We start from the raw sequence: 142,626 nt of genomic DNA on the forward strand, positions 1-142,626 counted from the left end.
GCGTGTTAAGCAGCTGGAAAGTTAGATGTGTTAATCGATGATCTAAACCACTAGCGAATAAACAGTGTATGATTCACAGCTGTGGACAGATCGCACTCGGCATCAAGATTTCACTATTTCTTCGGAGGTTATGAATGCGGAGAAAAATGTGAAACTCCATCGCAACGTAACACATTTAGAAAACGTATTGATAGATTTTCACCGGAGAGTCTCTCGGCCACCATCGGATCGGGAAAATATTTGATTGCTCACCGCCGCGCGCCGACGTTCTCGTGTTTGTCTATCCAAACAAAAGTATCCTCCCGATGGAAAGCGGGCGGATCTCGAGCGATTTCGTCGCAGTAACTCAATCCTTATTTTCCCATCCGCAGGCAATTCAATAACGCTTCTCGGCAAACAACGCGAACCGGAAGACTCAATATCCAAAGTGCATCTGGGTGATTGCGGCGGGGGGAAGGCAGGGGATTCAACGGGTTCCCATCGATCTCCCTCGAGGAACCGGAAGGATGGAAACACTCGGCGATATTACCGGGAGAAAATCCGCCGGTTTTCTTTTCCCCCGAACAAAAGGGAACCGCCTTTCGCCGCGCGTTGTTCTCCCGTCGGAGACGGTGCTCGCAGACTTTTGCCGTCGGAGCTGAGACTACGGAACCGTTTTAGGGCAACGAAAATCGTTCTCGCTGTCATTCCTCTTGATCGCCCAAAAAACAATTATTGTTCTCTAAGTAACCATCGAGCTCGAAAATGCAAGTTGAGGTCTGATGAATATTGTTTCGTCCGACTTCAGAGAATTTTATAGAGATTTCGGAAGACTGTGTTGCAGAGGACATGGGAAAATGAAGAGTCACTGTTCGGACGATCGTTTTCTCGTTCGGTAACGTAACACGGCGACGCGCACGATTCCAAGAACAATGAATCACTCGTTGCTTCCTGCGGCCAGCTTTTAATCAAACTTTCCAGCGAACAACGATCGTTATCGGCGCCGCGCACCGGCCAAGAAATGGGGCGAGAACGGTTTAATGGTTAACAGGTACAAATTTCTCCCATTAAAGTGAAATTCCGCGCAACCGGGCCCCACACAATCGATACGCGCGCTCTTCTTTTAATCGGAATAGGGAAACCAGCCGAAGTATGCGCGGAATATTTAATCGCCGAGGAGTTTCTACATTGTGCGGTTTACGATTGATATTTTATGCGCGGCGGTACTCTGTCCGGTGGATTTCTATCGTTTATGTTTGTGGGAAATTGAATATTACAGTGTGCGAGAGTGTTTGCTCTGCGTTTCTTTTGTTCGAAGTTTGTTCATTAGGCGAACGATGTTCGAGAGACGCGGGAACAGTTTCTCGGTTAATGTCATTCCACAGGTCTCAAAATGGCTGCCAGGTTAATTATGTTGCCGGCACTCGTTGCCCCGAACCGTGTGCGACTAAAGTTTTTGGTAAGCTGATTCACGAATGAATCATGGGACGGTGAATATATTAAATGGATTTGTCATTCGGTCCGGGCATTTATTGTGACTCAACAAATATTTTGGATTTTTCTGAAAGCGATCTAAGCGGTCGAGCGAGAGGTATTTCAAGATTGGAAATGGAATATTTTTAGGTCAACGCTAATCTTTGTAGAACGATTACAACAATTGCAAATAATTAATTGGATTGGAAGTACCGCGTCTTGTCGTTTTACTTTAATTTTTAGTGAAATCTAGCGTTCCTTTCGCACATTCCTTACTCGTTCATATTATATTAAATAAAATAGAGATAGAAACTATAATTAATTTTCAGATAGAAATAACAGAGTGCTGACAGGTGATATAAATAGAATGCGACGGGCATAACCAAGTAAGGGTTGAAACGGGAGCAAACCAGCAAGAAGCATCAATTAAGTGTAATGAATCAAAGAAAAGATTGAAAAGGCAATTAGACATGAAGGGACCAAGATTTTTACCAAGCAAAACAAAAGCTGAGCACAAAATGGCAACAATTGATAATAGATCAGTAACGAACAACAGTGAACTCAAAGAAATAATAATAAAACGTAAGGAAGCAATTAGAAAGACTCGCGAAGACGTAAATAGGGGTTGAAACAGGAATAGATCAATATCCAACGACGCAAAGCTCAAAGAAACAGTAATGAAACATGGCAAAGCATCAAAAAAGATTCACAAAGTAACGAATACGGGATGGAACAAGAATAGATCAGCAACAAACAATAAAGTCTCCTAAATCAAGTAGAAGAGGTCTCAAGGGGTTGAGAAAGGGCAGAACCCCAAAGAGACATATTTTTTCAGAATACAACCGGAAGACAAAATGGCCCGACAAGAGAAATCTGGCGTTCGAACAAAGGTCTGCGAAGACGGACAGGGGTAGAAACCGAAGACGAAGAGCACAGCGGAACAGGGTAGCGAACATGGGTCAAAGTGGCACAGGTTTCCTCGTCACCCTAGGGGTACTGTGCCGGGACGCGTTCCCGTTTTTTTACATGGCGGGGATCCCCAGGAGGCCTACACCATGCCACACGGTTTTGCACCCGTGTGGAGAACACAAGAAGAAGGGGGACATGTAGAATGTCAGAGCGAACTAGGAGGTGGAAAAATGTAATAGAAGAAGATCAGGGTAGCAAGAAGAGAAGTGTATAAATCCTTAAGCCGTCAGTCTCGTGAATGTATGCAAATCTCGTAAGAAGTTCATCTTTTTCTGACAACGAAGTCGATTGCGTTGTTTATGTATATATTCGGCCACGGACGATATCGGCGTCTCGCTCGAGGGTTGCTGATCCGAGATAGAGAAAGAGAAAAGGGTTGCCGAGCACCGAGGATCGGTTTCGCCCCGAGTGAAAGTGTCAATTCCCAACGAGGGGTCGGGGTCTGATTTTTTTCCGTCGCCGAGTGTTACGTGCCACGTGCGGCACTGCACTTTCTACGGTGCATCAATTGAATCCTTAATAGAGGCCTTTCGGATCGAGGAAAATCGGCTGCGTCGATCGTCGGTGTTCGAGTGTATGGATCGAATGATCTATCGATCGTTATTGGATGCAACCGGAAGCCGTCGACTCCGTCGAGGCGTCGTTCCATCCGGGACGATCGTGTCGACGGAGCGAGGGCTCCCGCCGAGATCGTCCGTGGGTGTGTTTTTATTTTTTTTTTTTTTTTTTTGTTGTTGTGGGGAAACTTATTGCTAAAACACCAGCGTGTACACTGGCGTTGGTGTGGTTGCTTACAACTAGTCACTTAATCGAGGCTACCTGCTAGTATACCCTCTCCCTCTTTCGCCGATGGAACCGAACAACCGAATGGAAAAACGAAGGTGCCACTGAACACGTTCGAGCCCGAGGTGCCGCGACACACCGATCACCGGAACTCAAAGGGTGGCCACGAGACGGGGACAGGATCTTTTATACCCTGGGAATTATTGATCGGCCACGGCCGGCCAGGCCGGCGACACCTGCGCAGGTCCTTCGCCGTCCGCGCAAGAGCACACCGAACGGCCGGACCGAGCCGAACGAATCATTTTTCGTGAAAGGAGACGTGGCCGTTCGCTTCTCGAACGGGTCCCCCTATGAAAAATGATGAGGGATCTCGGATCACTCGACTGCTAGCTTTGTTGAACTTTGAAGTTCAAGAGGTCCTTCGCAAACACCTCGTGGAAATGGTACTGCGAGGGCAGATTGGAGTAAAATATTGCGAATGGGGATGCTAAGGATTGGTAAAGATTGTTGAGGACATTCTTCTATCCAGCAGCCCTAATTTGTATAATGATTTTTGTTAATGTGTTTGGGGAATGTAGACGAAGATAAGCACAGCTGATGGTGAATTAACCATCAGAGAACCTTCCTCTTCAGGTGGGAATAAAATATTGCAAAAAGGGTGTTAAGGATAGGTAAAGATTGTCGGGTTCTTCGAGGACATTCTTCTCTTCAGCAGTCCTAATCGATTTCAGGATTTTTGTTAACGTGTTCAGGAAAGATTGATGAAGGTAGCAGCCAAAGCTGATGATAAATTCTTCCATTCTTCTTCTTCGTATTTGTTCAATTAGCTACTGTAAACGGGAATTGATTCCTGTAAATTTTTATAGTTTTTATTTAATGGGTGTCTGTTTTAGCAGTTGAAGATAAGAATATGGACTGTAAAGCATTGTTCGTTACCCTCGTAAGACTGATATTAACAAATTGAGAAAGCTTTAGAATGGAACAATAAAATTATTAATTAATTATTATAATTTAAAACGACGTTCTTAGTGTCTGTAGATGAAGAAGGTTTCTGTGCTGCAGATAAAGTTGCTATCGCGGATTTGAAACCCTTACAGACATTGCCAAAAGTCGTTAATGAGGTATAGGGGTAAAACCAAATTGGATTTCATGTCAGACCAACTGAAATACCGACATCCCCAAAAATCAATCACTATATTGCGTTTTTTAACTAAATAAAGCAATTAGCTAGTAATCTGCATAAGATTGGGCAATGTTAATAGTAAATTGAATAGCTTGAAATAATAAATTGCTGATAGGACCAACAAAACTACATTGGACTACCGTGGGCTAGCTAGGGCTACCCTGGGCTCACTTGGGCTGCACAAAGGGTCGAAAGCAACCATGGTCTATCTTGGGTGCACCAAAGACACGCCATAGCTTCCTTAAGCTAGCTCAAGCTAGTTCACGGGTGTCCCAACTCTACCTCGACCTAGCAATCCCAAAATTATAAAATATCAACGGAAAAACATAAAAACATTATTTTTTAATCAAGTGCGAATGATTCTTGCCGCTTCTTCCATAAGCCATAATGTAAATTCCGGCAAGAATCATTTGCTTCTTAGAAATGTCCGTACAGCGCCATTCCACGTAGTGGCAAAACGCTCAAACTCTTAGCCAATTTTTAGTTCTACTCACCCGTCCAGATGGCGCCACAGACAAATGCTGCTAAATCTCCAAATAGCGCCACTAGACGTAGTGGCAAAACGCTCAAACTGTTAGCCAATTTTTAGTTCTACTCACTCGTCCAGATGGCGCCACATACAAATGCTGCTAAATCTCCAAACAGCGCCACTAGACGTAGTGGCAAAACGCTCAAACTGTTAGCCAATTTTTAGTTCTACTCCCCAGTCTAAATGGCGCCACATAAAAATGCTGCTAAATCTGCAAACGTTATCGACAGTGAACAATTCTTTTTTCTTGAGAGAGAGGGAAAGAGCTTTGGATCGACTCTAGTCTATAAATATTATACACAAATAGAAAATGAGAGTGCTCACGATCGGGGTTTTAATGTCTCCACTAGACTAGGGGGTAGCACTATACCGGGGCACTAAAATCCCTGGCGTGAGCATTCTCATTTCCTCTCTGATATACACATAAATATATAAATATATTACAGCGCTAAATAGCGGTTGAGAAAGATGTCTAGTAGACATTGTCTACTGTTGGTATCGTTTGGCTACCAGTTTCAGCGTTTCGCCACTACGTCCAGTGGCGCTGTTTGGAAATTTAGCAGCAATTTCGTGTGGCGCCACCTACCTGAGATAATCGAACTAAAAATGGGCTACCAGTTTCAGCGTTTCGCCACTACGTCCTGTGGCGCTATTTTGAAATTTTGCAGCAATTTCATGTGGCGCCACCTACCTGAGAGTGTCGAACTAAAAATTGGCTAACAGTTTGAGCGTTTTGCCACTACTCGTTTTGGCGCTGTACGGACCCCTTAGTTGAGTTCCTGTTTTCGCCACAAGCGGCGCCACATGCACATAATTTTCAAACTTTAGCGTGTGTATGTGTCGACATATAAACATTGAGGAAGAAGGAAGAAGGCTCCAAATTTTTTAGCTTTCTTAAATGGCAGGGGAAGTTATTGTAGACGCACTACCCTATATCGATCAAGGATACGATGAACCGGGTGTTAGAGAAGCAGTGAGTACATTATACTTTCTTTAATTAACTATTAAGATGTCAAAGTTATTTTAGGTTATATTGTTTATATTTTTTCGCGGCGTGTTTTGCTATGATATCTCAAACGTAATGAACATTTCAGGCCTTGGCGATGGTCGAAGAAGAGACAAGACGATACCGACCAACGAAGAATTATTTAGAGCACTTACTACCATTGAATATAAACACTTTCGAAACGGACGTTATGAAACATGAATTTGAGCGGATGCAAAATCGTTTACCTATGGAAGTGCTTAGCATGAAACGTTATGAGCTGCCTCCTCCACTTCCAGGAAAGATGAATGACCTTGCTGCGTGGAATGAGAGTGTGGAGAACAGTAGCGCGCAGTTGGAACACCAGGCTACGAGGTATACACGATCATAGTTCAATTGCATGATCTTAGAAACTTACGTATCAACTGTAAATCCTTTTTATTTCTACTGACACGCTTTGTGTTTTCACAGAATTTGTAACCTGGAATTAATGATGGAATACGGATGCGAAGCTTGGAAGTCCTACCTGGAAATCTTGGTTCAGCTAGTGAGCCAAGCGCAAAAGCAACTGCAGTCTCTTAGAAAGAAGATTCAGGAGGTCAATTGGCAGAGAAAATCAATGCAAACCCAAGGAGGGGAAAAGTTGAGAGCTCTGGAAGCACAATGGGTGGGACTAGTATCAAAGAATTATGAGATTGAACAGGCTTGTGTTCATTTGGAGGAAGAAATACAGATATCCATGATGAACAAGGGTGAAGCCCTTGGAGATGTCCCAGGAGAGGAGGAGCCTGACATTCCAGGAAAGAGTGCTACAGAAGTTATGGCAACAGAGATAAACCAACAAGAACAGGACATAATTCGAGAAATTTTGTAAAAAGACGTGTACAAATCGATAGCTGCATTGTGTATAAATATTTAAATACATCGTTTTTAATTAATCATTTTTAGCTCTGATCACCCTTAACCCTTTTCATAGACTGTACAAATGGAGTGCGGTTGCGTGGAATTTTGAACGTGACTGTACCAATATGGTGAAGTGTTTTGCAACATTCAGTACTGATTATTGAGCTAAAGAAATCAATCACGTACAGTACATTTTGTACGGAATTAATGAGAGAACAATTTGATCGATGGAACAATAAGAATTTTTATATACTAGCGTGCTGTGAACTATGTCTGAATTTTGAGTAATTTGCTACGAGTTCGAAGATTTCAATCCTTTTGGAGGTTACAAAAAGTTGTTAGCTGGGAGAAATACTGGTAGAAAAGTCGGTAAATAGTGACAAGTGGTTGGAGAATTATTAAAAAAATATATTTACAGGGGTAACAACATGACTGTATCGAGATTTCGACGCTACTCGTTCGGAGTATTGGTGATGGCATCGTTGTTGGCAGGTTCACAGTACGTTCACATGAAATATGAGCCTCTCAAAGATTTGAACGATCTTATAGAAGAGGAATTCAAGAGAAGAGTTTCACAAATGGAGCGCAAATAGAGCATCATTGAAATTTGTAAATAGCTTAATAAATTAGTTAATAAAAACTAGATATTTGTATTAACATACTCTCACACACTAAACTGAATATAAAGTAATGCTGCGCATTAACACATCTATTTGGGATGTTCTGGGTGACGAAAAACAGTAGGGGATTTAATAAAGCACAATTTATTTCATCATAGTTTACACGTATCACGCTTTTCTTTAATGCTTGAAATATACATATGTACAAGATGAATATCACTGTCTATAAATGACATATAGTATCAAGTAACAATTATTTATATTTCACAGTATACCTGGAGGACTTTCTTATATAGTTTGCTTGCATTGTTGTATCTCAGTTAGCAGATCCGCGTAAAACCTAGCTTAGAAATTGAAATCCGTTAGGATAGCCACTACACGTGTGTTTTTTTTGTCCTTTATAGAATTACAAAGCGAATAATCAAGCGTTATTCTCAGCCAACTATTCGTGTAAAAAAATACGTAAATTTCATCTCAGTTTCGATCGTTCTATTACGTCAGGAAAGATAGTAAAAAATACTCGTTCCTTGAACCGGCGTCGAACAGTTTCCATTAATCACTAAATTGTCATAACGACGTCTCGCTGGCGCCGGAGCTTTGCGATTGAAGCGGTAAACTCGTTTTGTATCCTGCTGCCTCTTCCTCTAGCAATGTTATCCGTTGTTTCAATAAATTCACCTAAAAATTAATATTATTGAAAGAAATGTATATAGATTTTCAAATAGTAAATTCCATTTTCCTATTACTAAGCGAACTCGTTCCAAAAACTTTGTTTCGTATATTAGGCGAGTTTTAACTCTGATTTCATCACGCGTGATGCATGAATTTATTTTGAATGAAAATGTAGACCAAAAAAGAATCTAATTAGGTCAAAATGTTCTGAAAATGTTCCACCTTTTTTCTATCAAGTAAAATCTATTTTTGATTCAAGCTTAAACAATCAATCTTAATTTTAATGTGATCGTGTTCAACGTTGGCGTAATGCGTCGGCATGAAAGTTAGATCACGCGCGATGATTTGTTCGAATTTATTCTGTATGAATATGTGGACCAAAAATGAAATTAAATAGCTCAAAATGTTTACAAAACGTTGTGCTTTGTTTCTATCAAATAAAATTTGATCTAATTCAAGCTCAAATATGTAATCTTAATTTTAGTGTGACCGTGCGCAACGTTAGCGAACCGCGTCGGCGTAGAAGCACTAATCGAAGAAAACCAAGATGGCGACAACCAGATGATGAAACTTGTGATTTCTAGACATTATGGCAAAATTCGGAATAAAAAGGAAAATAAGAAGATGGGTGAACAAAGTGCCTTTCAAGTTTTTGGGTGAATTTCGTCTTTTACCAGTTTGCTTTGTCGCTGGTGGTCTTCTGGAGTATGTTATGATACATTGGCACGTTGGAGAGGTTAACTTTTACAGAACATACAAGAAAAGACGCATAGAAGAGGCAGTTGAAGAAAGATTACGAGAAATGCAAAGGGGGAGTGTCAACGCATAAAAACTCAAGAGCTACTGCAGACGCTTGTACGTATACATGACCGAATTAATATAGAACAAAACACTTTCTTTGTATTACCAGTGCTTTAACGAAGGAGACTATCGTTCATACATAATTTTTACTTCCAGGAGTCGACGGTACAAATAACTTAAAATGAATCAAGCAGCAGCAAGACTCTCCAATAAATGTAACATATATAAACTGTAGAAATATACAAAACTGTAATAAACTAGCTTCTATGAATATCGCTAGACAATTCTAGTACTTGCTTTTAATATCCCCTATATCATCCATTTTAATCATTGTACCTGTGTAGCATGCCTCTCAACCATGCCCAACATTTGCTGCTCCAACTTCTTTAATCTAGACTGGTATTTCTTCTTGGATTTTTCTAGAGTTTGCACCAGAGCTCTACAATCACGTGTTCCATTAGAAGTTACATAATAATAGACTGTAATACAGAGTGATTTTTCAAATACAATTACCCATTTGCTCTCTTCAAATCGTTCACAAGCTCGGCAGACTGTTGATGCCTGAGTTCCGAATTTTTGTTAACTTTATCCAACGTCGATACTAATTCCTGCAAACGTTCTTTCAATCTAGCTTCTCGGCCCAGCGCCTCGATCAGCTCTGATTCCATGCCTTCGCTTTCGTTATCACTTAGACCGCGATCCTGCGATTACAATTAAACAGTCAAGTGTATGCATGTACATTTATGGATCATCTTGTATACTTTAATTAATACAGCGACGTCTGGGTCCATTTTGACATAAAAAAGGTTTTTTCTCTTTTAATTCCCTTAAAAAATCGAAGATAATATATCAGTATCCCTAAACTCTTTATCTATTAATTTTTGTCATAAATGCATAAAATCCGCAGTCTAGTAATGAACACTAAATGGTCTAAATGATCCCAGACAGAGTCGTTTGATCTCCAGCCAGCAGAAGTTCGTCTCCCAATGATGGAATGACAGTGTCGTTCATACTTTATTCGTAGCCATTGCCAGCATGGCCTCCGTGTCGTTCAGCTGACCCTGAAGGTGCTCAATGGCGGCGTGTTGGGCAGCGATTTGCGTGTCGCGCGCGTTCAATTTTAATTCTATGGTAGCCCGTTCCTTCTCCAGGAGGAAGACTCTTGCCCGCAACTCCGCTTTGTCCTCCCGCATGGCCATCAATTCCTGCGTGATCATTGTACCAGATCTGTATTTAGCCGGTCGTGTTCACTTTCCGAGTGAAAGACAAACCGGGGGGACGAACCTGCATCAACACTGCGGTCTCCAAGTCCAGTTTTCTGGCCTCTGCCAACGAGATCGTGTTCTTCGAGTTCAGAGGCTCCGCGTGGACGCTCTCCAGTTCCACTGCGGTCGATCTGACCATTGCACGGTCCCCTTTTAATTGGCTGATGTGTCTCCTGAGCCTCTGCTCGTCGTCCACGCTCCACGCCACCTCGTTCCTAATGACACGCCGTAATTACGCACTCTTATCGCACATTAACCCATAGTTTCCGATTCATACCGGACCCACAGTCCCCTTTACACGGTTTCTTTTGTTCCTCGTGTGTTACAAACTGTGCTCCATGGAACTCTAGGTTCCTGGAGTCAATGTTCATTTGCCCGACACTTATTCAACACTAGATTTACGGAACACTAAAGCTGACTATTTTATATTACTTTATAAAAATAAAGAGAATCTGTATATCCAAATTTTTAGCCATTTTTTTTAAATCTTAAAACTACAATACAGAAATGGTTTCCGTGTCTGGCACCTGATCAATGCAATCTAGTGTTCCGCAGCCTCGAGGATCCTTCAACTCGGGATCTAAGATCACTTCTATACTTACTCGTCAGACAGAACTATACTGTCCTCCCAGGGCGCGTTTAGGCTGTTCACGCACTCGTTCTCCAGCTTGTTCAGAACATGATAGGCCACGTGCTCGGCCGCCCTCCTGTTATCGATTGTGATGCCATTCCTTTCGGTAGACAAAGCGATCTCGCTCTCCAACAACGCTACTAGAACATCATAGGCCTCGATCGCACGATCACTATACGAGAGAGCCAGACGCAAGGCAGTGGCGTTCGACTCGTACTTCCCTACCAGTAGGCTCAATCTGAAGAAAGGAAAGAGACTCTTGCACAGATCTTAACACCTGACTCGTATTGTTATTAAATTAGAAGTATACCTGTCACATTGCGCCTTGCTCTCGTGCAAAGTTAGGGCCAGGACCGCGTTGTTCGCTCGAGCATGTTCCAATCTGCTGTTAAGCCTCTCTGTCTCGACCTCGAATTGCTTCTCGGACCCATTCAGCTCTTGTAGATTAGAGTGATCCAGGAGATCGGACACCAGGTGCTCTGCCACCATCGTTGAACAGACCTGACAATTTTCATTAAACGTTTCTCCTCTTCATTGGTTTTATTGATATCTTTTCGTGAGTTAGCCTGACGCTATAAATAGGGGTTGTCCGAAACACGAGTCTTAAAAAAGATTTATTTGAATGCATTTTGTCCTCTTCTAATTATACTTCGTTTTGTTTTATCGTAGGTATAAATAGAGGGTACAACATTTAAATGATTCATTTAAAATATTTTTTTGGGCTCTAAAATTAATTTTAAAGAACGGACAGAACGATGAAGGACAAATATAGAAGAACTACAGAGAATTTTGTCGCGAGAATTGTGTCACCGAGGAACGAACGGCGAGTACAGTGATCGAGCATGACTTCAGGGCACGACGTGAAATTTTCACCAGCCGTAAATTCTGAAAGAAGAGTCGCGGACAACGGGAACGATAACGTACCCCCAGGTTGGTAATATCGGGTCCTGTGATGTGCCTCTCGTCCGTCCTCCTGAGTCTCACCCTCTCGGCCATTTTAAGAACAGGAGCTTCCTCCCTCGTTACGCTCTTTGTTGGCGGTGTCTGCAGGGGCGGCAAGAGTGGCGAGCAAGGTGCACTCAAAGGTTCCGGCGAGCTGGTGTTGCCTCTTGTCTGCGGGGAATCAAAGGAGGACGGGGAAACATTACGGCGGGAAGGGTTGATAAACATTTTTGTGAAAGTGTCGGCTGATCAAAGGTTGGGCCTGCGAGCCTTGGGGTAACCATGCGAAAAATTTGTTCATCGCCGACCGGGTGCGCTCTGCGCATCCCGGATAATATTCTCTGCACCGAGAAGAAATTCACCGAGCATTCGCAACCCTTGCAATCATTCCCGGATACCCAATTCATTAACAACTGGCGCGAGTTTCATTCTCAGTAAAAATATACAGCGGAATACAGCGAAAATGTGGTTTTCCCCCTAGCTAATTATTGCCAGATACTCAACTAATTAAACAGTCGTATGGTTTTAATTCTTGGTAGAATATTTTTCTCCCCTTAGGGTCGCGCCTGATAGCACTCTTCATAAAATTGCTACCACCAAAATTGCTAGGACCATTGTGTTACTTTCTTGCCCCTGTATTTTTATCACCTACCCTAATCTCCCTGCGAGGCGAATCGCTGCCAGCCTGTTGCCTCTGGTTGTTCGCCTGGTTCTTAAAATTGGCGAGCTGAGTCTGCAAGCTTGAAATCTCAGCTCTCAGAGCTGTGACCTCGTCCTGTAACGCTGCGACAGCCACACTTTGGCAGGACGCTGCCTGCTGCGTTGGCTCGGGGGTTGGTAACGCGGCGGGACTGTCCAGCTGCTCTCTGCCATTCTATCAATAAAAAAGAAGACGGTAGTCATTTCGGCGAAGTAGACTCTCGGGAACCTTCTTTAGACTCGGGAACCTTTCGATTCACGGTGGTATCTATACTCGATTCAATTTCATCAATAACGCCAATTCTGTTTGACACCCGTCCATCTGTTCAGGACTAAAAATCTACCGGAAACCTATTAACAGGCTTTTCAATAATTCAACAATTAAAACTTTCGCTTCTATCGCTGTTAGAAGATCTGTAGAAAATTCTTAGTCGTGGCCCATAGACTTTCGAAATTTATGAAACAGTCCTGGACAATGAGTTAATATGTGATATTGTAGTCTTGACGACGTAAGGAATTGAACGAATCGCGATTGAAGTTTCTGTTGAAGGATCGATAAAAACATTCTCAGCCATGGATTTTCAAAAAATATAAGTACGCGAAGAAGTAGCAAACCGGTCAGCAAATCATCTTCTTCGTCTCTACCGGATCGGTTCGGCAAAAACAAGCTGAAGCGATCAGCTCCGGTTGAAAACTTGGCAAGTTTCGTATCCGCGAGGCTGGCGCAACGATGGTAAACGCTCGCGGTATTCCCATAGTTTCGTCATTCGATGAAATTACTTCGAGGCAGTATATCGGACGAAATTTAATAGCTCGGCGAACACCGGGCCTAGACGGTGCACCGGTTCTCGATTAGAGAAGTTGGTAATCGAGTGAGAGGAGGATCGATCGCGGAATGGAAAAGTGAGGAACGGTTCCCGGTGGCTGAAGAAGTGCCGGAAGTGGGCGGGCTGTCTACCTCGTTGGCACGAGGCTCGATGTCTTCGCAACAGCTGGAATCGGCATCCCCTAAGGTACGGTCACCGTCGCCTTGGATGTCGCCGCCGGCTTCGCTCTCCTCGACCGGGTTCGTGATCGAACCCTCCGCATCCCTGCTCGTCTCGATTTCTGCGAATCATAAAACACCATGAACCACCATCAGGCACAGGAAGCTCGAGTACTTCGGTGGGCGGCGACTAACTCGACAGAATCGATCGAAAACCACTGTTGGCTACTGTTGGCTTCAGGGGAAATCGTCGTGTCTCGCTGGAAAATCAATCTTCCAAGCTGAACATTTTTCTACATGTCCTCGAAACCATCGCTTAAACGCGTAAAAAGTTTTGTGAATTTATATCAAACCGTCTGGTCATTAGAAATTCCCAAAGTGTGCCTTTTTTTAAACAGACGTCGCGAAAAGAGACGTCACTTGCACGTAAAAATTCATAACAAAGTTATGGGTAGAATCAACATTCTATCGACGTATGCAAGCTACTCAGCACTCAACTCACGAATTGTAGATCCTTCGGCCACCCAGAGTTTTCACTCGTTAGTGTCGTCTGTGATATGACTTTAACGCGGATACGTTCCTCTAGGTGAGAATTCTTTAACGAGGAAATAAGACAGCTTCCCACACGGGTAAACCAATGATCGAAACCATGTTTTCTTCGTATCGATCGTAGCTACATTGAACTACATCTCGTTGTAATTGGCTGTTCTCAATTCCAGCTGCTTTGGTTGCATGTGGGTATCTCGAAAAAGACTCAAAAAATAAAAATAGCGGTACTTCAACGTCATTATTCTAGTTGGAAGAACTTAATAAAAATTCTGAAACGAAGAAACACGTTTTTAATTAACTTCTGCTAGTTGCAATTGCCTTGGAGACTTTCTATTTGGCACAAACGATCTCCGGTCTACTAATTACCGATCCGAGAAGCTTCGTTCGCAAGCCGCAAGACGGATGGAACACGGATTACAAAATGGTGGAACAAAACAGCGTCGTGGCCGCTTTCCGGCGTCGGGACGTCGCAAAACAAAGCCTGCGGGGCGCCCCGGAGGAATCGTCGAATTTCGGTGGCCTCGGTCTCGCAGCGGGGGACAGCGTTAAAACATCGAATAAATCTCTGTCGAGAAAGACAGGGGGGAAAAAGAGAAAGAAACCTCGACGGATCTCGGCGAGGGAGCCAATCGACTCGGTTCCGCTCTCATCTCGCGCAACAGATTTACGGAATCGGTTGGCTTCTGTCTTACCGGACTCATCCTCCTCGGCAATTACGGTAGCACGGTGCCTCTCGAGCTGCCTGCCGAGCTCGGCGATCACGGAATGCAACTCGGTCAGCCTCTCCTCGTGCCTCGCTGCTTGCTGCTCTGCCCTCTGTTCTGTTCTGGCTGCCTGCACCTCGGCCCTCACCAAGGCTGCCTCGGCTGCCTCTCTGGCTCGTGTCGCTGCCACCAGCCTCGAGTTCAGCTCGGCCACCTCGTTCCTCAACGATGACAGCGCGGCCGCGTGCAGCTGCAACAGAAATTCCGAATATTTCGTTACTGGGAACTCGTTGATTTTTTAGGTGGCGAATTTGGCCGAGTCTTCGGAGGCTTCCTCAGGGTCGTTGACGCGAGCTTGATGCGGTTCAACGACGGTAGCATGTGGGAATTGCCTCTACAATGGATTTATTGTGAGGACAGTAGGGCAAGACTCTTCATATTTTAGACATTTTAGACGATTTTAGATATTTAAAGGATTTCTTAGGCATTTTTAGATATTGTAGACGTTTTCGGCATTCGTACACATTTTTGAAAAATTTTGGACGTTTTCAGACATTTTAGGACTTTCTTGGACATTTTTGAACATTTTTGGACATTATTGGACGTTTTTAGATATTCCTAGATATTTTTGGACGTTTGTAGATATTTATGAAAGAGGAGAGAGGAGGAAATTTCGTTGCATAATGTGGCAGCACTTTCTGAAATAAGAGGGAAAGAACCTCATGTATAACAAAAAAAAAAAAAAAATGAATGAAAGCATCTGAATTATCTTGGAAAAGCAGCGTACGAATCGGAAAAAGGCGGTCGAGAGTTCGAATCTTTTTTTTTTTCCGCCGCGCCTGTGTTCGGGCACCGCAGATCCACGTGAAATGCAAATGAGAATCATCGATCGAGAACGTGCAGGTAATTCGAGCATTCTGCGGCGTCGCAGGTGTGATTCAGACTCTGCCTTCTACGCGTTTCGTCTCGATCCGTGACGCAACCTGTCCCGACCGAAGATCCGGCGAACGGACAGATAAGGATTTGTCCTGATTGCGGATTGTCGGCCGAACGCCGATGGTGGCATGATATTTTATTCGTCGACGTAAATATTTTAGTCGGGCGAATCTCGCTGGCAACGTCGGACGCTATTCCAACCCCGAGAGCACAGTATCAAATATTCAGGCTGTTACGGCTTCATCCGAGACGCAAATGGCGGCAAGAACAATTCCTGCGCTCGTTGGGAACGTTCTCGCCTTTCCCCGATTCCGGGGAAATTGTTTGTTATCGAACCGCTCACTGTTTTCGCAATTGAACCGATGGTAGACGAGGGTTCTCTAAAATATAGTGATTAATCACTTGAAAATTGATACAAGGCGATCAAAAATCACGTTAAGTTTCTAATAACACGGTACTGCAATTGCAGCTTTGAAAAATTCCAAGGTAGAATTATTCTTCGTGTTTTATTAAAATTTTGCACACATTTAACACCAGCGGATCCTAAGTTAAAAATTGACAATTTACCGTGTTATTTCAGGGTTGCCTGCATTAAATTCATTGTTCGATATTTTGTCAGTTGAATAATCAAATTATTTTATTTGCAATTTTATGAGCTAGATACACGAGCTTTTTATGTTACCGATATCAGGTCTGAAACGTCCTGAAAAGGTTGAGCTATTTTCCTGGAACCAGATTTCGCAGAAACTGATATTTTTCACTGCACATTCCAAGAAGTATTATTAGCTTGTAAAGTGAAAATTGCACGTTGACGAGAATCGCATTTCAGCGTACTTAGTAGCAAGATAATGTCCACGCTATTACTTAAAAATAATAGATCACGTACGGAAGATTAAAATGACCCTGCGTTCATCCAAGCAAGGTTAAGCATTTAAAAATGGCGTCCGAGAAAGATTGTCGTTGCAGGTTTTGCGGAATGATGATCGTGCAGGTACAATTTCTGATCGGTCTGAAATGTTACGCTGAAAGGATTCTAATCGGAGGCACGCTAATATCGGTGCGAGGGACAAATCGTCCTTGTATGCGTCCGTCAATTAGCATCGCTCGAGACTAAGTCGCAGAACATTTATAATTGAAGACACGTGAGGTAGAATGAATATCCTGACGGGGAACGGGGAATCCTTATCCATTAGGCGACTCAACCCTGCCTCGGCTACCCTGCCGTGGCAATGAAATTATAAATAGCTGAGAGCATTCCTTCGAGCATCTCGGTAAATTAATTAACAAATTCTGATTTTGGTTCCATGAATATTAGCTCTTTATTTCATGCGATACTATCTGATTTATTTAGACTTTTAGATAATAAAGATGGTATAATTCCAAAAACAGGGTTAAACGCAGTGTCTAGAGCATAAGTGGGAGCAGGTTACCCTCTGGGGCATTTCCCTAGCCCTATCGAAATCAGGAGGAACCAAAACAACGCCCACTCAAAGCACTTTCAAGAAAGGAAACAAGGATAGTGTTCTAGTTCTGCCTCTGATAATTTTCCTAAAGAATCAATTTAGAACAAACATAGGCATTGATTGCCCTCGGGGCATTGCTCTGGCCCCGTCGAATTTGAAACAACCCAAAACCACGCCCATTCAGAGCACTTTAAACAAAGAATACAAGACAGTTTTGCAACGCTTTATTCGATCATTTTCCCTAAAGCGTAAATTTAGAGCACACGTGGGCACAAATTGCCCTCAGGGGCATTGCCCCGGCTCCCACGAAATCGGAAGCGACGAAGACCCGCCCACTCAGAGTACTCTGTCTAAAAAGAGCAGGATAGACAACGTTCCGTTGCTATCGATTCCAAATTCACACGACTGGGAGAGTTCTTCGACGTCATTTGCCTTGGAGCAATGCCCTAGGGGGCAATGCGAGCCGCTCCCAGACTAAAGGTCACCTTATCTATATCAAACCTAGACGCATAAAGATCGGAGAAATCTAATGCGCAGTTCAGGAGGATTAAAAGGAAAAGATCGATACAAGGAAAGGAATGAAAGAAGGAGGAATTTTCAAGAATGCTGGCTCGGTTTTCAGTTGTTGCAGTAAGGCGGGAGATTTGAAAATTTCAACACAGTCCAAGCCACAAGTACCTTTGAGCCAGCAACTGGACGGTTCCTCTCACGAGAAAGGTAATTAATTCTACGCCCTGGGAAAAAAGGATTTAGAAAGGGCAATTATCAAGAAATTTGAAAATTCCAACAGAGTCCAAGCCACAAGGACTTTCGAACCGGCAACTGGGACGATTTTCGCTGGAACAAAGAGACTCCATGTCCGGGAGGAACGTTCTTCGTGAAATGCGACGTCGTTTCTGTTAGTGTCTCTAATTGTGGGCTGAGGAACGACAGTTTCCCGGCAGTTCACGACAGTTTCGTCGCGTCGCAGCGATCCGTGGGTCGCAGACGATCGTCCTTCCTCCTTATTACCGGACGGTCCTCATTAATTTCGCCGCATTCGGGCCGTTTCGAGCGTGAACGATCTCGCCGTGCGAGGGAAAAACGCTGGTGGCGTGGGCGTCGCGGAATAGGCGTTTACGAGCCGCATCTCGTGTTCTCCGCGGCGAGTGTCCTTCGCGGTGGCAGTGATGCAGTCATGCGTGTTGCTGGTTACGATACGACGAGCCGCTAATGATTCCTGGGCCACGTGACGGCGCCGCGTATAAGAATCACCGGCCGTAATTACCGCGATATCAGTCGAGCTACGACCAGACGATCGTGCGCTTGTTGCCAGCCTCGAACTACCCCAGCGACACAACAGGTAAACTAGTTTCTCGGATAGTTTTTGCCATCCTGATCCGCCATCGGCTCTTCTACAGCCTCTCTCCCCCCCCCCCCTCTCTCTCTCTCTCTCTCACCCTGTCTCTTTATCACCTCGCTTCTTCTGTATCGCCTTTTCCTTTCTCTTTCTCGGGGAAGATAGGCTCGTCTTTTTGCGGACACATCGTGCTTCACACTTTTAACACGTTCGCCGCCGTGCACCGTCCGTGCTCGAGCTTACAAAGATGCATTGAGTTATTTACGAGCATGAAAAACGCTCTGCCTCTCGCTCCTCTCGAAATGGCTGCCTGGTTAATTACACGCGTGCGGTTTGACGTCTTACTACACCGGGAATTAACAATTTTTCGAAGTTTCTTGCGATTACGCGCGTTCCCTGGTTGGTTTCATGGTAGATCGTGGATTTTTCTTCGAGGGATCAACGATTCTTGCTCTCTCGTTTCTTACGCTTCTCTTTGGTTCACCTGCTGGTCTTGACAGTTTGTATATCTTTCAGAGCTGAGAGGCTCGACAAAATTTCAGACAAGATTACTGTTCATAAAGTACAGTTTCGTCGAGTCGTTGTTGCTCCACAAGCATAGTGCTTTTTCTTCCGCTTAAGGCAAGATTAATAAAGATTCTAGTTTCCGATTTTTTAGTCCTCCCTTTTATAGTCGTTTTGCTCTTGGTTCTTCTTTTGCCACCAAAGTTGTATCGATTCGCTGCCATTTCATACATAAAGTGTGATACACATTTGTCCATTCGCTCGTTCAAGGGCGTCTACGTCGAACACAATATAATCGCCTGTCAGCTGACAAACGAGAATAAAAACAAAACGAGGAAAGAACGGTCGATATTTTCTGACAATAACGAGACGTAAAAAAAGAAAACGAAGGGTCGAAAGCAGGATCCGTTGAACGAATAAGTAGAACTGCAACGAATTATCGCGACGTGTAGTTAGACACGAATGTCGAGTCACCCCATTGTGTTTGATGAATAGGCGAACGGCTCCGAGAGGCATTAGTAATTTTCTTACGCTAGCATTTCTTAATGCTTGCTCTCCGATCCGAACATTGTCGAAACGATGCTGACACCGTCGAAACGATTCCAGAAAGCAAAAATGAAGTTCCTGTTCAGCCTGACGCTCCTCATGGCGGTCCTCTGCGTGTCGATGTCTCTGGCACAGGCCGACGACTACATCCACCTGCCAGGTAAGAGCTGCAAGGATGCACCACCCTGTCCCGATGGCAGACCATGCGTGATGGCTCCACCGCGTTGCAACGCTGGAACCTGTGGCACAGACCCTGTGCCAACCTGCGGCTCGAAACCCTGATCGTCGGAGTACCAATCCAGGTACAAGTGGACGTCGCAGAAGCCGCTTGTCATCTTCATCGTCCATCGGCTGACGAAGATGCTAACTGTCGACGTATGACAATCTAACCGACTGTAACCTGGTTAATAAATCTCCAACTAATCTACACGCTATATTATTAACGAGGCCTCATCAGAACTCAAACTCAATAGAAATCGCTGGATATTTTGATAAAAATATTTTTTCTGTTACCACGGTGATTGTCAGACCATCGTCCCTGAAAGCCAAATTAATAAACTGTAACTGCAGTGCTGAAGAATTAGCTATCGTCACAGTGCTTCAACAGCTATATTAAATGCAACAAATGAAGAACAAAACTGTGAATGTCACAGTAACTGTGTATTAGGAAGAGTTTAAGAATATTGTCACATTAATTTCGACTTGCTACGATTATCGAGGGAACGTCTCGCATCGTCGAGGAGCAAAAGGTGTATCAAGGACTCCGCGGGTACTCTGATCGCCCAGGGGCTTAAAAATCATGGCGAATCTGTCCTCGCGTGGCCGATGCATCGCGTCAGCATGGAAACGTGTCGGTGTTCGTTGCGCAACGTCGCCTCGCGAATTCTTGTCAGTGACTCACGTGCGTCACGATTGCTGGCGACAGGTTGGACGGCTTCGGTCCGGATCGGTTCGGTTCACGTTCCGGACGGTCGCGTTTGCTCCCCGGGGCCATCGCCCCCAGAATTCGACCGAGTTTCTCCTCGCGGGAGCGTCGAGACCGTCCGAGTGGCTTCGTAAAGCGATACCGGAAATTGCGGCAAAGTACTGCGAGCCCGACGTCACGGGAGGGTGACTGGGACAGGGACATCGACTTTCTTCACAGTCCCAGACTCGATGCCCTCTTTTGTCTTGATCCATTTTGTCGAACTTGGTTATTCACCCTTTAAGTGTCCAACCATACAGTGTACGATCAAATTGCTAGAGCCACTTGCACAAATTGGGATTACAGGTTGAAACCAGTTCAGAAAACCGCACAGAAGTCAAGCAATCTATCTTTTCAAACGAAAGCTAAAAATTTAGACAACTTATTAAAATGATCAGGAATCGAAAAGAATTTTTATTCAGCTCCAGTTTGTTGCAATCGATGCGCCAGGTTTTTCTTTTGCATAGAGATCCGCGGTCTAGCAACGAAGATTCACTCGTATCGCTTTTGTCCGGAAGAATCAGTGTTACGAATCGACTTACACCGCTTCAGCGAGTCTGGAAACAATGCGGAACTGGAAAACAAAGGGCCCACGGAAGACTGCAGCGAGCTCCGAGCAACAAAGCAGGTGGGTTAATCGGTTCGCAAGCAAGCGCAGTCGCTTTTTCCGGGTGTGCAAACGTTTTTCCGCGGGACCGTCGGAAGTTTCGCCAGCTCCGACGGCTCCGGCGTGTTTGTCTTGGAATTCGCCACGTCTGTTTGCATTCGAAACAGCAATCCTGCCGACGGGGAAGAGCCCCCGGGGCACCTGTTGGCCGGCCGTGCTGGATCCTCTCCTCGCTGTTTTTCCTTTCACCTCGCGGTCGAAATTCGCAACTTGCCGAGCCACGAAGTAGCGCGACGAGTAGGCCGCGTGTCTCTCTGAAAAGGAGAGACGGGAGGAGAGACACGGCATTTGCTTACATTAGCGCCCGGTGTTCACGCTTTTCACCGCGGAATTCGAGGGAACGCTCTTCAACGAGCGCCCGCCGCTGCTCAAAGAGCTTCTTCGACTCTCGAAAATACGGTAATCAGAACGCTTTCCCGCCTGTCGAGACCGTGAGGAGCTGGATCAACCGGAAGTCGTATAAAGAACCGCCGAGGACCCGCGTCGCCCGCTTTTTTCGGAGACGTTGCCCTTTTCACTGCGATTTTCAGGAGCGTTGCCGAGACGTTGAGAGCTCTGTCGGGAGTTAACAGCTTTTTTTTTCTATCTGTGGGATGTTGCAGGATTTTCTTCGCTCTTTCAAAGTGACAGGCGAGAGCTTTTATGCGAATCTTCAGGCATGAGGTTCATACTTTAGATCTAATTCACAATCCCGGAAGATGGTGCAAGATTATTTGAAATTTGTCAATTCGCGTGTTATTTTTGTAACATTTGGACTATTTTCGAGGGAGAGGTCTGCAGTTCAATAATCAATTTTGGGCAATTTCAGGTCTACTTTGGGAAATATGTCGGTTTCAAGAGAATTTGATTTTCCTAGGAGTTTCTTATGCCTCCGCTACAATTAGCAATTTAATAATGAATTTTTTAGAGCCCGTTACACAATCGCCAGATACCGAATCTGTTCCCACGCGTTAATCTCGTGTCGTCCTGTCGATTGTTCCGACGGTTAGGCCGAAGGAAGTTCTTTGTTCCCGAAGAGCGATACACGCTCCATCGTGATTCTATCGAACCACGAAGCATAATTGCTCCGAAGTATCGTGACTTCGTGGAAAGAAAAACGGTCTTGTCTATTCTTATCGTTGAGAATCTTGAACTCGACAGGTTACCAACGGATGGCGACGTTTTCCGCGTTTCGTCCACAATTTAAAACACATCACGATTTTTAATTGCGGATTTTTAATTACACAGACAAGTTCCAAAGAAAAATACAAGAACTATGAGAAGTTGCTCTTCCTTCGTTAGTGAAATGGATTAAAAATGAAATGGAGCTGCTTAAAATTCTGTTGGACCCAAGTACAATTTTTCAAAAAACGTTGGCTCCCATGTTGGTCACACATGGATGATACTATCCTTCGATCAGGTGTACAAAATTAAGTCTTCCGTGAAGAGCATGTTCAAAATTCGAAATCTGATCCTGAAGCGTTGTCATTCAACACAGGACTGTTCAAGAGGCAACCATACTTGCTCCACGACAGAATTCAATCGCGACAAAGTTGCGAAACAACATCTGCCCGTGCATTCGACAAGCAGCCGCGTTCAAACAGCGATCGAACAGGTCCCGTGCGAAAAAGTTTCATTCACAAGAGGTGGAGCATGAAAGTCAATCGCGTAACCAACGTCGCGTCGTCGTCGGCCGGTTGCGTTTTCCGCGCAAAAACCGGGTCCTTTGAATGGTAAAGAGTACTTTGGTAGCGTGGCCGATAAAATTAGTAGTTAGGCCGCGGCCGTTGAATAATGCATAAACGCGGTTCTGTTGGTAGCGCTCAAAGGGCGCGATATCCGATGGGGCGCGGAATTTCGCGAGGCAAAAGCATCGCGAAGTAACTCGGCGATGCTTTCAGACAATGCCTGCGGGCAAATAATCGAATAGAAGGTAATTGGACGGCTGCCGTACCTGTCCACAGCCGAGCAAGCCGTGATCGTGCGCCTGATGATTTAATGACTTCATCGGAGCTATGAAACTTCAGCTACGAAAGTTCTTCGAGTATTCGCTGGTATAAACGAATTTCCTATACCATTATACCATTATTCGAAATATTCTTGACATTATTAATTTTGTATTCAATAAGTTATTGAACATTTGAGCATTGTATGGGGTATGTCAGGAAGGGAAATATGTGGTATAGCAGTTAAAGTAGCTTCGAGTGCAAAGGGGTTGGAGCCTAGAAAAATTGACAACCCAGCCAGGTGTGTTTGAAGCGGTCCACGAAGGTACAAAGGGTCCAGCCGGACCCGCCACAGTCTTCTCCAGTGTTGCGAGGGTTAATAAGATCACCGATAGCCCATAGTCCCGAAGGAGATCGCTCTCGATGAGGATGGGAGTCAACGTCGGTAATCCGTTAAAGGGGTCAAGTGGTTATCCCTTTCAAGAACGCAAATTCCTTGACCAGTCTGCCGTGACCCTTTTTCTTCCCCTTTGTCCCGCGGTGGTGGTCGTGAGGGATGAGCATCCCTCGGCCCGTTTTGATCCGGGGGATCGCGTTCAACGAAGACGAACCGGGCCAAGGGGTGAGTGCACACCGTTTCAAACGGTCCTTTTGTGAGCCCCTGGGACAAAAGAGTAACCCACGGACACGTTTAGCCCGCTCCGAGCGAGAACGCGGCCCGTAAAATGCCGCGTGCCCTCGCTACGCTTCTTCTGGAGGATCTCGAGCGACGCACACGACTCGCATAATTAATGCCGGGACGGGATCGAATTTTCGTATTCTGTTCGGAGTTCTTCGGCCCCTGGGATAGCACTAAATCAATGTTAGCAGCGCTCAGGAGATATTGAAGAAAATTTCCTTCGATGGTTCAATGATGCCAGACTTAGCGACTTCGTGGATCCTTCGAGGGCTCTTCAAGGATCGCCAAGATTTTTGGGGATCTTCTGGAGTTCATAAGGATTTTTGTAAGTTCAGAATATTTGGATCTTCTTGAAGACGGATGATCTCTCGGACCTCTTACGGACCTCCGAAGCTTCGGAATGTTCCTCGGTTTTTTGGATCTACGAAAGAATACCAGGGACTTGTAGGATTCCAAACGAGCGTTCGAAAGGATCCCTGGGATCTTTTATAAATCTACGAAGACCATCTTCTACGTCGACTTTCGAAGTTCTAGGACGATTTCTGCATCCCCCGGGACCTCTAACGGAGCAATCCGGATCATCGTGCCTCCGGAACTTGCCGAGATCCCTCAGGATCCGGGAATACAAAGAGCCCCGGTGACATCTCGCGACTCCGAAAGCTCGGCGATGATTCCCCGGATCCCCCAAGAGAAGGGAAACCGCCAGGATCGCGCGGAACAGAGACTCGAGGTCCCAAGGAGACCGGTTATTCCTGGTCTTTTTCCCCGTCGAGAACTATCGGAGAGTGACTGTTGCGAATGCGCATATTCAGTCGGAAAGTGATCCGCGACGTAGCAGCTACAGCATCTCTGTAGACGTCGAATTGATTTGTCGTGGCCGTCTAAAACGTCCCTAACGAGACATCCGACGAGGCGGAGCGATCGGTAATGACAGGCGCACCGGTTGGAGGATCGTTCAGACATCGTTTACGTGAAACGCGGATCCCGGAGGCAGACTGTGGCGGTCGGAGGTGTCGGATAAGACCAAACGAAATTATCTCAGGCGAGTTTTAGGGGGACGGGAGGGGGGGGGGGGGGGAAGAGAGAAGTTTATCCGGAAATACCGTCGTCGGTGAAATCGATCGTCCGATTGGTCGGCCATCGCGCTGGCTCTGTCTCCGGCGGATTAAAGTTTAAAGGGTAGCAGTCGATTCTGTGTAAGCTTCCGGGAGACAGACGGGGGTGGACGAGAGGAAGAGGGAAAGGGAAAGGGAAAGAGAGGGACGGGAACGAGAGAAAGATAATCGCCGAACGTGGCGAGCGGAGAAGACGAGAGAGCAGGATAAAAAATGAACGAGACGCTCCCGGATGAATATGGACGGCGGCGGGGGTGCAGGCCACCGGCGGAAGGACAGAAAACATTGTCCTGTTGCTGATAGACAGCTTCTCTCTTTCCCTCTCTCGTCTCTCGATCCGTCGTTCGCGAATCGAATACGACAGCGGCAAAAATTACGGAACTCCATTATCGGGTGTCGGGACTCGCCGCCTCTGGCTTGTCCCCGCTGTTTCGTTAACACCCCCGCAACCCGGCCTCCTCCGGCCACGCACGGCCTAATCGATGCCGGGATAAACGCGAAAATTGCCCCGTCCCGGGAAATCCGCGGAAACGTCTGGACAGAGAGGCGAACTGCAATCTCTCGTGGGCGGCGATCGATCGGACGCGCGACGCAGGGAAACGGGAACGTTCGTTGCACCGTGTGATCCTGACGCGATCTATGAGAGCACCGGTTGCGAAATGTTCGAGGAACTGTCGCGGTGAGCTGCGGGTAATTTCATTGGCTCAGATAATATTATGTTAGCCTTGAGAGTTAGCGTTATTGGTACGCGCGCGCTTCAACGTCACGCGTTCAATGTTCGATAAACGCGTCGATGCACACAAACGAGGAAACAGGCGATTTTTGTACATTTGTTGAAGGAGCTGGAAACGACTAAACCAGCTTGGAACGAGGCAGATAATGTTCATTATAGGAAATATGACTAAACGGACAGTTACGAACGGCACACGGTTCTCGACAGTTTCCTATTCGGAGACTCGAACGTTAATCGACTTTCTACCGAGAACGTTTATCGACGCATAATAGCAGCGTGGGAGTCGCTAATCACACGATCCCTTTGTTGATCGCTGACAGTATTTATAAATATAGAAACCTTTTAGAGTATGATTTACGGGCATCGTAAATCGCCGAGATTTACTGTGATAATAATAATAGCGGCGGGGAGGGCTCAATTTACGACACCGTTAAGTGTCTATCGCTTTCTCTTGATAACAAGAGTAGAACGATCTGAGGAGTCTTGTTCACTTGCACAGGTTGCTCGTTAAGTTCGAGCGGAGCTGGCCGAGTGGGTTAACGAGGTGGTTCGACTACCGAATTGTGTTTTAATTGCTATCGGATATTGAGACCTCGAGCTCGATGTAGCATGGTTCACTCAAATCCGACAAACAGTTTCAGCAGCAAAATCTTCTTCGAGGAAACTTTCTTCGAGGAAAATAATATGCCATAATATGGATTAAAAATATAAAAATTCAAAACCACCCACCCGTTCGTCAAGCTATCCCAGGATAGTAAATCTAAAAGGAGCATATTTTCTAAACGAATCGAAAATCAGCGATCTGATGACTTAAAGCCCCCCTAATTTTGCATATACTGCCATCATAAATCGTTCCGGAGGGGTTCCTGGCACAGATTCAGCGAGGAACAGCTGCCAAAAAGAAGTAATATCGAATGACCGGGACTTACAGACTCCTGATGCTTGTGATTAGCTTCAATCTGTATGGGGACGGTTTTATCGGAGCTGTGATCGCCGGGGCAGCAGAGCCACGACCTGGACCTGGTTAACCTCTTCGGCTCCTCTTCCTCCTCTTCGGCGTCCTCGTCTTCGGTGGTGGCGCAGTGCACATAGACGAGATCGTGCCTGCGAGGCGCCTCCAAGATCTCTTTGCCGGAGGCTGGAACGTGGCTCGGCTGTGCAGGGAATCTGGACGGCTGTTGACAGTGTTGCTGGTGTTGCAGCTGCACTCTCTGCCGGTGCAGCCGGTCCACATAATACGCCGGCTCCGTGGAGCCATTGCTCACGGCCACCGTGAAGCCCGCCACGTTGTCTCCGTGCCTCCCCTTAATCCTTGCGCACCATGTGATCCCTCATCATGCTCCTCCTCCTAGATCCTCGGTGCTTGACTGATCTTATTCGATCCCGGATCCGGAGACTTCCAGAGATCAGTACAGGAAGTCTTCAGTCGTCTCGTTCGACGATTCAGTATTGTTCACACTGAAGCACGCGATTTTGTAGAATTGATGATTGAACCGAGGCGAATTTTTATTGTAACCTGATTATGCTTGATTAACACCTGAGGCTTAGAATTGCTTGCGGGGATGCTGGGAATTGATTGTCTAGTCTATGATGAATGGTTAGGACCGAGGACTTGACAGGAGATACTGGTTCGGGATTAGGCAGTGTTTGCACATGTTCCTGCATTCTACAGGGTGTTCCATCTTCTTGTACTCCCGTTGTAGTCCCAGTTGATGGAACGCCCTGTAGAGTGGCGCGGTATTTAGATATTCCGCGTACCGAAAGGAGAGAAGTATAAGGGTGGAAAGATTGCAGTTTAGAGCGTGAAACGAGAAAATTCCAGCCACTAATTAGAATTCATAGAACGGCGGGCGCGTTTTTTCCGCTCGGCACGTGCCGGTCGTTCACGCTCTTCGCCGGCGATCCCGATCTTGAAAATCTTGGAAAAGTTCATGTCGCGCTTTAATGGCGTCGGATTTGCGCGCGGCGTGTGCGTTCTTTTTTCTTCTCCCCCTCTTTCTCCCGTTCTTGTTTCTTTAATACATTTTGAACGTGTTTAACGAGCGCGGCATTCCGGCCGCTCGTTAACCTGTCATTAGTGGCCCGGTCAACGCTGGTCTTCGATGCTCTCTCGCCATAGGTCGTTCGTTAGCTTTTCAACGATGCGTTTCGACGCGTCTCTCTCTCTCTCTCTCTCTCTCTCTCTCTTGGAATCCGACCGCGATACCTCCGCGAACGTCCCTTCTTTCTAACTGGAAAGTTACACCCCCTCTCTTCAATTCCAATCAGATTTTTGCACATTTTTGCACCGAGGTACGAGAGGCATAGTTTCCTTTTAAATGAAAAGTTACTTCATACTGCCTCTTCAATTTTAATGAAACGTGCACGAGGATAACAGAGGTAAACTATCTAATAAAAATCAGCACCCTTCATCTAGATTATCAAAAGTAAAAGTTTAATTCTAATTGCGAAGTTCTATGACTGTTTCTCGTGGATAATAATATTGTCAGAGATCATTTCCCAGTGTAATTAAAAATTGTACTGACAAGAGAAAGCTATCAGCACAGAATGCTGATATTTTTCAGGACATTCTTAAATCCAAATGCAGGAAAGATTTAATTGTCATCATCGAAGGGACGCAATTAAAAATGACGGTAACTACCCCTTCTATTTAACACAGTTTCTGAGTACATACAAAATTACTATGACCAACAGAGTAGAGTATAAAACGAGGGTAGCCACCGCCTCTATTTTATACACTTTTTCACCCCTGCTACGAAATGGTGCGCAGAAATCCATGAAACATAGTATCCTCGATATTTCATTTTTATTACCAGATGATCCAATAAGCAACGTGAATCCCCTCCAATATTTTAGAAAGCTAAAATACAACAATGTATGACCTGACACTATCAACGAGCGTTTGCGCATCTAATTTTCGACCATGCGTAAGCCGGAAACTCGCCTAAAAATTGAAATAATCAAGGGATAGTGGCCGCATCTGGGGTGGTCTAGAGGCCTGTCTTCGAGGCTTTCATGCTCCGCGAGGCGAGGAAAGAGGAATATTGTAGCCGTAACTCAGGTTTACCGTCGTTAACCGATCTGCATCGAGAAAGAGGGAAAGAAAGAGAGAGAGAGAGAGAGAGCCGAGTAGTTCGTGCCTCGGAACTTAATCTGATTATTGGATATTCCGCGGGAGTGTCTGTTGGCTGTTATTAAGGCGGACGGAGTATTTTAATTTCTCCAGGAGGACGAGAAAACGACGCTGCACTCGTTCAACCCGAGGAGGAATGCTTTGAACCGCTCGCCGGTAGCAAATTGATTTTCTGCAAACGACTTCGCCCGATCAGAAAAAGAGAAACAGTAGCGACAAAAGGGGAGAAATTATCCTTTCGGGTATTTTAGATAGCTACCGAGGATTTGCCAGATCCTGGGCTCGGCTGGCAAACAAATCCTATTATTTTTCAAGCTTCGGAATCAACGAGATCCTGCAAGCGAGTTCGCGCGCAGACTTTTTTTCCCAAAGAACTAGAAAATTGATATTCAGGATTTCAATTAAATGGAGGAACATTCTCGAACTAATTATTACCTTGCAATTGATCGATTATTCTTGGAATTTATTACTTGATTTAATCAAGCGTGTTGTTTGTTTCACCATTTAACTGGGGATGCACGAATTGGACAGGTGTACCGAGATTATTAGGCTTACGAGTGGTTCTAAACACCCGATCGAAGAGTGACTTTCGTCTAAACAGCTTGTCGATTTGCGCGCCGGTGTTTTGCAAGGTTTAGCCCGGCGTTTCCGCGTCGCCGCGGCTAAATTCGCGCGGAAAACTGGGATCCGCGCGCGTGCAGCGTCTGAAAACAACCGACTAATTTCGCCGGGACGAGCGAACGAGCCGGCAGCAAACGGTTCCCGCGTTGCGCCGGCGATAAATCTCTCTCGGGCGTAAACGTATTTGCATATTGTGCCGCCGAGCCGCGCCGCGCCGCATCGCGCCAGTTCGCGTAAATTTATCCGCGAGCGCGGCTCCAGCCCGCGGAGAAACAAACGCAGCCGGCGGGTGTGGAGAGTAAATATTCCGTCGCCCCCGGGAATCCCGGAATTCTGCGAACCGGATACAATCGGCGATCGTCCAATACGTTTTTCAAAGTTCAGAGCAGAAGGTAATTAGGAAATGTAGCTCGGTATTTTCCGAATACCTAATTCAATAACCTAACGCAGAAGAGTTCCTAATCGAAAGTTGATTTTCCGAAGATAGGGGTCTGCAAAACTGGGAACTCTATCGAGCTTAATAAAGTATCTCAATATTTTACCAGAGCCATTTTTCTATAGCCCTCAGAAACATACTAAAGAGGGGTAGGATGATTTCCAAGTGCTATCGGAAGATCTTGATTTCTTTCCGATCCGTTCGTTGACCCTCGCACGTGGATCCGCTCCGAACGACAAATTGCGGTGTTCCACGCGTAACGCGGTCTTCTCTCCAGCAGCGAAGAGAGGAGAGGAGAGGAGAGTAAAGGCCAGTGGGTTCCCGTAATTGAGTTCGCATGGTGCTCGCGTAAACTCGCCGATCTACAGGGCTGCTTAATTGCTCCAGCAGGCCGTATCGATCCTCGCCGAGATCCTGTACCCGTCGGCCGAAGAGAACGCGGAGCCGTCGCGTCGCGCGCGCGCGCACGCGTTCGCGAAATAAATTAATTGCTCGACCGACAATTATGAGCGAACGGCGGAAAGGGTATGGGCGGCATGGAGATTTCCGGCGCGGACCTAACGACGCCCTTATTACCGGCTGCAATTAGTTTTTATGCGGGGTCAACGCGATCAAAGGGATCGGCGTTACGCGCGGCCCTTGTCTGGGAAACGCGATTTTGCCGAACCTCCGATGGATTCCTCTCGAAACGGCGATTCCGATGCTAATCGACTGCGGATTTTCGATATAGCGTACGCCCTGTGTTTTAGAAGGGGGTTAGGTGACCAGGGTTAGGCGAACAGCTCGCTCCTTTCGAAGTGCAACTCGTTCGAACGTATGCAAATGGCGTCATGATTTCTTTACGATCGAGACGCTCGATTTTTTCCTCTACACGGTCCAACGAGTCTGTAAAAGCCTTCGAAAGCAAAATTATGGGCGCGAGCCGATTCGCCGATCTCTTGTCCGAAGGGCTATCTAACAGATCCAACGTTTGATTGGAGGCAAGTTGTGTCTTTTTCATTCTAGTCAGGTGGAACCACCCTTTCGGTGACTGTGCTCCTATTCATAGGACACACGGTACGGTTTCCGAGCAAATTGTTTGGTCAGGTATGTTGCAACGCGGTGCTTAATTAAATTGTTTGTGACGTTGTAACTTTCGTTGTTCGTGCTGTTAGAAGGGTTGGGCTTGCGACACACCCCTCAAAGCGGAACAATCTTGCAAATTCCAACGTGAATCCTTTTTATTCAGCGTTTATTACTTATAAGATCCCTCTTTCACTTCCACCCCTGTGGTTTCTCAAGAATCATGCTACACGAGGCAATAGTGTCTGTTTTTCAATTTTGACCAGCATAAAATAAAAATTCAATAAAGTTATTCAGTATCATGTACATAGGTTTTCGTTTTGGATCAATTTGTCGTGTTCTCATCATTCTACTGACTGGTAACATCAGTCAATATTAGAGATAAGATAACATCAAACAATATTAGAGTGTAAATTTTGTACGTTAATAGGTGTAGTAAAATAACAAAATCTGATGAAATTTTCATCTCCATTGAACCCCTAACAGAGAAAAATTACCATGCTCCAACTACCATAAATAATTCTACAAAAATCTGTATCAGACATCTAGATCCTGTAACAAACAAGAATCCAGAGCCAATTAGACCACTGAATTCTCTAAATGCTCAGGTAGAAAATGCATTATTAGATACAGTAGAACTACCACCTTCAGACCCAACGTCTCAGCGTTGCTGGCGAACCGAAAACTCTCAGCGACCATAAGATCTATCGACGAATCTCTGGCAACGAAACCGATTAGTTATCCGGGGCTCTATCACGGGGGCGATCGTCGGTTCCATTAGCGCTGGCCAAACACCGTGAAAAACGGGTGAACGAGTGAAAAGCGGGGGCGGACGGGTAGTATGTTCGTTCAGCAGCTGCTTTCAATGGATTAGCTTATCGTTTCGCCGTCGTATCCGGCGGACATTTACATTAGCCTTTCCTTTAGTAAAGTCCGGTCCGTTTTCCCACCTCTCTCCGACGGTCGCCAACCCTTTACCAAGACAAACCCATAACCGCGTTAACTCGCCGAGCGCGTTGACTCACTATATCGCGTGAGACGCTGGCCGATTCCTATCTTGATTATTAATTACGAGCCGTACTCCTTCAGCAGCGGGGACAATCGTTCTGGCAGCTGGCCGGTTCTCGATGAGACGTGTGATTCACCGAGGACCTAGGTCAGGTTTCGAACAACTGCCATGAGCAGAGTGAATGGCAAGGTTGCCGCCGCCGCCGCCGCCGCGTGCCCGGATATTATATGAGTAATTAGCACGCGCGGATCGCACACGTGCGAGACGAGATTCGCGACTATTCTCGGCTGCTCGAACCGTCACGTACCCCGTGCCGGGTTTATTAACCCTTCGGGGACCCGTTGCAGGCTCCCAGCTGCCATTGATACCGCTCCAGCCATAATTCCTGCACCCTGAATCGATTGCGGAAATCTTTTCAACCCGCAGAAATTTATTGAGACGCCATGGCTCGATATGGTTCGGATTATTCAGCGCTACCGTCTCGTTTTCGGAGGAAGATGCTGGACGGTGCATTAACAATCGCGATAGTTGTACAGTAAAATTGCATACTACTTTTTTCCCATCTAATTACTTCTTCATGAAACCTCCACCGTCGCATTCGTGACATTTTTCTGGTTAAAATGATACCAAACACGACACAGTTTAGTTCGTATTTGCTGAAGTAATTCACGATTCAATGGAACATCGACTATCCGAACTAATGTACACGACACCGGTGTTCAGATAATAGAACTGTTATCTAGCTACGATATGTTTATAGTCAGATGAACCTATAAGGTTCGAGGTTAATCGAGGTTCTATTAAATCGTGGATTGTACAAGCAAATATGCTCCGAATGATGTCGTGCTGGTACTAATTGTGATCAGGAAATCGTCGCGAAAATGGTATTAACAGTTTCACAAAAAAAAAAAAAAAAAAAATAATTACAACCAAGAAAGTTTTGTCTAATCCTACATCATGTTACTACCTCCGCTCATGGATCATTCAAAGGGTACATCCGGCGACAGTTGGGAGAAAGTTTTTCGCATATATCGTGCACATGTTTTGGACATCTATCGAGGCATTGCCGCACACCGATCATTTGCCCGCCGTTCTCGCGCATCGCCCGCGGATGAACGAAATACGAGGATTTTTTCTGTCCCTCCCCGAGGCTTTTCATCCGTCTGTTAACTTTGTCGGCGCGGGCCGGGATTCGGGCTGGCAATCCCTGGGCAATAAAGTCCGCGCCGGTGAGTACAGAAACGCGTTCGACGTCCCCGTTGCTCGCGGCGTGTCGATACGATCCTCTTATCCCCGTTGCTTCAGCGCCGCGTTTACGACTGTGCGTTTCTTTTTCTTCGTCCTCCGCGTTCTCCTCCCCTTTTTATTCGTTTTCATTTTTCGTACCGCGGCGAAAACGCTCGGTGCACGCCCCTTCACGCTTCGCAACGCCGTTCAACGTCCGTCCTTCATTACCGGGACTTCGACGAACCCCGAAGGACAGGCTGATATTAATTTACGAGTTAATCGCCGCCCGCTGATTTACGGAAAAAATGTCGAGGGGGTCGAGAAGGGCCTCGTGCGTTCGCGGATTTTTTTAAAGGATCTTGTGAGAAACGTTTGCGGATGAATGATAAGCAGACTGCGGATATTTATGCGATATAAAAACCATTCGCGTTAATTGCAAGGCACGAGAACCGAATCGGAATTTATTTCTCTGTTCAGTGGATTTAAATTCTTTTTATAAAATAAATATAAATGCGTAAGATCTGCAGTCTAATGATGCGCAATTGAGTCAAACTAGCAGGACGAGCTCTTGGAGTTGATATTGTTTCGGGGATTTTTGGTTTTGGAATGGAGCCTAGTTGCTTGAAATTTTGGATCACTGGAGAAATTTAGAAAAGTACTGCATGAGTTTAGGATGACGAGTGTGTTTTGGCGAACGTGTGAATCTGGGGAAGTGCAGAATTCAGGGCAACCAGTGTGCAAGTTTGTTTGGTTTATATTAATTTAGATTGCCCAGCGCATTTGTTCAACATTTACCGACATCGGATACAGAAATCAGCTAGGACACAAATCACCAGTTCCCACGGTGCGCTATTTAACACCAGCCGATCAACGTTCGCCAAAAAACGCGCCGCGAGGATGAGGCTCAACGTATCGAGGTTGCTCCGGCGCCTTGAGATCAGGTTACGATGCGGTGAACCGACAAGATCGTAACATTATGTCTACAAGTATAGTACACCGGACAGCAACGATTAGAGAGGCGAGTGTTCCGAGAACCGGTATTGTTCGATTTACTTTTATCGAGGAAATAAAGGGAACGATTCTGTCCCGCTCTTACAATTCCAACGTTCTCATTCCTCCACCAATGGCGTCAAACTATTTAACACTTCGACTACTTATCCATACACATCATGGTTTACTATACTCAGTAAGAATCAATAAACAGTAATCGGTAAAAATCGAATACAGCACTGTAGCTAGATAACTATTCTATTATCCGAACACGTTCTTCCCTGACTAGTTCGGATAATCGAGGTTCTATTGAATCGTGCATTAAAATCGTAAATACGAACCAAATGGCGTCGTGTTTGGTATCATTTTAATCAGAAAAGTGTCAGGAATGTAACAGCACTGGTAACAGTTTGATAAAAAAAATCATTAGTAACAAAAATATGTTCTCAAAGGTCTATACCTCCGAGAAACTTTGAAGTCATGTGCTGATGCAGCAGCATTTTCGAGTCTAATTTTACTATTGGCCACGTGGCGACAAAAGTATCTTGTTCTGTAGCGTCTCCTCCGTAATCAAGCAAGTTATGCGTCGCTATTATCAATTCATACTTTACATACCAGAGTAAATTCTATCCGGAGACCTCGCTCTCTTGTATGCACTTTCGTGTGCTTTGACTCAGTAGTGCAATTCAAATTGTCACGCGTTCTATACTTCCCAGGCCTAGAATTCTAAGCACAGAAGCAGAAAACGGAATCGCGAGTTTCGCGACTCTATTCATTCGGGTACGTGCTATCTTTCAGTTTTCAATGCGCGGACTACCGTTCATTGCAATTTCAACTGACATTCTTCGCACACGTCTGAGGCCCGGCGTTCTACACGAGTCGGCACAAAAGAGCAGAAACCAGAACGAAATTCAAAATTATCGAATGAAACGACAGCTGTGACGTTGAGCGTGGCCCTTAAAAAATCACGCGCGACCATGTAAAACTCGCGGTGCCGCTCATCAGCGGTTGTTAACGTGTTAACGTCTGCCGAAGCGTGGAGTCTCAGGCGGAGCTCATTTGTCGAAACGATGTCGTTTCGCGGCGGATCGCTTAATTCCAGGGAAACGGGTGGCGTTTTTCTCGGGAGCGTTGAAGAGTCGTCGGAACGGCAGGAACGCGGAAGGGACGGGTCTCGCGAGAGGAACGGCAGTTCGTTAAACTTGTTACCGATCCCTGAAATCGTTGCTCCGGAATGCGGCGATTTTTCCTCGGCTGGAAAGAGACAAAGGAACGTGGCAAGAGAAAGAGTGCCGGAACGGAACGGAACGGAACACGAAACCTCGCGCGCGTTGGAAATTGAAAAGGGGGAAAACACGATGAACGATGAGAGGCGGTAACCGTGGCCGCAGCAGCAGCCGCCGCCGTCGACGGTGATTACGCTAATATCGTGAATGAATATGTAAGGCGGCAAACAAAGAATCCGGCAAGTAGGATAACGTCTGGCGGCGGTCTGTGCACGCGAGCCTAACCGTGTACACGCGCGCTAATGATACCGTGAACACGCCGAACGCGAACGCCACGCTCGAGAGACCGTTCCGCGGAAGGATAATTCAGGACTATACTGCCGAGAACCATAGCAGGCCGAGTGGAAAGTAAACAACCGGTGCGAGGTACCTAGACTAGAGCTGACCGGCTCTACTCCTCCGACCGGAGAATCCCGGATAACGTTCCAGGATTACCGATCCATCTTACCGAACGATCGGAATTTAAGCTTTGACTGCTTCCTCGCGGCTTCCTCGCTAATTTTCCGATGTTCCAGCACCGTGGATTATTGGAAAATTTGATGGGATGGTGGAGGATGGTCTTCACCATAGGTGACCTAATTTGTGCCCGTGAGCGTTCGATTTTGAAAGGCCTTTTAGCTGGCTAATCTCGGGCGAAGGTTGGCGAGCTTAGAATTGAGGGACTTGAAAATGTGTGTGCATCTTCTTTGAAGCGCTGTCTAACTATCGTTAAAGTTCTACGGATTTATGTTCGGTACAGATTTTTTAAAAATCGTTTGTGTCAGTGAATTTTTCACAGAGTTTCCCCACAATTTCTTGATGGAGCGCGGGCGTTTTGGGAAGACAATTTTTGTGCACGGTCTTTGTAAATCGTTAACTACAATGATGCTTGTCGCAACAGTGGAAAAGAAGTACCAGAGCAAGCGGTCGAGAGTTAATCGCCGCGAAAGGGAACGATTCGGTTGAACCAGCAAGTTCAGTCACTTCAGCAGTGGTCAACGTGCTAAAAGCATAGCTGTTTATCTGATTTCCGTTGGTCACCGAGGCTCGGTTGATGCAGGGGATTAGATATAAACGCGTGTAACGCTCGGTCAGCTTGCGACCGCGATGTGTCGCTCGGCAACACGCGGTAAACATTGTGCGGTGTTTGCGACTGACTATTGACAGGCACACAAACATGTTGACGGTAATCTATAGATCGATTGGACGGGATTGATCTTTTGGGAAATAGAGGCGCGATTAAGAACGCTGGACGGTTCCAAAAAACCCTTACAGTCTTAAACCACTTCTATCGACGACTGCGAGAACACGCGATCTTTGCAAATTTCTTTTAAACAAACCATTGAAAATTTTGTGACAAAACTTGTCTTGTTCGAAACAGGATACATAGAAGTAACCTTCGTAATTTTTTTTACTGAGAAATGTTAACAAACAACGGAGATGTAGTTAATTTACCAGAGGTCCTTTTTGGAGATCCTTTTCGGGTTGAAGTTAAAATTTCTTAAAAAACAGTGGTCCACTTTCGAAAAGGACTATAGAGAGCTACAACAGTAGGTTTAGACTGCAATTTGCACTAAGAACTTGCATTCAAAATACACTTTCCAACAACAAAAATCAGAATTGGTACACAATCGTGGGATTAGCAGGAAATTTTCGAGAAAAAACATTCCAAACGACACATATGTATATTTAAAGAAATTGTCAGGAACCTAATTTTCTAGTATTCTGGAATAATCAGGATTTCACGGAGCACAATGGCGCGGGTAGAATCGAAGGTACAGCGTTTTTGGACGTTTTTTCGGGATTCCCGTCACGATCAGCCCCGGAACCGGCTTGAAAACGAAAATTTGGACATCGCGATGAATCGGGGATAAACGAATTCGGGCAAGGCAGCCAACGGGGCGATTAAAGACACTGTTTTTCAGGCTTTTGGCCCGGTGGCCTGCTAGTAGTATCGGCGGTCCTTTGGTCAGACAGAAGGACGCGGGGGTGGAGCCGCGTCGTGGACCTCGGCGAGCGCGAGACATCGGTTTAATGGAAATTAAATGAATCGTATTGTTCCCGGGAAGCACGGCTGCCATGGTCGAGCAGCTTTTTGGAGGAGAGCCAGGAAACTTGGAGCGACAACCTGCGGGGGAGAGACAGGTGGAAAGGACAGGAAGAAGTATAGCGCGCGCGCCTAAGCGTGCGGATGCGCTGGCCTGCTCTGCAGGCCAGTGATTTTTAAACGAGAATAATGTGTTGGGCTCCGTGCCTTCTTTCTTTATGGTTTTGAACTTGGTGGGAAATTTATGTTGGTAATGGAACGTTCGCATTATGAGAGTTTCACTAGGTTGTTAGTGTTTAATGTGTTCGAAGACGTGCGCGCTCGGCGCTTTCATTTTTGTAGCGAGAATAGGAAAATTTGATTTTTTCGTCGCTTGTGTAGCTGCGATTTATACGAAAGACGAAGTTATAAAATTTAATCAGTTTTCCTGAGTGCGTTTACTGTTTTAACGTGTCCCCGTTTTTAATAACCTGATTAATTAAAACGACTGTTATGTGTAGACTGCGAAAACGAAGAAACACATTTTCATTTAATTTCTGTTTCAAAGGATTGAATATTTTCATTCGAATACGAAAGCACTTTTTTGCACTACGTACATTTATACACGAATGCACGATTAATTTTATTAGGTAAAATAAATCTGAACAGATAACATAAAAAGAACGTTTTACCGATAAAGAACGATGCTCGAGAATATAAATGATGAGAAAGTATCAGGTAAGTATCTTAATGGAAGCGCTGTAAATCGTGTTAATAGTAAGTGAGCGTAATAAGTAATGTTTTAATGACAAGTCAGAGGAGTTTCACGCTGCGACAGCATGAAAGTTTCAGCAGGAAATGGAACAAAGTTCAGCGCCAGGAGAGACGAATATGTATTATCCTGGAACTTAAAAGGAACGGTGCTTATTAATATTAAACACGAGGTGCTTCAACAATCGTGAACTCCTCGTGACTCCTCGGTCAAAAATGCGGTAGAAAATTTCTTCGCTCGACACTTCGTTCCCGAGGTAATCAAACTCAAAAACTTTCTCATGCTCATTGAGAAAATGATGTCGCAAAGCAATGTCCATAAGAAATATCTATCTACACTGAGCAATTTCAAAATGGCATGAAAGCGTATTCAGAACGGTAAAAAAATTATAAAAGAGTCTGCACAGTCTTTTATAAGCTTGAAACTATCAAAATGAGTTCAATAAAATTGCGGAAGATTGCCTCGGGATCTCTGCACAATTTTTCACAATTCTAAATTTAATTCTGCTCGTTATTCAATACTGTAATTGGGGGGTGCAGTATTGATATAATAAAAATTCAATTGCGAACCAATTTTATTCGACCTTTCATTGTATATTGATTGCCATTCAATACTGTAATTGGGGAGTACCTACAGAGTTCATTTAATAAAAATTTCATTGGCCAACGATTGTATAGTTTCAAGTTATTGAAATAAATCCTTTTCTACTTGATATTAATTTCAGATATACATGTCTTTAGGCTAATAAATCCACAATTGTTAAATACATTATAAAGCGGACTTAAAAGAAATTGAAATACATCAAATGCAAAGTTGTATTGTTTTCGACATGATGAAATGAATGAGATACGAAAGAATTGTCTACCGAAATCCTGTATATTGAAACAGTTTGTAGCAGTTGAATCTGTACAAAAGGGACTCTCACGGCGAATTTCCCCAAAACCAGAGGTTTGTGTGAACGTATACCTCTCCAGATTTTCCCATCTTTTCATGAAGAATTCGTCCGCAGTTTTTCACAACTATAGCGGCCTGTGTCGCTCTAAAGCGGTCCCCAGACTTTACGATCCACCCACCTGCGACAAAGGGAAGCGCGACAGTGGCAAGGGAGCAATCGTCGCAGCATTGAAGCGTCATTATTGCGGAAATCGATCGATCTCGGAAGGCGACAGGCCGAGATAAAGAGCCTAGTCGCAGTTTCCTCGATTCAGGCGAGTCTTTCGCGCGATTGGATCTCGTTAGCGGACGATTTAACCGTCTTAAGGCAGCTTCTCAACGAGCGGGCCGGGACCTCGAAAAATTTACGCAAACGGGGTCGCGGGTCCCGCGAAGTTGATACGTCACTGTTCTGGGACCCGTAAATCGGCCCATTAGCTAATGTAAATTGTCACCGGTTAAGGTGATCGTACCGGCGATCAGTGAATAACGACCCGGTTTCATTAGTCCGGTGCGCCGTTAACGGCTTCGCCTAATTAAATCGAGCCTGCCCACGTGTCCCGGTAAAAAGCTAAATGATTCCACATAAAACTCCCGTCGATCGAAATTATCTTTTAACAGCCCAGATTAAGGCCCCGCGAAATTACTTGTGTCGACGATACGAGCTACAATGATCCGATTAAGCGTGGAGTACAGATCTCGATTATCCGAATTGATGATTACTGAAGACGATTATGCCAACGTTGAATTACAGACACTGAATTGCTCAATCTATGGCGCTCTATATGCTACAATATTTATTGTACAAATTGACGGAGATGGAATCTAGCACTGTGGCTAAATAATTGCTAGCTTTTTTGTCCGGTTCCATGTGAGGTTACTAAAATTTCTGTCTATTACACACAATCCCAGGGAGACACATGCATACTACATGGTACCACAAGCTTGTGGTGTTGTGCAGAAATGCTTGCGGAAAAATGGCTGCCATGTCCTCCTACCTTAACATATCTCACTCATATTTTCAGCAAAGACTACTTAAACGTTATACAATAAAATGTATATATTGATTTTTTAAAGACAAATAATTTTCTACACAAAACAAAAATTGTCGGATGTCCCTCACTTTCCAAGGGCATTTTCCAACTGGCGGCCAGAGGTCCACCCAGAAGAATCAATGATACCGATAAATTGCGTGTCTGTTCGTAGGAGGGCGAAACGAGCTTGCCGAAGAGAAAAAGGAGGATCGCGACCCGGGGTTATCGATACGGCTCAATCAGCGGAGATCCTGGCCCCATTATGGTTGCGTCTGAGGTCTCGCGGTATCCTTGGCGCTGTTTGCAAAAGGGCGAGGACCTCGCGGGTGGTGGCGAATCCTCTTTCGCGAGGACGAGAGGGAGAGAGAGAGAAGGAGAGAGAGAGAGAGAGAGGAGAGAGGAGAGATGATAACGCGGGCGCAGCGCGATTTACGTGTGGCCTGGGAAACGTAATTGCTTTTGCATCGATTGTCCTCACGAGGTCGGCCGTCTTCCCCGCGCCCTACATAAACGCGGACCTGCGCCAATTCCAGCCGCCATCGTGATCCTCCTCGCGATCCAACGCGAAAAATAGTGCCGCGAGACACGCGACATCGATCGCGGCCGAGCTGCATCGCGATGGACTCGTGATAAACGATCTATGGTACGAACAGGGTGGGAAAGGGCTGGATAGACACGCAGCTATGACTGTGCGCACTCTGACCTATGACTAACAATAAGGGCAGCGCCATGATACCTTGTTCGCGGTGATCCGATTGCGCTGCGATCGATTAGCACGATTCTACGAATTTCGCGAGCCCTTTCAGCCCTTAGGGAGACTTTTTGTTGTGGTTGACATGTGATCTAAACCATTTTTGTTTTATCAGGTTTTTGAAGTAGGGGTGTACTGTTATGTTATACTAGGATCCAAGGGCATGCGTATACTGTCATTTTCTTCTAGGATCTAGGACTACTGGGGCAAACTACTTTTTTAGAGGTCGAGCACTGTGGAAGATTTTCAAGATAAATAAATTTTTTTCATTTCACGTGAAAGATCGCTTACAAGATATTTTAATTTTTAAAGATGAAGGAAGCACTCTATATAATTAAAAGAAATTCTATTAATTCTAAAAAACAATTTTGAAGAGTTTCATACGTGCATAAAAATAATGATACCAAACGTGTACCAAATCTCTATCAAATATACCATATTATGTATCATTATTTTGTCATTTTAATGAGTACATATGTATGTAGTATAGTATATGAATAGTACGTCGTCTTTTGCAGGTTGGTGCCTCGCATGACCCAACATGATAATCGAATTATTGTTGAATAAATGAAGTCCTCTTTGCTCATGAAAAATAAAAAATATCAATGACGCAGATCCTATTCAATATTTTTGTGTGTGAAGTTGCACGAAATTAATTACAGATATAACTGAGCAACGTTAAAGTTCGAATGGTCTATGAATTTTGCAAAACTTTGGAAGCGGTATAATTAATTTGTTCTAATTGCTTCTCAGATGGTTTTAATGGTTTGCGCTTGCCAAGAACCTAAAGATGGCTTGATGGCCTGCGAAAGGAGGTTATCAATTTGTTCGACCAAGATCAGGCCAAGTTTAGCGCTAAGAATTTCTGAACAATCAAGAGCGACTCATTCTTAATTTATTGAGATAGTGCTGAATTAATTGCATTAGCACTCTTACAAAAACCCCATACAATTTATCATTTTCGGACAACTATTATAAGATTGTGTTTGCATTAGATGTAAGAAAGAAATTAAATAACGAAGAAAAATATTTTAGAAAATACAGTTATCCAAATTGTATTAAATATTCAGTCAAAAAATATATGTGTAAATAAAATTGTCTCACTATAAAATCGTGTAAATAATTTGAGCAGAAATTTTATGAAAACCACCCCAAAGTATCTACCAAATGCATTTATCTCCATAATTAAAACTATAAACAAAGTGGTGAACAATACATTCCCGCACAGTATGCGTCCCAATGATTCGATCAACGTTCTCGTTATACTGCGGCATTGCTTAACATGTAACTAGGGTTCGGGCTATTTTACAATTTCTCGCGCGGTGCACGACCTAATCAATGGTAAATACCAGAAGCAGCCTAACTTCTCGATCGATCTTCTCGATCTCCAAAAATCGTCCCGAATACCAACAATGAACAATACTATAAATAAACCATCATGGACCAGCGATGACAGCAATTTCTCAACATCATCTCTAAACCACAATCTCAATCCTCAATTTTACCGATTTTTAACGATTTTTTAACGATTTCCAATACCGATCGCAACGCGCTCTGCCGATCTCTTTTCGGATCAAATCGACGGAACAACCGGACGGATTAATGAAGAAACACTTCACCAGTGTTCACCAGTGTCCACAGTGTCACAGGGGTCCGATGGACACGCGCGATTAATCTCGATCGGCGTTTCGGCGCACGAGATCGGTCGATCGGAGCGACGACCGGCCGCTACGATGGGCGAAACGCTCGCTGACGGACTGAACCACCGATTCTCCCACACCCCTGCCGCATTTCGCGTAGCAGAGCCCGAGGCCGACCGAGGGTCGCCGAGCGACGCCGATCTCGCGGCTCGTTGCACCGAAACCTAGCTCCGATCCCACCCTCTCACTCTCTCTTCGTCTCTCCTCTCCTCTCCACTCACTCACTCTCTCTCTCTCTCTCTCTCTCTCTCTCTCTCTCTTTTTCTCACTCCAGACGCTTGCACAACCGTGTAACGTCGGTCGCCGATACGCGACCAGTCCGCGGCTATCGCAGCTGATAAAAGTAATACGGTTGCTCGCGGTGGCGTGTGCAACACGGAACCACCCCGCGTGCGAAAAAAACCGGATATCGGGCTGGTGCATCTCCCTCGAGTCACCCTTCTACCCTAACGCTGGCCCTTGAGGTGCCTTCATTGGTTTCTGGAAGATTCTGACCACGGGAACATTGTTTTGAGTATGTTTTACAGTACTTTTTCAATTGAAAGTTTAAAATTAGGTAGCGAGGACGTTACAGCCCTTTGTAATCCTTACAAAGTTTTATTCGTACGTTTGGAGTCCTTCGAGCTACCCCTGTGTCCTAATTCCAGCTTTAGTATTTTTTTGGATATTGAGTTAGGACAGTAAGAAGATTACAATCCGCTACATCCTTTCTGTAGTTTCGTTGATACGTTTGGAGTCCCTCGAGCTACCCCCGTGTCCTAACTCCAGCCCTTAGAGCGTCTTCACCGTCTTCCGAAAGGGTTCGATCGCGGGAACAGCGTCTTGGATTTGTCTTGTATTTTTTGGACATTGAGATGTTGAGTTAGGGCGGTCGAGGAAGTTGCAACTCCTTGAAATCCTTTCACAGTTTTGCTAACTCGTTTAGAGACCCTCGGTTCACTCCTGTGCCCACGCTATCCTTCTTAGAGCGTCTTCGTTGTCTCGTAGGTGGTCTTAGTCGTGAGTTTTGGGATTGTTTTTGTATGTCTTGGACATTGCGATGTTGTGTTGGTATGGTTGAGGAAGTAACAACCCCAGAAAACCCCTTGAAAGTTTTTGTCAATATGAAGTTCCTCCAAGCATCCCCTAACTTTAGTAATTTCAGCAAGGGGTAATTCGCAACCCGCAAAATAATTACACAGTACTTTGGACGATTTTTTTTTGGAGATTTTCTTAGAGATTTAGATATTCAAGAACTGCGTGTATTAGTGGCCAACGCCTGTTGATTAGTTGCACCATTACTCCTCAACAATAAACTCTGAAAGTGTGAGTGGAGTCCGGCCGGTCAACTTCAATTTTTCTCAGCGGAGAAAGACCAACTTTGTACCACTACCCCCGAGACAAATGATGAAAGTTTCGCAGAAAGTTGTGTCCACGGTGCCGGAAAGATCTGCAGAGCAGACGACCGCACGCTATATTAACCACGTATCCCTGCGGCGAAATACAATCGAACATCGGTTGTCGTGTGTCGGTGACAAATATTGCGAAGAATCGAACCAGTTTGCCAAATGTGTTACAGGACAAACTGTTTTATTGAATACTGGACAAGTTATACTGCACTAGTCTATATGGTAATTTCATATGAAATCTCACCGTTTACAAAAATTACTCAAGAGAGGATTTTTCGAATCAATTTTAGAATCTATTCCCGTAGGAATTTTCCAACTTTCGAGATCTCAAATCAAAAGTGGAGGAACGCACTTAGATCCATCTAGGTTTGCAGATAAATTCCAAATCACATCGAGAAATTGAGAAACCGATAGCTCGGACAAAAATGGAAGAGGCAACTTCGACGCGATTTTAAAATATGTTCCCGTAGGAATTTTTAAACTTTTAAGAGCTTAAATTGAAGGTGGAGGGCAGCACTTTACGACAAGTCCATTAAAGTTCGCAGAAAAATTCGAAACCCCACAGTAAAATCCATAAATTCCGATCGATAAAAGAAGGACGATTATGTTTTGAAGGAGTACTTGAAACCAATTTTAAAATAACTTCGAGGAGCAGCTCAGAAAGTTTCCTGAAATGAAAGCTGCGGTGCATGCATTTCCAATCAGCAACAGGCCCCGCCCGGAAATATCGTTCGCCCACACGCATCATCTTAAAGCCACGTGTCTCCCGGGCAAAATATTCTTGTGGCATCCGTTGAAGTCGTCAGCTAAGGTTTCATCGGCAGTTGCACTCTATCCGCGCGATTGCGGCGCGGGTTATTACGTCCCACGTAAGTGTCTCTCTGTTCCCCGGTATCGTGATCCCGGGTGGCGAAGTCAATCCCGGTGCCCTAACGCGGAGGACGTATTCCGGTATGGGCCACGCAAGTTTTAATTGCGAGTACCATAACGCCGGTCGGTTTATCGCCGTGCTCCCGGTGTCCAAACGTGCCGGGTGTATTTACGGGTGTACCCGCGGTATATCCAACCCGTTCCGACCCGCTCCGTTGTGCTCGTTGCACCCGCCCGAGAGTGCGAGAAGAGCGTCCGCGCGCTACGGTTTATTATGCGAGCGGCCGCTGATTTATACGCTTTATACGACTTTACGATTCGCAGCCGCGGAGGATTTATGAACGGCGAAGGACCTTTAGCAGACCTCCTCCTTATCGATACAAAGTCGCGAGCGTTTATTGCGCGCGTACCTCGCGCGCCGCCATTGGCCGGCCGTTATTTATTGCCAGGAAGTGTGAAAATCACCGGCCTGACTGCCGACTAATGACTCTGTTCGATTACAGGGACGGGCGACGCGATTGCGTACCAACGATTCCATTAACTGCCGCGGACCGATCGCCGTTTACTGCCGAACGACCTGGAACACGAGCTCACCTGACATAATTTGTCAGAACCGAGCGGAATTCGCCGCGAATCGCACTGCATTCGATGAACATTAAAGAAAAAATTATTCGCTTCCTGATGTTTCAACCTATTGGAGCAATAATCGATTTGATTCTGCGCCCCTGAGGGTTGAGTGAAACTCTTGAAAAGAATAAAATTGTGCATCGGTAGACACATCAAGTGTATGTTTTGTGCTCGATAGGTTTAGTATTAATTCAAAATGAGAGCAAACGGAGGTGGCTAACTGCTTCGAAGTCTTTCGAAGGATATGTTCATCTTTGTCCATGCTTCGCGCAAAACGGAATTTTCTGTTTATTTACGACCTCTTATTATCCACTGTCCACGTGTTTTCCGGACTGGGAACAGGTTCTCGAGAAAAATTGCGGGATCTAAAGGACGCGGGAGCAGAGCGCTGTCCTTTAGCGGCCACACCTGCCCGTCGACTTGTAATATTTGTCCTCCTACTGGGGCGCAGCCAGCGTAACGGGACTCGCACCCATTCGGCTGGTCAACTGGTCGTTGACTATCCGAAGACGAAAGTTATTAGCGACGCGACGCGGAAACTTGTTCGAGAAACTAAGCGGCTCGGTGGAAATGCCGAGCCATCGGCTCGTTAATCGATTTTTTCGTCGTGCGTTTAGGCGGGGCGACCGGGTTTAATCTTTTTTGGTGCTCTAACTGTGCGCTTCGAACTAACGTGGGCACTGGGCGCCCTCTGGGGCATTGCCCTGGCTCCAGATAGGAACTTCTAATCGGTATCCCTTAGATAGTGTCCTGTACCTTCAATTTTGCATATGTTTCCCTGAACATTTCAATATGTATCTCAAAACGTTGTTCGTAAGACAGTGAAGATTTTAAATGATTTATGATCATCTTTATTTATTCAATGCATCCTCATTATAGGCTAGAATTGAAACATACCGGAGGGAACAGAAAAATTCGTAGCAGTGCAGCTGGTCCTTGCTGGAAAGCGAGAGCAACAAAGCCACGCCCATCGGTACCCATCCAGGATACTGTACGGCTATAGGCTCGCGTGTCACGTGGACGGTTCAGGCGAGAGAAGGGGGGATAGCGAGAGTAAAGCGTAGAGTGGGGGTTTGGCCAGTAGGACGCTCAGCTTGACTCATAGATTACCCCTACCATGATGCTCTAGCGGCCCGGAGGCGTGGCTTGCTTAGCTCTTTGCTCCCGGACTCATCCTTGCAAAATCATTATCTAATATTATTTTCGAATAATAATATATTAATAAAGGAACCTTTAGCCGCAAAAATTATTTTGTCTGTGACGAAGAGAATGAAGTTGCGCTCTTAAAAAATGTTCTCTGGACCAGAAACAATTACCTGTGGCCCCAATGGCCCCGAAGCGAACACCGCTGCCCCAGACACCGTTACTCTACGTCTCGACCATCCCCGCACGTATCGTCGTCATCTTTGCAAGTCTAATGATTCGACTAAAAGGAAAAGGCTCGCAGAATCAGGAAACTGGAGGCGTAGACTCGCTGGAATCGCGGAAAACCGGGGGACGTTGGCGAGCTGCGATTGTGGTGGCGCAATTAGAGGGATAGCAGGCCGGGTGTGGTTTCTTAATTAACTTCGCTAATTTCTCAATTAACACGATGCCGTCTTCCGTTGTGGAGCTACCGGAGAGAGACTCGGCAGTAGGTTTTCTTGCGGTGCAAAAACCTCTAGAGAATGGAGCACTCGAATTCCACGAGAGTCGTTCGAGGGTGGTTTTAGTCGCCGTCCAAATTTCTAGACGCCTTCGAAGCTGAAATGTATGGTAGCGGATAATGGAGGCAGCCGGAATGCGGATCTTCATGCAAAACGGAACTTGATCACATCAATTTCAAGAAATGTGAATATAGTTATAACTAGCTAAAATTATTAAAGGAACACTGAAACGTCGATCTGGCTCGTACTGTTTGCAATGACTGAAGAAAAATTTTATTTTGCATACAGATCCGCAGTCTAGTTGCAAGAATGCTTTGCTGTCTGAGGGTTAAACATAGAACGAGCGGAGTCCGAAATCGTGCGGCCAGCACAAAGCCGAGCTGTTCCGCGAGTAATAAAGAGGTCGCCGCTCGCGTTAATAAAGAAATAAGACAGCCGTTAATTGCGGGACGTTTCAAAGACTGTGCAACGCAAAAGAGAGAGAGAGAGAGGGAGAGAGAGAGAGAGCCCACGGTGTGTTGATACGAGCGTGTATGCGTTTGTTTGCGTGTTCGGAGCCGTGTGTAAGGATGCCTCTAGGCTTTATTGCGTCGCGCTCGCCGTCCGAAGAATCCACCCCCGGGCTCGTAGACGCCGACAGGGATGAAATTCTCGGGACTGGAAGACAGTGCCGCCGGAAGTAAATATCCGGGGGGAAGAAAGGCGGGCAGGCGGCCGACAGTCGCGATAGAAAGTAACGATCGTGCTGTGCCCTAGAAAAACATCGTCCACGAGCCACCCCTCCAGCTACAGCAACCACCCTGACAACAGGACGAGACCTCGTGCACGATATTGGACGTCCGCGCCACCAAATGAGACTGATTTTTATTGGCAATTACGCCCTACAAGGCCGCCGACCTCTCGATTGGCCACAAACCATCCCTACGCCCTCGAATTTCTTGTGGTAATAATCATAATAATAAATATGTACGCGCGTGTCGTCGGAAATGGAACGCTGTGTACATTCTGTGACAAAATGATGGCCGGAGTGGCCCATACGGCGCGATTCAAGTGATACATTGCTGTTATGACAGTTGATGTCTTTGGAAGTATTGGGGCCATTCTGTTTATCTTAGGTGAGCTTATTTTTGAGACAGGGATAATATGTCTGCAAGAAGCAAGTAAAATTGATAAATAAAGTAATAAATGGTAGTTATAAAAATGCTCCGTCGTCTCGAATAAGTATGGAACGAAATGAAGATGTAACTGCGTAAAATCGAGTAGGCTTTCAATACTTCTGTACAGTAGTGTACTTTCGCGAATCCTAGGTCTCAGATGGAATGCACAGCATACGAATTCCATGGAGGGGTGGTCAGTCCACTGTCATTTTTCGCGTGTAGCACGGCGCAGTTACGCGGCCCGCTGCGTGACTCGAGATAAACCGAACACGGCTTATTAGAGATACGACAGATTGAATTAAGCAGCGCACGATTATGGTTCGCTCTGCGCGCCCCGTTATCTCGGATGACCGCCGCGATACACAAGTCGCGGAGCAAGGATTTCGCGAGGAACAATGGCGCATCGAGCGTGTAATCTTATATCGTGCGCGGTGTCGTTCCCCGGGCAAGCCGATAACTTTTATGAAAGCCCTATTGGGGTCATCGATCGATAACTCCTCCCAGGAAACTGTCCTCGGCTTTAGTCAGTCGCCACGGTTGTCTCGGATCGAGATTCGGCTGTTTAGAATCCGTGCAAGAAATTTGCTCGTGACCAAAATTTATTTTATCTGACACGAGACTCACTTGTTGCCATTAGAGCTAACTAGAACATGATCAACTGCACGCAAAAATGGCTAAATTCCATGACAAACCCAACACAAATTCTCGAGCAGCTGAAACACGGACCACGATCCGCTGGTCCGATCGAAACCGATTGTTTCGCGAGTTTATGGCCGGGCCCCACAGCTCCCAGATCTCTCTACCGCTTTCCCCATAGCTCTATCCACGGGTTCGTCCTCCCCAATCGTTCCCGGAATGTAACACTCGGTATAAATTCAGCGAGCCGTCCGAATAGAGAGCCTCGGCGCTTGTTGAATTTCAAATTGACCGACGAGTCCGCTCCGCTTCCGATGCCTCGTTAAACTCCGGGGCCAATTGAGAGAACTTAGATTCAGTTTTCCAAGGAGAACACCAACTCCCAACTGCTTCCGCTCCAGTTTAGCCCCGGCTCTCGCGTCAGAGAGATTAAACCCGGCCGAATAAAAGTAATCCACTCCTTAGCCGGAAACAATTTTCTCTCGCTCGCTACGCCCGGCAACTTTTGATACTCCTGTTTAATCAACGAACACCGAACGCAAGGCTCCACCTTTTCGGCCCATCGAAACTTTAACTTCCGGTTTCTCGCCAGTTTACTCGCTGCACCTCCGAATTCATGGTACTGTTCTCCCCCATTGTATATTCCGCGCTCCGTCTGACTCTTGTTGTCCTGTTCTACTTAGCGACGAACTTTGCATTTGCTGCAGCGTGGTAGATTTGAATTCTCGATTTCAATTCTTGAGTAATTTGGCTGTTGGGCGGATCGAGGGTTATTGCGTTCGTTAACGTAATGAAATTGTCCAAGAGTTCAATTGAATTTGACATTAGACCTAACAATTATATGAATGCTGGAAAAGAATGTTGCGAAATGTGGAGAGAAGTGTTCGTGACAAAAAATGTCAAATGAATGGAATGTTATTCAAGATTACATCTTCGAGATTTCAAGATGGTCGATGTCTTTTTCAAATGTAAATGAAAAATTGAATCCTTCTCTTAACAATTTTGTGCTTCACCTAATAATTTTTGTCTGTTGTCTACTCGTCGAGTACCAAACGTTTCAACGAAAAATAAGATGGGAACATCGAGTGTCGAATCAGAGGGCTCGAATCCAATTTCAACACCTAAAAATCGAGGTTAGCAATTTATCAATCGCCCGATCGCAGCTCCAGGGCACGTACCGGCCCCGAAAGGTCTCCCCCGAGGAGAATCTGGACGAAGGGACCCAGTGAAATACGGAGCCGGAAGTAGGTCAGCCGAAAGGGTTTCCGATGCGGCGAAGAAAATCGCGGCGGGTGAGCCGGAAGGCACGCGAGCGTTCTTGTCACGCGCCGCAGGATGCCTCGCAGAATGGCTTGCAGGATGCGTCGCAGGATGTCCTCGAAAGATGGTCTCGAGAGAGGGTCGATCCGAGGGAAACGTTCTCGCAAACTCGCTCGCGGATCACGCGAGCTGACGTAAGTGCTCGGAGATTTGGTCGGGAGTTAAAGCTCGATGGAAGCGCGCGCCGCGCCGGGCTTCTCGAAAGTCGTTTGTTAGCGTCGCGACGGCAAAGTGCATTTCGTAATTCGCCGGAAGTTTCAACTACGGGGCTCTCTGTGCGCCGAGGAAACTGCACTTCCGAAATCAAGGTCGGCGCGAGCTGTTTTCGTTCGAGGATCGACGCAGCGAGTTCGAATCCGTGTCACAAGTCGGTTTGATTTAGGGGATGATTGCGGAACCTCGTGTCCGACTTTTAGGGACATCAACTCGTCTCCTAGAAACCTCTACTCTTCTTTTAGAAAGCTCTACCCTTCCTCTAAAATCCTCTACTCTTCCTTCAGAAATCACTACCCTTCCTCTAGGAACCTCTTCTTTGCAGACCAGGTAAACGACGCAGCTTTTACGAAAAAAGAATCCACCATCACAGGCTACTGTATCCGACACGATCAACATTTCTTAACGACCCCCATTTAAATTTCTTCATTTTGCAAACCTCCAGTTTCTCACGGGAGACCATCGACAAAATTGATTCGTTCCACAGCGCATTATAATAACCATCGTTCAGAATGCGAAACGAGTGACTGTTAACGCAAGCTGACCGTCTTTCGAGAGATCCGCGGGCTCGATAACAAAATTAATTTCCGGCGCGACTTCGTTTGCGTTTGTTTTCGCGCGATATCCACATGCGCTCGGAGGATTAACGAGAGCGCGTTATGTTCGTTTGCCGGCTGCGTGTCGGCAACGAACGCAACGCTGCCGCGTCCCATTTCCATGGAAATTCTGGCCGCTGCTAGACGGCAGGTTAATGTCCGCGTGGATCGCTCCCGTCAGGCCTGGCGCGCGCTGATGCGCTCGCGAAAACACGACGGAAAATCGCGCGATGCCGGTCCCGTTCCCGAGGAGACCAGGCGGGTCGCTATCGGGCCCGCGGAGCCGTGTCTTGCGAGCCTAATCATGCAAATTCGCGGCGCGAGCTGATAACGCACAGCGGGGGGAGCAAAGGTAATCCGCAACTGCCGGTGGAATTTCTGGTTTCGCGGGTCGAGTCGCTGGTAATCAGTTCTTTGCGCAAAATTGTGACTGCAAAAGTTTCCTAATATGTTCACTGTTTTGCGTTTTATATATGGTTCATATATACACTGGGGATTTTATGCGCTTACGGTAAAATCGAGTAGGTGTAATTTAAAGCAGAATATAAAAGACGACTGTCTTCAATCATTTTCTAGAAGAAAAAGAATATATATATGGTGTCTTATTTTCTGTTAACAGAAAGGAGTACCGACCATACTTAAAAAGCCCTGTTTGATCTCTCCATCATGAGTCTGGCTAGATATTATATGTCAAGACGTTGGCATTGCTTTTATGAAGATATGTATTAATGTACCAAGAAAGTATGGTCGAGGAGCGAAGCAATCTTCGATCTGGCGAGAGGATTTCATCAAGGAAAAGATTGAAGGCAGAGGGGGCTCGAGGAAGACGAAAAATGAAAATTTCGATTGCGGTATGACCCCGAGAGACTCGCCTCTTATTTTTTCGCACACGTCTCCGCCCTTCTCCAGCATTCCAGAATCGTTCGTTCCGCGGAGGCGGGTCCGCGCAACACCGAAACACTTTTATTTTTCTTTCTTTTCGTACAGAGAGCGTTATATACCGACGCGCATATCGCGTTCGTTCCCTGTGACAGGCAGACGACGGGAGATCCGCGCAACCAGTATTTAAAGCGCGAGCAGAGAGAAGCGGGGAGTGAAGCTTGCCACAATGTTCGCGAAGGAGAGACGGTAGAAACGAGTTTACGACACGCACCGCTCGGGACAAAGTAATCCGGGGCTGACTGCGCTCGAGAACTAAGCCCGAGGAGTGTCTAGGAAAAGCAGCAGGATCCCTCGGAGAGTTCTGTGACACCAGTGTCCAGTTGAGGTAAGCTTCGAAAAGCCGGCCTGGTCGTTAGGGAATCGCGAGCGAGTGCGTGTTAGTCCCTGCTGGTCGTTAGTGCAATTTTATACTATGAATGACGACGCATCGGTGGCTACGTGGCCAGAGACGCCTACTCGCTTCTCTGTGTCAGTTGCTGGTGAGTAGTGTAGTTGAGATGACAAGTTGGTTAAGTAGAGAAATTAGGGTCTGATTGCTCGTGTCTCTCTAGAAGCCCTATTTCGCTGGCTTCTCTTATCCTCCTTTCTGTTCGAAGATGCCTAGTTAGGATGGGCGAATGAATTAGGATCTGATTGGTATCTTAATAGAAACCCGCCCACTTTCCCTTGGTTATCGGTACCTTCTACTAGTTAGCACTGTGTAATTGTGTATGATTATAATTGTAGCCCTTGAGAGAGGGTTCGTCAGGAATTGGTTGCTATAGACTGGTTGTTATGTATTTATACTTGCATTAATTCACACTTGTATTCAGTGTTGAAGGTGCTTCGTTGTGGCACAGCGAATGTCTGAAAGTACTGAAGTACTTGAAGTACTTTGTGTGGTCTGAAACTGCTGGGACCAATATTTTCATATTTAGTGTATCGAAGTACTTTGGAAGGCTGTTGAAGAAACTTCTAAAGCAACACTTACATCTTTTTAATGTTGAAGTACTATTACTCTGTCCTAATAGTGTAGAGAGTGTGTTGAGGGAGTACTCAATCCTTTTTAAAGGGGTCACATTTAAGAATGTGTAATTTCTAAGTACAGTGTGATTTGTGTATTCAACTATTCTTGTAGTATGCGAAGTACATATTTTTTTTTTATATTTTATGTACTCGATTATTCTATTACTCTTTTAATACTGGTGGATAATAATGCAGGCATTGGACCTCTTGGAATTCCAATTAGCGAATAGATGAAAAAATGGTTTTGGTCCACCAAGATTCGAACCCCGGCCTCCTGCTCGGTAGCCAAGCACTCTACTGATTACCCCAGTGAGGTCCTTATGAATACATAACATTGTTCCTAGTATATCTTCATTCAAAATCCTATTCCATTCTTTCCAATTCTATTTGTATGATAATTTTGTTGAGCGGAGGAATGTGTTTCTGATTGGTAGCTATTACCCCACCACTGTTTCAGCCAGTGTTTCTCAACTTCTTCCAAGAAGCAACCCCTATTAGAGTAACAGGAAACGGGAAAAAATTGGAAAGTGAAATTTCACTCCGGACATGAACGATCCAGGTTGCAGAGGGAGGGTTACGATGAGCTAGCAAACACGGTGTCCAAAATCAAACGCAGCTACGACCCGAACCAAACGTGAAACCCCGATAAGAACAAAACGCGACCATCAACCTCGCAAAAAGTACAAACTACCGCACTCTGCGAGCACTCTGCTCGCAAGCTCGCGCCGATCCCGGCGCAGTTAGCCGAACGTTTGCTCCTCCCCAGTTTTTCGGTGCGGTAATGCACTGCGTAATAACGGTTATTTATAGGCAGTAAATGCCTTGTGCCATTCTCCTCGTCCCCGTCCCCCCCTCCACCGTTCGTCCCCCTCTCGTTCTCGCGATAATTCCTCGGCTTGGAATTCGCTCGACTTTTATTTCCCTTTTCGCTCGGGCTCGGGCTTGTTCCGGGAATCCTTTCCTGTCCGCTCGAATACGCTTCTGTAGAATGTTTCTGCCGCTCGCGTGCGAATCGGATTCGAAGCCTCCGAGAAGAACCGGTGACAATCGGGGACGAGATAGAACAACGCGTCTGCAAATCTTTTCACGCTTCGACGCTGCGAAACGCAACGCGGGGGCGGAGAAACGCTGCTCGGACAAACGGCACCGCGATGGCGTCGACGTTATCGATCCCGCTAAACTGGGACGGTTTTAACGAGTCGCGATATTCAAGACTTATCCCGAAGGAACCGAGGAACAACGGAGACCCGCCGGCTCCTACTTGGTATGATTTATTTTATCAAGATCTTCTCTCGGCTTCGGGTATTTCAGTAGCTGTCCTTGGACAAGGGAATGCGCTTTTGACCATGGGTGGATGATAAAAGATGTGAACTGCCCCCTGGGGCAATTTCTTGGGGCGAATCGTGCCAAAGAAGAAAGGAATTCTCGAGTTTATGAGCTTGAGTGGGATGTAAGAGTTTGTCTTGTCTCGTGGTCTTGTAGGACGCCCTGGGGGCGTGGCTTTGGTGCCCTTGACTTTGAAGGTACTGGGGCTCTATCTTACTGGCCAGTATGTGTTTGTATTTGATTTAATATTAAAGTTGGAGCATCATAGATTAAGACATTGTTTTGTTTAAATGTAGAAAATAATAGATTTGAAGTCTTCGCTTGTCTGAAGTAGGCGTGGCTTGGTGGCTTCTAATTTTGACAGAGCCAAAACAATGCTGCAATGCAATTTATACTCTGGACTCGCCTAAGTATATAGTTGGACCATCAACAGTTAAAGCATTATTCTATCCAAAATGTAACAAATGGTACATTTGAAGTAAAGCATCTTGAGTGGGCGTGTCTTTGCTGCTCTCGGCTTCACCGCAGCCATACCAGTGCCCCACAGGACAATGCCTGACTACGACTGCTTTAACAAATCCTCACTGACTTCGTTAGCAATCTCTGGTCGAAATAATTTGTTCGAACCTACCTTCCATCAATTGTGAAGGATTATAGAGAAGTCGTGTTGTAGAATTTGCTTTTGAAAGACACTTTTATGGGATTTAATCTCGCCCTGGTCTACCAGGACTGCGTATCAGGATAGTCCACGACCGATCGTACAAGAATAGAAGAGTTTATCAAGTTTTGACAGTTCATGGCTCACCTTGTTCGCCAAGTCTAGCATATTTCCGGTCCCGCCCGCCGCGGCTTCCACTAGCTTCTGAAGGGTGTGAGGTTCCGGGGAAAGGTCCCGTGCTCCGCTGTCGAACTCCCAACTTTCATGCCGGCCCGATACGGTACCTAAACACATGGAGAATAACGTGCCTATATACCGTGAACGCCGAAAGTTATCGGTGATAATGGACATGGTTAGGGGATGTTTGATCGATAAATTCGGTTACGCTTTCGTTAACCCTTAGACTCGCGAATCTGTGGCTTCCATACCTTTCCTCGAGCTCCAAAAACCTATCCCAGAAAATTAATTCAGCCAGAGCATTTCTTCTTCAAAGAGGAAGTATCAGTTCTAATCCATGGAAAAATGTCTATTTAACTTGCAATATGTTTCGGCCATTTTTTACTCAGCAATTTCACTTCTCCCTCCTTCTTTGTTGCAACTAATCAATATCGAGAATGCTAATTTTTAGATTCTTCTTCGTTAAACAGCAATTTAATTTTTCCTCTTCGTTTCTCGTTGCCACGGAGATATTTCATTCGAGAATTAAAATAACGATTGGCCAGCAACAATACCGAATAAAGAGGAAGATGTTTGTCCGCTTCTAACAAAGAACATGAATGTTAGCAACCTAATGGGTCAACAAAAGCGATCATCGAGTTAGCCTGGCCACTCTAATTTTCGCGAGTCGCAGTTCGTTTCGACAGTGAAATTGGCCAATCAGATGGACTTACCGAGGCTGTTATCGCTGCTGGTAGGCAGATATTCGGGCGTGTGTGTGTGATGCGAGCTAGTTCGATGCCTGCCGGACCTGAGGGCCTCGATTTCCGGTCGCAGAGCCAAACGGCGCCTGAGGAACTCTTGATAGGAAATGCGACCGTGCTCGTCTGCCCCTAATTCCCTCATCAACTCCTCCACCGAGTTCTCCAGGTTCAGTTCCCGGCATACCGTCAGCAGATCCTGGCTGAAATAGAAAAACGTGAAGAATGTTAGCCTCGCGCATCGTCCAGGAAATTACGAGATCGCGCGCGCGTAATTGTCAAGCTCTACCGTGGCTCCTCTGATAGTCCTCGAGCGTCTCTGCCATATTTTTAGCGAGATACCGAGGCCACGGAGTTAGTATACTAGTGGAATGCGGGCCCGAACGGTCATGGACTACGAATCTTCAAGTATGTCCACTTCTTTGAGAGCTAATCGATGCAAAGAACACGATCATTGCATCGATAAACGCTCCTGCTGGTCCAATACGACTCTGTTCGAAGTGCTCGGCTGGAATTCATTCGATAACTTTTGACGATCTCCAGTTTTACTTTGCATTGCTCTTTTTAATTGATTTTCTGTGGCACTGGTCTCGGCGAGCGAAAAGTGAAATGAAAATGTACTTGCAGAAATGTTATTTCTCACATAAATTTCACTAAAAAACGACTAAAGCTTCCAAACTATATTTCTTTCACTAAACATATCGACAAACTTCTACTTTATCAACCAAGCTAATTACAATCGTCGAAATTCCAATTGTTTTTACGCAGATTCAATTTCATCGAGTACAAAGCAAATATTTCGGCCACTCTGGTACAAGTTAATTAAACGACAGAAAAAGCTTCGAGCAATGATAAAGAAAAAGTGCAAGACCACATTTTTAGATAACAGGCCGAGTTTTTAGCTGTCGAGGGGAGCAGAACCGTGGAGAATAAGTGTTTTATCTGAACACGTGTGCGAGAGTGCGCGCTGCCCGTGTAAATATAGCAAGATCGAAGACACTTTGCGTGAAGAATGAGAGACACGTTTATCGGTGACTGAGGCGGGTTAATTAAAATCGTCGGTGGCCATAAAACGTTTCCCCCGTCGCACCAGCGTTCCGATGTCCCTCTTAATTTTCGTTGACAGCGGGACGGGAGTATCGGCGGATTAAAACGTCAGCGTCGGGTTCAGGCGAGAATCACGCGGAAGACGGACATGCAGGCTCGATCGATATGGAATGAAAGATTCACTGGCGGCGCGCAGACGGATATTCGGGTAAAAGCTGGTAAAAGGGATTCTGCTCGGTATGCTCTTTTCGCGAAAAATATCACGGACACCCGGAAAAAATCTTTTGAAGATTCCCTCGTCAACTTTGAGTCTCTCTATTTGATCAAAAAATTTACTGAACCATAAAATGTGCACAAAGTAGAGATATACAATAATTCTCGTTTAGTAAACATGTTTTTAACAGGGTTAGTGGTGCGATTTTGTCCGAACGAAACATTAGAACCATTTCTGGGACTATTTAATTTGAATAAAAATTGTAGGTGTCCATCAAAACACATTTTTGCAGATTCGTGCAGGCCGAAAGGACACGCCTACTTCCGGCTTAACGATTTTCAGACCACCGGAAGCACCATGGTGGACAAAACGCGACAGAACTCGGATCGGTGGCGACGTAACCGGAAGAGGGAGCGGCAAAACTTTCCGAAGAGGAAAGTTTTCTCTCCTCCCCGTGGAACTTTCCGTTTTCGCGGAATGTTCTTCGGACCAAGGACGAAGGAATAGCATGACGACGACGCCGATCGGATAACGCGGGATCATCTAATTCCCCGTGTCTTTATATTCGCCCGGGCAGGTGTGAAACGCGACGCCGAAGGAATTCCGGCGGACCGTGTAGCGTGTGCAAGCGTTAATATTTTAACACGTCTCGGTTCAGTTTCCACCGACACTCTTGCCACGCGATTTTCCATCGTAATTAATACCATTCCGGCCGAGGAACGCGGAATACCCGAGCCCTCGAACCCTCTTTTCACCGGAAAACGCGCGCGAACGAGCGGAAACGCAGATTTCAATGCGCATGGAAATGGTACTTTAACCAAGCTGAACTTTCAAACTGGAATTTTTCATGCATTCCGAAATTGAAGGGTTCGCCGATCCCTTGTATGGAATATATTTCATTTAAAACATGTCTACAAGAGTAATTGATATTTATGAATTTCTTTCCAGGAGACTATTAACAATTTTTAAACTACAAGCAGACATTTTTTCGTCTATTTATTAAGCAGCGTACAATCGTGACAAATCAGCAAAAATTGAATGTATAATTGAATTGAGTTCTATCATCTACAATTCCATTATATGTAATGTTTTATAAATTGGATAAAAAGGCTCAATCATTCTCCCCTACATTGTCGAGCCGAACAACGTTCGATTGAGCAGCGTCGACAGCATCGCAACTGAATGAAAGACAACAGTGGCAGCCTTCTGACAGCAGCGATGTACCGGAAGGGTTACTGCGAACAGTGTATACAAAACATCGAAGGAAAGGGTCATCGTGATTGAAAGCTCGGCCGCGTAAACGGCGCTCCGGTTAGCCTGCCTCCGTAAGAACTGAGAGCCGGCAGTGTAGGGTCATTCGAGTGTCATCGCGGATGAATCGCGGATGAATCGCGGCCTCTTCAGGCCACTGAACAGATCTGCGGGAGATGTTCGCATCAGAGAGAAACCCGCCGCCGGAAAAGAAGCGGGAACGAAGCGCGTTAAATACGTAGCGAGGCGCACTCGAGATCTTACGGGCGAACAACCATCCCCGCGGAAACAGGGCTGCGGGGGTGGCTTGGGGTTTAAGACGGCTTCGCGAAAGCGGATTCGGGTTAACAGCTAGTACCTGTTACGTTCGGATTAACGGCTTAACCCGCTCGTAAAAACCGCTTTAGGATCACGACGATTCCGCCCGGCCGAGCTTCGTTTCGCGTTCGACGGGCTTTTCAAGCCTTCGATTGCTTCGATTACGCTATTAGAGAGACAGAGGGGAAAGAAAAGCATGAATCGTGGTTAGGAAAGTAGAGGATCGATCGTGAGTCCGTGTGTCTGATCAATGATTCGTCCATCTGTGCAAGGAAAGATGGTTTTCCGTGAGGCGTACCCAGCAGCTGTTTATTAAACTTCTATATAACATTGTTGTTTTTAATGACTCCTTTATGAAACTTTTGTCAAAACATCCGCGACATTCTCCCGATTAAAACGATACCCAACACGACGTCATTAGAAGCTCACAGGATTGTTTAATCCACGATACTATAGAACCTCTGTTATCCGAACTACCCAGGAGGACCTGGGTGTTCGAAATTTGTATCGCGAATTAAACGAGCAAGAACGAACCAAATTGTGCCGTGTTTGGTATCATTCTAATAGGAAAAATGTCAGGAATATGTTGCTCAGATTTTCACTGCAAATCCTGCTTCAGGAATTTCTCCCGATAACTTACTTCAACAGTCAAAGATTGTGTTTCGCGCCAAACGCGTTGGATATTTGAGAGAGATTTATGAATATGGATCCGGCGAGATATCGCGCGTGTGCTGTCGCATTATGGATCCGTTTTAATCGAGCCCACGCGGTCGATCCTCGATGATGCTATAATCGGCTGACACGGTGTCTGAGTGTTCTTGTTTCGCGGCCGGATGACCTCAGACCTTGCATCGCCGGGTCTCGAGGTTTTATCTTCGAAACGGGACAAGGGGGAGATAGCGGCCGACCGATGGTTCATTGACTCGCTTCGAATCGTTAACGACCGATGCCCGGCGCGAACGAACGCCCGACGGAATAGAATCGAATTACTTCTGCAGCGCATCGAGAACACCCTGCCCAATAATTGGCCGCGACACTTAGACAGCGATGCATCACTCCGTCCCGTGTAACAAATCAATTAATCAGGGACCGGCGCACGGGACTTGAGTGATTATTGATATGCAGACCGTGTGTCGCCGACGGAATCGAGGCTCGTCAAAGGGAATTAACCCCTTCAGACCCATTGTGCCGGATTATGGGCGTTCGACTCGACTGTGTACACCACTGCGGATATATCGGGCATAATTATGCGCCGAAAGTGCCTTCGGTACTGCTTCGGGAATTATGATTAATGTTGTGATCGTGTTACAGAGAAGGGGAACGATTTTGCTTAGAAGAAGACAGATTTGGCACGGTACAGTTCAATCATGGTAATAAATCGAAAATAATAAAAGAATATTTTTAATTATATTTATCGTAAATGCATAAAATACGCAGTCTAATAATAGATCTTCAAACTTATGCCCAAATAAAAATTTTGTTTGCTTACATTAGGTACCGGCTATAACACTGAAACACATCTTGTACTGCCTCCGTAACGTCGCGCCACGATGATCATTGTAGTGTGACGTTCCTACCATCACCACCACGTGGCGCTAGCAATCTCGAGGCAGCTGCGCTAGGCAGCCAATGAGAGCGGAGATCGAATACCACCCACTGCTCTTGAACGTCTCACTGCCTCCCGAGTCGCGCTACTTTATGGAGGAAATACCTTAATTTTTCTAATCGCGACACACAACAAGTTGCCTTATGACTTTGTCCACCAATGCAACAATGCAATAACCTAAGAATATCCAAACGAGACGCAAACAAAAATGATACAAAGCTACCTTATTTCCATGTTCACGGAATAGATATACAAAAGGGGGAATCTTTACCCCGTTCCACCAATATTCAATTCCGCATCGGGCGAATCAACATTGCCATCAACAATCAAACTGCCGAACCCCGTCCACTGGGTAAACACACTGCCCATTAGCTTTCAGGGAGTGAGACCAGCCATTAAAACAGAACCAGCAGCTCGGAACAGGTGCGCGGTAGTAGGAAGAGCTCGAGTACGTACCATCGCGATAGCTTTCGCTTGAGCTTTCGCAGGGACAGTCTCTCCAGCGTCCTGGCCTCCCACCTTTTCAACGGCTCCATCATTCTCCCGGCGGCGTGGTTCTCCCGACAGGCTCGTAAATTCCCCGGCGCGAGGGACCGATGACGTACAAAACGCGCGCGATTTTCAGGTCCGGCCGAAGCGATGGGACGAGTGCCACTGCTAGCGGATCGGATACAGCCGCTGTTGCGCTCTTCGAGGGGTAGGGGGGATGGGGGAAAAACCGACGCGAAGACAAGAGAGCCGAAGGGAAACGAGACAGAAAAGAAACGAAAAAGGGGGAGTAAGAAGCGAGCGTGAAACGGACGCGACTTAATCCACCGCGATGCGTGTCACTCGGCGGGCCGCGTGCGGTTTTACGGCTGACGCGCGGCTTTATTTTAAATACGTCCGCAGGTCGTCGTACTACCTGTCCACGGGACCTGTTCCCCTCTCCCTCTCTCTCCCTCTCTCTCTCTCTCTCTCTCACTGTGTCGCCCTCGGGTATCGTGGTCGACGGCGAATCGGCTGACCATTATGCCGCCGCGGCGAAATCAGAGACTTTTCTTCCTCGTCAGGTTACGGACCAAGTACCGGTTCATTTAAATGCACTGTTCACGAAGCCGATACGGATCGACAGGTGTGCTGCACGCTGATGGCCGCCGACGCGCCCGCGTGACTTCGCTTGGACTTGGAGAAAACTCACTTAACATGGGCAGATTTTTTAAAATACATAAATATCTCAATTTCAAATTTAATTTGACAACGCTCACAGCCGCCTCACTCAAGTAATAAATTACAAAAAGGAATAGTACTAGTACAGTAACAGTAGTGAAATCATTTCACTGATGGACATGTTTCGAGTGTCCCGTTTCGGGGTTCTCGAACAAAGTTCGAGCCCGGATTCATCGCGCGGATCATTTGTTTGAATGGTAGCCGGCGTTAACGAGATCCGGCTGTCGAGCTTTCTCGCTGTAGGACGAGCAGCGTTTTCGCCGTTGGATTCGCGCGTCGCAACAATGGGGCGACACTTATTGGGTCGGTCGGTGCATTGTGCGTTGCTTTTGTAACCAGCTCGCCGGCTCGGCAGAGGAGAGCCTTCCGATACAAAAGCGCCTCGTCGCGTATACACGCTAAACTGCGAGGTACAAGCTGCAAGCTCGTTGCAACGCCAGTCGACCGTACTCTGGAGAACGGTGTAACGGCGTAACATCACGCTGAGACGTCCACTTTCGCCCATCGAAAGGGGTTCTCTCGCGTTGCTCGGCGCGCGAGTGCGGACCATTGTGAAAATCATTTCACCCGTGGAAACGCCCACGGAAAGGCAAAACATCCCCCTCCCTGGCTCCTCGCTCTCTCGTTTTATCGTTGATCCCTACCCTCGCTGTCTTTCCAACCGTCCCCCTCGCTCTTATTTCACGGGAAACGAAGTGTTCGCGGAGCTGACCTCGATACTTGGTCCCCGTTAACGGAAGCCTATCAACCCCTTGCACTCCTAAATCGTGACGGACTCGTGACGAAGATTTCGAGCAGATACTAAATATGAACAGCTAATAAAATAATCAACAAGTCTTCCAAAAAAAAAAAAACCATCTTTTTCCACAAATTCCTATTTCGCCGAGGCTCCTTAACCTTCCGGAAGCCTCGCAGAACATCCCTCCAGAGTTCGGAGGATTCCACAGAAGATGATACAGGAGGCATCGAAAACGCGAAGGCAAAGGGTCAGCCGGTGAAAAGCGACAGGGTTGTTCGGCGTTAAGCGCGTGTTCCGCTCTATTTGGTTGGCGCCCTTCGGGGCTCCCATGAAAGGACTCCAGCATCTCCTCCAGGCAATCCTCCCTTTTCAGGAGACCGGGGTTCGGGGCTGTTCCCGTTGGATACGTCGGAATAGCTCCGCCATTAAAAACAAACAGCGAAGGCGGCGAATAAGACCGAGAGGGAGCGAGAAAGAGAGAGAAGTGGCGTACCTTCGGCGAGCGGGGTGAAAGGCGAAAAAAAAACGGCGGGGGCAGAAAGGAAACATTACCTAATGCCGTGTTTTCACTGGGAGAAACCGTGTTTCACCGACAGGTTTCGCTCCCTCGAAACACCCGGGGCCCGTCTGCGCTTTGTCGTCTGCCAACCGGTCGCCGTTATCTCCTCTTCCACGGCGTCTGGCGCCTTTGTTGGGGGCCAAGTTTCGAGGGGTTTCGATTTCCGTGTAATCAACGGGGAAAATCGGAGAGAGCCAAAGCCTCCATTCGCCGCGCACAGCCGCCCTCAGACGCGGAGCACCCGAACCCGGGGTTAATTGCCGGCTCTCCTCGCGTTTTCGATAACCTCGCGATGAAACACCGGGGCGAGATAGATCAATGCTTAACGGGCTGAATGCGTTCGATGGATACTTTATCGCGCGCTGAAAGAGAGACCAGCAGTGTCTGCTCCCTTCAGCACCGTTCTTCAGACCCGGTCTCAATCAGCGTTAGAACCCTTGATGAAAACGCGCACCGAGCTGCCGATTCTGCGTTCCCGGATTTGACAGCGGGCTGCAGGAAGCTTCACCTTGACATTTTCGGTCTAGAGTACGCTCTGCACACCTTGGACGACGGTTTTTTTTTTTTTAATAAACTGCCACGCCCAATTAAAGGAACTCTCGATCTTTACAGATATTTAAACCGTTTCCTGAAAAGTCGTGCAAAATAGCGAGAAAAAATCGTACGTCGAGATTTAAGAGCTCTTTGTACAGAGGAGACCTCCATCTTCAAGTCTGTGGTGGTTTCAACCGTGTAACAAAGTTTCCAATGCTGCCACAGCTTTTTTAGTATGGAAAGTTTCGAGAATATTCGGAAATTGAGTACCTCTGTCGCGTCGCTGTTCTAGACGCAGATGCGCGAAGCTTAAATATTGAAACGAAGTGTCAATTCTATTGAAACTCGTTTGCAATTTATGGCAACACGTTCGCGTCAGAGACAATACCGTGCGAAATCAAACATCACATCGACGGGAGTGTAGCGCGAAATCATTCTAATTGCCGGCCGCGCCATAAAATTGTTGGAAAAATACGAACCGTCCAAACTACGAATTCGCAATTTAGGGGAACGCTGACAGTCCGCGTCGCATCTATCGCGGAAGAAATGCGAAAATTTAGCGAGGCTGCGCGAGAGAGGCGTGAATAACGGTAACCGGAGGCCGCCATGCGATTTCCAAATTTATTGGACACGGATTGAACGCGGGACAGCGTGCGAGAGCTTGTCTGACGAAATTACGAGGATCGAGAGCACGTGTCCGGGGAAAAATGGAGCCCGGAGAATGGAGCGAGTAATTAACGGCCGGAGGGACGATGGCTGGCGATGAACTCCATAATTATTGGCTGACTAATTAAGAGAGGAATTCCCAACTTTCTGCCTTGCCCTCTTCGATTTTAATGCGCGGTGATTTTGGCCGGGGACGGATTCATTGTTAGCCTCGGTGAATCTTGATAATAAACAATGACACTCGTGAAAATGTGATTTCGATTTAGTTACTACAGAATGTCTTCCAATATTCGGGCCTTTCAACACGTTTTATTATACGTACAACTCGGTGAGGATTTAGCTCAACATTGAAGCTTAGTAATTATTAGACTGCTAAAGAAATTCATCTCTTTTCTCGATAATTTGGATCAGTTGAAACTGATACAGCAGTATTTTAAAATTCTTTATGTGTTTCTATTGTTTTGCATTTGATCGTTTTTGTCATAAATGCATAAAGCCCGCAGTCTTGATCGCGTTATACGGGAGTCAGCTGCATAAACAATCGTAGATTGATGTTTCTCGCGAGACGAGCCGTCGTTCTCGCAGTTCCGTCAGCTTCCCCGGGCTCGACGTCGATTTTTCTCGAAGCGGAGCGTCGTCCCGACGTCCGTCTCGAACGGATAATTAAGCATCAGATCGTATCGCCGCGGATGATTTACAGCGCCGGAGATCAATGGTAGATATTTCTCTTTCCGCGCGATGGAACACCTCTTCCGCTTTCTAGCCCTCGCCGTCGAGGCTCGCGAAGAAGGTCCCAACGCCGCTAAAAATCATAGTCCTTCCGTTACGATAATTTAAAGATCCCCTCGACCCTTGACACTCGATTAACCGCGCGCGCAATACGCTCGCGGATTCCTGTGGCTCACCTGCGCGGACCTTTCTGACCTATTCTGAACCTGTACAGGCGAACACATCGAGCGAACCATTCCGGAGGAATCGCATTTTGAGACACGAGACTGATCCTCATTGTCAATCAATGCGATCGTCGCGAATGTACATCCAAAAAGTGTTATACTAAATATCCGATTCTCGAGGACACGTTTTTGATCGAAAATCCTACAAATTGAATCGTCTGTGGAAACAGAAAATTTTTTCGGAATAAATCTTTTACACGTTTGAACATTGAATCTTCCCCTTTCCAACGACAGCTTAAAACTGAGCCTACGAGTTTTTTTGACTGTTTTACAAAACAAAATTGCGGAACAAGTTTGATCTACATTTATATCTTCCATTATTGCGAAGATGGTATTGCACCTCTTATTCAAAGCTCAATAAATTGGCTAGAAAAAATCGTAGATTAAGTTTCAAGCATTCGTTAGAAAGGGGAAGCTTCAATCTTCAAATCTATGGTGGTTTCAGTCGCGAGAAAAATTTTTCGGTGTTTTCGCAGACGTTTCAATTTGTCTCATTCTGTACCAACGTTGCAGGCGAATGTTATATGATTTGGAGGGGCAAATATATTGTTAATTGACTTTGAGATGACCTTGAAAAGATGTATTACGATTGAGTAAAAATTTCTAGCTACCGACTTGTGGATTCTTCACCGCTGAAAGTCAAGGAATAAAATGTCAAATCTTACGCGTCAGTAAGTCATTCTTCGCAAACTTTAAAGAATGATTTAAAAGTGCAGACTGTCGCGGTAAAGAACGCCCGGAAGCGAGTGAAGTGGAGCACCGCCAAATTTACGAAGCCATCAAAATTCCAGAAAGTTTCCCCGCGCGTTTCTTGGTTCGGAGAATCCGGATTCCCCGAAGCAACTCCAGCTTCAGAGTCGGCGATCGACGAAAGCTGGATATTTACCGGCGAATGGCGCGGCACTTGCTGCGAACTCTTCCAGGAGTCGAGCAGAGAGTCTCATTCTGAACTGGAGCAGTTCCCCGAGCCGTGTGCAACCCCTTCTGAACACCCTTATTCTGCGTATGCTCCTGCACGGACCGTTTCCGCGCGGTTTTTCCTGGAGCGAGGTCTCGCGAAGCGCGCGGAACAGGCTAACCGCTTGAACGAAGAAATCCGTTTTGCGAGGAATATTCCGCGGATTCTGGTTGGCAAACGCTGGCCATCTAGGATACCCGAAGCGTCTACGACACCCTGGGGTTGCTCGCGAAGGGTGATCGCGTTTTATGGCAAGTGAGTCACACACCGAGCGGCGGCCGACCCTTCCTTTCGTTTTGCTGGCACGATTACTCCGCGGAATCGGCTGCGTTCGCAGATCCCTCCTCCGCTCCTTTACAATGAAATTACGCTCGTTCCCGTCGAACAGCCCTTCGCGTTTCGTTGCCACGGGAAATCCACCACAGCGCGCGGAAAATTCCGCGCGGAGCTGGAGGCGGGATCGCTTTTTGCCGCTGGAAAATCGACGGATCGATCGGTGCTGTCCACTGCGTTCAATATTAGATTCTGCATTTATGGCTATAAACGAATTTTATTCGTCGGAACAACCTCTTCAATTGCACGGGATGCACGTTCTCCGTATACAAGATTGTTAACTTTCGGGTACTCTTTGTATTAATTTTATTGAATTCTGTTGAGTCATTTGGTTACAGTTCATTGTTTAGTTCAATAAGGGAACTTACGTGGAGGGATTCTATCTTGTTACCGAATTTTTTTCAGCAGAACTAGCAACAAGATTTTCAATTCACCACACGGAATAATAAGTGTGAGCCGTCTGCTACGTTCCGTAATAATTTTAACGAATTTCGTTGAGTCGTTTGCTTCTAATGCAATTTCTTATGTCAACGAGCTGTGTCTCGATTTTTCGAATGTAGCAATTAGTGGTTCAATTTTGTTTCGGAATTTTCTCTTTTATGTATCTTGTATTTCAAGGAATTGGCACAATTTTTATTTTCCATAAAGATTCGCAATCTACTGATCACAGAAAATTGAGAGATTGGATTTCTCATATCTTCCAAAGACCCCAATCAATTTTCCCACCTCCTGTGCCAAGAGTAGACGGATGGATGGTCTGTTTCATGAACCCGGAAAGATAAAATTTGATGAAAAGATGTTAAATATTAAAGAACAGAAGAGGAACGTTAACCCGACGTTAAAAACGTTGCGTCGCAGGGTTGCCGCGTATTAATTCGGATTAAAGGTGGCCGGGATGAAAGGGAATTCAACAGTTGGAGCGGATCGATGCGGTGGAGAGCCGTGGCGCCTACAAGAGAAAAAAGGGAGGCCGGCGCTCATCCAATTACGAGACAAACGCTTCCGGGGCGTGACTCTGTCATTATTCGATTTAAAATCCGTGGCAAACAGTACTGCGATCGACCGACTAGTCAAGCGAGCAAAAATTCCCGATTTGCCATCATTCTAACGCCCTTCGCGTTAACTAACCAACTATCCGCCAAAAATATCCCACAAAATCAAACTACATCTATTAAATTCTTTTGATCTGCATTAAATCGCACCAACACGTTTTCACTATAAACGAATAAAGTCTGTACTCATGACCAGCGTGCAAATAATTTAGTAGAAAATATCAGAAAGAACAGAAAAAGTGACCAGAGAAAATAGTGCCGGTCGTGTATGTATTAAAACGTAGGGAGGCCGAGCAATAGCGTCTCGTATTGGAACAATGAACGTCTAGTTGCAGTAGAAAGGGTTAAGCTGGCCCCGGCCCGTCTCGGTTTTCGGTAACGAGATTTCACCCTGTCCCAAGGAGAAACCCACCCCGGCAGTCCTCCTTCGACTTACAGCCTTCGAATCGTTTGATCTTGGCCTCGACTACGTGCGCCGGCATCGCGAACAGGGTAGCATTTATGCGAAACTTTGCCTTCGAACGCGCAACCAAGGGAACAAGGGCGCAAGACGAGGAGAGGGTGGGAAACACCAGGGTAGGGAAAAACGAGAAAGAAGAAGAGTAAATGGGAGGCAAGAGAGACGGGGATGAAAGGAGAAGCAAGAGGGAAAATAAAAAAAGGCACGAAATAAGGGTTGAAAGGGGAGGCTTACGGCCGGATCCATTGGCCGGGCACAGAGCCCCCCGAGGACTTAAGCTACAACAATTACGCCGATGTAAATATTAGATCGTCCCATAAAGTCGTGTCGATTTTTTAATTAATGCTTCAATCAATGTTTAAACTGCCTGGAGTCTGTTCCCCACACGAATTACGCTAGGGTGCTCTTCATAAGCGTCTGTATACCTTCTTTAACAAAATTGGCAACCAAAACGGCCCGAAAAATTATATAATAATACTATACCATCCTATATAATATATAGTAATGTGTAGATCATTTGTTTAGAAGTATTTTTTTCGGCACCCACAATTTTTGAACTCGTGAAGGTGTTGATTAAACAGTATTTTCAAGTTAAAAAATTGTTTTATACACAACCAATATTAATAATGAAAATAGTCCAGAGTTCCAATGAACAGGAATGCAATTTCGATGGAAATGCGCGTACAAAAATACAATGTGTGCATCGGAGGTAATAAAGGGCGGCGATCCCAGGAAACCGAGGACCGCGATCACGAAGAGAAGAGTGGAAAGGGTCGGGGAAAGGGCCGGAAAGGAAGTCGAAGATGTCGTGAGGTGGAAACAAGACGCACAAGAGAGGAAGTCGCGTGAGTATGCACTTGAGCGTGTTCGGTTTCGTTCGCTGCACCCGGCTGGATGCACACGAGTACATAGTGCACGAGTTTCGAAAAGGGTGCCGAGGCCGTTGCTGGGCTCGGGGCCACGCGAATCTCGTCATTTTGAGCCTAAGGTTAACGAGGCTGCGGAAGGGCGGACAATAATGAACCGCGAAAAGGAAAGGAAATTTTGCTCCTCTGAATTTCGACTAATGGCAGTCGTTTGCATCCCCCTCCCGCTCGCCCCCGTCGCGTTTAAGGATGGCGGACGGGTGGGGGAGGCTCGTAACCATTTTCTTTCTTCTTTAGCGGCACGAGGCTCGGGATCACGTTGCCGGGAACAGCTCCTCTCCATGTCCAAACAATTGTCAACGTGATTGCGCAAGATGGCCTTGCGAATGAAAGCGAACAGCGTTACCTGCAGCGCCGATTCTGAATATGGGGCTGAATTAGTGTCGATTACGTAGCCGATCATCGGAGAAACGGCCTCATAGTCGAGGTAACGGGGCTAAATAAGGGAGCGCTTGCACTGGACGTGCTTCTCTATCGCGTCGTAGACGTATTTTAAACACATTACCCACCGGCGATTATTCCATAATTTTTAAAAGTCAATGGGCCGTGGCTGAAGACTTTTTAATGGATCCTTCGATAGGAACAATTTCAATTCTGAATCAGCAAATCACCCCCAGTGACAAGCAATAATTACACTGTGGATGTTCATGCAATTAGCAATTTTTGTAGACGTACTTTGAGAAAACGGAGTCAAATAAAATTTTATTTTTAATGATAGTAGCTTTTTCTTGCTCCCGATTCGAATCTTCGCGGGTCAGTGCTCCACAGGGCAACCGGTGGCCCCGTTAGGGTATCGAGGCTCCTCGGGGCAACCTCATTCTCATTCGCAGAGCCCCGTGGAATGCTCCCCGACGCGCGGAATAATCTCGCGAGTTATCGATCCGTGAAACTGATTCACCGAAAGAAGTCGAGGAAGGGACAGGAAGAGAGAGAGAGAGAAAAAGAGAAGGAGAGAAAGAGAGAGGATTGGCGAGAGAGAAGGAGAGAAGGGTATTCGTATTCCTATTGCCTATTTCTACGATATATCAAAGCGGAAAAGGGGGTGCGGTGGTAATCGCGAGGTAAGACAAGGGGGAGAAACGTTTCGGGGGAGCATTTAGAGGTAGTACAAGAAGGGTGGGAAGCTCTTCGAGGCTGTAGAACGATCTCTCACCGAGGTTGGGTCCGGAGTTTCCACGGCGAGAGACAAAGAGAATCGAACTTGGTCCATCTTCTCTTTCATTTTCTTCTTCTTTTTCTTCCTTTCTTGCCTGCCTCCTGTTCCCTTTTTCATTTTCATCCGACTCGGATCGAGCCCCTCGAATTACAGAGAGACTTTCCTATCGACGAGAACACCGAGGCTCTGTCTGTCTGTGCACACAACGGAAATTGCCTGAGAACCGTCCTGTCTCTCGAATATCATCCTCCGCGGCCAAGATTTTAATTGGTCCGCGTCACGTTCAACCCCGCAAGCCACGCGAAATTAAATGAATGCTCTTGCCTTGCTCGTAACAATAAGCAACCCCGATGGTCCACGAGAATGTACGCGAGCCAAAATATTAACTCGACTTTTATACTACAACTTTTCAGAAATAAAATAAAACTAATTTATTTTGTATAGCTAAGTTGTTCGACCAAGCATTATGCTAAAAATTGCGATTAGTCATTAGCGCGCCTAATTATCCGTCCGGTCGTCCGGTTGCAAAACGACTTGTGTATCGTCGTATAATAGGCTGTACGAACGGGGTTGCTAATTCCATTGAGAGGAAATGTTAATTTAGGTTGGACTGATAATTCCCGCGTAACGATATTCGATTCGACGAAGCATCGTGCGTGCCGGGTTCGGGCCGGGCCGGTCTCCGCGGCGCAAAGTGTAATTTTTAAGGCGATAAAGCGGATAAATTGATGGCTGCTTAACGAATCCACCCCACCGGCGATAATTATCGATGGGACGGGAATCGATGTAACGAGAGAGGGCGACCGTTAATTATCACGCGCGCGGATGCGTGCTCGCGAGCGCCCTTTAAAACAATCGATGGAACTTGTTACGGGGATCATTCGCCGGGGAGCGAGATACGATCGAGGGCCCGATCGAGGCCCGATAAATCTTCGATTTATCGTCTTAACGAGAGAGGCCGCGGCTCCGATCGAGACGGCCAGATGGTAATCGGGTAATTTTATCGATCGCCGCGTGAATTCAAACTCGCCGGATATACATACATACGCACACTCGAGGCTCCCGTCGCGCGTCCTATCGACGAGACACGAAAAAGCTTTTCGAAACCCCCGGCTCTACCGGGGAAACTAAATGAACAAAACGAAAAAAAAAAAAGAGAAGATGGAAGAGAGGAGAAAGAAACGGAAAAGCGAATGTCGCGCGAACAAGAGAGCAGTTCCACAGCTCGAAATGTCAATAGTGCTGCGCGTTGCTCCGCAACGTGGAGGCTTTTGCGAGAGGGTTTGCACATAGACGCGCGCGCGCGCTATTTCGGCCAAGATGACAAACTAATCGTTCCATTCAGCCCTGAAATCGAAACCCAGCACGGGAACCGGGCCCACAGACTATTCCGCATTCCCGTAATTACCGGTGGCAATAATGCTTTCGGTGTTACGTGAAACGGGATTGTTAATCAACTCTGAAACGTAGCTGCCTGCCTAACGAGACTCGTCATTGCAACACGTTGATGCTTATCAAGTTTATGTGCGAGATTGTATCTTTTCTCGTATCTACATCGTTTATTGTATAGTTCATATCCAGGGGGTGAGAACAGACCTAAACATTGGGAGTGGAAGATACAGGTTAGAACCACCCTTAAAGTCGCCTTTACAACAGTCTGAAGTACGTTAGACTATTTTAAAATGAAATAATGTTTGTCACTGTTTTTAAATTCACATTTATTCTTCTACAGAAAATTCGAATTTTAAATGGTCTAGTGACTTTTGGAAATATCAAATTCTACAGCATCGAAAAGCGTCCATTTTCCAGTCGGTTTCCCAAAGTTAATTGCTCGTAACTAACTACTATAGAAACGGTTCACTCAGCACCAAGTGTGCCAACCGATTACAATAGTCCAGCCGCGCTGTTCGGTTCGATTGTAAGTAAACACAGGTGACTAAGGGCCAACGCGCAGCCACAATGGACGATAAACACGGGACTTGTCGGGCGGCTTTCGTGCATCCGCCAGTATCCGTGACATCCATCTTTGTGTATTCAAAATAAATACTTCCCCTCCTAAACGAACGAGACCCGTTTACACGTGGGGGAACATCTTCACTGCTAGAAGCCCGCTGTCCCTTTAGGACCTCGTGAAAGTAAACGAAAAGTTCGACGCTTTCTATGAACCGTGGGCGGGTTTCACGAACTAGGAACGATTTTTACGGCCTTCGAACAAAAAAAAAAAACTGAGTTCGGGGGAGTGAAAGTAGGCGATTCGCCCTTTAAAATGAGCACCGGCGGAATATTTTCGGATTTTTTACTGCGAATTGACGGGAGTTCGAAGATCACCGATTTTTTGGTTGCAGGTCTGGGTTGTCCACGCTTCAAGCAGTTGTAAGTCCGTACAGAAAAATCGCAGAACGATCTACTTAGGCTTGTTTTGCAACGCGAAGCCTCCAGTTTCACCGCCGCAAATAGTATCGTTCTCAAAATATTTTCCGCGTTATACCGAGGGTCAAAACGCGAGGTACACGGCTCGGCACGGAACGTGTTCGAATAAAATCGTGGAGATTAATTTTTCCCAGCAATTTCCGCGATGTCAGAATTTGGTGGACCAGCAAATCACGGGACATAGGGATACGTTGTAAGAGGGGGGGGCAGGTGCCTGGCAGGTGCCTAACTCGGTGTTGGTGTGCTTTTATCGCGGATCCGAGCGCTTTGACGCGAAAGCTCTAGCTGGTTTCGACCGGGCAACAAAGGGAGCACGACTGGCAGCCACGAATCGACGGCTAATTTTCGCGAGAACAGGATCTGAATGGTGTAGGTCGCAGCGGTTGGAATCGTGTGCGTCGAAGAATGGAGGAACGGGGTAGGAGCGGTTGAATATCGGGGAAACGGTTACGCGTTTAATGGAAAACCACCGTGGCTTGCGTCGTCGCGCGAGCATCCCGCGTACACGTACACGCATACACGCCCCTTGTATTATCTCGCGGGTTTTATTCAGTCGTCGGGGATAGAAGGGCGGGGGGAGAAAATAAGAAGGAAAAAAGGAAGAAAGGGAGCGGAACGCGCGCCGGGTTAACTCGCCGCATCGCGGATGCATTCAGACCGGCTAATTAATGGGAGTTATAATTAAAACGTATGCAACGGGCAACTTTAAAACCGAGCATTGTTTCGCACGGTGAAATCGGGATTTCTCGCGTGCTCGCGCCCAGCTAGCTCTCCGCCCCGAACGAAACTGAGGGTTTTTCGCTGCTTTCGAACTGTGTCAGAAACTCCGTTACGAAAGTAACGTAATTACGGAACAAAGTGTGACGAGCAATGTTACGTTTACCCCACTAGGCGTTGTGTTTCGACGCTTAGTTTACACGAGCTTCGAGCGAAACGGCGGAAACCGCATTCAATTGCGTTCGGAGCGAGAGTGTTTGTGGATGAAATAGTATTTTTATGGTTCGCTCTAACCCTTCGATAACCAGGAACCCGGGTACCCTATTTCAAATTTTTTTCGAAACTTTCTTAATGATTTTCGTGAGAACCTGGAATTTTCCAATTTAACCCACCCCACTGTTCGTCAACAACGCTAGTGAAAACAGAGATGTAATGTCTCGGACAAAATAAATAAAAGAGTATAATTTCGTACTCCAAATGTATCTTCGCAATAAAATATTGAATTTTTAAAGTACGCACGATTTGCAACAGGGTTCAAATGACCAGTCTCACATTTTATATTCCACAATTAATGAAATTAGAAAGATACTCTTATTGGAAATCAGTGTATAAATTTCCTCATTCAAGCACGTACTATTTTAAAAATTGCGGGAGATCTACCTAAATTCAATCCCAAAATTTTCACACCAGAACATACTGAGAGATTGTTGGTGCCGGTTACGTTTCCTGTGAACTCGTAATATAATCTGTGGCCGCTTACCTGTCAATAAAACCGTCTCCGTCGCCGTCGCATGCTTGGAACAGCTTCCTGACGCGTTCCTCGTCGCAGATGGAGCCCGCCTCACTCTCAGCATCCGCGATCTGTGACATCTTCACTTCACCTCTTGGCCCATCGTAAGACAAACTATCCGCGCACTACCCGCCCGTTTCGTGTCCATCTTTCCCCTCGGTTCGATCCTGCTAGTCGGCGTCCTGAACGAGAGCCGTTTCCCTCTTATCCAGCCACCCGCATCTCTACCCGCCTCTCGGAAATAATGAAAAAGAAAAACGAGTCTTTATCTATCTTTCAAACAAAGAGTCGTTTGGCCCGCAGAAGGAACACGGTGAGTATGGATCGTTATGTCACGTGTTGCGTCCGCGATCCCCTGTTAATCGATCTCGAGAATCGCATTACCCTGGACCCGAGGATATCTCGCGATATCCGCGATATCTCGTTGCCGAGGTCTACGAACCACGATGGAAGCGGCGGCTATTTTTAGGCTCCCTTGTTCCCGAGGACTCGGCTGGCGCATAGAGCATAAACAAATCCGCGCGTGCCATTCTCACGCGAACGCTTATTTCCCCGGCTCGAACGTACACCTAATCGTTTAATCGCTACGCAAAATGTTCGATCGGGCCCGTCGTTCTTCAACATTCGATCACCGAAGAAACGACGAGACCGTATCGTCTCTCCCGGTGCGATCGCGACCCGCACTACGGACACCCGTAACCGCCGTTTCCAGTGTCACCGAGTCACTAACCCTAACCTCAAAACCGGACCCGAGGCTCACCCACCCTCGCGAGCCGCACAGCGGCAATAAAAACTATCGATTCAGGACGAGAATGCTTTGAATCCACGAGACATCTTCCGGGGACTCGGGGAAGTTTTGAAAATGGCGCCACGGGTCAACGAACATAACCTTACAATTGAGAGCAAGCACAGACGAGGTATAGTAGACCAATCACCATATGGGGTTTCGTGTTTCACGATCTGAAATACCAACAACTAGATTTCTTACGCCCTCTACGCTGACCAACGACAAATGTTGCAACTAGATCCACGAGAAGCTTAGACCATATACCTATAGCACTGACGAGATATATATACGTCGGTGGCTCTAGACAGCTCTAGAGCCCCGCGGACGTGAGACAAAAAAATACATTGGGTGATTGGTCTACTCCTGTACCTCGACTGTGATATAACAGAGATTCAATTTAACCACAAGCTTCAACACATCGCGCCATCTTCGTATTCTCTTCGCAACAAAGATAACGATCGATCAACAAGCTTCTACCACTGATGGTAGGATGTCGCGATCTCATCGACAAACTCTGTAACCGGAAGTGACCCGAAGAGACTCTGCGAGATTACATAAAGCCATTTGAATATGGAAAAATAACATATTTTTATTGATGCCATCAGCGTCTTGAACGCTCGTTCAAACAGAAGCGTAACAAAAGCCTCTTTACACATTGTACATACAACTCTAACGTTCTCGCGTTACTGGTTTGAATATAAATAAATGCGTCGCAGTATATCCTTAGTTATGACTTCAACTTCTCATCCAGCGTAGGCAAAAGCTTCTTCAGTTTGTCTGTATCGTGGCTGAACGCCCACATGATACATCTGGTGTGCTCTTCGGTTGGCAAGCCCTCTAATTCACCATCAGTCTCGAACCATTTGCTGTTGTTCTCCTTGATATCCTTCAGCAGACCCTGAAGATTCTTGTTTCTCTCTATGTCCCAAGTAACAGTCGAGGACTCCGACACTTTCACGTCCCTGAGCTTCTTGTAATTTCCATCTGCGTCCTCGTACGCTCTGCAAATCAACAAACATTCATCATTAGAGTGTGGATTTTTGTGTAAGAAACAGAAATTAAATAAATATGCATTTCCTCGTTTAGTCATTTTAGCAAGCGAAGAATAATATAACAACATTATTCAATATTTCTAATGTCTTATAGTTTCATATTCGAACAGTCCATTTTTGTTCTAAATGCATATGAGTCTATTCATTATAATTATTAGCAGGCACACGAGACCTAGGAAAGCGTCCACTCACTTGAGAAATCCGTTGTCCTCGATCTTATATTTCTCGGCTAAAGTTTTGAAGGCTCGCATCAAATTCAGAGCCAAGTAATGGAAGTTCTCATTGGCCCTACCGTTCAGTTTGTACTCCCTGCACCAGTCCTCGAACACCACAACAGCCTCCTTCATGTTCTTGATCTTCTGCTCGTCCTTCGTGATGGATATCACGCGGTTCGCCCTCATCATCAGGCCAGCAATCACATTGTACTGGTAAGTCACATCTCTGCCATCCAGAAATTCAATACTCTTCAAGGCTCTCTCCTTATCCTTGAAGCTGAGCCCACTTTCCTCCTTCTCATCTTTGCTCCCTTCGCTAACTTTAGCTACCTTCCTTTCCGGCTCTTCGTCCTCCTCGTCGCTGCCACTAGAACTCTCGTGGCTTCTCTTCAAGCTCTTCTCCTTTTCGTCAACGTCCATATCCTCGTCGTTTCCAGCTTCGAATTTTTCCTCCACTTGGGAGATCAGCTTCTTCACTTTAGTCGGGTCTGGACTGTAGCCCAGCATGATGCATTGAACGTGTTCCTTGGTAGGCAGTCCGCGGAAGTCGCCAACGTCCGTTTCATACCACTGTATGTGCTCCTGCTTGATCTTCTCGATGATCTCCTTCAGCTTCCGGTTCCTCTCGATGTCCCACGTGGTCCCGCCATTTTGCACCTTCACTGCTCGCATGCTTTTGTAATCACCTTTCTCCTTCTTATACGCCCTGGAAGTTCAAGAAACAGTCGATCAACTCTGACAAACATCATTGCTGAAAAGTCACATTTCCAAACATTCCATACTTGTAGAAGTCCTCGTCCAGGACATCGTACTTCTTAGCGAGGAGCCTGAAGCCGTTCACAGTCTCGATCGGCAAGTAAGGAAGGTTCTCTTTGCCACGGTTGTTGACCTTGTAGTCGTCCAACCAATCCTCGAAAACCTGCACAGCTTCTTTCAGGTTTGCCAGTTTCTCTTCGTCTCTCGTGATCTGCAGCGTTCTTTTCGCGCGACTGACGAAACTCGTGATAACGTGGTACTGGTAGCTGATGTCCCTGCCATCTAGCACCTTCAAGGTGTCCAGCGCCTTCTTCTTGTCCTTGAAACCCATCCCGGTCTCTTCGGACTCCGAGGACTTCGTTTTCGCCATGACTGGAAGTAAAGCAGAGCAAAATGAACTTCTGGTTTCCTGGAGCTCCTAGATTCTTAGACCGTCCAGTTTTTTCTGTGTTTCTAGATTTTTAGAACTTTGAAATTCTTAGGGCTTCTAGGGTTTCAGAGCTTCTATTATATATTACTATTGTATACTTGTGTACACGTGGGGTGGTATTTAGCACACGCGAGTCACGCGATCGGAACGGCCCATTATCAGCAAAACCAACGAAATGGAAGGAGCGAACGTGACCGTGACGCCAGTGGACACTTCTGTCGTTGACGTAGTTTCTTTGTCACAGAAGCTATACGTAGAAACAGATCAATACAATCGTGACAGCTGGCAAAAGCGGAGCATTGTTGCACGGGTGCCTCTAATTCAAACAGACGGATGGATAGAGTCTGCGAAAGCTCTGTACTCCAAAAACTCGAAGAAAATTATATAAAAATCTGGAAAAATACTCACTGGAAAAGTGTTAACTTAGTAAATCCACTGGTCGCTCGGCGCACTAAACGGTGAAATCACCAGCGTAGATCACCGCGGTTATAGAACATAGAACAGTGTCTTCCGATCGCACAGCTGAGAGTGGTGGATCCAGGAGTCGGCGACATTCGCCGCAAGCGAACCACGTGTAAGAAGGACGAAAGATGCGAGGCTTTGGTGCGAGAAGGAGGGACCGATATAAACATATCGAGCATGTGTCACTGCCCGAAATACGCGACGAAGCTCTCAGTCCAATGGTCTTGAGACTTGCGTCACTGCCTATGTTAATATGCTGGTGCAAGAAAGATGTGCAGAGAACGACGCGGCCGTGTCTAGGTCAAGCGCGCAATCGCTTATGCTAATACGCTGGTCGCTGTCGGGCCTACTCGGGCTAGCCGACCACTATGAAAGCGATTCGCTCGCTTGCTTCGTTGACGCAACTAAATAAATTCGGCGGTGACGACAGGCGAAAGGATTCCGGCATATTGTTGTTCCGATAGAGATTTATTTCATATTTACAGAAATTACAGATCCAGAACTACTCGGACGCAGGCGATTCGATCCTCCGGACTACTGGGTGATCAGCCGAGATCACTCTCTCTCTCTCTCCCTCTCTCTCAAATGAGCGAGTGCTATCGTCTATTTACAAGATTCGCGAAACGCGCAATACAAATACGATTTTATGCGAGCCGCCTCTGTTTCTATGTTCGCATGAACGAGCTAAGGAGTCCAGATTAGGCTACTTGGAGGGTTCGACTCTCTAATCGCTAACTTTCCCCTAAATTACGAACGCGGCGGCCGGGGGTGTTTTGTCAGCTTGCATCGCGCGTTTTATAATAGCTCGTGCACGGTACTAGACAATCTTGCTGACATGTATCAGACAGTAAGGACAGCTCGAACTTGAACGTATTCGTTTGGGAAAGTTTGAAAATGTTCAAAGTGTTGAGAACATCATCATTCTCTTTCTTCGGACCGTTAATGAAGCTAGCTACTCGATGATCGCAAAAGTTTTCTATGCTCAGAGACTTCAATACCCCTTTTGAAGTTCCAACAATTTCAAACTAAATAAATTCAAGTTCCAATATTCAAATTTCGAACATATTCTGTCGTTCTCACGGCTAATTGTACCATGCACGAGTCTGTAACCACAGGTGGACCACAATCGATCTTCTTCGAAATGATCCAGAGACTCTCCCTCTACATCATTCGATATGAAAGGATTCCAAAACGATTCTGCCCCAACTGCGACTAAAGTCTGACTCATTGGCGGTCAAATCGGACGGAGATTCAGCAGACGCAGCTGCCAACACCAAGACAAGCGTACGAAGTTTGCTCTATCTTCGAGCTGGTGCTTGTAGCGTCCAATAAAGTTGGTTGAGAGATCGCTGGTGCTGTCGGCAATTGCGTTCTCTGCACTCCGTCGTATAAAATCGATGACGCTTCTCTCTCTCTGCTGATACACTCGGATTCCTGGCTGTACGGGATCCTCGGTAATTCTTGGCTCCTCGAGTCTGCAGGTGTGTCGTGGGAAGATAGGCGACCGTAGTTCAGGAAGGTCTCTGCGTAGCTTGACGGCGGATGATGATGGCTGCCATTATACTCGTGCGAGTAGTGAGGATGGTACCTGTTCGGAGGAGTCTTGAACCCGTCGTTGCCACCCAGATACTGGTGCAGATGGTGCAGGCTGGACGATCCATACACTGTTGAATTGAGAATGCAACGTATTGACTTTCTTATTTCACTATGCAGGCAATCTTTTTTTATTTATCTACAGTCGGGGACAAAATTAAGAGGACACCCCTTAAAAACTTTTAGGGGATGGTTCTGTAAGCTCCCAGCGAGGGAGAGTTATCGAATTTGGACCATATTCTAGATTGGAATTGTTTTTCTTCAAATAAAATAATATTTGAAGGAATTTTGATAGAGCTCAAAACTCTTGACCTCTTGCTCACTTGACTTAAGCTATTTAATTGGTTTTAAAAAATCGAACCTGCAGCAGTGTTGGAGTACATGGCAAGAACAGCGTCCCCATAGCCACTGGATGAATGTTTCCCCAAATCAGAGACATCGTTGGTGGTTGAGATTTTGCTGGATATGGATTGGCTTCGTACACTGTTCTGTACTTCGCTCGGAAGACTCGAAGACCCTCCCGTGCCGTACGCCATGTTGAAAAGCGCTTCCGGGTCGCAGACAAACTTGTATACGTATCTCTCTCCTGCTACCTTCTGCATTATGCCTTTCTCGTAATAATACCTCAGCGACCGGCTCAGTTTATCGTAGTTCATCGCTGGTCGGTTCTTCTGGACACCCCATCTACGAGCTACCTAAACAGAACCATCAACCATACACCTTAATTTAGCCTCGAACCAAACAACTATCTTTCGTGTCGAAAATAATTATGTTCCGACTTATAGATATGTAATATCTATTCCTGTCACAGACAAATTTGTATTTTCTACGTTCTAGTCAAACGAACAGTTTTACTTTCAGGAACTTCTTTTACCTGCTGTTATCAGCATTTATAATCTGATCTATTTTTGAAAATTGTTCCTTTACCTCTTCCGGTTCGATCAGCTTGAACTCCATGCCTCTACCAGTCCAAGCAATGCAAGGAGCATTCGCTGGGTCGTCCAGCAACGTCACAAGGAACTGCCATAGCTGAAGAGATCCTCGTCGCTGCTGTTGATAGCCAACAGTCATCTCAGTCCACGGCGACACTCCAGTGACCGACGACGGCCTTTTGCCGGCATAGTCCGCGTTCCATGAAGTCGGCGAGCCTTTCTTCTGGTAGCAACTGCTTTGCCTCTCCCACGACGAGTTCCTACTGTCTAATTGAGCTCCCAACTCGGTCCACGTGGGAGTCACGCTTCTTTTCCCGTAAACCTCGGAGCTCCAGTTCTCTTGACGAGGGAAGAAAGCGTCGGTCGACGATGCTGGGACTGTTGTCTGCCATTGGGATGCTGCTGAGGATGTGCTGGCTGGTCTGTTAGGCGATGGCGAGCCTCTGCTGGTCCTTGTACCGCCATATTGCTGCTGTTGGTACACCAGGTTGTTGTCTGCAATGTTCAAACGCTTGCAATTAATTTTTACTGTCGCTTCTTAATGTCTTAACTCTGGTGTGGTTTGATCTAGCTCTGATACGTACGTACATCTTCTTTCTCTAATGAAAGGGTTCAACACCTTGAACAGGCAATAAGTTTATGCCCGAGAGTTAATGAAGCGAGATTAAAGATCGTGGAAGTATGGATCGCCATGGTTAAAAAGGAACGATCGAGACCGGATGCCTATGGAAAAAAGACGAGGAACCGTTGGGGGTGGGAGGGGGGGCGACGTATTAGCGATTGCACTCACGCGCGGTTGCCGGTGAAGTGCTCGTCACACAAATATCGGCAGGAAATTGGTTGATATTCAAAGCCCACGGGGTTGCCGGCTCGGCTCGGCTCGGCTCGGCTCTCGCGGATGGCGGCACCGCCTGAAATACCGCGCGGAGCTCGCGCGGTATGTATATTAATCGGGTGCTCTCCTCCCGGGGAACACCAACACCGCCGGCATCCCGCCGATCCCGCGGTCCCTCGAGCCGAAAAAGCTATTCTCGAACCGTAATCCGGTTACGTTCCAAGTCGTGTACGGGGAATATTGAAAAATTGAGAGCCCCCTGCCGATATCGAGCCGGAACGTCGCTCTCTTTCTTCCCTTCTTTCTCCGTTTCTCTCGGACGCTGACACACCAAGCACCCCGCGCACCCCTCTCCATCAGCAATTAAAACACCGATACTTCTTTCGGTGTTTCGCTGGTAAAGTTTCAATTTTAGATGCCACCATTAACACTCGGATACCATCGATGCTCTTTTGGAGGATCATGTTAACCGTTTGGTATCAACATTACTTGCCCGGTTGCTCACCTTCATTGTTCAAACATTTTATTTTCAAATTACCTTCTTGCGCTGCCATTTTTTTTTTTACGGTCACGGTGACGAGAACTTCCATAATTACTTAGAAGGAGAAGGAAGTTTGTACTTTGTTGAATGCCTATGTATTATAACGAAATCAAATTTTTTGTTGTGTTTCAAGGTAATTTACAGAATACATATTTACTAGATTCTGTTCGAAATCTTCATCACGAGTCTGACTCGTTGTTATAGTACCAAGGGGTTAAAGCATACATCATTTTCTCTGATGCTCCAAATACGCATCGATGGAAAACAGAATAATTTGTATTGTTGCAAAATCAACTTACAATGGTTACTATTGCATATGTTAGTTTGTGATGAAAATTAAAAATAATGAAGTTTGATGTACGTACCCATGACGTCTCTCACACGTTATTTTAATGCAAGTGGTTAATTTTAACGAAGCCCGTTTATTTACTAGGAACTATTTACTAGAAAGAAGTCACGGAATCTTTGAATATTATGTATGTTGTGTGTTAGGACTTTGAACAACGAGGTATATCGAATTTGACTATCTTTAGGTATTGTGGTGGGATTATGGACGTCACTTGTATGCGACGTAAGTCGTTAAGATCGACGATACATGTAGATCGACTCACGTTCGTCGTACACAATGAGTTTCTCCTTCAGAATTGAGACTGCTATGGTTGTTGAAGGCAGGTTTTTGTTGTTGGATGTTTAAAACATTTCTTATGGACTGTAGAAGTTTCAAAAGTATAATGTATTTGTACGATACGCTCATACTTCAAATCCACACCTTCAGTTTCTTCGAACAATACGGAACATACCCAGTTCGGTGAGAAAAACACGATTACTTAAGACTTCAATTATTTTTGATTATTGAAATGAAATTGTGTAACAGTGTTCAACTTCTAAAACAATTTTTTTGTTATTTTCGTTATTTTCCATGATCGACCACTGTGGCGTCGTCTCTCGATTAGCAGGGGCCCGGTGTTGCTCTTTCTTTCGGCGGTAATTACGGAAGGTCTCAGTCACTGGAGAAAATCAACAGGAAGGGTTACCAAGGTTTAATCGTGTCGGCGAGTTAGCTTTACCTTCCTCGCCGGGCAAACGTCGGTCGGATCCCCGATCCTCGTGTAGACGAGATAGACAGTGGATCCTGGCTCGGTGTCGAGGGGGTGAGAGATAGATAGATAGATAGATAGAGAGTGAGACAGAGAGAAGGATAGAGAGAGAGAGAGAGAGAGAGAGAGAGAGGGATGGGTTGGTCGGGAAGCTGCGGGCCAATCTGGCACTCTCTCCGAAGAGGGGGTGAAAGGGGGTCGACCTCAACGTGCAAGCGGGACCAGAGGCTTTGCGGGTAGTTTTAGATTAAAATTAATCGCGAGCTGATGAAACCGGTGGCGATGTACCGAGCAGGAAAAGGGTTGAAGCCGGGACTGGTCAGGGGCGGTGCGCAGAAGGGTTGCTGGGAAAAGAGGACGGCCTCCACTCGTCCACTCTCAGACAAGCTCCGTTCTTTTGTCCTTCTCTGTTCCACGATCCCGATGTTTCTCCGCTGCTAGCAACCCCCTAACCGTCTCTCTCTTGCTCTCTCGCTCACATTGCCGTTTTCTCTGACACAGCCAAGCCTTTACCCGTCTCTGTCTGCCTGATCCCCGAATTCCGGAGTAGAGGCCGGTTAATAATGCAAGCTCCATTTTCCACCCACCTGACGCACCGAAATCTGTCTCTCTTTCTCTCTCTCTCTCTCTCTAAACTCCTCTCGTAGCCCGTCACTGTCGGTACATCGAGAACTATGTTTTCGCTGGTTGATTGCTAGCGAGTCTAGTGTGTACAATGTAATTGCTCAGGGTGACAGCGAGTTGTTTATTCAACAGATGTTGCGGAATTTCTTCGTGCGACTGTAATTGTCGCGGAATTCTGCCGGTTCGTAGCCGACGGGACCTGACCACCTGTAATCCCCGTGATCCTCGTGCACGTATTAATTAGTAGGCCGGCCACCAATCTGTAGCCATTAACCGGTTATTACTATTCCACCTGATACGTGGAAGGGTTCACGGGACACGCTTCATCTCGTCTGGATTTCGCTTCGCGATCGGATGTTTCGACCCTCGACCCTCCTCTGTTATGATTTGACACGTTTTTTCATGGTTTTCGCGAAGGCAGCATGTCCCGTTTGTTGATTCATTATCTACCAACTTCATTTTGTTTCGCCTTAGCACGGTCTTCCAGTTTTTTAATGGGATTATTTTCTCTTACAAATAGTTTTCTGTGTAAAATCAAGCGTCACTAATAGGTTACGGATGTTTCGCTTTTATAACAAAAACGAGTTGCTGAAATACAAAACATTTCAGGGATGAAAAAACTTCGAGAACGTTAATGTACTATTTCTAATTTTTTTTTAATTATTAAAGGAAGAAAGACACTTATATTTATCTCCTGTCTAACCATTCGATGCCACATACAACAAGAATTTGTTTATAAGTCTTGCACATAATTTCTTTCTCTTCCAATAAATTCTCTATTAGGCCTGGAAAAGTAACAGTGTCATACCAAAAGGCATGGCAGCGTTAAGCTGTTAAGTTAATGAAGTTATGGTTATAGGAAGGGGGCAGAAGCTGAAAGAGCCGACTTTTCCTGGATCATGGCAATCACCTAATAGACATCGACGCATAGAGACCGCGCGAAAGGTGTAATCGACGAGGAAGAATGTTTGCAAGCTCATGCCTCGTAATCATCGCGATGATTAGTCTTCCTTTATTCACGGGCACGAAAACGAATCCTTTAGGAACTACCACCGAGTTCCCTGGCCCGACACGGCCCGCCTCTCTGTATACCCATTTACTTCCAAGTCACCCGGGAATTATGCTTCTACTTCTCTTCGCGTAATTCCTCCCTACCATTAAGCCGTTTCAATTATTTACAAGCAGTTTAGATTAATAATAGGATCGTACCTATCGCTGATATCGATACCTACCGACACACATGCTGTGGCTCTATCAATTTCCTATCGGCGGAAAGATAGTGTCAGCGACCTTTCTGTCAAACGAACTGACATCGTAAGAACACTGTTCTAGGAGGTGAACGGTCGTCGAAAGGGAACATAATTTTTATAGAACGCAATATTTTACGCTTCTGTCAATGTCAATGAAAATTTAATGCAAGATTGCCGGAGTTTTGTTTTGTCTATTTTGTTAGAATTCTCAAAAATGTTAAATGGTTAACGGACTGTCCTGTCCCAGGTGTCACATACATCGGTCCATCTTCTTGCAAGGAACGTTTGCATCTGGCAGCATCAACACTGCTCGAAGAAAGCATGCTCAGCTCCCCGGGGACGGAATTCCATGCTCTTTCCTTCGTTTAGCAGCTTTCGCTGGATTCTGCGATCCACTCTCCGCTCCTCCCTCGCTCTTTCTCTCTGTCCCTCTTGGTGGCTTTCGAGTTGAAAGCATTCTTCAATTATTCACTTACGTGTACTTAGTCACGCGTGAGCGAGTCCGGTGCAACAGCGACGAGCATACTGTGCAGGATTATGTTGGGAATTCTTGTCGGAACCCGGTATTTATTGTCGGATCAAGTGAACAATACTACCAACAAATAACAGTGCAATGGTGTCGATATATCAGAAAATTTCGGGACCACAATGTCACCGATATCGTGTACAGATTCTACTCTTTGATCTCTTAGCGAATAACAATCTGATTATAATCGACGAAAAACATTGTAAGCTGGAACAGCGACAGGAATCGGTTCTTAGAACCGGAAGAAGAGTCGAGCCGGGGTTCGATTAATGGACGGAAGCGCACCAAGCACCGTGCTCCAGTTATTTATGGGACACCATAGGGTAGCACCCTGCCACGTGGACCCATTGTCCAGAGATTTGTCACGGTGCACGTTTAAGACGAGGGATCACTGAATCAGAAAGCTCGATTTGTCGAGCATCGAAGACTCGGAGGACGTTGTCGGGAGAGTGGCTCCTCGCGTGTCAGTGTAATTCATCAGGATTATGCCTTTATGCTAGATTCTACAAAGCTAAAATCTCAGTTTCTCGAGAATTTCCAATATTTATGCAATCCTTTAGAAACCTCGTTTTTACTGATCGATAGTTCTATTATTTATTGAAGTAATGATCTGTTAACTCACTGTTTCGAGTTTCCTGGGCCGTCGTCGTAGGTATAGTTGCAACAATAGGCTCCCCATAGCCTCTATCCGCAGGCTCCTCTTTCACAGCGACGCTTTTCGTAGCCTCGTTCGTCCGCGAACTCAATTTATTGCCTCTACACAACAGAAAACCAAGAGGATTCTATCTATATCCAATCTTGAAACGATTGAATCCGTAAGTGACACTTACCCGAAACAAGTGGAGCGATTTTCCGGATCGAGATCCAGGAAGGTGCTGCTCTGACCGTGCGGATGGTTGACAGTTGCCTGATATTGTGCGTAATTTGCGTTGTTGATCCTCCTACAGTTTGCGGATTCTTGCTTCACGTTGGCGTCTGGAAGAAGAATGTTCCGTGCATAATTAATCTGTTAACACGTTGACTGCCAAAGGATCGTGGAAAGCTGTTCGATCAACGAGGCCGAAATTGCGGAATGCTAAAGTTGATCGAAGCGATGAATTATTAACTCTTTTACGAGAGAAATTAATCTGTGAACATTGTATGGTATCACGACTTAACATGGTAGTCAACGTCTTGATGAAATATTAACAATGAGACACTGATCGAAAAGAATTTGAATCTTGGTCTGAAAATTAACCCTTGATTAAAAAATCCGTAAAAGTGCATGAAGATTAAACGCATTTTTATATCTAATGGAACCATTGAAGTGGATTAAAACATGTCAATCTTCTTTGAAGTAAGCTTCCAATTGACTACATTAATTATATTTCCAACAATTATTTTCTCAAGAAGTTTCCCATACTTTTATCATTCTCTGTGTTAATAATTTCTAATATTGTGTGTTGCGTTACTGTATGTCAGATCGCCGGCGCCATATTGAACTTCAGTAGCCGATTGTTTACCCAAGAATTATCGAGCAAGTTCTAAAATGTGAACAGCATTATCGCGATGGAAATTAGAGTCACCTTCGCTCCGTCTTAACGAACATTTTGCAATTTGCGCACGCCATTATACGTACTTCATTATCTCCTACCAGTTTTTGCTTAAGGTAACCGAATATTTCATGTTATACCGATGCACGTAATAAGGAAACATTATTATCGTTATTATAATATAGAAAATCGCTTGGGCGAGCCGTTAATGAAATCTCCCAGCGATTCGCTATCAATATCGAGGCTCTTTATTAAAAAAGGCAGCGAACCGCCCGGGGCTGATGTTTTTAAAGCGGCAAGAAAGAATCAACAGAAGATTCCCGTCGATTATCGATATCGCGTTACACGGCCAGGCACTTTATATTAAGTCGATGCGAATTTATTTCCCCTTCCCACGCCCACAATTTTTCAATCGATTATCTTTAGACTGCGTTTACGGCTTAATAAAAATCATCGTTGCAACAGCGTGGGTTACAGTTTAATAAATGTGGGAGTAGTCAAAGTTCACGAAATTCTACGTTCGTAGACGAGATTTCGCAAAATCTTTCGCTACGGTTTGGCGTACCCCGCAAATATTTCGATACGCCTCGAATAGATAAGCAAACGGCCAGGGGCAACGACAGATAATGTCTATATGCTCTCACTTACACAGCTCCCGTCTTGTGCGCGTGCGTCTACGTGTGTTAATCCAATAAAGAAAATATCGGTGCTCCGTTATTCTCGTCTTACGAGCCAGAAGAAGAATAAAAATATATTACACTCTCAAAATAAGCTAGACGCTCGATTATATTCTCTTAATAGTAATTACGAATCATCAAATGTTGTACTTTTGTAATGCGCTGTATTACGAGGTCAAATTTACTCATTACCCGTTGATTTTATTCGCTGTTCCGCGGCTGCGAGGGAGACCGATATCTCCGCCCCCGCGAATGTGTGCGCAATATGCGGGCAAACAATCGGAACGAATCGTGCACGAGGTAAATACGTTTATCCGCGGGTCCAGATTTGCTAATAAACTTTCATTCGGGGAACTGTTTGCCTGTTGTTGTTACAGTTGCTGTTCTGTAACGGGAAAGCTGAGAGCATTTTTGCCGGTTCTGGTATTATACTTTATTTCGTAATAGCTCGTTATCGCGTGCAAGCCGGTTTTATCTTCGGATTGTGGTACAAATTGAATCCGAGGTCCGGGAAAAATTTTCCAGCGAATTTTAATTGCCGCGATCCACGGTGGTCGGCACGCTTCAACTTTAATAGAACGATTCGTAAAAATATTCCAATATGGCGTACAAATATTATAGTAATATGGTGTCTACAGCAGAAGGGATATCTCGAAATCATGTTACCAAAATTGGAAAATTATTCAACTAGAAAATATCTATGCTGTATTTTGTAAAACCGCACGTTTTGCGTGTGAAATCTTTACGCTGAAATAAAGTGATTGACGAGACGAAATAAAAGTAAAAATTGTTTGCATCGGTTACGATGAACACGAGTCCAAACATAAACTTTCTTCGATTTAATAATTTCCACCATAAATGCATAAAATCCGCAGCCTAGTGATTATCAGTCGCCTCAACAATCCAGTTACCTGTCAGTCGAGTAATTTTCCAAATCGGGAGATGTTTGTCCGCCTAAAGCGATGTCGACCGCGGATAGAATGTTTAATGACTCGGCCAGTATAATCGCGGATCGCAGGAACGAATCCGTCGGAAAATCAAGTCCGGGCGATTACACAAATCCGTCGGATTCTTTCGTCGAAATCGAGCAGTCGACGGTGCTCTCCGGCAGCAAGTAAACTTCCGATGTTTGCAAATACAATGATTGCCGGAGGCCTCCGACTTATGCTTCCCACGGGCCGGGAGTCTGTTTGATTTATCGGGGGCGCACCCTCGGCCGCGCAAAATCGTCGACGGCCCCATTAGACGAGGACCCACTCCCACGTGCCGTTGCAACGATGCGCCTTCCACTTCCGGTAGGACACGCGCCCGAACCGTCATCTCATCCCCCGTAGATCATTGCCATCGAAGAAATGATCGTCGCTCGACCGAAGTCGATAAAACCTAATCGTATGCCGGGGACGCCCTTTATAGATCGTTAAAATCGTGCGCATTAACATCTAGGCCTGACCGAAAGTGTCCTCGGAAAACCTTGTAGTCGAATCGATGAAAATGTTTGCATGGAACGATGAAGTTTATTCGATTTTTATGATTTTTTATGATTAACAGGATTGCTTGAATTGGGTGCAACTATTGGTTACACAGAAAAACGATATGGAATTTGTGATTGAATTAATATAATAAACATCAAATTTTAATGATGTGGATGCAACTACTGAAAAGCCAATAGAAGAAAGAATTGTGTTTGGAGTCATTTGAACATCGAATTTGGATGGTTGAGACATTTTTTCCAATAACGATTTTGCAAAGAAGCAACATCCTCAGTTCCGCTTCTGCAGCCAAGGTTCTTTTATCCTGAGTACTTTCTCCCTAGAAATTCGTGTCTTCCTATGATGTTCGAGCGATGCAGGTTCTTTCGGAATTGGATATAAATTGCATGCTCGAGACATTTCCGTGCAGCTTCCGCTTTTATGGAGATTAGTTTCCTTCGCGCCGCATACGTTTCTAGTTAATGTTATCGGAACACGGCAATTACGGTAATTTCGTGGAGTTTCAAGGCAGAATCGAGCGGGACCGCTTCGGAAAATTTCCGGGCAATTCGTGGAAAGTAATAATGACATTATTTAGAAAGAAAAGAGAGGTGTCTAGTAAACTGTAACAAACTATATTTGACATACGGTGGAACTCCGGCACGTATTGCTCGTTGTCCTCAGTTTCGCAGCTGGTACCTGTAATGTAATACAGACGAAGTGCAATGTTATTTCTCGTTGATCGTTCTACAATAGCAAACTGCTTCGTTGATTTCGCCGAGGAAAGAAACGCTCAATAAGAATCTCATTGTTAATGAACTAAGCGAGAAATCTTGGCTAATGATCGACCACGTTCCCCCTCGGGGTGAGTAAAGATTTTTCTTCAACCCTTGGCATCAACCCCGTCCGTTATCCTTGTTATTACATTGCATCCACCGTGCATTACATTACAGTTCGAAGTAATTAAAATTAATGTTCCCGATAGTGGCCGGCCACTGTGGCTAATCGTCTTCGAGGAAGATTTACGAACCCGGTAGTCGTTTTGCACCTCGAGAAATTGATTATGCTTGTCCGTTTCGGAAAATATAATTTTTATATTTCCTAGTATTCTGGCTCTAACAATTTCAACCAAAATACTTTTGTTATTTTTATTAATTTATTGCGAATCTTAATGCACTAATGATATGTATAAATATGTAAAATTCTTAAAGACTCCTGCACGGCAACAAAAATTAATAGTATTTTTTCTATATTATTAATTTAAGAAACTTTTTATTCACTCCAGCGAATGAAATTATTCACTAGATTTTTTATAAAATCGTTTTAGAAAATGTTTGTGTGAAGATTTTCTACTGCCTGGTATTTCTAGTCATTATTTATTCATGTTATCTTCTTACTATGATTCAGTACCATTTAATATATCTGTTCACTGTGTACAATATTGATAAAAAAAAAGTATAAAGGAAAAATAAAAAAAAAAGAAACGCCCGAACAGGGACTCGAACCCTGGACCCTTAGATTAAAAGTCTAATGCTCTACCGACTGAGCTATCCAGGCCTGCGGTATGGTTGTTCTCGAAATAGTATTAAAACCGGATTTCCATCGAGACTGTGATTTCATATTTAATTTCCATGCGAATACATTTATTTATAATAAAATGCTACTTACCATCTTGTAGCCAGGATTCTTGCCTGTATTCCTGCGCGGAGTATATTTCGTTCTCTGAAATGAAATTTTCGTTGTTTGGAACATACATTTAAATGAAATATTCACCTGCTCGACGCATAAACAAGCAAATGCGGTAAATAATTAACATATATGTGAAAATAGTTTCTCAATTGGGTTGTGTAACTGGGTCTAGCGGCACGTTAACGTTTTATCGATTTCCCAAGAGCTGATTCGCGTAAACAGACGCAATCGTGTCGATAAGAACACTCATGGTGACATGATTGAAGATTTAAAATAAAGCAGATGTTATTTATAATAATTAGACTGCGGAGCTTCATGCAAAATAAGAATTCTTTGCGTTATTTGCAAGATGCTGGGGCCAAACAAATTTTTCTTTCTTTCTTCAATCATTTTAATAGACTGAAATTAATACTTCGACGTTTTCAAATTAATTTATTTTTAAGTTAAATTGTTAATCTCCCCACTGATTTAAATTGTACATTTTTACCATAAACGCATAAAATCTGCAGTCTAATAGTTTTCTTCCAGTTTTCTTATCTGGCTAAGGAATTAAATGGCGAATTTCCGTTCATCCCATAATGATTAATGGTTGCTGGGGAATAATTATCTCGCCGCGAAATTAATCCGTCGTATTTACATTGTTGCACGATTGCTCCGCCGCGAACTACCGCTCTGTGAGTAATTATCACCCGAAATAACAGTAGCATGGAATTAATGCAGTGCAATTATTTGCACGTTACAATGTTTTCCGCGTACGTTCGGAATCGTGTATTTTCCGAGACAGTAAATTGTACAGGGAACAACAGTCTGCATTTGCAATGGATACTCTCAAGGAATTACTTAATTTATTTGTAATAATTAATTTCTGGGCGGAAGAATGGTACATTGAGCAATAACGCTCGTGTTTCGAATGATTTTCTCAAATAATCACTCACTCTACTTCAGTAATAATTAATGTTAGGGCGAAACAATGGCAAATCAGAAGGCGACAGTGCCCCATGGCACGTGAAATTATTTCTGCGTCATTATAACGCGATGAAAGGCGATATCCAGGGTGTGATAAGATTCGATCGTAAGATGTAACAAAGGCGGAAAGTAGGGGGATGATTCAGTGACAAAAACAACCCCTTCCAAGCGAGCGAAGAGACCACGATAGAAATATCCGTGTATGTGCTGCATGGGGTCCGTTTAATGGGCCTCTAGAATTCGCCACGGGTAGCCACTTGTCAGTAACCTTGTTTTGTTCGCAGTCACAGTCCCGTCGGACGAATCGAATTTACTTAGCCTCGCGGATAATAAAGTAGGTACTATACGAAACCGAATTGCCACTCTAACGAGCCGAACGTGCACTAACTTGTTGGGATTTGTTGCCCAAATCGTGCCACATTAACGCACAAACTTCAACTACACTTGGAGAATTAATTCTTCGAAAACGTTCAATGGTCATTTAGGATTTCTATCAGAGCAACTGCCACATTCTTTCCATCTGTAATCGATGAAACTTTATTTCAATGAAACTTTATTTACTCTCGCCCGTACATGGTAACGTTGTTGATTGTCTAGGCGAACTGCGCCGCGGTCCGTGGCCGCGGATCGTCAGAATCCGTCGTGATCGTCGAATTCCATCGACGTCGCGTCGTCGCCGCCCTGTTACCTTATGTTGTAAATCGCGCGCTCTTACACTTCTTAAATTTTTTAAAATAGCAAAGCAGATCAGAGAGCAAATTTAGTTATTGCTAATTGAATCCTCAGTTCACTCCCCAGAGAACGAATCCCAATTTCCATGCCCTGACCTTAAATTTTGTAACAAATAGTACAGTAGAGCAAACTGTAGATGAAGATAAAGTCCAAAGAAGCCTCGACAAGTTCGTTTCAGCACGGATAGGTGAGAATTCGTCAGAACCGTTTCTGCGACTGATTTCCTTGCCGGGAACGAGGAAAATGTGTTCGAAGAGCATCGTGCAAGAGGGTGTCGCGAGGGTGGTTTTCGTTTGTGGCGATTCTGGCGACGTTTCGATATTTCTTGACGGCGAGTCGTCGTCGTCGTCGTTGGAACACGGCTTGGGGAGCACAGCCACCGTGGTGGTAGGGCGTAACGCGATTACGATAGAGAAATTGCAGCATTATAGGCTGTGATTGAGTTAGGTGGAGGCGGTCCATCCTGGCTGGTGGTTCACACCACGGGCATGCCAATGTTAGATATAAAGTGTCAATCACCGTGCTCAGACGACGGGGCTATGGGGGTTCGGGGTGCACGGGGGTTCAGTCTCCTGTGGGGGTACACAGCCGGCATCGACTACCCCATGGGGCTCTTTGCGGCGATAATACGTTGCTTATTGAATTCGGTCTCGAGGCTTCTCGCCGTGCCAAAGGATTTCTGGGTCAAGGCTGAATGAAGTCGACGAAACCGAGACCACCGCGAGACACTTCTCATCGAATTAACCCTTTCCGGTTCTGACTTCTGCACTGCGAACCCGTTGGATTGATTTAAACATCGTATTCTAATGATCGAGATGTTTGATTGAATTCGATGGAACTGTTACCAGTGGAATTTATACGACTTCATTTGAGCCATTTTTTGAGAACGTTTTAATGGTGACATTAATTTCCAACATCGAGTTCTAATGATTCAGAGATGTGCTTGCAGAGACGTGCAATTTTTGGAAAACGTTTCAACGGTGAAATTAATTTACAACATGGAGTTTCCCGCGGAACAACGACCTTAAAATCATAGTCACGTGGCTTTTTAAGTGGACGAGAACCTTGAAATCGCAGGAGCGGAATCAAAATGAACATCCTGCCGATTGTTTCAACATCTGCAGATAGAATCCAGGATTGTTCGTCAAAGGGAAACGAGGTCGAGGATTTTCGTGGCTCTCAGATCGTCTCGAAACGTAATTGCACCGAGGACCAGAAAATAATATCGTCCTTGATGCGACTATATAAAGATATTGACTCGACTGGTTGCCTGTCGGTGACAGCCTCTCTTCAGGGGGTGGTTCCCTCTTCGCCCCCGTTGTACGTAGTTCGCGAACATCCCGCACGTGCTCGAAAGCGGGTGTGCGTCTTCCTCTCTCTCTCTCTCTCTCTCTTACTCTCTCTCCCGAGATTTTCTTCGTGTGCAAGGCGACGACGACGTGTGTGCGTGTTTATAGAAGACGCCGTGCTACGCCGAAGAGCCGACATTCCGGGGTAACATCGTATCAAAGAACTTCAAAATCGTGCCGACCTGGGGGATGGTTGCTTGAGCGGACCGCCCTTCGCGACTCTACTCGATCTCGCGATAGAACTCCAGCAATTTCAAGTTGATCTAACCGTGCCTGCCGCCCGTTTACCCTCCTGCGACGAGGATTGGGCCATTCTGACCCGCCTGAACTTGGGAGATATTTTTTTTTCATAGTGTTTTAATGTAATAGCCTGGGCTTGAGAACGAGAGATATAAGTTTCTCTAAATTTAGGGAATTTGTGATTGAATTTATCACATGGTTCGTACAGTAGATAATTAGTTGTCTGAGCGTTCAGGGACATTCTACTTACCAGAATGGAGCTTCTCCTCACTGCTTGGCTGAGCCACCGAATAATCCGTGGGGCAGTATCCTGCTGCGACTGTTTGAAGCGGCTCACCGAGTCTGCTGAACTCTTCACCAGACTGGAAGAACACAATTATATCTTTTAGAATTTTTACGAGCAATTTTTTGGTCATCGTTTCACCCCTAACCCTGACTCAAGGTCAAGCTTGCTTTCTAGACTAGACTTTTTCTGTTCTAGTGTAACTAGACATTAAGTTGACTTTCTTCATTTTCGAGAACTATTATATTTTTCTAGTTGTCACGCAAGCGTTCACATCGGTGACCAAATTGTTAGCGTTTTACTTTCGCGGCATCGAAACTGTTGCAATAATAAAACGCGGCGGTTTCGGCGCGGTCTGCCGCGTTCGGAATTATTAATCACCTTTATTCGCGGCGATCATTAAATCTGTAATGAACATCCAGCTTCGCTGGATACCCACGGAAACTTCTGTACTTAATCTCTGCTTCGGCGATTCAAATTCATCGCACACACTTTATTGTATTGCACCTCGGGAACTCTTCTTCGAAATGGGTTCGATTTATGAAATTAACCAGGTATCAAACATTTTACCGGGACATCGTAAAGACAACTTTGTCAACCAGCATGTCAGAACGTTCTATCTGTGATTTTTATGGATCGTAAGAAATAAAGTTCGTCGACGATCGTGGCAAGGTGAACAGTTTCCGTGTCGGTCGAGGGAGAATGATTCGGCTTTTAGGCCTCTGCAGTCCGGAAAATAAAAAGAGGAAGACAATCGGGACGAAATTGATGTAGAGCCGCAGAGGAGGACGAAAACGAACATGGCGACTCGGCGGCAGAAAGGTGTAGCAAGGGATTCGCGAGTGAAAGCGGCACAATGAGAAAGAAGAGGAGCGAGGGACCCGCGCGAGGAGGCAAGGAGGACATCCGGTGAACGATTGGATGGTTTCCTCCTTGCGGAGCAATCTAGTGGTAAAGCCGGTTACCGGTTTTGGAAATTCCAATAACGCCGTGTCGCCGTCTGCTTCTCCTTTATGAAGTTTCGCTCTGCAGTTTGCGCCGATCGCTTACACTTCGAAATTCGCTAAAAAAAAAAAAGAGAACCAAAAATGCCTACACCAATCCCGCGAAAATATAACGCGGAGGAAAAATCTACAAGGAATTTCAAATAAATGGAACATAGAACGAACTAGTTGCACGTTGAAATCACTATTCGCTATTTAATTTCCTAATTGCTAGTTCTAAAAGAAAGCTCATTGTTCAGATGTTACACTCCAAATCACTTTCAAACCAACCTTCGATACAATTACTGTATAAATTTCAACGCCAAGAGAGCATCATAAATGTTATTTTTTTGTTCGTTTAATACGACTTATGTTAATTCGTTCGGATGCTCATGTGCTGGACAGGTCGCCTCGCGAGGATAGAATGTTGTGTTAATCGAAAAGTTTGCAGCTCCTTTTTTAATCGCTTTATCGGCCAGGCTGGCTGCAGTTTTTCACTCGCGTTTAATTCGACAGGATATTATCGTTTATAAAGACGTAATCGACTTCCTTTTTCGCGGCTCGGTCTTACGTTCATTGCCTCGGCCCGCGGTCTCTCTCCTCTGATTGCAATTAATAGTCATTTATAATTAGTCCCCGTGATGGCTCGCCACTCGTAATCCACAAGCTGTGCCCCCTGATATAAATTTTAATTACATTCCCCGATATTACGTTCAATCTTTAATCCCGCCAACCCGATATGAGACGGCATTCGCTGGGACGACAGCGTTAAATGAACGAGAAAAAAGACGTTCGCCGATCCTCGTGATTAAACTAACCGACATGGACAATAACGCATGGTCGATCATCTCTAGACTGTTGATGCAAAATAAAAATTCTCTGCATCTGTTCCAAGACGCTGGCCTCGTCTAAAAATTGATTTTCTTTTCGAAATAATTTTGCCGAAAGAAATATATCGACCCTCTTCAATTATTTTCATCATTTTAAAGCTATGTCCACACTGAAGCAGCGTCGAGCAACTTTTCTTCGCCTCTTGTTGCCTTCTTCTTTTTTTACCGAATAAAACGAAGAGTAATTTCGTTCGCAGACGGGAAAGTATTAATAACGTTAGTTGCCGATCTAACAGATTCGCGCGAGATAAGGCTGGTTCATTGTCGAACGACGCGTTTCCTCGCAGGGGTAAAGCCTCTTTTCGGCAGCGTTTTTCGACGGTAGCGAGCAATTAGCAGATAGAGCCCGGTTCGGCAGCCCGCTGTGATCATGAGCGTTGTCCTGTTACCTCTTATTGTTCGCGTTCCGACCTGACGAAACCGACATTGTGTTCGCACCCTCTTGCGGGGCTGCGACGGAAAGAAGGAAAAAAAAAGAAGAAAGGGGAAGAGAGAGAGGCTTTCTCCAAGTGGCAACGCCTTCTCCTAATTGATAAAATTGGACGGCGACGAGATTGGATTCGTTAACGAATGGGTCCGTTATCTGTTTCTGGAAAAGTTAGAAAAATTTCGGACACCTCGAGACCTACGACAAACCGCTGCCGTGGGACGCGAGATCGAACGATGATGCAGAATGGACACGCGTTTATGGTCGCGGTAATCCGTTCTGGAGCACCGAGGCTCGAGTGTATCGCAACGAAAAGTCGGGATCCGTCGACGGATAGGGGAATCTGTTTGGAACGTGTTGTCTGCTCGATGACTTTATTATAAACCGAACCGAAGTGCGCAATTACGAGGGTGGCGTTCGAAGGGAATTGGGGTGACGACCCCTTCGCAGCATCATCGGGAACGATGGGGCGTTCCCCGTGCCGCGCCGGTTCATGGGTATCTCGTTTTCACTAGGTATGCACGGACGTTACTCGTTCGTTTGCTCGTACACGACACACGGTACACTTACGGGAGCGCGTCTTTTGCACGGGAACGATGGGAAAGGTCAGGGGAGAGACGGTGACGCGGAGGGAAAAAGGGAAAAGGGACCGGGAAGAGCGGACCGGCACGCGACCATGTTTGCGCGTTTACCTTACGACTCGTTGCTTCGGGCACGCACTCGATTAACTCCTGATCGCTGAGATTATGGTCTCTCATGTTGAGCGGGCCGCAAGCCGATTGAAATCGGGGTCGACGGAACTCTGTTTAAATACTGGGTTGCGATTAGACTACGATTTTTATGGCAGTACCGTTTTTACCAGGTAAACTATTGAAACTTGGAAATGATAATTGTGGATTCTTATGCAAAATAACAATTATTCGCACCGATTACAATGAACAAGGGCCAAACAGGAATTTCTTTCTTCCTTTAATAATTCTGATAAGCTAGGACTAATATATTGAACCTCTTACTCTTAATCCTGTTTTAAATTACGCCTACTAATTCTTGTCTTAAGTGTACGAAATCCGCATTTCAGTTGTGAGAATTTATACTAAAGGAGTGAAATGACCTAGACATTTTTTACCGGTACCATTTCTCAGTCTCTGAATTTCGTAGAACTTTGCGAGCTCATAAAACAACGAGGGGTAATGAATATGTATTTTTGTAATATTTTTGAGGGGGATTATTATTTAGAAAATAGTAGAATCTGGATAAGTTCTCGAGAAAATCAAGAAAGTAACTAATTAAATCACCAGCGTAATAGTATATTTTTTTTTATTAGTATATTTGCCATCGCATTTTTTGCTACAGTTTCGTGACGAGCTCCAGTTCCAGGGGGGAGGGGGGATGATTCAGGTAAATTTTCACGGTGTAACACGCGTCCTGAATCGAGAGGTAATCATGGGAACCTCGAGTGGCAGCATATGTTTCCCGTGAGCGTGGGGGTCAGTCAATTAACCACCGGCTCTGGGTATGGGGCGGGTGTGTGGGAATCGAGTGATTTTTAGAATCAACAAACATAAATCAAGTGTTTCCGCGAGACAAGGCCCCCTGTCCCCCTTCATCCCCCTTGGTCCAACTTTGTCGAAGTTCGTTCTTGGGTTGGGGTGCCCCATAGACCACCCACTGGTCCCATGTATCGTAGTCACGGTGGTGTTCCCTGTTCCACTATGGGGACCAGGAGGGTTGAATGGTGGCGACAATTACGTGTTTAGAGGGCACAAAAGGGGTGGCACCCGTGGGACGATCCATCGGAGCGTGGTGGCGCGTGCCACGGCAATTCGACACTCGAGTATCATCGCGATTATGCGAGCGACGACTTCGAACGCTACTGTCCACGGTTATGACTCCATTGTGTTCTAGAGTGGCTTGATCAGGGGACCGGAAACGGGATATCGGACACGGTTTCGATATAACCAATTTTTAACACTGGGCAACTAACTTTTCCAAAATTATTTGAACACTAGGTTCACTGATTCGCTCAAAATTATTTATTTCTGATTTTTCTTTTTATCATTGTAGGAGACTTTAGCGTGAAGCGATCGAAAAAATTGTTTCACCCTTTTAGTGCCGATCGAAAGTGAACTATCTAGGATTACGGTAAATCGGAAGTTGTTTTTCGGATCAATAGCGATTCCGAATTTAATGAGTCGGTAAGCGGGATCAGTGTACGCCGGTGATTGGGTTTTGACGATGAAACTGGTGCTGGTGAATTGAATTTGGTGTATTTGACAATAATTGAGGGAGGTAAGTGCGTCCATGCTTTTATAGAGATTCCCCAACATTTTTTAAAATTCGGTTTTCAAGAATCGAATGCATTTTATAATCTTCTTATTTAATTCACGGTTTAACTGAACCTTTAAATATTCTGTGGTTCCAATTTCTTTAAATTATTGAATGAAAATTTATATTTGTTACGAAAATCCGCAGACTAATGATAAGTGCTCAAAGTTTAGTTTTCATATTCTACATTTGTTAAAGTCACTTGTTAAAAGTCTGTCACTTTGTTGAGATTAATTTAACATAACTTCACGATATAAGAAATAAATACAAATCAGATGCAAAAGCGTTGGAGATTTTACACTACACTTCACACTTTTCTCGATGAAATAGTATACTTTCCCGAATGTTTCTAGATTTATTTCCTGTCATCATTTTTCGAACATTAAAAATTCAAATTAACGCGTTATGCACCGGCGATTATTTCACTGTTCTTAATCAATTTTAACCGCGAATCAACAAGTCGCTCCAGTAACATAATCTAATAACTTCTTTTAGTATTAGTATGTCAAACAAAAATTTGACATAGCGTATACTTTAAAAATTCTATTAATAAATATTTGGTAAGTTCCAAAATTATTCGTTTGAGTCGCAAGTAAACAAACTGTAACTCATCAATCATCCTGACGATACATCATACTTAAGATACCTGATAACAAGTAATGGCAACAGTCAAATGGCACAATTTACTACCTAAACTGCAAGACCGATTAAGATAAAAATTCTTTATCAATACATAAAATTGCTATACTACTACGAAAATGATTTATGTCTCAACGTAACGCAATTGCCACGAGATCACAGATGGAGAATGATAATTGATCATTTTCTTACCAGTCTGGCCAAGTCAGTAGCTGCGGCGGGCACCTCTTGATCCTGATTCATCCTCGTCGCCCACAGCTTCCCGATGCTTTACTTTTCCTTTTCGAATAGTTGTCACCAAGACCCGATCGCGATTATGATTACCGGCAATCCGACGGAAGTCGACGAGCCGTCGCTCGTGTTTTCGGGGTCACGTTGCTGCACCGGCAAGATCAAAGATAGGACTGAGGCGAGTGATTTGATCTCGGTGAACGGTGAAAAGACAGGGTGTATGCATCAGGGGGTTGTGTCTACGGTACGTCTACGCCCACAACGTGATATAGAAAGCGGGTCTGCGCGGACTACCCCTCAACCAGGGGGTTGCTTCCAACCCCTGCTTGGTAGGCGGAGCCTCGAAATCATTGGTGACCTTCTCTCATCCTACGAAGCTCCTGCTTGCCAGAACACCTACGAGACCTCCACTCCTCGACCACCTTTTCTGATAATTTTTGCGAACCCGTTCCTCACGCTGCCACCACGGTAAACTGCCGCACTGCACGTGCAGTTTGTGTCGCAAATTGTCCAGAAATAGTGGGACTTCATCTTCGAAAATCGCTACCTACAAATTTTTTATCGATTTTATAAATTCTGAAAAATTCCGTGCTTGAAACTGGCAGAAAAGATGCTTGATACTGTTAAGGGTTGGTTTTATTTTGCAGAGTCAAGGACAGTCGTTTTAGCTAGACCATCACACGTTTTCTGACCTGATGAGGGTGTATAAAAATTTATTTTTTAATTAATCTTTACTGGGATGGAAGCAATGACAGCGTTATGGATCTTCGTGACTGTTTACTAGGGGTTGCGCACCCGTTGCGGCGCTTCGCGGTGAACCTTCCTGTGTAGTTTTCCTATAGCTGATAAGTTACCAACAGGAGAAATGCTTGTTAATTTACCAGGTTAGTTGAAAGAAGGTTCGCTCTATCACGCGGTATAATTAGATTTTGCCCCAAACCCTTCACTTCCAAAATAAATTCAAAAATGCCCAACTGAAGTGGCTGCTTTAACGGCACCTCGCTCTCTTTAAAATTATTTACATAGTATAAATGTTGCTAATGTTATAATAAAATATACCATTGTGTTCGGGAGAGTTTGCAGAATTTTTCTACGTAAAAATCAATCCTGTAGCTTTCGCGGTTATTGCAGAAAAAATTCTTAAAGTTGAAAATGTACTTTTCGTGTGTTTATTAGACCCTTTTTTAAATTTATTATTTGATACAGTACTTTATTCACCTCCAATGAAAACAACTAAATATAAGGGGGTAATCTATTTTTGCGCGTTCAGACGAAATAGAACGGCTCATCGAGTACCAGGCGACATCTCTCGGACACATAAAGCCCAACCATAAACGTGGTTCGCCTACTCGCCCACTAGTTCCGCCACTGTGCGCATTTTCTGTTCAAAGATATGTGTGTGGAGTGTGGATACGTGAGAGTCCATGGATCACACTTCCTTCTGCTATCTTGCTGACATGGGCTCCTCGAAGTAATACCAGCACGATTTCACGTGGTTGTTGAATGAAACTAAAGCCGATTATCCCACGTACAACATGATACCGATTCATCCAACGACACGTTCATGATATCATTCGTGAAACATTGATCTGGTTCGACGACAACGTGGGACCATCATTCATGGACACTTTGCACGAACTGGAGAAAATTGTTCATTGTGACGGTGTATTGCATCACCGTAAGTGTTCAACGTTTTCTCGATTGATTATCGGACGTTGACGACCGAGTACATCTTATTGACACCTTGGCTGATAGTGACCTTGCGGAGTTGCTATGTAGATCGTGAAATGGGACCACGGTGCGCCGCGTTTTCTTGGCGTACGAACTATGTTGAATTAATAACAACGTGTTAACGAGTGAAATTCGTGGCTGCTATTAGTTCGATTTATTCGCTGCCCTCGTCGTTTCACCTGATGACATATAGCACGTGTACGTGTACCTACACGACAACTTGTGTTCGTGTCAAAAATGCACTCGAGCTATTATTGTAACACTTGGTATATTATTAATCTACACACGTTTACGCAGTAAATTTATCACGTACGTTCGTGCGCACTGTTTTTGCAGACAAGTTTCGAGCCGTATCTACAAATACACATACATATCTGTATCACATTTCTGTATTTTTTTTTATCAGTTTCGTGAAAGATTTGGGCGATAATTCCACTCAAAATATTGATGAGATATGCAGCATCAGGTTGAACATATACTGCCGGAAACCTTAGCGTTTAAATACTACGACATTATTGGAACTGGTATCGATATAAATCCAGGAAATGACTGCGGTAGAGGCACCACCGTTCATCCGTACCATCGAGTGGGATATGATGGACAAGACAAAGTTCTTTCCACTGAGCATGCTTTCGTCATTCTCGGTGCGCTGCTGCTTATATCCCTTAACAGTAATCAAAACACGTTTACAAATTCAAAGGCACAATCATATGTACACTGGTAAGTCTCTCAGAACATCTACTCAACTATGAACAGTTTAATAGCCGTTTCTAATTTTTATTGATTGTCCACAGGAATGATAGATGCTTGCAAGAAGATCTACAAAGCAGAAGGCTCGGCAGGCTTTTATAGGGGATTCTGGATCAGTTCTATACAAATTGTATCTAGTGTCTTTTATGTATCAACCTACGAAGGTGTGCGTCATTTACTGGGACAAGATCAGCTTATAGGTCACATAGACTCAAGAATGAAAGCGACTATCGCCGGTGGTGCTGCTAGCTTGGTAGGGCAAACAATAGTAGTTCCTTTCGATGTTCTGAGCCAGCACTTGATGGTTCTTGGGATCAACAATCTGAAAAGTGGCAAATACCATATGGATAAAGTAAGTGGAGCAAGAGAGGGATAGATGTCTACCATTTCTTTGCTTATTTTAATTATTTACAGATGGGAATGAATCCATTAGGACTAACGTTGGAACCAGGAAAGACTCGTGCTCAAATCTCAGCTGATATAGTTAGATTGATTTATCAGAGCGACGGGTATAGAGGATTTTATCGGGGATACCTCGCGTCGTTGTGTGCCTACGTTCCAAACAGCGCACTTTGGTGGGGACTTTATATATCTTATCAAGGTAATGGTCATATAAAAATATCGTGAAACTTGATAGCAGATCTCACGCGTAAACTCGTTCGATTGCAGATGAACTGTTCCGATTATTCCCCGAATGGTTCTCCCACTTGTTCATTCAAGCAGTGGCTGGTACATTGGGTGGGTTCACTACTACAATTATCACGAACCCTCTGGACATTGTCAGAGCAAGGCTGCAGGTGCAGAGATTAGACAGTATGTTTAGCGCGTTCAAAGTTCTTTGGGACGAAGAGAGATTTCAGATGTTCACGAAGGGACTATCCGCGCGACTTGTGCAATCTGCCTGTTTTAGTTTCTCAATCATTTTAGGGTACGAAACCATTAAAAGGTTCAGTATAACTGAGGAGTATAAAAGGTACATTAGGTGGTAAAATTCTCGCCGATGGTTTTTAGGTTCTTGCATTTCTCGTCTATTGTGTATTGTATGTATATAACGGCAATTCATGCACACCAAAGAACAAATGGAATTTGTTTTAAATCGTTTCGATGACAGTGCACTACGTTATACAAAATGTATGATAATTATAATTGTGACTGTGGTCCGTGCGTATATACTTATATACAACATATATACATATAATGATAATTGATTAAAATATTTATTTAAGAAAAAGTGGAGCATTGATTAGTCTCTCAAGTTTTAACCACAGTAACATGCATGTCAGGGGCACAATTTCATCTATTTTCGTAAATAGTTAGAATCATGCATCAACCATAAACCCCGAGCTAAAAACGGTTCCCCACGGATAAACGGAATAATTTGATTGCATCCATCTTCAAAGCTTCCTGACAAACTTCAAACAAAAAATGTGCATTTTGTATAAACCCTTTGTGCATCACACAAAGTACAAACTGTGTAATATATGTTAGATATATTACTGTGATAAAATACAATAACAGATACGGAAACTGTTTGCTGGAACAGTGCAGTTTCTATAGGTATGAAGGAAAAATTCATAACGATGTTACGTTGTATCAAGAATATGTAAATGAATAAATTTGTTAGTTACATTGAATAATTTATGTCGTTTCACGCGCGAACGTAATTTTATTTTTACCCACTACTTTTATTTTTACCCATTTTAACGACTACTGTGAGTACTTACGTAATTCGATGATATGCACCCCACAGCAGATAAAACACGGGTTTTCCATTTATCTTTTATTATAAAGGACAGCATATTGATAGATACATTTTTTTTCTTTGAAGGTACTTAAGTGGTCTCGAGAATGTGGCTCTTGTACATGAATTATGGTACTGTTTACGTTCGCGTGCTACCTACTCATTACAAATTAAAATTACCACGGTGTCTGTTCTGTGACATTATTTATACGGTATGTACAGGCCAGGAAAGTTCCTTTGATTTCCTTATAATACCTTAATATTAATCGATATATCTCTGTTATTATCATATCAATTAATATTAATATATCATATATAAGTCAGACACGCTGCAGTACGACGATTTCTCTTAAATGTTCTATTTAACGATAGCATCGATTTTCTGGATTACGAGTAGTGTGTATTCACGCTAAAGTACATTCTATGAACAGTGTTTTACAATAAAATTGTCTTACCATCGTCATTACTCCATATACGTCGACACAGATGAAACAAAGAATTGTGAATCATTACATTTTAGGCGGTCAAATTAGACAGAACGTCCCGTGTTTGTACAAAGCGCTTTCTAAACCGGAAATGCTGTGGAAACACTGTTCGAAAGTGTGAACATTTATTCCGTGTTTTACTACATTCCTTCCATTTTGAGCGATCATAATTTTTCGTTCTTGGACTGTCTACATTTTATTCTCGCTTGTCCTTTCTCAATCTGTCGATTTTATTAATCTCCATTCATTTTATTAGACTCTCAAGTTCTAATGAGCTTACGGTAACTATTATGACTAGTATTGTTAAGACGTCCACCAATTGCTATTCGCCATTTCAAACGGTGCCCTCACATCGCAAGCGTTTCTGTGCTCCTCCATTTGCCAAAGACTATTTTAATTGTTGTTGTAGAAATAAGTAGTGTACACTTCATTTTCGAGCCTCGAGTAGATCCTTAAGTTGTGTTCTTCTTCATCAAGATTGTTCTAAGACAGCGTTAAGAGGGAAGATACAAATAACAGTACGATAGCTTCCAAATGTAAGCAAACGTAATCATTTTAACAATGGTTGAAAATCCTGATTTTCGTTTATTACAGGAACTGTATCCTCCCTCCCAAATTGTAAATGTACAAAGGAGAATAAGGTGTTAGTACAAAGTCATTGGTAAATGTATAAATCGTTCGCGAACAGTAGTTCTCAACTACTAGAAGTCCAATAGTCTTCAAACCAAATAGGGTCCAGGCTTTTCTTTTTTTCTTAATTAATTGTCGAAACTTATAGCATGACAGGACGTCGTTCTCGCTGAATAATACTGAATTCATTGATCATCGAAGAAACGTTTCGTGTTTCACAACAGTTACATTAAATACAACGCTCGCGCATGCGCACACGCGTCTTTCGTTCAGCTTCGTTCTCTCTCGTATTATTTACAATTACACGGCGATGGTTTGTTTATGTACACTGAAATAGGTGTCTAGATTAGGGTGATTTCTCGTAAAACAATAACACCGTTGCTGCAAAAATATCCGCTATAGAAGTAGACGAGTATACATTCTTCGAGTAGAGATTGTCCGTTTATGATAATCGAAATAACAGTGACGCTCAAACTTGTGACGATTCGTCGACAGTCGCGGGAACCGATTTTATTATTTTTTTTTTTTCTTTTTTTGCGAGACAGTCGTTGGAACACAATTCGAGAGGTCGACCTCAAAACACTAATAGCGACGATCACGCTTCGAGTTCTTTCTATCTCATTTCGATTATGATTACAATTAAAATCGTTCCGTTTGAAACTATGCACTTTAATGGACAACGGGGCCCGTGCATGTTACCATCCCTCGTACGGCCCTGACATAAAAGTTCCTAGGATTTCACCCCCACTGCAAAATTAAACTCTAATTTCCTTTTGGAATGAAATTTCGCCTCTTCTCAATGCGAGAAATATTTTTCTAATTTCCGGGAAATTTTCATGGTTATGTACAAAAACTTCCCTAGGGTTTTATCTTCGAGAAAACAAATTAAATTAATTAACCTCGAAGCATAATTGAATTAACTCATATACAGGGGAAAGTTTTTGCAACTTTCGAAAGGGAGTTGTAAATATTATTAAAAAATTCCCTAGAATTCTGGCCTCAAATACAATTGAATTGACTAAAATACAAGAGGATGTCTTCGCGATTTTTGATCCGGAGTGTATAATAAATGTAGGAATTTCTGTAGTTGCTTTAAATAATTTGCAAGGTGTGCACGATAGATAGTAAAGTGTGCGAGCCCCGTAAGTGTAACTTCGTTCGCGTCGTCCGTCGATTAAGTTACATTGGCCTTGCTACTTGTTTCACGTTACAATTAATCTAGTCGTGAATAAGCGAGGAACGGCTCGGCGAATGGATTCGTTCCTGGACATTCGCCGGACGAGTCGATGAGGATACCTTTAGTGCTGCCAGTCTTGACTCTTTTGCTTCGAGTTCGAGGGAAGCGTCGAAGGCTGAATAAATTCGCTCGCAACTGCGCCAGCCCAGACACTAACTATTCGCGATGCATCGAGTTACGGTGTACACTGCCGTCACCTCCTCACAGCAACGCGTTCTGGCTCGACAATACAGAGCTTGCTATATCTATTCTCTTTGTCTGACTGCATATACTGTTTATGCATTCGTTCGAACATAGACTTCCCCTATTCGACTTGTCTGATCACATACCGTGCCTACTCTACTTTATCTGATCACGGAACTGCCTGTATTCCACTTGTCTGATCACGTGTCGTATCTATTCTACTTGTCTGACTATAGCTCGCCCTGATTCCACTTAGAACTGGTTCTTGTAAAGACCGAAGCATCGTATACAAAACTCTCGTTCAGCGTCATCCTCCTATCTTTTCATTCTAATTGCACCCCTATGGCAAGATCACCCCGTACAATACAAAACATCCCATCTGCATTTGAAACTGCACAGAATTGAATCAATCTACAAAGTCCACTCTCGAAGACTTTCTTCACGGAACGTCTTGGATCCTTTTTCATTGGTGTAAAATTACAAATCATCGAACCAGAATGCGACTATGAGAAGGGAGACCACAGTGTTCCTGAAGACACGCGGGACACGTTCGATCAACGATTCGGTAGGTTTGCTAAGGCTACAGAAAATCGAAGGGACCGGAACGTAAAAACGTTTCGCGAGCGACTCGGCTCGGCTCGCTGGCTCCTTCGTCGGTGGTACAAAACGCTATATACAATGGGGGAGGCTTCTGTGTGGTTTCTCCGTGGTCCACGTTCCGTCGCGTTCACCTGGCGACGGTAAACTGGGGGGGCCCATGTCGATTTTCCCATAAATTCGGGTCCCTTTTGTTAGAGGAGGGGGTCCGGTGGGTCGTCTTCCTCGCGCGTCTTCCAGGACGCCGTGAAGCTCTCGTCTTCCGGCCCAAAGGGTCAAGAAAGACCCTCGGTGAAGTCCTCTGGCAGGTGGCCTATAATCACGTATCCCGGAAACGAATCGCTCGATCTCGACGTGGCCCGGGCCGGGCCCCCGTGTATCGTCACATCCCGCCACTCGGCAATCCACTTCCGGCGCCGCCATCGCTGCTCTGGCTCACGCTACTATAGCTCACGCTGCTCGCCTGGCCGCCGGTGTTCCCTCCGGAAACGTACTGCAATCAGAAACGCAGCATTCTTAAACAATATTCAGGACAATTGGGAGTATTGTTGGTCCGGAGCTTGTACCGATATGTACAGCGGAGGGAAACATTTGTACAGATCTTTACAAAGACTTATGGTACTGTACAATGTTCTGTAGGGAGTTTATAATGTCCTGTAGTATTTTACAATGTCCTGTAGTATTTTGCAAGTAGTAATTCGCAATGCTCAGTAATTGCATCGACTTTCCTCTTTGCATTTGCACGCTGTAAAGGTAAGACAATCGTGAGGATATGAAATGCTTCAGACAACACGTCCAAAGTGGTTTGGTGATTTTTGGCGAAGAACAAACATTTTTACAATGAATTAGAAGTGGATTACACCGCAAAGAATGGCGTCCTTACAGTAACCAAATGCGATTATTTTCAAGTACTAAACGGTGTAAGTTCAAGCTAATTAAAAGGAAACATTCCGCAGTTTAATCGCAATCGAGCCGATTTATAATAAATTGTAGCCAAGCCTCGAAACTATCGTGGCCGTCGATATTCCACTTTAATTAAATTCCTGTCAGTTCTTACATTTCCGAAAATTCCGATGGAGTTAAACGATGTCCTAACTCGTTAATTAGCTAATTTCGACGCGGCCAGGTGACGAAGACGCGTCCGGCATGCGAATCGCGCGAAATAAATCGACGGTTGCACTCTTTTATAGTTCGGGGAAGGGACCCGGTGGAATTTGCTTTCCGAATGCAATCCCGTGTGTACTTCGTGAAAGATGAATGCAATTACTCGGCTACGTCCGCCTTGGAATTTTTATAGTCTTTCTGTTTCCCTCTATTTCTTCGTTTCCCTTCGTCCTCGACGATCTACCATCAACTTCCGGCGGCAGCTAAAGGACCCGTATCCTTTGCGCAGGTGAACTAACGCGAGATCGTCGGGACAAAATGCTGGTTTCATGGCGTACTGTATTTTCTCCAACATTATGGGAACTACAGGGCTGCGGAGGTATTCGATATTCGTAACTTGAAAGGTTTCCCTTTGAAGCTTATGGTTGTTGCTGGTAGATGGCTCTAGTATTCGTGTTTCTAAATTTTGTAGGCTAAATTGTTGATTTTATATATTCAAAAATGAGTAGGTGAAATAGAAAATTATTAGCGATGTCTCGTACATTTCTTTTGCAATGTGTAAGTTTAAACCGAAAATATTGTTTTCTCAAAAACTACTTCGAATCGAGCGTTTGGGAGAAGCTAATGTAATTATTGAATAAATGTAACCAGTGCCTACAACAGCATTTTTACAATCTAAATAATTGTAACTGATCTAAAATCCGTCATTTTAAGGAGATTAGTAGTTCTAATGGTAAAAACGCAATGAATACCAACAAATTTAGAAACCTTCTGATGAATCTAGATCCAACACGCAACATACAAACTCCAATATCAATACTGTCCAAGAATTAATTAAATATCGAGCGGCACGATTCAAATGGAGGGGGTTAATCTAATTAGGACCCATCACAGCGCCATTCCGGAAACCCTTGTCACCGCACGCGAAAATAAATTCAGACATTAGAATACTCTCTGTTCGATCGGTCGTCCCGCTTCCTCACTAACCAACATTCCAGAAACGTGCCCTCCAAAATTTCTGGCAGCTTCGAGGGCCAGAATGAATCGCCCTCGCAGCGCTGTTTCATGCTGTTGCATCAGTTTGATCAGTTGAGAGAAGACCAGCGGTGTGTCTCAACGAGGAGGCAAAAGTTTCCTCGTTTATCCCATCTACTGCCGAATTCCCAACGGAGAGACGAGACCGAATCGGATTTCCTGTTTCTTTGCGGCTCCCGTTACGATTTTATAGCGCCTCATTCGCCCGCGGATTAACGAAACTAAGTGACCGAGTATCTGGGTCAGCTTCCAACACCAGCCGGACAATCTAATCGGCCGACTTCACTTCCATCCGCATCGGTATGCCGTGATTGTGCCAGAACCCTTTTGTTACCCTTGGCCTTAAAACAACGCCGGCACACCTGTTCTACGGAATTACAACCCTGGCGACGTGTATTACAGCCACGTTGCACACCGGTTCATTTGTCAAATATTTTAATGACACGTCTGTGCAGCCTCGATTCTTGCATGACGAGGGAAAATGCTGGGTTCATGCTATCGAGGGGCTGTTCCACGAGACCTCGCACTTCTCGTTGTGGTTAGGGGAAGATTTGTGGTCGTTTCGCTGGTATCGGCTTTTCGGCTTTGTACTCGATATTTAGATATTTATTTGCTTTTTCAAAAATTCATTTCCCATTTCTCCGTGCCCAAACCTCACAGACAGCGAAAGTGGGTTTGTAAGCCTCTCTTTATCCGAGGTAATACTCCAGAATGATCAAAGATATGCAACAATGGTATAGTGTAGAGTTAGGCACTCAGATTGCCGGTCGATTCGCGAAATCGCGGCGCGGACAGAGTCTGACAACTGTTGTCCACGTTTGCAATTTTTCCACGGCTGGCCGGCTCGGCCGTATCGGTTTATTTGGTTCACGGGCAGAGGAGCCATCGAAAATCGTTTCTTTCCTCTCCTCCGTCCGTTCCCGATTCGTCGCTGCTCGGCATTCGGCGGCAAAAGGTGTGCGCCGGTTTCTCTCGCAACCGTGAAGCGGAAACCTCTATCCGTTGATCCGTTGCGACCTTTAAAAACACGAAGGCCTGCCGTTCCCGAAGCGAGAGGAGGATCGATCAAACCTATGAAGATCTCTGTCTTCGACCTGTCCACGGAACATCACTTTTTGGGACTCTCCCTCTCTCTCTTTCTTTCTTTCTCTGTCTGCAAGTTAGATTCGAACCGGTCGATCTTGTGACACGCGGGGCTTTCGATCGGGAATAACAACGGCTGTCGAGAACGACAATTGGATGGCATCCAGGAGAAGTGAAAAGACAGTCCCGGGGAAGATGGCGGATGCAATCGGAGCCGGTGGATCGATACCGTCACGCTCAAAAAGGCGAAAGTTCAAGTTTCCGGGCCCTCGCTCGGAAGTCGCTTTTCCAGGCTCCTGTCTGCAGCGAGCTTCCAAGCTTGGTTGGGTGCACTGATATGAGATCAGGGTGCGGAGAGTAATTTTTCTATTAATCTTTGTAGCCTGGAAAATATGTCTGTCTTCGAAATTATTTTCGAGATTTCGCGTTGGATTCGGCTAAAATACTTGCTCCCCTTAGTCCTGAAAGTCCACAAAATTTCAATTGGCTCTCTCAAATAGCTACTAGGGAAAATAAATATAAAGTTGCCGTATTTTCCACGTACCCAAAAATATGCTCACACCCTTTAAATATGCAAAAGACGAAAATACGAACGAGGCAGCACAGCAACTGTTTTCTCGAGAAAAGGAAGTCTTGAAATCGACTGTCTGCAGCAGGATACCGCTTTAAGGAAAAATGGGGCCGAGGGTTGAAGTGTTTTCGGTGTTTTGCATCCGATCCGGTTCTTGCAGTAACGCGCGTTACCGTAGCCGTCCGATGGAAATGGGCTGGTTCTGTCTAACTCGAGAATAAAACAAAAACGATGCGGAGATAGGGGATCGCGCGATAAAACAAGGACGCGACGGATTACGGAAAAAGTAGGCGAATGCGGGCAGAAATGCATCAATATCGTCGGCCGCCGCGACCCGACCGATGCAAGATAATTCGTCCTAATGCACGAGAAGCATTAACTGGCACGCCCGACGTTCCTCGCTCGATTTCATTTTTCATTCGCCACCCTGGATGAGCGCATCCCTCTTCCTTGCGTCGGCTGGCCAGGAAACCAATCTTCCCCTCCGGCTCTCTTTCTCCTATTCCTTTTTTCGAACTTTCCTCCGGTTGAATCCGGAGGACCGCCTTCGACGGACATGGCCTTTAAATCATACTTTGCCGACGGTGGACGCTAAGAATATTTATGGCATCCTCAGATTTCAATCTTTGATCAGTTTTCGTCAGCGCACCGAGATCTCTGTCTTCTTTTTGGAGATTCTTTTGTGGGTCACTCAAATTTCAATTTTTAGTCGCCTTGTTTTCTATTTAGATATTTTCAGAGGTTCAAACTACAATTTACTACAAATAAACTTAGAATAAGGAATTAAAGCTTTTATAGGTTATATTAATAAGTTCTAGTTGAAGCATGGACTGAGGAACTATTTTTAAAAGCGTTCTACTTTGTGTTATGCTTTAATGAAGATGTATAAAGAACAGTTCTTGAAAATACAAGTACGGATAGAATTTATGGAACATGAGAGAAATTTATTTAAGACAGGACATCGTTTGTATCTCTCTGATGGCCTTCCTTAATAAATGTTCTAAAATAACTTGATTCCATAAAATCTGTATTACGAAGTTTCTAAAGTCGTCCTGAAAATACTTTTGAGACAGAATTTTTGTAATTTTTCAAAGTTTACAATTTTTTATGACTTCCTGCTGTTTGATATTTCATACCCAAAACTGACACACTTTCCTCAATTTCTGTACTGCAACCGCTTCCTTATCAGTCTTCGGAGCATTCTAGTTGAAGACCAATGAGGAATAATGCTGAATGTATCACTGCAATGGAATATTGTCTCCTTAAACGTGGAGATGCGGCAGTTGCGTCAGTAGTATTATCGAAACAATTGACGGAATGAAATGTATGCTTCTATAATTGAGGACCTGTATCAATGTTTGCTGTGCTGTCGACTGCGCGACAGTCTGACTCATTCTGTAAACAAAACGCGTATACGTCTGGGTTCCATTTCATTTTTATCGTTATGCTCTCATTGCACATTGAGAATATAGTAGATACATTAAAAACTGCTGGAGTATTTACCATAAATCGCTAACAAACTGCTAACGTTTCCTAGTAACTTGGGACGTGAGATTATATTCTTTATTCTTCTCTCAATAATCCCAATAATAAATAATAATAATTTAACAATAATCCATCTAACTTATCAAAAATTAACACTAGAAAATATCCAAAAAATAGTTCAACAACGGTGCAAGAAATAAATCTTAATTTAATGTTCCTTTTCACAAATCCCGTCTTAAAATTGCGACTCTAAAATCGAAGTCCATAACGCGCACCGAGTCGAAAAATCAAAGGGGAATATGTTGGACGAAGATGTTGGAAAAGATAGGAGAGCTCCGTATCAAGAAATCGAATGATCGGGACATATCCTCTGACCGAGGCACACCGATGTCAGCCGTAAGTTGATTGCCTGGTCGATAGTAGGAAATCTTTCGTTCACCCCTGTCGACGGGGGCAAAACATCCTCTCTGTGTACCCGTCCGTTCCACGGGAGATAATTCGGCGCCGTTACCGTCCGCCGTTCAATTATCCCCGATGATATACGCGGAATCGATGGGATCGGCACCAGGTCGAATTTATAACCGTTAAATCTGTTAAAAATATCGGCGAGTCGAAGAGTAGCCGCGTAGGACGCGATAAACCCGTCCCGGATATTGAAACATATTAGCCATTGGAACGCATTTCCCCCCAGCTCGCTGTTTTTCGGCTCGTGTATCGCTTTTTCGAATTTCCCTTATGTTTTCACCGTTGAACGAACTTCAGAGTGCAGAGAAAAGCAAAAGAACCAGGAAAGAAACGAGCCATCGTCTTATCTCTAAAGAAAACTGTAGAATGCAACAATTTTCCACTAGGCTCTGTTTTCTAAAAAATGTACTCCGAAGATTCATCTTGAAGACAATAATACTTACATTAAGTTGCAAGAAGTAGGTTCCATCAATGGTACGAAACGAACACGTAAAGGTCAAGTGGAAAGCTGCTATTCACGTGCCTGACCCATATATTCTATTTCCCCGGGCAAAAACTCGGCAATATTTTCGACTTTGCATGAGAAATCGTTCGATTTCCCTTCGCACCCCTGGCTCTCAACGCTTCTGTACATCGAGGTCGCGTGAAAACGAGCCGCCATAAAATCGACGTTCAACAAGACGTTCTCATAGCTCTACCCGCCACGGCGATTGATGAGGACTCCCCGGATCGTCGACCGATTTATATTCGTTTTTTTTTTCTTCTCTCCTCTAAATTGTTACGTCGAAAATAGGGGTTAGCACCCCCTTGCCCGAAGGGGTGGACCGTGGACAGCACAGGGGAGAGAACACGACCACCTCCGCCCCGTTTCCGACATTTATATCTCTTCCGGCGACGGACGTGCTCGTAACTCATGCCCCCTTGTTTTTCGGGACTTTCATGGCGACATTTGCAGCTCGTTCCTCTGCAGGCCCTTGGAACTGGCGGCGTGTCCAGTCCGCGAGGCCGTGAGAAATGGGGTAGCTGTATCACGCTGGCTTAACAACTTGTAAAGTTTGCCGGAGATCGCGTTTATCCGATGGCCAGCGATCTGACGGTCTCTGGACGAAGGGATATGTCGGCCTCGCCTTGTTCTCAGGGGGTTGAGAACTCTGGAGCCGAGGGTGGTTGTCTGGAAAACCCTTCTCTTGTTCTCAGAAAAGTTTTCCCCTTCATTGGATCAGCAGAGTCGATAGCAGGGAGGTTAAATGGCGAGAAAAGCTGGACAGTTAATTACCCACTTACTAGGGTTGCTTAGGTACATTATGGTCAGTGACCGTTGGTCAGAGGTCAGTGATCTGTTTAACACTGGAGCGATCAGAAGTTATCGATGACATTGCTAGAGAAAATTTGGTCATTGGTCACTGACCTATGATTAGTGATCAGTGGTCGATGGTCAGTTACCTTTTATACAAACTATATTAATATGAGAGTAAAGCCAGTAAGCGAGCTACATAATGTTAATAATGCAATAGTGTCAAAGTACATCACAGGATGCAGGAACTGACAGATTGAATTCGTTGTAATTTCCCATTTTGTAGAATGTAAAATTCAGATAGTAACAACTGAAATACATTCTATTCTTTAAGAATTGAGCTGGATCCGCTTCAAAATCCATTAGCCCGAAGTCAGTTTTATATGCTTGACTAGTCCCACTTCCGAACCCGACTGCGATCTAACCGCAACGGAGCTAAGTGCACGGAGGTCGGTCGCGGAGCTAATTTTTCGGATAGGAATCCCATTTCGATGAGTGGCCGACGATAGCTGGCCCCGCACATCGAAATAGCTCAAATTTAAATCTCATCTCCATCCGATTAGCATTCTGAGCAGCCCGGAAACTTAGAGTCTATTCGATGTGTTCGGTTGTCAAAGAAGCAATGCCGAGAGGTTTTCCGGAATAGAAATCTTGTTTCGATGAGAGAGAAGCTGCAGGATAGCGGTTCCTGGTTCTTGGTGGGCCGTTCCCTCGTTTTACAGTGGTACGCAAATTCTTGGCGCGGGGAGAACGAGCGTGTTCGAGCCGTATGATATAAAATAAGAACTGGATTTACGGGGCACGTTAGGGCGGCACGTCAGCATCGCGGAATAAAACCGGAAATGAATCGTAAAGGAGGTTATGATTTCATCGGGGCTACGACGGGACCCGAAACGAATGCACTCGGACCTCGGCACGGTTTTCCCTACGTACACGGTGCCACAAAGTTGCTAATAGTCGCATGGATCATTAGATGCGCTTTAAACTCTAGCGAAATTGTTCTTTTTGTGTTGTTAAAGTATTATGTTCGTTGAAAGAAGGAAATGTTCTGAAGGAACAATTTGTCGAAACTGTGTCTGTTTCTCCGAATACATGGTTAACATGTCACAGAGTGTTGTAAATACTCGATCAGCGTGGTCAGTGACCGCGTGTTGACATTTTCGGTAGGTCACTGACCAAAACGTTTTTTGTTAATGCGGCTTTATTATGGGCAGAAAACAAGGAGAAATAAGGAAACACTTTCGATTGAGTAATAGTAATATTGATACTTTTGTATTTTGCGACCCACTCTCACCAATGGCATCTTTACTAGGTCACTGACCAAGGCGTAGCTGACCGATAAAGGAGTTTCAAAGGGCAAAGGGCACGGTGATAATGAAATCAATAGCCTCTATGTTTCAAAGTTAACCCGTGTTGCTGCCTCTTGACTTCGTAACCCAGTTACTGATACTTGATGCTTCTGTATTGTCTTCACTCGGTCACTGACCACCTTAATTACAACTATCCGAAATTCTGCAGAACTTCAGCCGTTTATTCTGAGGAAACGGACAATTTCCGGCACATGGTTCCTGCAGAATATTTTATCTTACGATGAATAGAACACATTTATCTAGAACAAGGTATTCCAAATTAATTTTCATGATTACAAACAATACAAGAGGAAATTGACTAATATTTTCGTAAAACATTTTCTGCGGGGAATCTCTTCTAGTATTTCAATGACCATAACTTTGTGGCCACCTTGTACCTAAAAAAGCAATTCCGTCCCTTCAACCGGACGTCGACAGAGATAGGAAAAATGGCCACCGAGAGGTCACGCTCGAATTCGATTCGAAGAAAACCGATTTCGCAAACGGTAAAAGCCAAGAGCAACTGCTCGCAGCGTGACGCGCACGGGTTTCAATCGATGCCATGGCGCCCCTGTAATTAATTTAATTATTCGTCGGTGATAAATGAACGATCGCGAAATTTCAGCGAATTAGTTGATCGATTTAGAATTGCGGCCGGAGTGAACGCGACACGGCGGACCCGCGACTGATATAATTAAACGGGAACGCGTTCGGTACGCAAAGGTGCCATTTTTCGGTGGCATTTACCAGCCGCCCCGGAGTATTTACGACACAGCGTGCAAATGCCATTCGAAGACCCGTCGCTTCATCATTGTTTACAAGGCCAGATACTACTCCCCCGTGAGTTTTTATATTTTTATTTTCATCCCTTGTTTTACGAAGCCAGGCAACACCCACGTCGACATCCGGTTCTTTATCTCGATATGAGCCGCGAATTTTCTCTCGATACTGTTTCTGGACTCTAATTCAAGCGTCGGTGTTGATTAAAATTCGAGAAACTGTTGCCTTTTAACCTTTCACTCCTTCGACTACCATTTATTTCATGGTTACAGTGATTAGAACTTCTTCGTCGTTCATAATTTCCCTGAGAAGAAGAACATTTATATTTATTTAAAGGAACTTCTATTTGGGATTTGTTGACTTTAGAATAGATTTTCATCTCTTTAGATTGAAGCGAACATGTAATATTCTGTATCACACTGCCCTGGCTCTGCAGAGACCAAGGGCCACGAGGCCACGCCTCCTCGGGGCACGCTCAGTTAGGTGACGCTCATTGACTCTGCAGTGCTCTAGGATGAATCCAGAGAACTCCTACGACAAATTCTGGATATAAAATTGTTCAAAATGCGCAAAATTGCACTCTTTTAATCCTTAGATATTTACTAGTTTGTTTCTAAGCATGATTTAAAAAGGTAGCTCCTTCATTGAAACTGCACAATGTTTATTAAAACAGTATAAAGAAAAGAATAGGCTTCACATTGAATATGAAATTTGATAAATACGAATATTCGTTGATTACAATTCACAGCACGTTCGAATCTCGATTTTTGTTTGTTCTCTATTGATTTATTCAAATTACCTGAAAGTGGAGCAGCACCGTAACGCAGCTGTACTTTTAATTAGAGTTCCAGCAGTATTTTTATTGCACAGATTTTATTCCAAGAACGTCGAACCAAAAAGTCAGTGGTTTCGTAATAATACATATATTTGACTGGCGCGTCCGGCTACGGCGCGACATTTCTACTTGGCATCGAGGTCGATCATGCTGCACAGTATTTTTATTTTCGGCCGGGCCGAGCATCTCTCGCTGTGCAGTAATGATAAAATAAAACAGCGCCGATCTGCGCGCGCTTGTAAAAATGATTCCAGGTAGAAATGAACGTTAAACATTCGCCAGAACTTCCATCTCGACATTTAATTAGTTCGATACCGGAAATGTAATGAATGCAACAGCGGCGGTTACCAATTGGGGATCCCGTTAATGGAGCTCCCTATTTTCCGTGCGGGAGTTTCGATTGTAATTTCTGCGTCGATTGTTATCGATTCGTTCTGAATAGAAAAAAAGATATGATGTTAAAATAAAACGATAATTGAATGACGAAGTCGCGTCCGAACGAATTCGCGCGCCGGACGAAACGCGATTTCCCCGCGTTGTTGGTTCCCGATAAATGGTGTTCGCGTTCTTGTTTCCTCGCCTCTCCATGCAGAACGATTTCCTTTTCGGGCCGGGCCGCGAATAATCCGAAACCAGGACCGACCGTTTCCACGCAGAGAATTCTACGAGAGAACCGGTTCTCCCTCGAGCGTGGCTTTCACACCGTTTCCGGTTGAATCGTTTAAATTTCCCATCTCCGCGCCATCTTTATGAAAATTACAGGAAGCTGCGTAAAGCGTGAAAGCCGTTCTCTCGGGGTATCTGTTTATCGAACATCCGAGGTAAGGTTTCAAAGGAGTCTATTGGGTTACTGGGAGAATTTGTGCCATTCGCGTTTCACTGCCACTGCGGAAGATACTTTTCGTTGTCGCAGAAAGACATTGATAGCTGATTAAATGATTGTTTGGAACTTCTATTTGGGATTTGTTGGCTTTAGGATCGCTCTGATAATCAATTCTATGCGACTTTCATTTCTTCAGAACGAGAAGAGGGTAGGATATTCTGTTGAGCACTGCTCTGAGTTTCTAGAGACCGGGAGCTACGAGGTCACGCCTAATCATACTACGCCCACTTAGGCCACGCCTATTCGTTTTACATTTCTCTAGGATCGATTCAGAGCACTTTAAGAACAAATACTTGACATATTCAACAAAAATGATATTCAGAGCCAAGAATCCACGCCTTCTCAGGCCACGCCAGCCCGTACCACGCCTACTCAGGCCACGCCCATCGGCACTTCAGTGCTCCAGAGTCCATCCAGCGCGCTCCCAGGCTAAAGCTGAACATTTCCAAACATTATCATTATAAAATCGCCATGAACCTCCGGGCAACCCAACGGCCTCGCCAGACAAATAAAAGGCATCGGTGGTCGCTAGGTGCTAGAGCTTCTGGAAGAGAGTAAGTGGTAGGTGCGTGTCTTCTAGGCATACCAAAAAAAGGTGTGTGCACTAATTCCGACACGTAGGGTGTTGTTGTTCTCGTGCAGGTGCTCGTGTGTATGAACAGTAGCGTACAAGTAGAGTGTCTGTGTAGTATTGTGAGAATCGACATATCCATTCGCTGGTCAACATACCGAGGCTATGTTAAATGGAACGGTGACAGAGTCCTTCGCCGATAATCGGTATTAAGTATCTTCGGCCGGTTACTGATGAGGGGGGTGTGTAATTAGGGGTGTGGAAAGGGGGGTTGTGGCAGAGAGGACTCCCCGAAGGCAGACCACGACGCTTCGACAACGACGGATGGTTAGGGACGCGGATGGATCGTGTATGGTTGTTTTGCGGCAATCGGTGTCCAAACGAGCAGTGATCCAAACGTTATCCCATCGTTAAATGTAGGTTTGCTCGCACGAACTCTCTCGGCTGCTGCGCACGTGGTGGAGCGTGTACGCGGAGTAGTATCTTCCCGACGTGAATCTCTGAAAAAGATAGTAACAACACTGGATACAACCGACCACCGTCTTTTTATGTTCTTTCTCCGTTTGTTCTTTTAGCTCCGATTCTCTTTCCAAGATTACGCGACGTCCCTGCCGGATTCGATGGACAGTGACGCATAAGACGAAGCCATCCTCCGGACGTTGACCGGACAAGTGTGTTTAAGGGATCCGTCGAGACGACTCGCTGCTCGATGGATTCTTTTTGTTACGCAGGATCTCGGGTTCGTTTGTCTTCTTCGAGACAGATGGACCGGCCTCGATATCGATTTCAGAACAGTCTCGACTTACCGATTCAGAAAGCTACTTTACGCGAATCTTCGGGTGTGTCTTCGTGTGTCACGCGAAATGTACTAGGATTCCGAAGAGTACAGTCTGCGGCAAAAGGCACGTTTTTTTTTCACTTGAGGTTTTCGCGATTTTTGTTCGGAGAACGAATCGAGCTTCAGAATTTCAAAAAGTCTCACTGTGTGCTGTCATTTAGTAGATTTTTTCAGAGTGATTTTATCGGTCTTTACTATTCGTCTATTGTTTAAATATTTTCCTCTATAATCGTGATTATATTTAGTAAGGGCACATTGCATCATCGTCGCTATTCTCATTACCTTGCACGTTATTATTAGGACGAGGATGTTTATGCATGATAAACATTTTCTACCTCGATCGCAACTGACAGAAGCTTATTCCTTTTGTTACATTCAGTAATTTTAACCATTCGTGGGCAACCATTCTCACATCAACTACACAATCAATGTTTTTCAGTAACAATCGGAAATCAAAGATCGCGAGAAAATATCGTACGACAAGAGAATATACATAATTGCCTCTTCCTTCCTCATTTGCTCAAATTCTTTCCAGCAAACTTCCCCGAGACCCAAAAAGCAGACAAGTTGGCTACTTAAAAATTCCAAGAATATCGAGTTCCTCGTACGTTGCAAATTTTCCCGCAGACTGTACGCGGAACGCGTCGCATGCAGACGGAACGCGGCTCCTAATTCATGCAAATTCGATACGCCGCGCCGCGCCGGTGCGCGCCACGAGTCGATCGTGACTTTCTTTCCATCTCTGCGGGGTCTCTGCGAACTTTCCTCGCTTTTAATAAATAAGAAAAGTTTCCGGCCGGTCGTGTCCCAGAAATGATTATACTTCTGCGACGTTGGTCGGTCCGGCACCCTCCGATACAGAAACCAAGTCAGCAGCGTCTTCTTCCGTATCGTGCGATCATCTAGCGAATCTTTCCGCGGATCTTCATCCTCGCCGGGAAGAAATTAAAGGAACCGATGTGGAGCAGAGATAGGTCCTCCGCGGCCCAGAGGTTAACAGGGCGACGGTATCGGGGGGATGATCAGGAAGACCGTCGCGTGGGCGGAGAAGTTCCAGCAATTGGAATAATAAATATCTCCCGGTTGGCCGGTTTTCAAAACCGAGTTTCGGGGCTTGCGACTGCCATGAGCTTCGCCGCGCACCCTTGACCGCCTTCTGCTCGACTGAGAAACCTCCCGGCCCGTCCTCAGGCTCTTGTAATCACTTTTTACGAGGTCCAGATCGATCCGAGATCATCCCACAGCCTGTTGCGCCGCTTAAACGTCTGAACAACGCAGAGACAAGGCTCAGCGACTTCCGGTGCCCAGGATCACGGTGTTTCTTCTTATGCTGTCGAAACTGCGCTAAGAGCTTCCACGAAGTCTGCGAATGCTGCGGGGCTAGAGCGACTCCGGAGCGATTTATGCGGTTTTTCGTTGTCTTTGAACGGAAAGACGCTCGCGGAACCGGAACAGGCCGACGGAACGAGTTTCTCGTACGTTTTTCGCGCGTTTTCGAGGAGTCTCGCGCGCGTCGAGGCGCGCTCGTGTAGGACGTATGAATATTTCATACTCACTTGGCTTGGTTTGCATCTGAATGCCGGCTGATACCGCCGTCTCATCCGTCTCGGGCAGCAGCCGCACAGGATACGCACGAACGCTCTGAAAAAGAGAGCATAGACGTCTGAGTTACGGTTCGGTGGAGTGACACTGTGGACATGTCAGCGTAATAGCCAGTCCGAGAATCTTTATGCAAATTCATGTTTTTCAAATATTTTTCTGAGACCGTCGTAAATGGTCGTACGATTGACGTAAATGAAAATTTAGCTTCAAGGCTTATATAGAGACACTATAATCTGTTTAAAACATTCAGCGGAGTTTTCTAGACTCTACTCCGGTAATTGAAGGTAGTAGACTCCGGGGACACTTGTGCAACAAGGGCCAAGTAATCGAGGGTCGTAGAAAGGCAGAGAATACTATTCTTGGCAGAAAGTATTCGATCGAACAAGCTGGTCGTCTGTTTTCAAATTTATTTGTTGCCGTGGACGACAGAAATATCTTCGCTAATAATAACAGAGATTCTTAACTTTGTTATTTTACTCGGACGAACCTGTAAATCGTCTTCAGACTTTGAAGAGATTTCTCCACAAGATCATTGCCTCTAATTGCAATTTTTACTTAACATTCCGAGTTTCTTTGAAAATATTTTCCACGACATCCCTTATACGAGACACAAGAACATTTTCATTCCAGAGACAAAGACGATCATATCGATCACGTTATCTCATGACAGTATCTCTAGTCTCGATATTTTCTCTAAATAATTTCGCTATCGCTTCGAGCGCATCAAAGAACTCTTCAATTTAAACAATTTCGAGCGTCCGCCGTCAAAGACGGCTAGATAAAGTTGTTATTGCTCATTCTCATGCGATCCTCTCTCTTCGCGAAGTTCCCCAACGTATCATATTTCCCTTGAACCAATTATTATACATCGCAACACGGGAACTCGCAAAATAGCACCAACCAATCGCTTCTCAGTAAAAAGAGTCGCAGAAAAAAGCCCGGGTCCATTTCGCGGATCCACAACCGAACATGTTACAGAACCACTATATGTACTTCGTTCAATTTCGTTGGGTCAATAAAGGTAGACAAATGACGTAAACAAAGGACGCAAGTTGGCGACACACCGACTCGTCTCGATGGATGGAGCGTGGATAATTCCTGGACAAAAGAACCGCATGGTTGTGCGAAAATTCCAAAGAGCGGCCGTCGAATTATCGATCCCGCGAACGATGACAGGACGGGATAGTATGCGGACCGACAAAGGGTGCAGAAATCCGGACTTCGCTCGCGAACTCGCCCCGAAATCCGGCGTTCGCGCGTGCCGACGCCGGCGGACCGGTTCCGGGAGCGTCGGGACGCCAGCTCGGAGCCGATCAGCCGCGAAAATCCGGTGCCGATAACGCGACCTTCGCGAGAGTCCATTGCGAGACCGGGCTCGAAACTTGGTCACGGTTTCGCGTCACGATCGCATGACTGAAACCCTGTCCCGTATATCGGTTCGACGCAAGTATTTGCATAGGGCTGGCTAAACATGCGATAGTCTATCTCTGGCAAAAATCCCCGTTCCGCGAACAGCACCGAACCCCCCAAAAACAAGCAAAAATTCTGCTCCAACGGACCGTGATCAGAGCATCTTCAATATTTCAAATAGTCAATCGACTGGGGATCAACCGGCAATTGAACGATTTCTTAAAGTAAACAAGAATTTGTTATCATAGTATCGAGAGCGGTAGCAAACTGCACGCTCGTTGGAACGATAGGTATCTAGCAGAGGACATAGAGTCCTTGATTATCTTGCTGCTCGTCCAATTGGAAGCTAGCAGCGGAAGGTAACAGCTAGCTTTTAGGAGTAGTCGTGTTGCTGTCTTGGTTAGACGTGTGTTACTTCAGTCCAGTGGTCACAGTGCTACCTTTAACTCTGTCTTCGTCATCAATAGCTATCTACCGAGTCCTCAATCATGTCACCACTCATCCAATAAGGTAGCAGTGAAAAGTAGTAACTACCTTTCAAGAAGAATCTTGACTCTATCCTGGTCGGACATGTATTCCTTCACTCGAGTGATCACGGTGCTAGCCCTGACACTCCCTACATCCCCCATAATGGTTCCCCAGGACTTCACCATGCCGCTGGAGGTCCTGGAGGTCTACCAACAAGATAGATCTAACGGCGATCGCGGGCTGATCTCAAGCGAGATCACTGTCTACCGGGAAAAACGGGATAATTTTCTTTCATCTATGCCTTGCATTCAAAGCTACCTGCACGAGAGCATAAAGGACCCTTCCGGATGTACGCTAGTCATCATGGACGACGACGAAGACTTGTTCGATATAGTGAAGCCGTTCATGATCTGGTTGAAAGGACGCTATGCATTCCTCACGCACTCACCATTGGTGGACTTTGAATTGAAGGAAACATTTCAACTGACTTCTAGCGCTATTCTCTTGATGCCTAGAGGTCACAGTCTTCAAAGCCAGTTCTACATATTAGATCCATGCGACAGAGGATGTCTCTACGTGGTGATCCTGCTGGACATCTTCGATGACGAAGATTCGTTCTTATCCGACGCTGCGGTTCTTTCTGAAGCGATGTGGAACCGGAAACTATCGATTGTAGCTATTCTAGGAAGTGTAGGGGACTCTACGCTGGTAGCAGGTAGCCTCTCCTTCGAACCTGATAATGTCTGCACCCCGGTTGCACCGGAAATCTTAGGAAAATGCAAGGATGGCGATTGGAAGGATTTGAAGGAGATTGGACCGTTAAAGCTGAACGATTGCTACCTGACGGTAGCCTATTTCAACCAGTCCCCTTATGTCTTCACTGTCAATGGATCGGACCACCTGCAAGGATTCGAAGGCCTCCTGATAGAGGAGATAGGCAAGGATCTGAACTTCGTCAGGCAGGAAATCGAATGGAGCGATAATACCACTTATCCTGAACAGGTCAGGATGATGCTCTACGATGACACGAAGGCTGACATTGCGGTCGGCAAGATCCTACAGAGTCAGGACGAGGATATCGGCTACTCGGCTACCTACGACATGGTGGAGGTGGTCTGGCTGGTCCCGAAGATCCCCGAGGTTTCATTGAAAGGACTGATCAAGCCTTTCGAAACTTATGTCTGGGCAGCCATAGGCGGGGCCTTGGTTATCGGGGCTGTCTTCAAGGTGTTCATGCTGCCCGATGTCGCTGGCCTCGACATCTTCGCGATGATCATCGGAGTTTCTGTGTACAAACAGCCTACTAGATTCTCTAGGAGGGTTCACTTCATAGCTTGGAGCATCTTCGGACTCTTCCTGGCTCAACTGTACATAGACTCGCTGGCTGACCAGCTGATTAATTTATCGACCATGAAGATCGAAACCACGCAGGATTTATTGGCTTCTTCTATCAAAGTTGGTGGCACCGCAGCCTTTCTCAGGCTCGTAGGGTTTTTCGACGAAACCGAGGATTTTGTCAATAACATAGTGGACGTGTTCGACGTGTTCGATCATGAGACTTACATTGAACTACTTAGCGACCTTCTGTCAGGCAGAAACTCTTCGTACGCGTTGGTAGTGGCGTTGAATTCTTCAAGGATCAAAGCAGTTGAGACTACTTATGCTTACACTATGACCACTGACGTGATCTGTAGTTTTCCTCTGTCGTTGGCCACTTGGAAGGGATTTCCGTATTTGCACATGATCAACAGCAGGATACAACATTTTATTGATTATGGGATGTTCGATTTCATGGTGAACCTTGCCTTGGAGCACGATACTCGTGTTAGGATGTCCGCTATGGCCCAGAATGTTGCGTACAAGTCGAATTTGCATCTGCAGCAGTTTGTGCCAGTGTTTCTGCTTATGACTATTGGTTTCGGGACTGGGCTTATTATACTGATTCTGGAGATCATGATGTACCCCTGCAAGCTGTTCGAGTGATTTTTCTAAGGTTGTACACGTAGGTTTGTGGGCAATATTATTGTTACGATTTAGAGTAAAGTGTGCGAGTGTCCTCGTTTAATTGACGATGCCCAGAGACTGTTATCCGGGGAGATTGGGGTTTGAGAGTGGATGTTGCGTTTGAGAATAATAATAAAAATTGTGTATGAACTGAAGAGGTTTGAGTGGACGTAGTGTGTTTATTGAGGGATTAGCGTACTTTGACGGAACAAATTAGGAACATTTGAAACAAGATTTTTGTAATAATTCTACAAGAATTCGTGCTCGCAATGTCCCAGCATTCTTCGCCTGGAAATTCGCGCGCAAAATTTGCGATTCAACGAGCGTCATTTGTCGAAAGAAATAACTTTAGCCGTGCGAATTTGGTACGCGTGGAACATGAATATAGAATATTCGCGTTGAAAATTATTAAATCCGGCATCCCTTAGGGGATCGCGAATTGCGACCGGCCTCCTGTGTGTGTGTGTGTGTGTAACACACCGGAATTTGTTGGAGTCGTACGTCGGATAAATTGTCGCCGCTCGTAGAAGAATAACGTCCGAGTGACGAGGTACCGTTTTACCATAGATTATCGGCTTTCGCTTTATGAATTATAGACGGATATTGGATTGCGGCTGAGCGGACGGGCGCGAGAGTTAGGTGTGCTGTAACCTTTTTGTCGAAACCGTTCGAGTGGCCGATCCGTGTCAAGGACGTGGACATGGATGCTATCCCCGGTTATTTGCGCGGTGCTCGTAGTTTGTCGTTAGGCACACGTCTCGCGTATCTAATAATTAAGTATCCCTAATAATTGCGTATCCGATATATTAAAGAATAAACGAATTTTGTTATTCTATGAAAGAAAGTGCCGATAGACTTTGAAGATTTTAAAACTGGAGAATCTTTGTTTTTCTTTTAGGGACTTCGTTGGTTCTGTGAGCAATTATCTTGCAGAATAGAATAAAAAGTATCTCTCAAAAAATATTGTCCGTATCAATCATCTTTAATCGCTGTCCCTATACTGATTTTAATTAAGCGGCCGAGATTAACACAATTCGAGAATATTTCCTTCTTCCACGGACACTATTCATCCTTTGAGCTTCATGAAGAATAATGCCTCCGTGGAAAAATCTAAGAAACTCTCTTCCGGAAAGTTTCCATTATATTAATTGGCTCTAATCGGTGTCCCGACGCTGACGTTAATTAAACGAGCGAGATTAATTCGGTTCGAGAATGTTTTCGGAGCACTGGTCTTTTGAGATTGACGATAAGTTTCCCCATAAAAAATGTCTTAAAAATTTCTTCAACAAAAATTTGCACTATGTTATATTTCTGCTGTTCGAACTCTGTCAGTCATCCCTAATTATCCACAAGCTGATGCAAATTCAAGTATCGAGATTAACTCATTTTGAGAATATTACGCTTCTTCTTCCTCAGCCGCCGTTGGCCCTTTCAGCTCCACAAAATAATGAAAAGGCTTAGGATGGTTTCATATCCTGGCACCGATGTTAATTAAACGCGCGAGATTAATGCGTTCAAGGATATTTCCTCGTTCATTCTTTCTGCTCCGCGGAAACTGATGCTTCCACGGGAAAATGTAAGAAAATTTTGCCTGGGAAAAAATTCTGAAATCTCCAATAATCCAACAGAAATTTCCCGTACGCCAATTTTCATTATTACAATTTTTATTATAACATTAGGAACGACAGAAAGAACAGATTAATTCTTCGAGGAATATAGTATGTTGAAAAATATTTATGAACTGAATCAATTAACCAATTAAATTGATTAAGACTTAAGAGGGTTAATTAAATCAATACAATTGTGGGTTGATTAAGCCGATCGAATCCAGGGTTAAACCAAATCAATCGAGGGTCAATTCACTCGATATAGGCTGGAGGATGTTTTTCTTTCCTGGGTCGACCATTCGAGAAGACTGTCGCGGGAAATGCGGTGGAAATCTCAGCGCCGGAAAAATTGTTCTCGATGCTTAATCTCGACCCTCGTATATCGAACCCGGTGAATGATCCTCGCCGGCTTATTCACGGCCAAAACCGGACTCATTCTACTCCCCGACTCTGGTGATCGAAGGGAGCCGGTGATCCTGGACAAGGTCGATTTATTACGTCTCGTAAAAGGAACGTCATTTCCCCGGCTGCTTCTCAGATAGTTGAGTCCGTATGGACCACCGTCCCGTTATAAAGGAGTCTGTCTCCGATAACGATCTAACGAATTACGCTCGCAGATCTCGCGGTCTCTCGCGCGGAAAAGGCCTCGCAGAAATCAACCTACACTCCGGCCCCCCATCGTACATTTTGGAAATTCTTCATATCTTGCAATAATAACTATGAATTTTATCATGCCCTATATATCAACCGCGTTATTCGAGCACTATAAAATTTATGTCAGATTTTATCGGTGTTTCTATTTCGCCGTGTTTTACGACCGGTTAAATCCACCCCTTCAGGAATCGTCTTCGGGATTGTTCGATTGTTAAACCACCGTGTTTTTATGGTCGTTAAAATATAGATTTTAGACTGCGGGGACAGGTGAATATATTTTGTTTATGGAAAATCTCGTCAAAATCAGGAGGAATCAGGTACGAACTATTACACAGACCTATAATATTTGATTTATACCTGAATTATTATTTTCATATGGTCAACCATCTAATTTTTCATTTCATTTCACCGTCTAATGTTTCAAGGAATTTTTCTTAACGAATAAATGAATTACACAGTCGTCGTTATTGATTCCAATAACTTTTCTCATCGTTTTGGTAACAATTACAAAATATACCTGACTTTCCATTACAAAAAGATAAGCACGCGCGCTTTGTTCAGCTGTTGAAAGACTGCAAACTTTTCCATTTGGAAATCATCCGTCAAAAACGTTCCCCACCGTATTTGCAATAGTTGATTATCCGAAAACACGCACCTACAACATCTACAAAACTCGTACGTCATAATCACTCACAAAAGGGCATCTGCCAATGTTCACTTCCAATCTTTTTCGAACTAAAAATGGCTCGCTGGAACCAGTCAATTTTCATTCTGAATATCGCCGAAGTGCATGCGTCAGCAGCCACGCATACAACCTACACAAAATTTTCTATTCTCTTCCTACAACTAAAAGTATCAAGTTTACTGTGCCGAGAGTTTACTTTCCCACGTGCCCTGGAGAATTAATCATATCGCTAAACACACTCTAAAAACTTTAAAATTACAGCCAGGTTCACTGACCATAAGTTTCACCCACGAGACTCGGCCATATTAAAATTGCCAATAAAAAGTATAAAACAGCAGGAAGAAAACTAATTTAATACCGGAGGGAAGAAGCGAAAAGAAAGGAATAATAAAAAGGGAGAAAATAAGAAGAACCACGGTGATGAACCAACTGATACCAGGTAACGAGCAACTAATTTTCAGGTAGGGACAGCGGCGTCCAATGAGGAGGCTCTAAAAAAAATATCCGATTACGCCACCGGCAACAATAAAATCATCGGAGCGGCCGTAGAGCACACGCAGTTTCCGCGTCAGCGGCGATTTAAGAGGATAAAAGGCCGCTTTAAAAGGTAAACGATCATCCGTGTCGCGATTCTCCGTCCCTCGCCGCTTTATTTACCGCGTGCGAATTCGGTGTATTTGCGTATCGCTTCGAGGCCACGGTTGCCTATTTCTCCGACGACGACGGATTCGCCGTAGGACTTATCCGAGCGAAATCCGCTTACAAGAACCGTAGACACACAGCCGACGAGATATTACGTCGGCCCCGCGAAACTCACCCCCGGGGATCGAAGGATTATTGTGTACACCGGGTAATCGTTCCTCCGAGGCTCTCGATTTTCCCTCGTATCCCCCCGGGAGGAGGGGGGAGTGGTAAAATCGTAACGAACTCATCGAAGTCCCCAGTCACGGAAAACCGGCAGCCCGGTTATCAAATTTAAAGCACAGTCGCGCCGCCCTTAATTGACAAGAGCCCATTAACACTGAATTAGCGTACCGAACTTGCCGAATTACCGAGCGCGCACGATGGAAACTGTTTTCCCTCGGCAATTTTCGGGGCGAGCGTAATTTTCTGGGAGCCTGACGGAGTCTGTTGCACGTGTGTGCTACTTTGTTCGATTAATACTTTAACGGCCGGGATCGCGCTCGCATGACTTTTGTCAGCATCGTTCGGTTCGGGTGCATTTCCGTGCACTATATACGACTACTTCAAACTTGCCTGTGAATGTGTTCGTTAATTAATCGATGGAGCTTGTTCGCTTTATGTTGTTGTGCATTTCTGTTATTCTGTAATATCATTTTTCAGCCTCTCGGTATTGTTAAATAATTGCGGAACGTGTTACGTCCGAAATCCAGTACCTTGTACTTCATTTATATCTCTTGAATGTTTTCACGAATATATTTTTTAGCTGTGCCATTTCGTATCATTTTGAAGCCTTCAATAATTTGAAAACAACAACGAACGAGTATTTTGTATTTCATTTAATTCTCTTGAATGTATTTACGAATATCATGGATACATTTATTGAATAATTAATGGGAGCCCGTTCGTTTCACGTTTTATCTACATCTCTCTTACTTCATGATACCATATTCCACCCGCTGATATTATTAAATAATTTAAAAACAAGTTACGTTCCTCGCATGGCGGTATTTAAGGAAAGGTTGAATATTTACGGTAAATGTTTATTAAATTCAGACAGACGTCTTCGCAGGGGTCCGACCCTGATTACAAACTGTTAATGAACACAGTTAGCCCGTCGTAACATCGTTACCGCGGTTTCCTCGTTTTTCCGAATCGATTTTAACAACGGTGTTTTGTTTCTGGTTATAACTCTTGTTTTCTTTTTTATTTTCGCTCGAATCGAACAAAACAAAACGCGGAACGGATTACATGGTCCAACTTGATCGGTGAAAATATTATAACCGGCAGGAGGGAAGCTGTTTTTCAGCTTCACGAAGGGAAACAACGAAAACTTCGTTTGCGACTACGGGACCGTCTATCGCGTTATCGCGGTTTCCTCAACTTATTACCTGTCTTGCGGGAACAAAAAGACAGAGAAACCCGGTTGCCCGGTACCAGAAAACGATATTGGACGACTTCGTTTTCTCGCGCCTGCGAATATTTCTTTAACGACGCGGTACACGACGTGTTCCCCGATGCTGTTCGTACGTAACAAGTAGAATGCAAATTTCGTGTGTGGCATGTGTGAACACGGCGTGCGAAATACGATAGGCGACGGTTCTACTGCAGTTCGAAACAACTTTTCCGCTAGTAAACCTGTTCGCGACTGTGGAAAATAAAGTTGTTTCAGTGTCAATTCTTGTTGCAGTGTGCTTATCGAGATCACTTTTGCTAAAGAGATCCACAGTAAAAAAAGACAAGAAATAAAATGCTCAATTTTAGTTTTTGTATTAAAGTGTTTGTTGAAATTTGTGATAACTGGATTGGGGATCTTTGTGCGCGATAAAAATTTACTTACTTACAATCTATTTCTACTTCTATCAATTTTAGATGAAGGAATTAATTATTCTCACTAAAATCCGCAGTCTAGTAATAACTTTTGCGCTAGGATAAGGACAATAATATTGTAATCAAGCCTAGCATTTATTCCAAAGTTTCTCCTAAAACTTCGAATAACTTTAGCACGACTAAAGAAGTCTACAATGAAGAAAATAAACTTGCAATTCTTTGCTCCGAAGTTTCAATGAAAGTGTGAAACTTCTTCTGCATAACTGCAGCAAAGGTATCATACCAGAGGAAATAGAAATTGTATTAAACCGCAGTTTTTGTTCGCTAACATCTGCATTCAACGTCGATTGTCCGGTAGCATAATAACATTCGGTATTGCTGAAGAAGGCGGTGTTTAATCGATTCCCTGTAACCTCTGCTCCCTTTTAACATTACAACAGCAAAAATGCGTATCGAGTGGCGCACGTGGGTGCCATTTGCATAATTATTCCACACAAGTATCGTGTGCAGCTGCATCTCGCTAAAAACCTCTGCCGTGTCCGCATTGCATAACTTCGACTCGGACAGTTTCTGCGATTCCTTGGGTTTGCACGGTGATTCCTTGAATACACTAACGCGACCGTATTATTCCAGCACGGGTGTGTATGGCTTTGCCATAACAAAATTGAGCCTCTGCTTTTGCAACGGGACGTTCTATAAATCGCACGGAGATTGAATCATGTCGCGCGTAATCCTGAAAATTAATTCTCGCAGGAAAACCTTCCAGTGTCGATGGAACTGCAAGCTTTCCACCACAATACAAACCACGTTAATTTTGAAAAATCCTGCTATGGATAAAAATATTTCAAAATCCTCTTCCGTATGAAACTCTCTTGGAAAGTTCCCGACATTAAGAATAATTCTCCAACAATTCCATGCATTTTGCTCGTTGAAGAGCTGCTACGTCAACAATCTCGTTTCGTGCTACTCTCTCACAATTGTCAGGGCGCGTCGCGGCGTATTTAACAATGTAGCGTCGCAGCTCGCCGTCTGAATCGTTGCGGGACAATTGAACGTAATAATTCCGACGCGGAGGAATCGCCGGACGATAACGAACCGCGCGACATTCGCGACACGGATATCCGCGAGCGGGGGCGGGCAAAAACACGCGGGAAACGTGATCGCCGAGGGCGAATTCTTCGCGACGCTGTCGCTGTATGTACGTCCGTGAGAATTCATTTCGAACCGCGAAAATCTTGTTAAGCCGGGGCCGCGAATTTGGATAGCGCCCGTTGATAACTTTGCACACCCTCCCTCCGAGCAAATCCCGCCAACCCCTGTCCCGAAAACCTCTGTCATCCCCGCCTGCCCCGTTTCATTTTCCATTGTAACACGCCGATGACGCGGCGCATCAATTTTCGCGTCGATTCTTGCGTACCGTAAACGAGAGGTATTCTGGGCGACGTACTGCGCTTTGAAGAAGTTAACGATTAACCCTTGCCCAACGATGCGTGGATCCGTTACGAGCCGAGCAATCCACAAAAGCAATGCTCGCCATGTCGTGCATGTTTTTCATTTTAATCCTTCAGATTACCGACTTTTTTTTCGGGGGAAAATTTTCTTCGGCGGTTTTACTTTAATCGGGAGAGGGCGATCAGATTTTTTTATAAACAACATTTGCACTCGTTCCGAGCTGCCCGAGCTAGAACCATTGCTGAATAATGCAGCTCATCCCGCACGATATCTCCGATACGGATCGATCTCAGTGAAAAAGAGAAAGAGGGGGGAGGGGGAGGGGTGAAGGAGCGTAGGATGAATAATACGGCGGGTCGAGTGTTTTTCAAATATCTGCCCGGAAGGCTCCGCCAGCCTCGTACTAGACGATGCCTCCAACAGTGGGTTCTTAGCGACTCGTATAATAGGTCTATTGGAGATTCGAAAGGATCTTTTTAAACAGCGCAATCTTCGAGAACCGCGGGGGATGGAGCAACAGAGAAAGAGAGAGAGAGAGAGAGAGAGAGAGAGAGAGAGAGAGCGAGAGTGGGGGAAGAGCCGAGCCTCGAAGAGTTAATTAGGAAAGTTCCGGGTAGAGGGGGGAGAATTCTATTAAGGCTTGGTTTTGCATGTCGACGATGAGGATGGCCTCTCGAATACGTCTGCTACCCCTCGCTCCGAACGTATTCGATGATGGCTCGTTTATGACGTTCGTCGGCTCGAGGAGCTGTTCTCGAATCGCGGAATCCGTTCGAGCCCGACCCGCACGCCAAAGATAGATAGGACCCAGCTACCCTTTGATCCACCCGCTCGTACCCGGCTTCCTGGGCGCGTTCGCAATACTTGCGAGTTTACTCGAGCACCCGAAAATAACGCGAGATCCCCTCCTCCTCCTCCTCCCTCCCCTCCCCCCGGTTCTTCCATAGAACTCGCTGAAACGGAAAGAGCCCTTCTGATCTGAAAATGAAATTTCACGAGCTCACAGAACGGGCTAAATGAAAATAGTGAGATCGTTTCTTTAGGCCATCCAACGTAAAACTTGTGCAATCTTAAAGCGACTTGTCATTGTAATAACATGAAACAATTGTCAGCGAATGGTTGGTAGCGTTTGACGGAGAGATACCGGGCAGAGATTGTCCATAGTGCGGCTCCATCATTCTCATGTTAATTATTCGAAATATTCTTCGAGTTATACCGCGGACGGCTTTCATCGTCGAAGGCATCGCGTTGCGGATTCCCTCGCGAGGGGCACTCTGCATTTCAAATTTCCACGGGGAAAATAGCAAATTTGTCCAAGCCCCATCCTCTCTTCTCTCTCTTTTCTTCTCCCTCCTCCTCGTCATCCTCTCTCTCTCTCTCTCTCTCGCCCCTGTCCCGCTGATCGTGTAATTATGGAAAAATGTCTCGTCTCCTTTGCGGGCGTAAAAGTTCCCAGAATACATTTCCCCGGGAGTCGGGAGTTTCGCGAGGGAAATATCTCGTTATCGAGGAGTCAACATCGTCAACGTACCAGATACTATCTTCTTCGCTTTATTCGCGAGTGAAAGGTGTATACACCACACACAACGTCGTCGCCCGGGAAACCACGTTCGCGTTGATAACATATACTCGATGGAATAATATCCGCCAGCCCAAGAAAATTGAAGCTTTTTTTAGTAACGCCCGAGGAGGTCTGGCCTGTCGATGTTTATGGGACTTTTTGCTCATCTTACTTGCGGCCTGTCGAATACTCAATGATATGTACTGCGGATTCTTTGTGCAAGAATATTTTCTGCGTCAGATGCAGGACACGGGAGATTTTATGCATTTATAGGAAAATTTAATAGATTTGACTGCCAAACTAGAAACCTCAAAAATTCCATGAAATCAAAGTAAGTTATTCAATGAAATAGAAATTGAAAAAAAATTAAATGTACGATATTGAGTAGTCCTCCAACTTTCTTGCATTTTACAGATCCTAATTAAATTTGGTACAATGAATATATTAAAGTAAAAATTCATTTTAAAACCTGGACAAATAATTCCGTCACCCACATATGGGTGACATGGCAGTCAACGTGTTAAACAGAGACCTACAAGGGCGTTATAAGAATTTAAGACTTCTCAGCGATATATTATTTTCAGTCTGTTAAGATTGTTGCTGAAAGGAAGAACGTTCTGAATGGTTTCTATTTCCGCTGATTGAACGAAATTTCTGCTTTGCATGAAGATCCCCAGTCTAATGATAACGATATCATTCCGGGGAATGGCGAAAGAGAAGAAAGGAGTAAATGGTGTAGCGAAAAGTTAATTAACGGGGGCTCATCGGTGGGAGTTATCGAGGCGAGTTACCCGACGACCCTGTTTTCGGCAACGAATTTGGTACACGGTCCTCCCACGCCCCCGCAGCCGCGTCCTTGGCTGATTAGTCGAGGTTAAGGTCGACGGGATACTTAAACCGGGTCGTAGAGAGGCAACGACGCAATGAACGAAGGGAAACGTGGATAGAAGAGACACGCGGGTCTCGTGGCTAGAGAGAAAGAGAGAGACATGGGCGGAGAGATAGCCCAGGGCGTAACTATTAATCAGGATTCCGTGAGTGCATAGAGGCAAGGAACTTCCTGGAAGATCCTGTACTCCGTAGCTCATGATCTACAGACAGGACACGGCTCCGACCGCTGATAAATTCCCAGTTATCTTAACCTACCACCGTACGTCCTCATCTTTGAAAATGTAAGACGCTTCCCATATCATACTAATTATCTAGTTTATCGTAAACACATTCTGGTCCAAACTTGGTGGTCCGTGTGCCAACTAATCTGGAGATAGCACTTAATTCCCAGCTCTATTTTAATTGTTGGAAATTGTTTTTAGGCTTACATTATATCCATTAATATCTCATTAACACACTCTGATGAAAAAATGTTGGTTCACGTGTCCAGTTCATCGACGGACTTTATATTGGACAGCAAAACATCTTCCAGTTGCCAGCAAGAAAACAATAAATTACTAAAGAAAGGTTTACGAATACCTGGGTCGATCGAGACCCAGATTGTCAGAAGCTCCGTCAAAATTGATCAATGCAAATAATAACGAATAAACAATTGATTAAGGCACAATAACAGCTTCTTTTACCGACAAACAAACTGGACACACTAAAGCCGGAAATAATGTATAACTGGACCTAATAAATAAATTTCGCGGATTTGCGAGTCCGCGAGCACAAAGGATCGTCTCTATTGGATCCACAAATCGGGATCGTCGATCGGATAATATCGCCGGTTATTCGATGGACAAATATTAATTGGATCGCGCGCGGCCGATTCGAACAATTAGAAAAGCGAGCGTGCGGCGGCGTCGGCCTGCCCCGTCGGGCGTTAATGAAATTTTTGTTAATTTCGCGCGGGTCGGAGGGGAATTAACCGATTGATCGTTTAATGCCGTTCGTTTGAACGAGCACGGGGGCCGAGCGAGTGCATTTCCGGCTGCATATCGGGGCCGCGGTAAACTTTTTAACGCGGCAATCCGTTGCAGGACGGAAGAGGGGGAGGGGGGAGAGGTGTTGCAGGGTGGGAATTGGCGCGGGAGAAATTCATTGTGTCGCCGTTGTTGCACGGTCATCGATTTCCGGTTTGGTATGTCGCGCACGCTGGCCCGATTGCCGGCAGAAATGCATTCGGCGCACGTTTCGCTGTCATTAGAACGTAAACTCCGATAGCTCATTTACGAGCATCGGCCCAATCAGAGGAGAATCTTCCGCTTGTTCGTTTTCGGCTCAACCCCCCTTCCCCACCCTTAACATTGTCCTGACTGACGACAACGACAGCCGGAAATCACGGTCGCTTCCGGTTTCGTTAACCGGGCTACCCTTGTCGTTCCATCGTCATCTCCGATCTGTGAAACGACCGAGAACCGCGAGGATAAATAAGTTGCAGAACGGATGCAGCTCGGTGCAACAGCCACTCTTGCACCTGTCGTGCCGTGTTCGAACGGCTCCACAGAGTTTAAATCATTTTTTTTTTTTCGATGTTCATTCCATCGCGATCATTTTGAAGGAAGTCTCCCCTTTACAATAAGCTCTACAAAATTTATGAACGATTCTTTTTTATTGTACTTTAAATGAAAAGTGTGCCAGCGGTATGCAAAGGATTCTATGCAATCTAAATAATTTGTTCAGTCTCGATATTTTGCTTTTTGGCTATTCACGATGAGATACAACTGTGAAAAGGTCTCTGGTGTTTTTGATCTTCTCGTTTCAAAAGTGGCAAACACGTTCATTACGAGCTAACAAGGACAGCCACGAAACTACTAAAATTAAAAAAATTAGAAAGCTTTGTGTGTAAATAGGTCATGTAACACAAACGCATTTTTTGTCATTAGTTTATGTAACACAATAGTCTGTTCGAGATGCACTTTTGGATCGTATAACAATACTTTAGGGGATGAATTCATTCATTGAAAATTTTACATTGGTCTCCCTAAAACCACTTACATGAATGTACAATAAATAGGTATATATTAAAGTTGAATTATTCTACTTGTTGAATTATTCTACATATAACGTTCCATAATTTTCTATGCTTCATAAGATGCCCCAAAAATTTCTAATATTAATTAACATCCTAGTATACGCTTTTAACAAATTTTCTAACTGATTCTTTTCAGTATGGCCACCCACAATTATTTGTATCACCATCGAACTAACAAAACGTGCAAAGTACCCCATTAACGAAGTTAAGTCCCCATAACAAACTATCCGGAGCGATTTCCATTAAAAAAAAAATTGAAACTACACCTGCACATTTGCAAAGCGTCTTTTTATAGACAGTCCTGCAACTCTCCAATTCCTTTCCGATAAACCGACGTAATTTTAGTACGATTTCCCCGGCTCGATAATGGGGTGTGGGTTTTATGGTGAGGATCCACCATGGTGGTGCACGATGACGTCAGGTGTGATGCGATCCTTAGCCGGCACACACCCGTTGACGTCACCGTTACACCTCCGAATCGAATTTCCGATCTTTTTCTCTTTCCGAGCGGATCGGGTGGGTGTCGGGAAAACACGCGGCCGTTTAAAATTATACTCGGCTTTGCGACCATGCTCACGGCCGTGTCTCATCGATCGATCACCTTTATAGCGCGTCATCCGTTAATTTTCCCCCATAGTGTTAGCTCTGGAGCGCCTTTTCCCGCTGGAGAATAATACTCCGCGAAAATCACGGAACACTGAATTATAGAATCCAAAAATTACCGATCCTCAAACTTCTATAACCAGCTGAAAAAAAAAAAATATAAAAATGCTTAGCCAATGTTCATTCCATAGGGTGAATTCCCTACTTTTTTTGTTCATAGTTAATTCCGCAATGAGTCAACTAAATTGGTCAAGTTGGAACATATTTATATTTGCAATAAAGAACATGAACTTCCATTTTTAAAACTCACTTTTCCCTTATTGCGTTTCATATCTCTATAAACGAAAACCAATCTCGATAGTTAAAATACACGCGAATGTTGTGTCATAATTTTTTAATCAATATTTGTCCTTGTACCGAATGCAGGGTTAAAAATAAGCGACGAACAATTAATGATTTCTTAGCAAAATTCTCTCACGATTCAACAAGTCGTTCCTAACGTGATATATGGACACGCTCAACAGTAATTAATCGGAATATTAAAGCTAATAGTTACAGCACTGTCATCAGGATGCTAATTAATATACCCAAGGCTCCAAAGCGTTAATATCGAGACAGCATTAGGAATCTGATCAGACACTAGGCTTAGCCTAACAAGGCGTGTGCGTGTGAACGGATAATCCGTGGCTTTGCTCAAGTCGCAAGGTATGCGACCAATCGATCCTTGGACGTCCCATGGCCGTGACAGTGTTTGATCGGTGGCGTAATTATGTACCTGTAGCTTATGGTTTTATAACTGGCTTGTGACTCTTTTAAATTGCCCGATTAAATATGCATTACATTTTATAGTATGCTAATACATTGAAAAAAATCGCAGAAATGGTAGAAAGCAAACTTTTCTAACATCATTCCTCTCTCAATTAATCTTTTTACGAGAAACATGTTCGCATTCATCGAATAGTTCACCCGATAATGAGACAGTGGACTTTTATGCGGTCATGGTAAAAATTAGTAGGTGTAACGCGAAAATAAATTTCCATTTCACTCGAGTTCGTTGCAACTGCGGTAGAATATCTTTATTTTGCATAAAGATCCGCAGTGTGCTCGTAGCCAACAATTTCCCAAGTGTGGAGAAAGTCCAGGCTTAACCAGAGTTTACAATTGCAGTTTCCTTTGCATGCAGCCAGGTGCACCGGATTACGCTCCATCATCTCGGCAGCCTAAGCTGCGGAGCGGTAGCAAAGGATCAAATCTTATTCTCGTCAGGATGCACCGTGGCGTCCTTTCGCTAAGCTGACCAGTCCACTCTCGGAATTCCCGATAGAAGACGTGCAACGCGGCGATGAAGGATCGCGAGTGATGAAGATAACCGCATTAGGTGACACGTGTTGCACAAAGTACCGGGATGCTGCACGGCATCGCTGACAATGCCACCGGGTTTCCACCTTACCCTGGCAAACCGGACAATGGATTTAGGTTGCAGAACGTGTCCCTTCGTCACGGAGCGCGTGGGCGTCGCGACGCTGTCCGGAGGATCCTCTGACCCAGAAAAATCTCCTGGAGATAGCAAGGTGTCGGGCAGGAGACCGGGGCGAATGCAAATTCGACTTTTCGCGCGATAACAAAAGAGGTCGTTAACAGAGCCCGATCCAGGGCTCTCTCCGCTTTCAGCGTTTCCCTGGCTATCTTCGCTAGCTGTCCTTTCCACGGGGTTTTTTTCCCGGGTCGCTTGCGATACGCCGCGAATCGTAATTCAGTTTAAAGCGACGCTTTGAACCGTGACCGGCCCCGTGGAATTGTCGCCGATCGGAATTTCCTTCCGCCACGGATCCGTTTGACCACCCCGGTAGATCAGTCGCCGCCAAGAACAGACAATGCTCGCGGTACCTTGTCAAAGATCCTCTTCAGTCTAGACAGCATCCTCGAGACCGCGACGCGATCCTCCGCGGGTCAACGACGTCGTTCTAGGCTAACCTCCACTTCTTAATTTTGAATAAGTACTACAATAGAGACCTGAAAGAGCATCTCAGAATTTTTTCAGATTTTTCAGAAAGACTGAAATTTACCAGAATATTCGCGACGTTCTTCCGATTAAAATGAGTCCAAACACGACCGCATTCGGATCAGATTCACTCGTTTAATCCTCGATACACTAGAACCTCTATTATCCGAACAAATCAACGGAACGTGAGTATGAACCTGTTCTCGCTAAATATGATCCAAAGTGCGTCGTGTTTGGAGTCGTTTCAATCAGGAAAATATCAGGAATATATCGGTCAAAGTTTCATTGAAAACTAGCTAATTCAAAATAATGGAGTTTTGTCATCTTGTGTTTAGGAGTGTCAGATTTGGGTTTTCCACTAATATGTCGATCTTTCTGCCTCTGCCTCGTTTTACCCCTGATGCTTTGCTCGAGTCTTGAAATAAACCGTTAAGGGGTTGATTCTCAGAGGTGGTGCTTACGCCATTGGATCTGTATGCAAACTAAAAATTCTCTGCGTCTATTGCAAGAGATACGAGCCAGATATACATTTCATTCTTACCCTATCGATTTTAAGAAGATGAAAATACTACATCGGCGTTCTTAATCCGTTTTAATCTGTCTACTAGAAAATCCGCAGTAACGAAGAATAACGAGTGTCGGGAATATATCTTCCCTCGAGTCGTTCAACCCAGAAGGACATCGGGATTCGCGATTAGCCAGGAATTGGGACGCAAAGACACGGTCAGTGGTCGCCAAGGTCTCGATTCGACGTCTGGACGTCGGGCGCCGGTGCGTCTGCAGCTCGAAACGCAAGGCAGAAGGGTGGGAGTGGTGGATGTTGGCGTTCTCTCAGGGGGGATGGTTCGCTGACAACCCCTTCCACGTGGCGGGGCCATAAATCCCGAGCCACCCCCGTCGCGTCGGTGTCTTCTGGAAACTGACTCCTCCGCAATCGGCGTTGTACGCTGTGTCTCGCGTTCTCTCGCCACGTGTTGCGGTTCCTGACGTCACGCAATGACGTCATCGTGCCACGACGCAGTGGCTGCTACCCGCGACGACCCGCCCCCGGACTGGTCTCACCCGACACGCGGGACGCCTCGTTAAAAATGGACCTTTGATTCGTTAGAGAAATTATACAAACCACCCTCAAATTAGAGCGAAGGAAAGGAACGCAAGGAATGTGATTGCTAAATGTTTTACGTGTTTTAAATGTTTCGAGTTCGATCCACTAATTTTCACCAAACGTGCACGAAGTCCGCAGTCTAATAATTAAGCAGTCGTTTCAACTGTGCGAGAAAGAAACACGAGGGAAGCAAAAATAATGACACGGGTAGCGAGAACAAGAGAAAAATAGAAATTAATTAAACTAGTTAAATGTGGGAGGGTAAAAAAGAGAATGATAGATGCAGCGTGCAAGTGTGTATGCAATTAAAGAACATTCTACTTAGAGTCGCCACCAAAAAACAAGGTAGCGTTTTACCGAAGCACCGCGTCTAATAAAATTCAATTCACCCACACCATCCTGTTCATCGATTTGTCGTTAGCGAACCAACAAGCATTATGGAGCTTGATCGTTCCGCAATAAAACCTCCGGATTTATCTGCTGATTGTTGGATTAAACAGAAGAATAACATAGTCATTGTTAAATCTATTCGCGTCATCAAATGCGATGATTTATCGTTAGAATATCCATCGTTCCAATATTTGCATAATAGCAAATCTTAATCATTACAAGCAAGAGACACTTATAGATAGACGTTAGATTGTTACATTATTTTTTACTCGTTCAAATTATTGAAAGAAACGAGTAGAAGAATGTTTATTTTGCATAAAACTCCTACTTGTCGATCAAAAAATGCAAAAAAATTTCGAAAACGTCCAATTTAGACGATGTTTATTTTTCCCATTTGTGTCCCATTCTTGAGAAAGATCGACCACGGCGCGTGGCGCGTTGCACCGGTGCAACGAGCCACACTGCGCTGCAATTTCCCGTGGAATGCAACATTTTCCGCGAGTCCCCGGCCTCCTGTAAATTATACTCACTCGCGCAATATTTTACACGGTGCCTACACTCGTTTCGGCTCGTCGCAGGTCCAGCCAGCCGGATTCAATTATGATCCTGATCGCATGATCCCCGGGACACAACTAACGGCGTAGATAAATCTACGGTTTAATGGGTTAGCGTTTTGCAGCGACGGTTTGATGGTGGTCGGCGGTTAGCTGATGATTAATCGAGGGATTTGATGAGGCTGGTGCATTGAATTTTGTCCACTTCGAGTCCATTACTCTCTTCCGAAACGCCGACAATGTATCGTAGACCAAACTGTCAATAATCATTACGAAGCTTCTCTCTACAAGTCCGTGCTAATACGAATCGCGAAAAACGTTTTTTTCACCCCGATCAATTTTTTAACCTTTTGACTCGTACGATCTTTCAGAATGAAAACCGGCTAGGCTTCACTTAGGGTACGGAGCCTTGATTACTTATAATAAAATAATGAAAACTGCATAACTTGGCCAAAAAATGATTCTGATTTAAAGCGTGTGCCATTAATTAAGAGACTGACAGTACATCCGTTCGGCCATTGTGCGAGTATCGGGTTCAACTGTTCGGAAAGGGGATCGCTGGCAATTCGGTGGTCGCGAAACTGTAAGTGGATCTTCGTTTCGCATTTCCGTTTGCTCTGTCATTCGAAGACTGCCACAGCGATTCGGAATAACGCTTTAACATCGGGCACGTAATTCGACGTAGAAGTGCAACGCTCGTTGCACCGGGTTGCAACCGAGTTGACAAGAGTTCTGGATCCGCGGTTCCTTGTGTAACAGATGCTGTCCTCGACGCCGATAAAACAATTCGCCAGGTCCGCTCGATCGCTCCTGGCGATGCGAACTTCCCGTGCAGACTGCGACGCGGCGACTGCACTCGCAGTTTCCCATTGCACCCAGGCTTATTTATTTAGCCAGCCACCGGATAAAATTCCCTTTGGCGCACCGAAGTGCAAATTAGACGCGGAACGATCCCCATGGCCGCCCGTAATTGCCGGTTTCCTTCGGCCCGGAATGATAATGAGGAATCCCTTGTCTCGAACTTGTACCGAGTTTGTTGCGCCGCTATGAATCGCGAAATAAAGCAGAAACCCGCGGAACAAATTCCGCGGGAACGGGTGCGGCGAGGTTAAACTGAAAACATAAATCGCGCAGCGAATATTCAGAAGCTGAAGAGAATGCGGCTTGTTCCTTTCTCCTATTTTCTGCTTTGCGGTTTGCTCTCTCTCTCTCTCTCTCTCTCTCTCTCTCTCTCTCTCTCTCTCTCTCTCTCTAATTAAATATGATTACAGAAAAGTTAAATATTGCAATTTAATTGGATATATTTGCGCAGACAGGGGTCGCACAAAAATATTTCTCTCTTTTAAATTAGTTTAGTCGACCGAAATTAATATACTGGTCCTGTTCCATGCCTTTAATCTTTGTACCGTTTGAAATTACACTCGGTTCTGCCACGAACGCATAAAATGAGCGGACTAGTTATATACATCGAATAATTAAGCAACTGCGTTTTTTGATATCTGTAGTGGAATTTCATGAGAGAGTGAGTCTACATGAAAAACTGAGTCGAAAACAATTTTTCCTGTGGAGCTCCGAGCGTAGTGCTTTGTGTGTCTGATTATGGCTGACCGTATCTACTGCGTGGAAACGCTTCTGCACGTTCGAAGCAAATATTCTTGGGAAACGAAGTCTCGCGTAACAGGATTGGAACGCAATCACTGAGAAGTCGATTAACAGACACAGTGTCAACACCGAGACAAATAAAGGACAATGGATAAATAATTGAGTTCCGTTTCCGTTAAAATTTCAATTGGAAAGAACTAGATTCTCGGATGCTAGAATTGTCGTCGGAGCAAGCGGCCAGAATATATCGATTCGCGCTTATTTACAAGTATTCGTCCATGCCTGTTTTATTTACGGCAAAGGGGAGAATTCCATTGGACGTGTGCTTTAACATTTCATCCCCCGGCAGTGATTTCCGTGCGCAGCCGGACGACGTTTTAATTTTCCAAAGATAGATTTTCGCAGAGTCAAGGTTCGCCCGGCCCTCGGACGAGCGTGCGCTACGGCAGAAGTGAATTATTCATTGTGAAGGCTGCATTTTCATCCCGCTCTTTGGTAAGGGCGGCAAAGCAGGTGCAACGGGGATGAAAAATTCCAGATTTCAGATC

At 45.0% G+C, this 142,626-nt stretch overlaps 9 protein-coding genes, 1 long non-coding RNA gene and 1 other non-coding gene across 16 annotated transcripts in view; 6 read left to right on the forward strand and 5 right to left on the reverse strand.

Annotated features, from left to right (window-relative positions):
- Positions 1-5,735: 5,735 nt before the first annotated feature.
- On the forward strand, positions 5,736-6,839 carry Bcas2 (BCAS2 pre-mRNA processing factor). Its single transcript, XM_076794201.1, has 3 exons — positions 5,736-5,889; positions 6,011-6,276; positions 6,373-6,839. Exons 1-3 carry the CDS (start codon positions 5,815-5,817, stop codon positions 6,773-6,775), a joined length of 744 nt encoding a protein of 247 aa, XP_076650316.1. The 5' UTR covers positions 5,736-5,814; the 3' UTR covers positions 6,776-6,839.
- Positions 6,840-7,271: 432 nt separating this feature from the next.
- LOC143357677 (ubiquinol-cytochrome c reductase complex assembly factor 5-like) lies at positions 7,272-9,170 on the forward strand. Of its 2 annotated transcripts, XM_076794209.1 has the most exons (3): positions 7,272-7,413; positions 8,581-8,951; positions 9,054-9,170. In XM_076794209.1, exon 2 carries the CDS (start codon positions 8,686-8,688, stop codon positions 8,923-8,925), a length of 240 nt encoding a protein of 79 aa, XP_076650324.1. In that variant the 5' UTR covers positions 7,272-7,413; positions 8,581-8,685; the 3' UTR covers positions 8,926-8,951; positions 9,054-9,170. The 2 variants fall into 2 exon arrangements, with proteins under 2 accessions (XP_076650324.1, XP_076650325.1); XM_076794210.1 differs by lacking the exon at positions 7,272-7,413 and having other exon boundaries at positions 8,412-8,951.
- Positions 7,553-74,491, reverse strand: LOC143357670 (colorectal mutant cancer protein). Of its 2 annotated transcripts, none has more exons than XM_076794196.1 (14): positions 73,692-74,491; positions 55,777-56,006; positions 55,034-55,170; positions 14,661-14,922; positions 13,393-13,541; positions 12,388-12,609; positions 11,718-11,906; positions 11,104-11,294; positions 10,765-11,031; positions 10,182-10,377; positions 9,911-10,102; positions 9,411-9,598; positions 9,234-9,336; positions 7,553-8,102 (listed from the first exon to the last, which is right to left on the reverse strand). In XM_076794196.1, the coding sequence occupies exons 1-14, from the start codon at positions 73,799-73,801 to the stop codon at positions 7,992-7,994; spliced, it is 2,547 nt and encodes an 848-aa protein (XP_076650311.1). In that variant the 5' UTR covers positions 73,802-74,491; the 3' UTR covers positions 7,553-7,991. The 2 variants fall into 2 exon arrangements, with proteins under 2 accessions (XP_076650311.1, XP_076650312.1); XM_076794197.1 differs by having other exon boundaries at positions 9,195-9,336.
- LOC143357678 (uncharacterized) lies at positions 18,254-19,889 on the forward strand. The gene is made up of 2 exons (XM_076794212.1): positions 18,254-18,413; positions 19,521-19,889. Exon 2 carries the CDS (start codon positions 19,530-19,532, stop codon positions 19,740-19,742), a length of 213 nt encoding a protein of 70 aa, XP_076650327.1. The 5' UTR covers positions 18,254-18,413; positions 19,521-19,529; the 3' UTR covers positions 19,743-19,889.
- Positions 74,492-75,077: 586 nt separating the features above from the next.
- Ude (Uracil-DNA degrading factor) lies at positions 75,078-77,504 on the reverse strand. Its single transcript, XM_076794136.1, has 4 exons — positions 77,370-77,504; positions 76,558-76,903; positions 75,753-76,481; positions 75,078-75,509 (listed from the first exon to the last, which is right to left on the reverse strand). Exons 2-4 carry the CDS (start codon positions 76,899-76,901, stop codon positions 75,236-75,238), a joined length of 1,347 nt encoding a protein of 448 aa, XP_076650251.1. The 5' UTR covers positions 76,902-76,903; positions 77,370-77,504; the 3' UTR covers positions 75,078-75,235.
- Positions 77,505-77,797: 293 nt separating this feature from the next.
- On the reverse strand, positions 77,798-90,255 carry Ets96b (Ets96B). The gene is made up of 6 exons (XM_076795157.1): positions 90,168-90,255; positions 85,652-85,796; positions 85,444-85,577; positions 79,944-80,443; positions 79,378-79,711; positions 77,798-79,087 (listed from the first exon to the last, which is right to left on the reverse strand). Exons 1-6 carry the CDS (start codon positions 90,253-90,255, stop codon positions 78,675-78,677), a joined length of 1,614 nt encoding a protein of 537 aa, XP_076651272.1. The 3' UTR covers positions 77,798-78,674.
- LOC143358106 (uncharacterized) lies at positions 82,021-83,926 on the forward strand. Its single transcript, XR_013082924.1, has 3 exons — positions 82,021-82,132; positions 82,278-82,475; positions 83,905-83,926. It is a non-coding gene; the product is annotated as an uncharacterized LOC143358106 (long non-coding RNA).
- Positions 89,984-90,056, reverse strand: Trnak-uuu (transfer RNA lysine (anticodon UUU)). The gene has a single exon. It is a non-coding gene; the product is annotated as a tRNA-Lys (tRNA).
- Positions 90,256-100,645: 10,390 nt separating the features above from the next.
- LOC143357853 (solute carrier family 25 member 44) lies at positions 100,646-103,371 on the forward strand. 3 transcript variants are annotated; one of them, XM_076794486.1, is made up of 5 exons: positions 100,646-100,931; positions 101,391-101,704; positions 101,779-102,086; positions 102,149-102,335; positions 102,404-103,371. In XM_076794486.1, the coding sequence occupies exons 2-5, from the start codon at positions 101,530-101,532 to the stop codon at positions 102,721-102,723; spliced, it is 990 nt and encodes a 329-aa protein (XP_076650601.1). In that variant the 5' UTR covers positions 100,646-100,931; positions 101,391-101,529; the 3' UTR covers positions 102,724-103,371. The 3 variants fall into 3 exon arrangements, with proteins under 3 accessions (XP_076650601.1, XP_076650604.1, XP_076650602.1); XM_076794489.1 differs by having other exon boundaries at positions 101,527-101,704; XM_076794487.1 differs by lacking the exon at positions 100,646-100,931 and adding an exon at positions 100,972-101,293.
- Positions 103,372-105,575: 2,204 nt separating this feature from the next.
- Dop1r2 (dopamine receptor 2) overlaps positions 105,576-142,626 on the reverse strand; it is a 62,612-nt gene continuing 25,561 nt past the window's right edge. Inside the window, exons 2-4 of one of the 2 annotated variants that reach the window (XR_013082893.1) lie at positions 120,457-120,541; positions 118,221-118,562; positions 106,982-107,100 (exon numbers count right to left, since the gene is read on the reverse strand). Coding sequence is in view for 1 of the 2 variants with exons in the window: in XM_076794484.1 (XP_076650599.1) it covers positions 106,990-107,100; positions 120,457-120,541 (196 nt within the window). In the remaining variant the exon portion in view is untranslated. Of the gene's footprint in view, positions 107,101-118,220; positions 118,563-120,456; positions 120,542-142,626 lie in introns of both variants that reach the window. The other variant, XM_076794484.1, reaches the window with a different exon arrangement.
- On the forward strand, positions 122,320-124,509 carry LOC143357849 (uncharacterized). Its single transcript, XM_076794483.1, has one exon. It carries the CDS (start codon positions 122,483-122,485, stop codon positions 124,361-124,363), a length of 1,881 nt encoding a protein of 626 aa, XP_076650598.1. The 5' UTR covers positions 122,320-122,482; the 3' UTR covers positions 124,364-124,509.

The sequence above is a fragment of the Halictus rubicundus genome, chromosome 10, assembly GCF_050948215.1.
Source record: "Halictus rubicundus isolate RS-2024b chromosome 10, iyHalRubi1_principal, whole genome shotgun sequence".
Taxonomy (NCBI): domain Eukaryota; kingdom Metazoa; phylum Arthropoda; class Insecta; order Hymenoptera; family Halictidae; genus Halictus; species Halictus rubicundus.

Excerpts from the sequence above, each read along its gene's own strand:
- Bcas2 (XM_076794201.1), top strand. The coding sequence starts at position 5,815 with ATGGCAGGGGAAGTTATTGTAGACGCACTACCCTATATCGATCAAGGA. Across the intron at positions 5,890-6,010 it reads AACCGGGTGTTAGAGAAGCA|GCCTTGGCGATGGTCGAAGA; the intron begins GTGAGTACATTA and ends TGAACATTTCAG. Across the intron at positions 6,277-6,372 it reads TTGGAACACCAGGCTACGAG|AATTTGTAACCTGGAATTAA; the intron begins GTATACACGATC and ends GTGTTTTCACAG.
- LOC143357677 (XM_076794209.1), top strand. The coding sequence starts at position 8,686 with ATGGCAAAATTCGGAATAAAAAGGAAAATAAGAAGATGGGTGAACAAA.
- LOC143357678 (XM_076794212.1), top strand. The coding sequence starts at position 19,530 with ATGAAGTTCCTGTTCAGCCTGACGCTCCTCATGGCGGTCCTCTGCGTG.
- LOC143357670 (XM_076794196.1), bottom strand. The coding sequence starts at position 73,801 with ATGTCACAGATCGCGGATGCTGAGAGTGAGGCGGGCTCCATCTGCGAC. Across the intron at positions 13,542-14,660 it reads TGCCGAGGAGGATGAGTCCG|AAATCGAGACGAGCAGGGAT; the intron begins GTAAGACAGAAG and ends TATGATTCGCAG. Across the intron at positions 12,610-13,392 it reads TCGAGCCTCGTGCCAACGAG|AATGGCAGAGAGCAGCTGGA; the intron begins GTAGACAGCCCG and ends TTTTATTGATAG.
- Ude (XM_076794136.1), bottom strand. The coding sequence starts at position 76,901 with ATGGCGAAAACGAAGTCCTCGGAGTCCGAAGAGACCGGGATGGGTTTC. Across the intron at positions 76,482-76,557 it reads CTGGACGAGGACTTCTACAA|GGCGTATAAGAAGGAGAAAG; the intron begins GTATGGAATGTT and ends TTGAACTTCCAG. Across the intron at positions 75,510-75,752 it reads GAGGACAACGGATTTCTCAA|AGCGTACGAGGACGCAGATG; the intron begins GTGAGTGGACGC and ends GTTGATTTGCAG.
- Ets96b (XM_076795157.1), bottom strand. The coding sequence starts at position 90,255 with ATGTATGTTCCAAACAACGAAAATTTCATTTCAGAGAACGAAATATAC. Across the intron at positions 85,797-90,167 it reads AGAATCCTGGCTACAAGATG|ACGCCAACGTGAAGCAAGAA; the intron begins GTAAGTAGCATT and ends TTCTTCTTCCAG. Across the intron at positions 79,712-79,943 it reads AGCTGATCGAACCGGAAGAG|GTAGCTCGTAGATGGGGTGT; the intron begins GTAAAGGAACAA and ends GGTTCTGTTTAG.
- LOC143357853 (XM_076794486.1), top strand. The coding sequence starts at position 101,530 with ATGACTGCGGTAGAGGCACCACCGTTCATCCGTACCATCGAGTGGGAT. Across the intron at positions 102,087-102,148 it reads GCAAATACCATATGGATAAA|ATGGGAATGAATCCATTAGG; the intron begins GTAAGTGGAGCA and ends AATTATTTACAG. Across the intron at positions 102,336-102,403 it reads ACTTTATATATCTTATCAAG|ATGAACTGTTCCGATTATTC; the intron begins GTAATGGTCATA and ends GTTCGATTGCAG.
- LOC143357849 (XM_076794483.1), top strand. The coding sequence starts at position 122,483 with ATGTATTCCTTCACTCGAGTGATCACGGTGCTAGCCCTGACACTCCCT.